Here is a 142,085-nt window from a genome sequence, read left to right on the forward strand (position 1 = left end):
AACCAATGACGGGCATGCAGCTCAGTGAGCAGGACTCTAACCAGGGTATGCTGGATATCTGAAAATATTTTCTTCAATGCCAGTCCGTTTTCCCAGAGAGGAATTGTCCCATTTCTGCTGTGAGGATTGGTTGCCTGGTTTGGGGAAGAGGATAAGAGAAAGAAGCTAGAAGTCTCTCTGTTTAGCATGTAGACCTTCACAAGGTCCTGCTTTACTTTGGAACAATGAGAATAGATATGCTAATAGAGATAGATAGATAGATAGATAGATAGATAGATAGATAGACAGATAGATAATTACAAGGCACTATATGGTTAAATGGATATATTCCAATAAAGTCAAAGTGATCTTTTTAAACAGTAATGGTTCTTCAAAACAAAAAACAAATGCTCAGAGAGATTAAGCAAATTGTTCAGCATTGTAAATATTATAATTACTACCCAATTGTGTATGTATACCCAAACTTTATTTTTTTTTTTAAAAAAAAAGGCTTAAATTGGCCCGATCCCCAGGAGCTAATGACAAAAACAGGGGTTTTAGCAGCCAAGACAGTCCCTTTGCTCTACACAGCACTTCACAGAGCCCAGGACTGGCCTTGGGCAGGGAGCTCTGTGGAAGCTTCTAGGAGGAGGCAGAACTCCCAGAAACCCAATCAGGAGCCCTGACATTACTCCCAGCGAAACTGAGGGGGGTGGGGAGGTTCTTGATGTTGAGTAACTCCAGGAGGGTGTTAGAAAGACTATGGCCCTCATAGGTCTATGGAAGTCTGCTGCCCACTCCCCACCCCCCATGTAGCCCTTTCTCCTAAATCCCCAGGAGTAGAGATAAAGGTGAAGTCCTCAAGGGAGAAGAAAATCTGGAGAATTTTATCCAAGGCAGGAGTGCCATTCATTGGGTGCCTTCTCTGGACTATCATTTCCACACACTCTGTCTTGTAAAGTCCAAGCATCATGGCAACCCAGCCTAATCAGTGAGGAGCCTGAGATTCGCTCTGAGATTCACTCAAGGCCAGGCATCCCAAATTCTAACCCAGATCCCATGCCCACTGCTTCTCTCACTGGTCTATGATGCCTCCATGTACAGATGCTTCATTTTAAATTATGGCGCCTGCTTTCTCCAGCATCCTGCCCTATTCTATTGCCCCCCTACCCTCAGCCTACAAGGGGCAAGCACCGAGGAGCGATGAGATAGCCAGAAGGCAAACAAACAAGAGCCGGAAGCCGTGTAGCTCCTGGATGGCTGAGACGTGTTTAACCTTGAAGCCCAGGGGAGCTCTGTGAGCAAAGCCAACACAACTGATCAGATTCAGGAGATGCTTTGACTTTCTCATCCCTGGTTGTTCAGGTGACGCCAGGAAGATGGCACAGAGACCAGGGCGCCTTGAAGGTGCCTCTTGAGTTTCACGGGAAGGATTTTAGAAGGAAAGCCAAGTTCCCAGGAGGTTCTCATCCATGAGAGAGTAGGACATGTGCAGAGATGACGGACAGAGGGGACGACGGCAGTCACCCCGCTTTGGAGAGAAGAAGGGGCTCCGCTGAATTTGCCAGGATGGTTCCCTGGAGAGCATCAGCAATTCGCACAGGGGCTGGCCTGTGAGCTCCCACTCTCACAGCCGCAGTGGGAGGACAGGAAGGGGCCTCTAGCCCTGCCTGGTCTCACAGATGGGAGTGGGAGGGCTCAGCTAGAGAGGCTGGCAAGAAGCCTGGATGCACCCAAATCTTAGTCTGTGAATTAGGTGGAAAATCTTGATTCCAGCGTCTGATGACCGGGACTTTGATGGCTCATCTACTAATTTTGTTGTTGTTGTTGTTTTCTTATATATTTTTTATTGATTTTTTTTTTTTACAGAGAGGAAGGGAGAGGGATAGAAAGCTAGAAACATTGATGAGAGAGAAACACCGATCAGCTGCCTCTTGCACACTCCCCACTGGGGATGTGCCTGCAACCCAGGTACATGCCCTTGACCATAATCGAACCTGGGACCCTTCAGTCCACAGGCCGATGCTCTATCCACTGAGCAATCTACTAGTTTTTAAAGTCCCAAGAGTGTTAGGCTTCCCCTTCCAATCCTGGTTGGAATTAGCCATCAACGGCAGACGTGCGAATCCGTCGGGGAAATCAAAGTAAACTTGTCCAAAATGAGAAGTCCAGGATCTAGGAGGTCACACTGCCATCACCCTGTCCTCGCCATGGCAGCTCCAAAGTTTTCGCCGTTTCATTTTTAAAGCCTCTGACCCAATGAGTAGCTACATTTTTTTCTTAGAGAGTCTTGAATAGCCTGATGCTTCTCAAGCCAGGAGTGAGGTCAGCTGGGTCAGCCAAGGCCCAGATGGAAGGAGACCCTGAGGATGAGGATCATCAAATACGTACCGAATGCTTCCTCTGTTCCGATCAGCAGTGTCAGGTGCTTTAAAGCAGTGTCCTGTTTCATTCCCAAGAGAAAACTCGGAAGACATTACTTACAGATGAGAAAACTGAGGCTCCGAGTAGTTCAGTCCCTAATGTACCAATTGTAACAAAACTAGCATTTGAGTCCAAATCTCTAGGATTCCAAAGCTTATACTGTCTCCCCTGCCCCGTGCAGGAAGAAGGCACCACGTTCTAGAACTCCACATCACATGGATGACAAGCAAGCTACTTCATCACTTCTCCCTTAAGAGTGTAAACCAGAGCAGGCCCTGGAATGGTGCCCACAGGGTACCACTCTATGTCAACTTTTTTTGCTACTTTATAGTTATAAATTAGGATGGGCAAAGACTCAGGGGTCTCTCCTTCTCTCCTTCCCTCTCTCCCTCTCTCCCTCCCTCCTTCTCTCACTCCCTCCCTTCTTCTCTCTCAGTTTTTGCCCACTCATCCCCGCCCCAACCGCCTCTCTCGCCTTCTGATCTCAGCAATGTATTCATGTATTCATCTAAAAGTTCTGTCTGTGCTGAAGCTGGGGCTGCTTGTAATTGCTGGCGGCCAGAAGCTGTTCTGTTTTTTCTGGCTGAGTGTCCCAGGCAATCATCAGCTGTAATTATTTCAAGTCTTGTTACAGATGGAACTTCGAGGTTTTCCGTCTTAAACAGAATTCATTATTCAAATGTCTTCAGAGCCGACAGCAAGGGGCAGGAGGGGGCCTCCCCGTGAGCTCGGGAAGCTGAGGAAGGTCCAGGAGGACAGCGCTGGCCAGGTTGCCAGAGGCCGTGGTGGCTAAATGGGCCTCTAGCCCCAAATCTAGAAGCCTACGCCCCAGCGTGCACATGCCACCATCTCATCCTTGGGACTCATTCCAGTGGGTGCTGTTAGTCCTTCCGTGTCTTCCCCTCCAGCTTTCCCAGGGGCACATATGTGCACTACAATCTCCTCCTGCGACTCCAGAAGAAGAGCCCATGAGCTGAATCTGTGGCTCCTTGAAGTGCAATCCTAGGTCTCTCCCTCATAACCCTCCTTGGATAGATAGGAAGTTGCCTGGGAACATGGCTGTTTTGAGAAACATCCCAAAGGGGATAGTACGCGCCATAGAGATCAGAAGATCCCGAGGCCCAGAATGGTTGACAAGGATTTGTGTGTGAGGGAGGGCATTGGCTGAGTCCTGGATGTGGGCAAGTGGAAGTAAAGGCACTGAATACCCTGGCGGGGGAGGTGGCATAAGCCAAGGCTGATGGAGAAGAGCACCATGTGCTTTGCAGGAAGTGAGCTCACACATCACTGAGATGGGCTACACATTGGGGAAAATGGGGGGAACACACCCCAGACATCAGGGAGACCGGGTTCCTGACTACAAGATCACAGACAGAGACTGGATTTATCTATCAGCAACAAGGGGCTGTTTCTAAGTAGAGCAATAAACTTCTTTTCAGAATAATTAAATGCGAAGTGGGTAGAAAGACTAGCAGAGAAGTGTAAAGAGACAATTTCAATGATCCAGATATGAAGTGATGAGAGTGAGAACTAAAATGGTAGAAACAGAAATAAAAGGAAAATATTAATGGACACAAAACACTCTCAAAAAAAACTGCAGGACTTGCCATGGCTGGTTTGGCTCAGTGGATAGAGTGTTGGCCTGCGGACTGAAGGGTCCCAGGTTGGATTCCGGTCAAGGGCATATGCCTGGGTTGCAAGCTTGATCCCCAGTTCGGGGCGTGCAGGAGGCAGCCAATCAATGATTCTCTCTCATATCTGTTGTTTCTATCACTCCCTCTCCCTTCCTCTCTGAAATCAATAAAATATATTTTTTAAACTAAAATTAAAATAAAAAACTGCAGGACTTGCCCTAGCCAGTTTTGCTCAATGGGTAGAGCATTGGCTCACAGACTGAAAGATCCTGGGTTTGATTCTGGTCAAAGGGCACATACCCTGGTTGCAGGCTCCATCCCTGGCCCCCTTCAGGGAACAGGCAGGAGGCAACCAGTTGATGTGTTTCTCTCACATTGATGTTTCGCTCATGCTCTATCTCCCCCTCCCTTCCACTGTTTCTAAAAATCAATGGAACAATTTCCTTGGGTAAGGATTAACAACAACAACAAAAAGGCAAAAACATCAGGACTGGAGAACGTTAAGCAATGAAGAAGCAAGAGGAGAGAGTCGATAAAAATATGGACAGTAAGGCGAATAGGGGGAGTAGCTAGTAGAGTGAGGTGTCAGCGAGAATAATGCTGGGGGCGCAGACTGAGAGCTGGGAACTCCGGCATCTATTTGCCCAGCTTTTGTTGAACACTTCACTTGACACAAAGAGCTGCCCTCAGCATCTCGTTGGGGAGATAAAATATATACATATGAAAACAACCAGAACACACACTGCATATGGAACAGATGAACAAATGGAAAACGCTGCGGTGTACACTCTGTACATAAATAAAGGAGCTGCATTTAAAGAGGGAGGAAAGGGAGGTTCAGTCACTTTTCACGCACCCAAGGATAAAGGAGCAAATAGAAAAAGTGTGAGCAATGCTCTTTCCTTCTCTCATTTTTTCCTCTTAATCCCTTTCTCCTTCTCCTCCACCCCACCTCAACCCTGCTCTTTTTTCTTCTCTCTGCCTCTGCCTTATGAATTTTTATGCTCACACTACCAGGAACTCAGACAGCAACCCTCAATGACTTTTAATGGGCTTGACTTCTTTCTGTTCTCACCGTACCCAATTTTCACAGCATTTTTTTTTTAATTTAGTTGAGTAGAAGTCCTGAGTTGGGGGTTGCAGGTATCTGTTTCCCCTTGTTGAGCCTTGGGAGGAGGGAAAGGAGGAAGGCTAGACAGGGGGAAGAGGAGGCCCATATAATATAGTGCCTACGACTAGAGCAAACGCAGGTTAGGAAGATTCTCTGATATTTTTTAGGAGAGTCTTGACAAGTCAAAGCCATACGGAGAGCTGGGCAGGTGGGAGGCCCCGGGGCCAGATGGTGAGTCTGCCCTCTGGGAGGAGCTAGCATCAGAGAGGTTCCCAAAGGACATGGCCGTATTGGGTCAAGGTTAGGGAGGCAGTCATAGGAAAGGATCCAAGACAAAAAGCAGGGGAGATGGGAAGGTGAGGGGAAGTCAGGGACTGGGTCTCAGGCCTAGCCATCCTGGGGAGCCCGAAGAAACTGGTTAGGGTTACAGTTAGGGGTGTTTGGACTGGGCTAATGAGTCCATAGGCAACTGGGTGATGAAAATACTAATGGGTAGAACTGGAGCTGTGACTGTCTTCCCTCAGTAGGACTTGGAGCATCAGGCCCGTACCCTTAGCAGTTCTCTAAATCAAAGGCGTTAAGCAATCCATATTTCCACTTTCCTTCCTTCGTACAATTCAAGAAATACAGCTGGGCGTGGCAGAATCTTTGCCACTTAGTAACACTGAGTGTGTCTGATATATGTTTATTTTTAAAACGTTAAGCCCTGAGGAAACGCCATTAAAATACTATAATTATTTGTGTTGGAGTATTTGCTTTTACCATGCCCTATTAAAATATGTAAATTTGAAGGGATTTTAGCATCCTAGCAAGTTTACTGCTTCATACCAGGTCCAACGTATTTACTTCATGGAAATGTGTTAGTTAGACTTCTTTAAAAATTATTGTTCTTTGGTTTTAAAGGGTTGTTTTTTTTCCACACTTACCTATCAAACTGGCAAAATAATTAATTAGTTGCAGAGGGTTTTCGTCTTTGTGTGTTTTCCTTCCTTTTTAGCCCAAATTGGCAAATCAATAGGGAAGAGCGTGACAGAAAAAGAAACGCAAAGAAGCACCATTCTCCTCTGAGTCACCATCAGATATGTTGAGTCCCCAGGGCTAGCTGAAGGGGCAAGCCCAGATTTCTGTACCATCCTGGATTAATTTTTAATTGGTTTCCCAGGTAATCAAAGACTTCATAGCATTTTATTTACTCTAGGAACACCCCTGGCAGCCCTAGCTGGTTTGGCTCAGTGGATGGAATGTCAGCCTGGGAACAAAAGGGTCCTGGGTTTGATTCCGGTCAAGGGCATGTACCTGGGTTGCAGGCTCCACCCAGGCCCAGGCCCAGGTCAGGGCTTGTGCAGGAGGCAACCAATCAATGCGTCTCTCTCACATCGATGTTTCTCTCTGTCTTTCCCTCTCTCTTCCACTCTCCCTAAAAATCAATGGGAAAATATCCCTGGGTGAGAATAAAAATATCCTTGGCAGACAGCCAGAGAGCTGGGACTGATAGCAAGGAAGCTAAGGTTCAGAGCCTAAGGTATGTCCTTCAGGTCCCCCCTCCAATTCCGGGGTACCCACATTGTCATCCACCAAAAATACAATGGGCTCTGCTTCTGCCAGAGCTCTCTCTTTCCATCACTGGGAGATCCTCTTTCCTGGTACCTGATAACCTCCTCTGGTGAAAACAACCAAATGCACATGGTTTCAACCAACTTTTAGAGGGGAGAGCTGTTTATTAGAAGGAGTCGGGCATTGCTCACTAGGCCAAGCCTTGGAAAGTGCAGGAAGCCACACAATGACTTGTGACATTTCTCTGCTATGGCCCCGCCGAGATTACCCCACATTGAGCATCTGTATGCCCCTCAGTCTAAAACGCATGCTCTGTTGCAGGTCGGCCTGGCCGGGTTGTGAGTTTCTCCCTCCACACGGGGAACCTGAGCACTCTGATTGGCAGGGCCACCCAAAGCATTCGGATGGAGAAGGGGCCATTCCCCAGATGAGGGATTAGCAAGTGTTGTTAGCAAAAGGAGGGGGAGGGGAGGCAACAACAAATAATCAATTTGAACCACGCTTTGATCTGAAACAACTGGAATGGGCCAGAAGACATAGCAAAGTAATTTTGCTTCATGATGACGCAACATCACACACTTCAAAACCAGCTAAAAACACATTAAAAGATCTTGCCTGGGACTAACTGGTTTGGCTCAGTGGATAGAGCGTCGGCCTGCGGACTGAAAGGTCCCAGGTTCAATTATGGTCAAGGGCATGTACCTTGGTTTCAGGCACATCCCCAGTAGGGGGTGTGCAGGAGGCAGCTGATCGATGTTCCTCTCTATCCTCTCCCTTTCTCTCTATAAAAAATCAATAAAATATGTTTTTAAAAGGAGGGGGGAATGCGGGTCAGATCACCACTGTACTGAGTTTGTCACAGGCTAGGATGCACACAGGGTGACATGTCATGCCTTCTATCACAACTATCGGTGAGAAACCCGGGTCTCCTCTCTCCTATCCCATTCCTCCTCTTCGCTTTACACTTACAGGAGGCAACCCCATGAGTCCGAGATGATAAGCCTTATTCTCAGAGCCAATGATCTCTGGGACTCCCTCCTTGCTTTCCGTGCGCTCAGATAATCTATGCCTCTCTTTCCCCGAGCATCGCCTCATGTCTGTCCGCCGCCAGCTCTGCAAGGTCTTCATTATTTCCAATTGTCCACGTTGCTTTTGTTTTTCTTGCCAGGGACTGATTTGCCAAGTGTGCTGAGTCCCAGGCAGTGGAGAATCAACATTAATTTTCTCCTGTCACTTATTAGTGGGTCAATTTTTCTCTCTCTTGCATCTCTCTTTCCCTTAATGCAATTTCAACTACAAGAAGACCGGCCTGAGCCTCCTCTGGCTGTGTCCTCGCTCTGCGGAGGGTGGCCTTCCTTCTGCCGTGATCCTGAGCTCTTCCCTCCGGCTCTGGGTCTCACTGTCCTGCACATTCCCAAGACCACGTGCTCCTCACTCGGAGGTCTCACCCTAAGTCATCTTTTATGAGGTAGGGCTGAAAGGATTGGATCCCTGAATTCTTCATCAAAAGGAATAAGAATTTTCTGCATTGCGAAGACAAAAAAAAAAAAAGTTCTTCAGTTTTGCCCCAACAGAAAAAACCTTATCTCCCTGATGCGGAAGTTTGCCACAATGTCTAAAGTCCAGGGCATCCCCTGGAGACTGGATCTTATGGCACCCAGCAGGGTGAGGCCCTCCTGATTTCTTCAATGTTTCTTTTTTAACTCTTTTTTTTTTAATATCATTTTGTTGATTTCAAAGAGGAAAGGAGAGTTAGAGAAACATCAATTGAAAAGAATCATTGGTCCGTGTCTCCTGCACCATCCCAACCCATCCACCCACCCACCCACACACCCCCTCCCTGCACTAGGGATGGAGCCCACAACTTGGGCATGTGCCCTGACTGGTAATGGAACTGTGACCCCTTAGTTCATAGGGCAGCGCTCAACCACTGAACCATTCCCAGTGTTTCTGTAGTGCTTGCTAAAGTCACACATAAGCATGGTTATTAAATTTGCAAATGACTCACAGCTGAGAAACATGGAAGAAACGCTGGGTGAGAGAACTGGTGACGAAAGAGCAAAACTTCATCAAATAAAATGTCTCAGATTAAAAAAGACAAAGTACCTCAAATGGGTCCAAATTAGCTAGAGAAAGAATGCACCAAATTAGCGAGAGAAAGAAGGTACAGTAAGAGCTGTTGTTTGTTTACCTATTGTTGTGTGACAGACCACCCTCAGTTTCAGCGGGGTTTTTCCATAGAAACTGACAAGCTGTTTACAACACTGATAAGGATATGCAAAACAGCTTAGAAAATCTAAAACAATACTTAGAAAATAGCAACTATGTCAGAGTACTGACACTTTAGATTTCAAAACTTGCTCTAAAGCGACCACTGCTATGAAGACCCTGTGGGCCCGGCCTGAGGATGGAAATATGGATCCACGGAACAGGATTCAGGGTTCAAAAATTAGTCTTGTGCTTACAGTAAATGAACTGGTACAGGCTGCTCAACATATGGTGCTGCAACAATTGGATATGGAAAAAAAAAAAAAAAAAGAAGAACTTAAGCCATTACTCATACCATACAAAATATTAACTCAGAACAAATGACGCCATATCACATACATGGAAATCGTCTTTTCTTTACATAACCCAATGAAATAGGACTAAGACCACTGCATGGAAGCTACAGAGTGAAAAAAATACGGAGACGCAAGACAAAGAGAAATCCAAATTCCCAAATGTCAGCCCAGAGCCAACCTTGCCCATGGCCTTCAGAAGGACAGCAGCCTCAGGTCTGCTGTGTTAACTGCAAACACGGACCAAGGAAAGCTGGTGTGTCTGTTATACGGATAAATAGAGACATGACTTAATAATAAAGGGTTCCATTCTCAAAAAAGGAAACAGTAATTCTATCGGTTGAACCAACAACAGAACTTCAAAATATGTGAATTTGAAGCTTATCTAGTTGAAGCAGTAATAACCAAATCCACCCTCGATGCTCCAAGTCAGCGATTTTCAACCTGTGTTATGCAAGAATTTTTTAAGAATGCAATACCTGACTATTTCAGTCAGGAGCGCTCAGCTCTTTTCCTTTTGATTATCAAGTAAAAAAGTAACAACAGCCACGACAACAACAGTCATTTGGTGCAAAGGAATCAAAAGTATACCCCTTCTATTTGTTAGATCGGCAAAACATACAATATATTTTTCTGCGTGCCACCGAATTGTAGTAATTAGTTTATGTGTGCCATGAGATAAAAAGGTTGCAAACTGCTGCTCTAAATAACTGACAAGTAGGGGAAAAAACAACTAAGAATATAAAAGTCCTTACTAGCCCTAACCGGTTTTGCTCAGTGGGTAGAGCATCAGCCTGCAGACTGAAAGGTCCCAGGTTCAATTCCGGTCAAGGGCATGTACCATGGTTGCAGGCACATCCCCAGTAGGACATATGCAGGAGGCAGCTGATCAATGTTTCTAGCTCTCTATCCCTCTCCCTTCCTTTCTGTAAAAAATCAATAAAATATATTTAGAAAAGTAAATAAAATAAAAGTCCTGAACAATGCCATAGACCAAAATTGATCAAATCTGATTGATTTTTACATTTACACGGAACATTCACCAAAATGCACGATATTCTTGGACATTAAACAATGCTTAACAAAAGTGAAAGAATAGAAATTATATAAAATCAAGTCTCCAACCATAAAGAAATTAAACTAGAAATTAGTAACAGAAAGATATTTGGAAAGTATCTAAATATTTGGGAGTTAAAAACACACTGGTAATAACATTTTGGTCAAAGAAAAAAATCTCAAAGGAAACTTTAAAATATTTTAAGTGGAATGAAAATGAAAATAAGTTATAAAATGCCATTAAAGCAGTGCTTAGACACATGTAGCATTATATGCTTATAATTAGAAAAGAATAAAGATCTCAAATTGTTCACCTAAGAGTACTTCAGAAGGAGAGCAAATCAGAGCCAAAGCAAGAAGGGAAAAGCAAATAATACAGGTAAGAGCAGAAATCAATGAAATGGAAAAGACTAACCACGGCGAAAAATCAATGAAACCCAAAACTGGATTTTATATAAAAATCAACAAAGTTAATACATTTCTAGTCAGACTGAGTAATAAAAAATAAATAAATAAATAAATAAATAAATAAAGCAACCGAAACCGGTTTGCCTCAGTGAATAGAGCATAGGTCTGTGGACTGAAAGGTCCCAGGTTCGATTCCGGTCAAGGGCATGTACGTGGGTTGCGGGAACATCCCCAATAGGGGGTGTGCAGGAGGCAGCTGGTCAATATTTCTCTCTCATTGACGTTTCTAACTCTCTATCTGTCTCCCTTCCTCTCTGTAAAAAATCAATAAAATATATTTAAAAAAAAAAAAAAAGACACACATTTCCAATATCTGAAATGGAAAAGGGGCAATGACCACTGCTCCTGTAATTATCACAATGATAATGAGGGGATATTCAGAATAACTTTATGCCAATAACTTCAACACCTTAAATGAAATCAACTGATTATTGGAAAGACATCAACTACCAACACTCACTCAAGATGAAATAGTAACCTGAATATGCCTGTATCTATTTAGAAAATTAAATGCATTGTTGAAACCTTCCAACAAATGAAAATCCAGACCCATATGGCTTCACTGGCAAATTCAATCAAACATTTAAGGAGGAAATAATTCCAATTTCTGCTCATCTCTCCCAAAAATGAAAATAAATACTTCCAAACTCATTTGATGAAGCCAGCATTACTCTAATAATAAGACCCAAAAAAGGATATTACAAGTTTTCATTTCAGTAGAGTCCAACTTAATTTTTTAGTTTATGGATTGTGCTTTTAGTGTTGTATCGGAAAATGTTTTGCCCAACACAAATCGTATTCTATCTCTCCTTTCGAATCTTAGAGATTGACCCAAAATGGCCAAGAAAATATACTGTGCATCACATGTCTTGCTTGTTTGCAGACAAGGTAAAGAATCCTCAGAGCACAAGAAAAAAAAAGCAAATTAAAAAAAAATAGATATGAACAGACATTTCATCAAGCGTATGTCAAATAAGCATCTGAAAAGATGCCCAAAATCATTAGTCATTAGGGAAATGCAAATCAAAGCCATAATGAGATGCCACTACACGTCTATCAGAATGACTAAAATTATAAAGATTGTTTATACCCTGTAGTGGTGAGGGGGTGGAGCACCTCATATAATAATTAGTCATCAAATTTTTCAACACTGGAGATGATGGATTTGCATATTTTCAATTCTTTTGTTTTGAAAGAACTTCAGACTTACAGAGGAGTTGCCCAGACAGAATGGAAAATCCCCTGTTCTTTATTCAATGTTCCCTAAAATTAGCGTCATCCATAAAAAGAGTAAAGTTAACAGTGGTATAATTTTATTAAGTAAACTACAGACATTCCCATATCATCATTGATGACTCATCTCCTTTGTTGTTGTTGTTGTTGTTGTTCTGAGTTTAACTCATAATCCTACCTTGCATACACTAGCAGATGTCATATCTCTGTAGTCTGTGAAGTAGCTTTAATCTGTGACAGTCCCTCAGCCTTCTGACTTTCCTGACCAGGACACTTTTGAAAAACACTAATCAGGCATTTTATAGAACAGCCTCCGTTTGGGTTTGGCTGATGTTTTCTAACGGCTGGCTTGAGGTTTAAAATTGAGGGACCAGCTGAAACCGGTTTGGCTCAGTGGATAGAGCGTAGGTCTGCGGACTGAAGGGTCCCAGGTTCAAGGGTATTTTCATTGGTTGCGGGCACATCCCCGGTAGGGGGTGTGCAGGAGGCGGCTGGTCGATGTTCTCTCATTGATGTTTCTAGCTCTCTGTCCCTCTCCCTTCCTCTCTGTAAAAAAATCAATAAAATATATTTGTTTTTAAAAACTGCGATTCCTCTCAAACAACTCCCTTTTTTTTTGGCTAGTGAGCTCCTCTCCCCTAAGAGTACCAGCTGCCCCATCAGACAGTGATTGTGGGAAAGCCAAAGCCCCCTCAATATCAGCCTAGGTCGCTCAGGTGAATAAACCACAGGTCAGAGAACTGTAGGAACCAGCAAACCACCGTCAATACCTTCTGCGCCACAAAACCACCACCTTCTTCAAGAGTTCATTTTTGTCAACCCCAAGAAAACAACAGTAAAAGGAGACACTTGGATAAAATTGACCACACAGTAGGAAATGGGGTGAGGAGAAGGGTTAGATCAGAAAAAGGTAGGAAGCAACCGCCCGAAGTACTAGTATAGGACTTTCCACCTGTTTCGCCAGCTCCAAACGAGTCCAGGCCTAATCCTGTCCTGAGACTGCCTGGACTAGGCCTGAGTCCCCCTGGGACAGCCTCTGTGTTTCCCACAGACATGAGGGAGCAGGAGCAGAAGCAGCCTGCAGCAGCCTGCCTTCAGGGCTCTGGGCTGGCTGTCCTGCCCAGTCAACGCCATCACTCCTCTCACTCACACGTTCAAAAAAATCCCTGGAGCCCGGCCAACATGGCTCAGTGGTTGAGCATCAACCTATGAACCAGGAGTTCATGGTTTGATCCCAGTCAGGGCACATGCCCGGGTTTCGGGCTTGATCCTTAGTGTGGGGCATGCAGGAGGTAGCCGATCAATGATTCTGTCTCATCTCTCTCTGAAATCAATAAAAATATGAGGGGGGGGGGGAACCTCTAGAACTCCAAATATTTTCTCATTTTTCTAAGTTTCTGTTTTCAGTCCAGAGCAAGTTTCACAACCGCAGCATCACTGACATTTTGGGCCAAATGGCTCACTGATGTACGGGCCGCCCTGCACATTGTAGGATTTCCCGAAGCATCCCTGGTGTATACCCACCGCATGTCAGTGGTACCCTCTTCCCAGCTGAGACCAACAAAATATCTCCAGATATTGCCAAAGGCCCTGGAGAAGAAGGATCATCCTGGGCTGAGAACCACTGTTTTGGGGGTTGTTTTCTTTTTTTAATATATTTTTATTTATTTCAGAGAGGAAGGGAGAGGAAGAGAAAGAGAAACATCCACGATGACAGAGAACCATTGGTCGGCTGCCTCCTGACCGCCCCCCACTGGAGACAGAGCCCACAACCTGGCCATGTGCCCTGACTGGGAATTGAACCGTGACCTCCTGGTTCATAGGTCGGTGCTCAACCACTGAGCCACGCCAGCCAGGCACAGAACCACTGTTCTTACGTTCCTTTGGGGCTGGTCTCAGGGGCATGAGCCTACACTGATGTCTTGGCACATACCACCAAGAGCGAGCAGCCGCCAAAACCAGTTTGGCTCAGTGGATAGAGCGTGGGCCTGTGGAATGAAAGGTCCCAGGTTCGATTCTGGTCAGGGGCATGTACCTTGGTTGTGAGCACATCCCCAGTAGGGGGTGTGCAAGAGGCAGCTGATTGATGTCTCTCTCTCATGGATGTTTCTGGCTCTCTATCCCTCTCTCTTCCTCTCTGTAAAAAATCAATAAAATATATAAAAAAGAAAAAAAAGGGGGGTGGGGGAGAGCGAGCAGCCTCTGCTATGGAACTACACCTGATGGGTGTTCAGTAAACATTGTTTCTCTTCCTCCATCCCTCTCCCCGCAAAGCATGAAGGCTAAAATATAAAAATAAAAAATAGGCCCACAGTGGTGCTGGGACAACCGAGGGGAAGGCAATTGATTAGAGCCTTTGAGGCCACGTGGTCTGGCAGTGCGGTGAGGGCAGGGGTGCTCCCTGCCTATTTACGGTGCAGAGTCCATGGTCATTGCCAGCCTCGCTGTTCCCTAAGACCCGATGCAGTCACGGGAGCCAAGAAATCCGTGCTGGGCAGCTCGCAGCGTCTGCTGATGGGCTGTCTCATCTGAGCGATGCTCGGGCTTTGGCTCCCCTGCATTTAATTGGTATTAAAGATTAAAAAGCAAATTACCAAAGCAATCACACAGAACCCACTTGTCTGTGCCTCACTCGGGCTCCCGAGCAGTTTGATATTTGCTGTCAGCTGGCATTTGATTACTCAGCCAGATTTGGAGGCCGTAATTGACAGGATGCTGAAGACTAATTCTTTAAAAGAATGCTCTCCCCATACAAGAACACTTGGGCTCGGAGGTGGCGCTGGCTCCCCGCTCCAAGGATCAGGGAGACAGACATCGGAACAGATTGATTCCCTCTCCCTCTCTCCTCCCTACTGTTCCCCGGCTGATTCGGGTCCTGTGCCTGCTGGAGTCGGAGGGGAAAGCAAATGAGACATGGAGACATGAAGCTTTTCCCCTTTCTAGCCACCAAGTCCAGCCCATTCCCAGTTTTACAGAAAATGCCCACGGCCTGGACATCAGCCTGGCCTCGGGGCAGGATGGCACAGCCAATAGAAGCCCATTTGGACATGACAAAGGAAGAAGCCGGTTAGAGGCAGTTTGAGGAACATCTGGGTACCACTGACTGTTCAATTCTATGTCCCTTTCTCTTTTTGTTAGTATATTTTATTGATTTTTACAGAGAGGAAGGGAGAGGGATAGAGAGTTATAAACATCGATGAGAAACATCTATCAGCTGCGTCCTGCACATGACCTACTGGGGATATGCCTGCAACCAAGGTACATGCTCTTGACCGGAATTGAACCTGGGACCCTTCAGTCTGCAGGCCCACGCTCTATCCACTGAGCCAGACAGGTTTCAGTAATTCCATGATTCTTGAAACATCACTATACGTCGCGATCATTTCCATCTCAGCTGCGTGCACCTGCTGCCATTGCAGTGTTTTAACTTCCTAATCACGCATCCACTACATCATGTGTCATTTAATAATTTAGACATCTCAGTGGCATCAAATATAAGAGAGAGGACCATGCAGTTCTGCGGGAACATGGAAAAGATGGGAACATGCCCTGACCGATTTGGCTCAGTAGATAGAACGTGGGCCTGTAGACTCAAGGGTCCCAGGTTCAATTCCAGTCAAGGGCATGTGCATTGGTTGTGGGCACATCCCCAGTGGGGGGTGTGCAGGAGGCAGCTGATCAATGTTTCTCTCTCATCGATGTTTCTGACTCCCTATTCCTTTCCATTCTTCTCTGTAAAAAATAATAATAATAATAATAATAATAAAATAAGTGTTTAAAAAGATAACAGGTCTCTCTCCCTAATCTGACAAGATTGCTGTTCAGTACAGCTCAGAAAAATATTGAAAACACAGACATCTTTCCTTTTATCTTTATTGAATTTGTTGGGGTAACATTGGTTAGCCAAAGTATATAGGTTTCAGGTGTACGGTTCTATAACACAGCATCTGTATATGGTACTGTGTGTTCGCCACCCCAAGTCAAGTCTCCTCCCATCACCATTTACCCCACCTATCCTCTCATCTACCTCCTCTCACCCCTTTCCCTCTGTCTGTGTCAATCAGTTCTTTTATTCCTTAACCCTTGACCTTTTTCACCCACTCCACAAACCTCCTCCCCTGTGACAACTGTCACTCTGTTCTCTGTACCTATGAGTCTGTCTCTATTTTGTTAGTTTATTTTGTTCACTCTATTCCACGTATGAGATCGTGCGATACTTGTCTTTTCCTAACTGGCTTATTTCAGTTAGAATAATACATGATAGGTCCATCCAGGCTATCCCAAAGGGTAAGATTTCCTTCTTTTCAGGCATGAGTGGTATTCCATTGTGGAAACATATCATGGCTTTTTTATCCACACATCTACATCTACCAATGGCCACCAGGGCTGCTTCCAGATCTTGGCTATCCTATATAATAAAAGCCTAATATGCAAACCGACCAAATGGCAGAATGACCTGCCAAACAAACCATCACTATGACACGCACTGACCACCAGGAGACAGATGCTTAACGAAGGAGCTGTTCCTAGCCCACAGGCCCCAGGCCAGCCAAGGTGGGTGCCAGCAGGTCGCCCCTGATCACCCCACCAGTCGCCCCATAGAGGGAGGTGACCGGCAGTGGGGACGGAGCCAGCCAGCAGGCAGCACCAGGCTGGCTAAGACTGGTGCCAGCAGGGCCCCCAATTGCCCTACCAGTCACCCCAAAGATTGGCCCTGATCACTGTCCAGGCCTAGGGACCCTACCTGTGCACGAATTTCATGCACCGGGCCTCTAGTTGTCAATAATGCTGCAAAGGACGCAGGGGTGCATATATTCTTTTGAATCGGTGTTTTGGGTTTCTTTGGATATATTCCCAGAAGTGGGTTGCTGGGTCATTAGGCAGTACCATTTTTAAATTTTGGAGAAAACTCCATACTGAAAGGAGCTGATAGCACATTTGTCCCAGCTATAATTTTAACAAGTAATACCAAAGCTCTAAAAAGGGGCAAATTCTCAAAGGGGAATTTTATTTCTAGAAAATGCTGCCGAGTACTCCTAATTTCAACTAGCGATTCATCAAGGTCAAGCAACAATCTGAGCAAATATTCTTTTGTTTTCTGGGATTCTTTTTCCTTAAATATTTGGGCTCAAGAAAAAAAAATTAAAAAGATAGAAGAGGCTGAGAGAAAAGTCTGACTTCGGAGGAATGGTGTCATTTTGAAATGTGCTCTCTACAGCAAGTTAGCCCCAGTCTCAGCCCTCACTCTGTGCTCAAAACTCTTAAGTGGTTTTGTTTCATATACACTGAGTGGCCAGATTATTATGATCTCTGAACGCATAATAATCTGGCCACTCAGTGTGCATATGCATATATATTAGAGGACCAGTGCATGAACACATGCATGGGTGGGGTCCAGCCTGCCTGGCCAGGGGGAGGTGACATAGGTGGTTGGCCAGCCTGCCTGCTGGTCGAACTCCTGGTCGAGAGGACAATTTGCATATTAGCCTTTTATTCTATAGGATATACACTGTGTGGACAGATTATTATGTGTTCAGAGATCATCATAATCTGGCCACTCAGTGTATATTTTATTGATTTCAGAAAGGAAAGGAGAGGGAGAGAGAGAGAGAAACATCAATAATAATGAGAGAGAATCATGGATCGGCTGCCCCCTGTACGCCCCACACTGGGGATCAAGCCTGCAACCCAGGCATGTGCCTTGACGGAGAATTGAACCATGACCTCCTGGTTCACAAGTCGACACTCCACCACTGAGCCACACCGGCTGGGCTTGTCTTTTCTTTTCCACATTAGAGAACTCTAGGTTCTGTTGCAGTCATATCTGCATCTGTACAAGGCCCCACTCTCCGGGCCTGGGTGCAATAGCAAGGTTAGGAATGTTATCCACTAGATTTGCATACAAGCTCCGGCTCTCTGGGAAAGAGGAGCAGACAGACGGGGGCTATTTTGGATGTCCCACTTAAAGTGTGAGGAGCACGCATGCAGCCTGGCTGGCGGCGCAGCTGGCAGGGTGCCTGGGCAGGAGCGTGCAGCAGATGCTCCGAGGAGGCGCCAGTCGGTGCATTGGGTACCTGGACTGGCTCCAGCAGCTCTGCCTGCACACTGACTGGCCCAGCTGGTGCCCCAGCTCTGGTATCTCTCTCACACCTCTTCCCAAAGTGCTTTTTTCCAGAAACTGCCAGGAGTGTGGCCTCTGTGAAGGCCTAGCAGTCCTAATGGGACTTTGGCAGGTGGTTCTTGGTCCCAGCGCCACCAGGCTGGCATGCTGAAGGACCCCATGACCTTGAGATCCCAACAAAAATATGGCCTTTTAAGGAACATGATCAATAAGCACTCATCTAAGTATAATGTAAAAACCAGAATTTTTATCATGTTAAAGCAAGCAAAGATGGCCACCATCCCAATCACTACTGTTAACATGTTGATGCATTTTTTGAAATAATTTTACAATAAAAGCTATTTTTTCACCACTACAATTATATAATGTATTATTATTTTTGTGGTGTGCCCTGCATTTTTTTTTTGTTTTGTTCAATTTTTTTGCAAGCATTTCCCCCATTAAAAAGTATTTAAAAGCTCCATTTTAACTTGAAACATAAAACTCCCATAATATGGAGCCACCATGTATTGAATCATATTTATATTGTTGGGCATTCAGCTGGTCCCACTTTTTTCATTATGATGAACAGCCTGAAATGAACATCTTTGAACATAAATCTTTGACCCTCGCATTGATTACATTCTCGGGTTTCTAAGAATGGAAATATTGAGTCCAAGGATATGAACATGTTAAAGCTCTTAAAATAAATTGCCAAATTCATATCCAGAAAGGTTGCCTCAATTTATCCTCCCACCAATGTATGCTATCTTCATTTTTTTTTAAAATCTTTAATCATCTGTTAGCCCCCAAATTGCCTGTAGTCAAAATTATTGATCTGTCTCTGTGGATTCCTTGGACCATTCCGATGATAAGCAAAGACCATCCTTAATCAGAAGGCAGGAAAAGAGCCACCTAGGCAGTATCCTGCTTTTTTTTCTTGAAGATTCGTTTTCTTACATTGAATTCTATCATCTGTGTGAATGTGAAGGAGTCTCTCTGGATGGGTGCGGAGCCTCATGCCCCCATTCCTTCATGTGGAGGGCTTCCCTCCCCCTACCCACATCCCTCAATCCCATCCCAGGCAGGTGACTTATTTTGTTGATGCCCTTGTTGAAACCTGGGTCTGCCCTTGTCCTGTGTGCTCTCTGCTGGTCTGTCCCTTTGCCTTCGCCCCATGAGCAAACCTTGTTTTCTAAGAGATCTAGACCCGCCTTCCCCACCTCATCTTGGCCAGTGACCACCATAATATATTGCTTATATCCATCACACCGCTTACTGTGTCAGTCTCTTGGCTGGTTTTGAGTGTGCACTCGGTGGAGGAGGTTATTTCTCACCTCCCCTCTCCCCCAAAACCCCCACATTTAAATTGATTTCTTTCAATAGTCTGGCAATTTTTTTAAACTAAATAATAGTTTCCTTTCCTACTAACCCATAAGTCTTCTTTTACTTTATATTAATATTTGGATATTTATATACTTAAGTGTAGGCAGTTTATTCTATGTTCTATTTGTGATACTGTTTTATTTTAATCTATACTATATAAATGATAATATTTGTGATATCCTATGTAGAATACTGATTCGTAAATCAATATCATATATATTTATGATAGGTTTTTTTACTTGTGTTTTGAAAGCTTCAGTGATGAGATTATGAATTTCAATTTGACAGAGATTAGGACAGGGATTCCCAACCTGGAGATTCCAATCATCTGGGTAGTTTTTTAAAATAGTGACATTCAGGCCTGACCGGCATAAACACGTTTGGTGGTTGAGCATCAACCTATGAACCAGGAGGTCATGATAAGATTCCTGGTCAGGGCATATGCCTGGGTTGTGGGCTCAATTCCCAGTGTGAAATGTGCAGAAGGCAGCCACAACCAACAGTTCTCTCTCATCATTCTTTCTCTCTCTCTCTCTCTCTCTCTCTCTCTCTCTCTCTCTCTCTCTCTCTCTTTCTCTCCCTCTCTGAAATTGATAAAAATATATTTTTTTAAAAAAAATAGTGACACTCTATGTACTCTAGAACACCACTGGAATGAGAATGTCTAAGGATGGAAATTGGCATTCTTTTTTTTTTTTTTTTTAAATGTCCACATGATTTCAGTGTGAGGAGAGTCTATGTCAGAAGCTAATTCCAGCATGTCAGCAAGGGCTGAATCATCTGGGAATGTCTGAAGGGCATTTCCCCAAACCTGAAAAGGATGCATTAAACTGATTGCTTGTTGCCAGACAGCTCAGGGCATCTTAATCTACGTTATTGCCTCCTATTGGCCAAACACCTGAACAACCGAAGGCAATTCCCCATTCTGACAATGGATTCTGTACAAAACCCTACTCTTTGAAGTGTATATCTCTACCTTTTCTTAGGACAATTTGTGTTAATAAAAAGCAAGGGGTCCTGAGACAAGGAGAACTTAGTTTCTTTAGCCACGCTCCTCTGCCTTCCCCCAACCCCCCAATATGCCTTTCAAAATTATATTTTGTCTCTGGATTCTTTATTAATTTATACACAGCCCCTTCTCCAGATTGCTGAACCCTTCTAGATGCCAAATCAAGATCATGGGTGCTAAATGGCACCCAACATCTGGAAAGTCTAGGAATCACTGCCTTAGGAGGAGACTTCTTAGCTAGAAAATCAGGAACCAAGGGTTTGAATGCCAAGTCCTTTACTGCCCCCTCCCTCCTTGCATCAAAACGTGGATACATTAACACTTGATTACTGTTTCCCACACTAAAAACATTTTTCATTAATAAAGTAATGTCATTTCATCAGTTGGCCCCACCCAAAAGAAATATACCAAACTATCTTCAGCTAGAAACACTTTGCTAGTACAGAGTGTTTGACAGGGATTGGGGCCCTAGTTTCCCCATGAATGGCATGCTAAAACACACAACGGAAAGGTACGCTGATCATAAGCACACATGGAATCACAAAAGCAAGATGCTTAAACCCACAAGTGAAGAATAACCCAGTCAATTACCACAGTATGCATTCATTTCACCACTTAAAAGTATTGTGATGAACAAAGTTGGGGGGGAAATTCTTTTTGGTTTATAATATTGGCAGAGTCTTCTACTTGGTGCAGACTACAGGAAGAAGCCTAGAATGTAGATAGCATCTTTTCCTGAGGCATCATCCTCTCCACCCCCAGCCCCAAATGTGCATGCACAGTTTTAGATCTCTGTGCCTCTATACTGTCGCATCCATGTGGGCCAGACACGCCGCAGCTTTCTCAACCCCCTGCTGCCAGATTGAACCTCACCACAATGCCCTAACCCCCGCAGGGAGCCCCAGGAGCCTCCTCCATGCTCCAGGGCTTCAGGGCACCCCAAATTATCCCCAGTGTGCCATCTTTCTCTGAATTTTTCCCAGACGGGACTCATGCTGGCTGCAACTCACAATCACTCACTGCAATCCCAAAACATTCCCCCCCACCCCCACGCTTCCACCGCTGCCCTTCACATCACCACAGAGCCTCAACATCCTGCCAATGTTCAGCTTTGGACTTGAACCTTCCTCCCTTAAGCTCCCAAACTCTCCCATCCGGTCCCCCTCCCCTAGACCTCGTTCCGTTCTCCACTCCCTGCATTTCATTCATCTGAGCTACAGTGGAGACCGCCCCTCATGCCTCCTCCTTCAGAGTTCATGCCACTCAATTACAGCTTTTTCTTTTGCACCTTGAGATGTCAAACAAAAATGCTGTCAGGACCTCAGGGTCCCTATTTCCTGTCCACCCAGTGTCTGTCTAAGCACAGGAGCTCCCAGAGTGTCCTCCCCCTTTCCTGGTTTGCAGCCTGTCCCTGAGCTAGCTCCTTACACTCCTAATTAATAGTTAACCAATGACAAAGCTCGTAGGCCCGTAGCATACTCCAGGGCAGTGATTCTCAACCTTTCTAATGCCGCGACCCTTTAATACAGTTCCTCATGTTGTGGTGACCCCCAACCATAAAGTTATTTTCGTTGCTACTTCATCACTGTAATTTTGCTACTGTGATGAATCCTAATGTAAATATCTATGTTTTCCGATGGTCTTAGGTGACCCTGCTAGCAGTTCTCAACCTGTGATCCACAGGTTGAGACTGCTGCTGTAGAGCCTAAGATCATGGGAAAACAGTAGCAAAATTACAGTTATGAAGTAGCAACGAAAATAACTTTATAGTTGGGAGTTACTACCACATGAGGAACTGTATTAAAGGGTCGCGGCATTAGAAAGGTTGAGAACCACTGCTCCAAGGCCTGTACCTTTTTTTTTTTTTTTTTTTTTTTTTTTTTTACTATATATTTCTTGATTTCAGAGAGGGAGGAAGAGAGAGATAGTAACATCAATGATGAGGGAGAATCATTGATTGGCTGCCTCCTGCACGCCCCCTACTGGGGACCGAGCCCACACCACGGGCACCTGCCCTTGACCAGGATCGAACCTGGGACCCTTCAGTCTTCAGGCCAAGGAGCTCTATCCACAGAGTCAAATTGGCTAAAGCTCAGGCCCGTATCTTTTTTTTTTTTTTTAATATATTTTATTGATTTTTTTACAGAGAGGAAGAGAGAAGGTTAGAGTTAGAAACATCGATGAGAGAGAAACATCAACCAGCTGCCTCTTGCACACCCCCTACTGGGGATGTGCCCGCAACCAAGGTACATGCCCTTGACCGGAATCGAACCTGGGACCTTTCAGTCCGCAGGCCGACCCTCTATCCACTGAGCCCAACCGGTTTTGGCCAGGCCCATATCTTTGCCAGATCTTCCCATGAACGTCCTGAGGTCCTTCATTTCAAAGATTCCAAAGCCCAGTGCTCTCACTTCCCTGTTCCTCTGAGGACACTGGAGCCTCTTCATGAGCCACATGGGCAGCTCCTTCCCCCACGGCCACAGCAGGCACCGCACTGATATCAATAACCACAACGAGTAACCCTCTCGTTTACTGTTCATGTGCTGTGGGACCAGGCACCACGCCAAGCTCTGTACATGGAGCATCTCATGCAGCTCCTGCCTGGTGGGCCACACCAGCTCCGTGTTCATAGCGGCTCCACCGAGGCCGAGTGCCTGGTTCCAGGTCACAGGCAGACAGACATGGGGAGTCTAAGTCCCTGCTCCGCACGCTGTGTCCCCACCTGGTGCTGAGGGCTCCGTTCCTCTCACCATGTCCCACGAGGAACATGAGTGGGCACAGCAGACAATCCCCCAAGGTCCACCCCACCCTGGCTGATTCACACCATCTGTGGCCGGTCTCACTCTCTTTGCAGTACTGATTAGTGCAGGGGAAGGCTGTAGGGTTGAATTTATGGTCCCCTAGCCCAGTGGTCGGCAAACTCATTAGTCAACAGAGCCAAACATCAACAGGACAACGATTGAAATTTCTTTTGAGAGCCAAATTTTTTTTAACTTCAACTTCTTCTAACACCACTTCTTCAACATAGACTCACCTAGGCCGTGGTATTTTGTGGAAGAGCCACACTCCAGGGGCCAAAGAGCCGCATGTGGCTCGCAAGCTGCAGTTTGCCGACCACTGCCCTAGGTCCTAGGAAAGATATTTTTAAATCCCAGCTTCCAGGGTCTCAGAATGTGGCCTGATTTAGAGATGGAGGTATTTCCAGAGGTCATTAAGTTCAAATACCATTAGGGTGGACCCCAATCCAGTATGACTGGTGTCCCGACTTAAAAGGAAAAACAGGGGTGCAGACCAGCACAGGGAGAGCGCCATGGGAAGGAAGCATGGAGTTAGGCTGCCACAGGGGTGGGAGCCCCCAGGAGCCAGGAGAGAAGCCTGGAACAGACCCTCCCCTCACGTTCAGAGGGCACATGGCCCTGGCCATACCTTGACCTTGGACTTCTGGTCTCCGGGCTGTGAGACAATACACCAGGGGTGTTGTAAGCCTCCCAGGCGGTGGTACTCTGTAAAGCCACCCTTGGGCCTAGGTACAGCCGTCCTGGGTCAGCATGGGACTGTGGCACAGGTGGAGAGGCTGCTGGGCACTCTGAGCAGAAGCCACGCCCCTCATGCTCTGCTCGGAAGGGGAGGCAACATGTAAGTAGGGCGGGTCCAGTGACCCGGTCCCTCACTGCCTGCACCTGGGCCTCCTGTTTCTCTTGCTGCTCAGTATGAGCTGAACTTGCAGTAACAAGAGTTGCATCCGCCCAAGAATGTGCCATGAGCACGTGGCAGAGGCGAGATGTGAACCCAATTCCATCTCCCCAGAGCCAGTCTCGGTGTCCACTATGCAACACTGACTTCCACTTAAGACAGTGGTCAACAAACTCATTAGTCCACAGAGCCAAACATCAACAGGACAACGATTGAAATTTCTTTGGAGAGCCACATTTTTTAAACTTAAACTCCTTCTAAAGCCACTTCAAAATTGACTCGCCCAGGCCGTGGTATTTTGTGGAAGAGCCACACTCAAGGGGCCAAAGAGCCACATGTGGCTCACGAGCCGCAGTCTGCCGACTATGGACTTACGAGAAGTGGCATTTTGGCTGCTGGAGGCAGTAGCTTTTTGCCATTCCTGCCTCTTCACCTAACTCTCTTCGTATCTTAGTCCACTCTCAGTTTTGTTGCCATCGCCTAGATTCTACCGCAAAAACATTAGTCTCACCCTAACCGGTTTGGCTCTAACCGATAGAGCGTCTGCCTGCAGACTCTAGGGTCGCAGGTTCGATTCCAGTCAAGGGCACATCCCTTGGTTGCAGGCACATCCCCAGTAGGGGGTGTGCAGGAGGCAGCTGGTCAGTGTTTCTCTCTCATTGATGTTTCTAGCTCTCTATCCCTCTCCTTTCCTCTCTGTAAAAAATCAATAAAATATATTTAAATGCCAGTCTCCACCACCGTCTGGCCCTTTGGATCTTTTCATTCCGACTTGGATATCGTGGCCCTTGAAAGTCCAGACAAGATCACGTCACGTTGCCACGCCACGCACATCCCCGCATTCAGCCACCGTGTGGACCCTTTTCCACGGGACGCCCTGTGGGAGGATGGCAAAGGTCGTGCCCACACAGAGATCCCTGCATAGAAGAAAATACAGACGCACAAGGGGAAAAAAAAGAAAAGGAAGCTGTGAACACCAGGCTTGTTTCAGGAAAGAGAAATGGTTCCATGTGTTTGGTACAAGACAAAATTGGAGACACGAGAAAACATTAGGCCCTGGCCGCCTCGGAAGCCACCTTAATTGCTCAGGACTGATTGCCTGGGAGCAGCTTGGATAAAGCCTTTTCAGCATTAAGTGTTACTCTTCTGCATTAAATACATATGGTTTTTTCAGAGCTTGGTTTCTCTGCCTGAAGGGGAGTGAGCACCCCAAAGTTTCTAGGTGACAGCTAACCAAGTGAAGGGGCAGTGCTGACCCGAAATGAGGGTGCTGCCTCCTGCCCCACCCAGTCCTCTCTCTGCGTGTCAGCGCTCCTGGGACCTGGGAGAGAGAATCTGTCTCAGGGAGACTATTTTCCATCCATTCCCTGGGCGGGGCTTGGCCCTGCTGGGGGGGAGGGGGGGCGTAGGGGCGCTGGCTATAAGAATGTGCTGGAAGGGACTTCTTAGATGTTTTCCAAGGTCAAGGTCAAGCCATCCCTCCCCCTTTGGAGTATCAGAAGCTGTAGGGAGAAAAGCTTTCAGCTGCTAGGAGAGCCAATTAGAGCTAATTAGAACCCAGCTGACCTACCGCAACACTGAAACGCCTTGTAGAAGTTACCAGCTTCTTGCAACGGAAGAAAAAGGAAGTGTCTTTCGGGTCTGACTCCCGTGTGGAGTGCATCCCTATGGCAGAGACCATGGGTCCCTGTGTGATGGATTCTATTGTCCCCAGCTGCACGAGACAATGACAGGGAGGACTTAGATCTTGGCACCAGGCCAGAGTGTCTGGTGCAGCTGGTCTGAGGTGGGGGTCCAGGCACTAGTATTTTTTAAATATTATTCCCAAGTTTGCCGAAACCTGTTTGGCTTGGTGGATAGAGCGTTGGCCTGCGGACTGAAGGGTCCCAGGTTCGATTCCTGTCACGGGCATGTACCTTGGTTGCGGGCACATCTCCAGTAGGAGGTGTGCAAGAGGCAGCTGATCAATGGTTCTCTCTCATCGATGTTTCTCTCTGTCCCTCTCTCTTCCTCTCTGTAAAAAATCAATAAAGTATATTAATCAAATTAAAAAAATATCCCCAACTTTGAAAAGCAGTGATGTATCTGAATCTGCCCAGAGAGACAGCCGAGATGCCCGGAAGCCCAACCTCAGCCTCTCCCCTCCTATCGTAGAAAGTTCTGGACTAGCCAGCCTCTACTTCTATTAACATCAGGTCCTTGAGTCATAGATTTTATTATTCACTAACTATTATTAACTCTCTCAGATACTTCTAAGACTTGCATTTTCATTGGATGTTCTGGTTTCTTAACCAAGAACACTACTTCTTGTATCCAATTCATGGGAAACTGAGTCCATAACATCTAGCAATAAATTGGTGGACTTTATAATTATAGCTATGTGCTTGCTATGAGTATGTGTATTTTCTTATATGTATCTATAAACATATATCCTTAGTTCCATACATACAAACACACACACACATCTCTCAAACCACAATGTCTTCTTTTTATTGATATTAGAAAGAGGAAAGAAAAGGGAGAGGGTTGGGGAAAGGGAGAGGGAGAGAGAGATACATTGATGTGAGAGAAAAGCATCAATCAGCTGCCTCCTATACAACAAAAACTCACTGGAGATTGACCTAGGTATGTGCCCTGACCAAAAATCAAACCAGCGACCCTTCAGTGTATGAAATAACAATCAACCAACTGAGCAACACTGGCTGAGGCCACCATAAAGTCTTGTACAAAGCAGGTATTCAAAGGAAATCATTCTGGAAGGAAGAAGTGAATGATTATGCACATGGAAGGATATGCATAGAAGTTGAAACTTTTAAATTTTATCCGCATTTATAAATATATGGGCATAGAGCTTATATGTAAATATAACCTTATTTCCAATTGGCATATGATAAGAGGACATCTGTCATAAACTTTAAATTCTTTATTCAATCCTTTTCTGTAAAGAACGGATGTATGCATCTAGCAGGATGTAAGTTTAAACTATTTTAAACATTAGTGTGCCACATTGACGCTTTTAATACTGGATAAATAAAACGTCATTATTTTCTTATTATTGTGTGGTTGTTTTCAAGAAGAATCATCAAATATAAGCAGAAAATGAAACAAATTGTAATTTCAAAAAAAATTAAGTTTTAGATCATGGGAGTAATGCCAAATGATATAAGAGACCATTGAATCCAATAATTTTAAAAGGTTTTGGTCTGGTTTGTAGCAGCAGAACTCTTTCTTTAAACAAAGCCTTAAGTAGAGCCCTGCCTGGCATTGCTCAATGGCTAGAGCAGTGTTTCCCAACCTTCTCTCATGATGAGAATCACCTGGTGGAGTTGTTAAAACACAGATTCCTGAATCCCAACTAAGAAGTGCTAAACTAGAATTTTTGGGAACATATAGGTAAAATTGTATACTTAACTAGTGCTCTAAGACAGATGTTATATACAGAGCACTAAGTTAGGTATGCAATTTTACCTATATGTTCTCAAAAATTCTAGTTTAGCACTTCTTAGTTGGGATTCAGGAATCTGTGTTTTAACAACTCCACCAGGTGATTCTCATCATGAGAGAAGCTTGGGAAACACTGGGCTAGAGCATCGGTTCCATTGCCGGTCTAGGGCACATACCTGGGTTGCAAGTTCTCTGGCCCTGGTCAGGATATGTGCAGGAGGCAACCCCAATTGATGTGTTTCTCTCACATCAATGTTTCTCTCCCTCTCTTCCTCTCCCTTCCACTCTCTCTAAAAATCAGTGGAAAAAATATTCTCGGGTAAGGATTAACAAAAAGAAAAAAAAAATAAGGATGAGGAGGAGAAGAAGAAGGAAGAGGAGAAGGAGAAGAAGGAGGAGAAGGAAGAGCAGAATGAAAAGGAGGAGGAGGAGGAGGAAGAGGAGGAAGAGGAAGAGGAAGGCACGTGATTGGTACAGCAAGTAATTTTAATGATAGTAGCAGCTACGATGGATTGGTTCACACAAATTCTCTCACTTAGTCTTCATGAAAAATCCGAGAGGTTGATAACCGTTTAGATGAGGAAACCAAGTCTTAGCTCTCAAACTGGGTTCGTCATTTGGCCAAGGCTGAGCAGAGGGTGGAATATGGATCTGCCTGTTCTGAGTGCCTGAGTGTTTAACCACTTAGAGGATAAAATGGAAAACATAAAATCAATCCAGTGCCCTCAACCTGAACCTGGGGTTCTGGGAGGATAATCCGCATCTTCCTTGCATGAAGTCTGGGGCATCCGGCCAAGTTGCCCACTTTCGCACCCAGAACATCACCCTTTGGCTAGAAAACCCTCCCAGCCTCCGCCTCCGTGAACAAAGCATTGCTACCTATAAAGGAGTCACATTAGCCACAGCTTCTTTGGCTCAGTGGATAGAGCATGGGCCTGAGAACTGAAGGGTCCTGGGTTCAATTTTGGTCAAGAGCACATGCCTGGGTTGCAGACTTGATCCCCAGTAGGGGCCTGCAGGCAGACGGTCAATGATTCTCATCATTGATATTTCTCTCTCTCCCTCTCCCTTCTTCTCTGAAATCAATAAAACTATATTTAAAAAATGAATAAATAAAAATAAAGGAGTCACATTAGCTTTCTTTGTTTTGTATATTGATTTGTTTATGATTTGTGCTTGTTATCTAGAAATCTTTATTTTAGCCCTAATTGTCTCCCTGTGGTAATGAGGAAGGCAGGACTCGGAGATTTGCATAGCAAACACCCTGAGGCCCTCCACTGGAGCCGCTGAATGCTGAACTTGGCATCTCAAAGCATTTATTGCTTAATTTTTATGTCTTTCCAGTTTCATTTTGGGCCAAATCTGTTTCTATTTTTTTCAAGTTCCAAAGGATGTGAGCGGTGGAATTCGGGATCATGATTTGAGGCCTACACAGACTCTACCCAGTAGATCAAAATGGAACATTTTATTGTGAAAAAAACATATCTTTAAGGAAAAACAAAACCAAACCATGCATCAGAGGCTTATGTACATTTTACTAATGAATATTTATTGGGTCTCTCACAGGGTGTGCAGTTTCATACAAGCTACTCTGTTTGGAGAGCAGTTGTTGGGAAAACCAAGAGCCTTAGGGAACGGCCTTAGGGAACGGCCTGTAGACTTGGAGGTACCTTCATCCCTCCCAGGGGCAAGTGAGATGCCAGCCATGGATACCTGCTCTTGTTCAGTTTTCTTGTCTGAAAAGTTTTATTTATTTTAGAAATAGTTATAACCTAGCCAGGTAAATATATCACCGTAAATTCCATTTAATATTTTCCCTCACCGGAATCGCCTCATAAAAGTCAACAAAAGCCTGCAGAAGCATCGATGAGGGAATAAGGCTGTCAATACTGTGTATGTATTTGATAATAAAATGGCACAATTAAGCACAAGGAAGAGTCTGCATTAAAAGTTAGTAAAAATCAATGCAGAGGAAAGCCAACGGAGTTTGGGGATCTAAATCACCTTGTCTTTGAACAATAGTAAAACCTTGCCCTCTATAAGGCGCCTTCTGTAGAGTGTGCCCCCCGAGAGCTGGAATGGTGGATGGAGAATGCAAAAACTAGGCTTTGGCCCAGCAGGCGTGGCTCAGTGGCTGAGCCTCGACCTGTGAACCTGGAAGTCACGGTTTGATTCCCGTTCAGGATACATATCTGGGGTTGTGGGCTCAATCCCCAGTGGAGGGCATGCAGGAGACAGCTGGTCAATGATTCTCTCTCATCATTGATGTTTCTCTCTCTCTCCCTCTCCTTTCTGTACTGAAATCAATAAAAAATATGTTGAAGAAGAAGAGGAGAAAGAGGTAGAGAAGGAGGAGGAGGAGGAGGAGGAGGAGGAGGAGGAGGAGGAGGAGGAGGGAAAGGAGGAGGAGGAGGAGGAGGAGGAGGAGGAGGAGGAGGAGGAGAGGGAAGAGAAGGAGGAGGAGGAGGAGGAGGAGGAGGAGGAGGAGGAGGAGGAGGACGACGACGACGAGGACGAGGACGAGGACCAGGAGGAGGAGGGAGAAGGAGAGAGATAGGGAGAAGGAGAGGATATGGAGAAGGAGAAGAAGGAGGGGGAGAAGGAGGAGAGAAGGAGGAGGAGAGGGGGAAAGAGATGAGAAAGAGATGAGAAGGGAGAAGAAGGGAGAAGAGGAGGAGGAGGAAGAGGAGGAGGAGGAGGAGGAGGAGGAGGAGGAGGAGGAGGAGGAGGAGGAGGAGCTCGGCTTTGACCAAAGTCCTCCAGTTCAGCTCCATGGACAAAGGCAGCCTCGGCTACGCCACAGGTCCCCCCATCACCCTCCTTCAACTTGCCAATTATTCATGTTGACCAGTAAGTAGTGTTCCAACTATGAAATCGAGTAGAATTCAGATGAAATGGAAATTTGGTAGAAAAGTGTCTGCATTGGGTAGCACTGCACTATAAATAACAAAATGCCTTTAATAACTGATGGCTACATCTTTGGATAGGCGACTTACATACCCGGATGAAAAGTAATAAATCTGGCCTCATTTTATAGAGCTTTCACATTCTCATGTCTCTAAGCAGCCACTGATTGCAAGACCCGCCATCCATTTAATAACTTACCAGGGGAAAAGAAAAGTACTACCGCATTGAATATGCATATCAATTACAAGAAACATTCATTTTAGAAATGTTAAAACATGGGGAAAATGTGCCTTTGAAGAGAGAAAACACAGCAAATGTAAATTTACACTCGGCTTAAAGAGCACTTTTGTGTTCATTACCTAATTTAATATTATCACAATTTCATAAGATAGCTGTGATTATTATGGTGATAATTATTTTCACTTTACAGATAATAAATAAATAAATAAATAAGCCAAATCTCCAAAACATCACTTAACTTGCTCAGGACCACACAGCTAGTAAAGGAGTCCTCTATCTCTTTGATTCAAAATTCCATATTCTTTCCACCACCTCATGTTACCTTTCTGTCTTAAACTAGCAGAAATGTTTCGTTTAAAATCTTCTGCTGGCCGAAACCAGTTTGGCTCAGTGGATAGAGCATCAGCCTGTGGACTGAAAGGTCCCAGGTTTGATTCCGGTCAAGGGCATGTACCTTGGTTGCGGGCACATCCCCACTAGAGGATGTGCAAGAGGCAGCTGACCAATGATTCTCTCTCATTAATGTTTCTAACTCTCTATCCCTCTCTCTTCCTCTCTCTAAAAAATCAATAAAATATATATATTTTTTAAAATCTTCTGCTGACCGCTTGTAAGGACAGATCATTTCTTTAATTTATCTTTATTGTTGAAAGTATTATAGGGGTTCCCTTTCTGCCCCCCATTGACCTCCTTCACCCCACACTCTCCTACTGCAGATGTTTCATAACTTGCTCTTAAAATTCCTGCAGGCTCCATTCAGACTGTCTTCAAACAAGTTCTACAGTCGTTGTGAGTTTCCGGTTAAGTAGAGACAGAGCCGTCCTGAAAGGCTGCAGGCCCCCAGGGAAGAGTTTGGATCACCGAAAGCCCCGCTGGATTCCAGAGCAGCCAGCTCCATGCTACTCTTTCAATCCTTTCTCCTGCAGAGACGCTATTTTGGTGGCCTTCGAAATAAGTAGGGAGTTTCTGTTTTTGTCCCAATAAATACCAACAAATAAGTAGAACTCTGTGCTTCTGTCCATTAGGGAAAGATCCCCTCCAACTACAGGGTTAGTGGCAATGACTTAAGAATTTGGGTTTGCTATTAGCTCTCAGGGGCTGGCTTTGAGCTCTTGGCCTCATTTTCTTACTAAGTCACTGCTCACCATTTAGAGAAGGAGAGCATGAGGCTGAGTAAATGCGGTAGCAAAGGCAGGGGAAGGAGGACAGAGGGATGCCAAAGGCAACGCCAGCATGATGGTGCATAACCAGACCCTTTGCGGGACCAGGCCCCTGCACACGGGCTTGAGAAAAACAACCCAGAAAACTGAGACAGCTCCGTGAATGCAAGAGAAAATGTGTCACTTCCTCTTTGAACAGACTTTGCAAATTAAAGGAGATACTTGCAAAGCAAATAAGAAAGTTGAGTGGGTCGTTTAAAAACACCCTAACTATGTTGAAACCGGTTTGGCTCAGTGGATAGAGCATTGGCCTGCGGACTGAAAGGTCCCAGGTTCGATTCTGGTCAAGGGCATGTACCTTGGTTGCGGGCACATCCCCAGTAGGGGGGGTGGTGGTGAAGAGGCAGATGATTGATGATTCTCTCTCATCGATGTTTCTAACTCTCTGTCCCTCTCTCTTCCTCTCTGTAAAGAATCAATGAAATATATTTTTTAAAAATAAATAAATAAAATAAAAAATAAAAACACCGTAACTTACCGGGCCAGCGTGTCAACCTATGAACCGGGAGGTAGGTCATGGTTTGATTCCTGGTCAGGGCACATGCCCGGGTTACGGGCTCAATCCCCAGTGTGGAGCATGCAGGAGGCAGCATATCAATGATTCTCTCCTCATTGATGTCTCTCTCTCTCTCCCTCTCTCTTCTCCTCTCTCCCTCCCCCCCTTCCTCTCTGAAATCAATAAAAATATATATTTTTTTAAAATAACACCCTAGAGTGGTAGATGTGGGAAGAGACTGAACATAAACTGTGCACCTATGGATGAGGACAATGGGGGGTGGGGAAAGGGCAGAGGGTGGGGTGGGAACCTGGTGGAGGGGGGAAGAAATGAGGAACCTTTGTAATAATATGAACAATAAAGATTGATTAAAGAAATAAAAAAAAATAAAAAAACACCCTATTTTTTAAAAAATTCAAAGTGGTTACTTCAATAGAAGCCTCTTTCCCAAAAGTCACTAGGAGGGGGGCCCCCGGGGGTGACCCTGAGCCCGTCAGAGGCCAGGGAACACACAGGTGCCCTCAGCAGCCCCCATCAGGGCCCTCGGGGATGCGGATGTACCCTCTGCATTGCTGTGGAAGGGGAACAGATGTCCCCCAGGCATCCTTTCTCCAAAGGCCCTCAGAAGGTAGCAGCTGCTGCAGGCTTCAGCCGTGCCTTCCAGGCGCCTCCGAAAATGAGGGAGATTCCTTCCTTCGCCACCCTCCCCGGTCTCCACCCACAGCGCGGAGCCTGCACACGGAGCGTGAGGACAGATCTGATCTACATAAATCAACATATTACTCATTTTCTCGCACTGCCTTTGACAGCTGTTACATGAGCACATTGTTAGAAACTGTCAAGCGGTGATACACAGTGCCTTTTACAACATATGTTGACTTTTATCTAATGTGGTTCCATAATTAGCCCCCGGGAAAGCGAATCCGGGCATCCACCTGGCTGTGTGATCTCGGTTAACCTTTGCTTTCTCCTGGGGAAGGGTGGCATGGGGGCGGGGGTGGGGGGTATGGGTGGAGAACCCAGCCACTGGGCCCCCAGGACTCAGAGCATCAGTAAGTCCTGAGCTGGATAGGGTAGGCCACACTTTTTACCCCCTCTGCCCTCTGCCCTCTGCCCTCTGCCCTCTCTAGAAAAAATAGGTCCACAATCAGAGGCTGTAAGTGGGGAGGGCGAGCCAGAGAGCTGCTCAGGTGGTCAGACCCATCCAGGCCTGCAGGAGCCTTGAAATCCTTACTGAAAAGTCCCCCTGGCACCTGGGCCATTCAACGTTACAGAACTTGAAAGCAAAAGCCCAACGTTGCTTCAAACATCTGAGATGCTCCTCTGTCTTTCTCTTTAAGACAAAAGACAAAACTTGCAAACTACACATGGGCAAGAAAGCACATTTCCAGGCAATTTCAGAGTTCAGTGGGTCGCCTAGCAAGGTGGTGTGAGGGACAGGAGGTGAGTTTAGGATAAGAGGATCTGGACTCAAATTCCAGCTCCTTCATTCACCAACAGACAGTCCCTGCAATTGGCAAGCCCTCCATTTCCTCGGCTTCAAAGGAGAATTCGGGCAGCAGGTGCTGTGACAATGTCATTCGAGTCCGTTTTTCTCCATTGTCTTCCAGCACTATGGACAGTGCCTAGATAGAGAATTGATTAAAATATATATTTTATTGATTTTTTTACAGAAAGGAAGGGAGAGGGATAGAGAGCTAGAAACATCGATGAGAGAGAAACATTGATCAGCTGCCTCCTGCACACTCCCCACTGGGTATATGCCCCCAATCATGGCACATGCTCTTGACCGGAATCGAACCTGGGACCCTTGAGTCTGCAGGCCAACACTCTATTCACCGAGCCAAACCGGTTAGGGCGAGAAATATTTTTAATAACTGAATTCGCACACATAGTATTCTAATGGAGACCCAATGAGCCAATGTAGAAACATTTTGAGGTCAGAAAATCCGTGTCCGAAACTGATTTAACTTTCGATGTTTGGTTTTGGCAGCCAAGTCAGAGAAAGAGTTCTGGGTATGTTGGGAGCAATGGACCAGAATAGACCTGAGAGAATCTGAAAGGCATAAATAGGACTAAAGGCCTGAGAGCTTTCTAAGTATCTATTTTAAATAGTTGAAGACAACCAGCATTTCCCCACATAGACGAAACTGTGGACAAAAAATCCCTAGAGGATCTTCTTCAGAAAACACTGTATTTCTATCCTGGTCCCATTAGTCACATGTCGAAGCCATTCGTGAGCATCTGTTCTGCTTTCCTCCCTCTGCAAGCATCTCCTCAGGCACTTCAATTATGGAAACTCACAAACCATATAAGCAAGGTACCTGTGCTCTGGAATGCATTCTGCTGGTCTTGGGGTTTAGCGCTAGGGATGCACCAAAGACAGGATGTCAACCTTGCCCTCAGGGAGCTAGTGGTCCGATGGATAAGCACTGTAAAGTGATAGTACAGTAATGGCTATAGTAGAAGTTCAGGGTAAAAGTGGGGGGCGGGGGGTGAGCAAAGACAGAATTCTAGGGAGCAGATATTTAGGGTTTGGGTAAAGATTAGAATCCAAAGTAGAAAATAAAGATGCCATAGGAAAAAAATGATTGTAAGAATGAACCTTGTTTAAAAGTATTAGCTTCTATGAAAATTTCAAGTAAGGTAAAAACTGAGAATGACTTATTGCATATACCGTTGGCCAAGATGGCACAGGGGTAGGTTCTTACACTGAGTGTGTCACAGGCTAGAAAGGTGAATGAATATGGCCCAAGCACACCAAAAGCTACCAACGCAATTGGATAGGAATAAAAGCTCTCCCATCCCTGTTCCTATAAGAACTAAGGGCTTGCCGAAACCAGTTTGGCTCAATGGATAGAGCATCGGCCTGTGGGCTCAAGGGTCCCAGGTTCGATTCTGGTCAAAGGCATGTACCTTGGTTACAGGCACATCCCCAGTGGAGGGTGTGCAGAAGGCAGCTGATCAATGTTCCTCTCTCATCAATATTTCTAACTTTCTATCCCTCTCTCTTCCTCTTTATAAAAAATCAATAAAATATGTTTTAAAAAAAAAAGAACCAAGGGCTTGAGTCAGAAGGAGAAATGATCTTTGAGATGGGAGCCCACCATCCTCCCAGGTTGTGGCACCTGAATAAACCTGTTTTCTTTTGCACCATCACCTGTTTCACAGTTTGGCTTTTGTTGTGTCAGGCAGTAGAGCCTGCATTTTTGGTTACAGAGGCATGACTTGACCTATGGCTAACAAAGTATCAGTCCCCTTCTTAAAACCCCTAATCATTTCCCCCTTTTTTAGGATAAAGATAATCCATTGCAAAGACAGGTGTAATTCAGCTTCTATTTTTTTTTCCCTGTCCAACTTCATCTTCTCCTCCCTAACTTTCACACCCAGACACCAGGTTACTTCTCCATTCCCTTAAAATGCCTCTTCTTCCTCGCATCAAAACCTATGTGTGTGCTATGATTGCATCACCAACAAAGACCTTTTTCCTATCCCCATTGCTTCAGCCTTCATCATCTAGCCAATCATCTGTCAGGTACGGATTAAACGTCACTTTATCTGAGCAGAGGGTCTGCTTAAGTCTGTGTCAAATACATTGCTCCTTCCTTATGCCAAATGCCCTTACAAATATCTCTTCAGCATGTGTTAGAACTCTGAGCTCCCTATGTACAAGTAATTTCTGTCTTGTTATTCACTATTATCCCTGGGTTGTAGATTATTAAATGAGCTAAAAGTGATTAATAAACAAAGAAGAAATAAATGAATGAATGAATGAATGATATGACTGACTTGGCCTGTAGAAACTCAGAACTGTAGATTAGAAATAACCTCAGAAGTCATCTCATCTTCCCCCTACCACATGTTCACATAACACATGTCAAAGCATTTCCCTAACTTTGCACCTGTCCACCTGGCTCAGCAGTGAACTTCTCTCGGACAAGGACAGCAGCTTATTCATCCTGGAATCTCCTTCCCCTGTAGGACCACTAAGGTGAGAGTTCCAATAGGATCGTTATCTCCAGCCACAAACTAGAAGCTATGAGGTCCAGAGCCAGCGAGGAACATACCTGAAGGGGCTCATTCCAACAGCTCCCACTCCACATGGACCTGCCCTGGCTTTTCCTGCTCAGGGTCCTCACTGGCATGGCTTCATTGAGAGTCACTCAAAACTCATTGCCAACCCCGCCCTGCGTGTCCTTCTCCAGAATCCAAGATTTACACTTTACCATTTTTATAATTTCATTTTCTCCCAAGGATCCCCTGTCCAGATGTCACGCTGTGCCTCTGTCACTGGCTGAATGCCTAGCAAAACCCTAGGCTTTTCCTTGGCACTGTGATCTCTACTGTGATCTCTATTGTAGGGGATGAGCAAGGAGCCAAAGACTCTCTCTCTCTCTCTCTCTCTCTCTCTCTCTCTCTCTCTCTCTCTCTCTCTCTCTCTCTCTCTCACACACACACACACACACACACACACAATGTAAGCCCCAGAAATGTGTTCACTTCATTTCTCCTTCATCAGGGCAGCCTCCAGCTAGCTTTACCTTCTCCACTCTTGGCACAGCCTTTGCCTTTAGGAGAAAGACAAGCAACTCTGGAGCGATATGGAAATCACGCCCCAAGCATTTGCCAGCCTTCCAGGACTTGGAGCTGGTCCCAAACCAAATTCAATCAGCCCATTTTCACCCCCAACACTTGCTGCTTCCAGCTGAGACTCTTCTCATACAGTGGAGCCCAGTGAATGAGGTTTTGCACCTGATAAATCCCGCGAGGTCCCAGCCCCACAGAAAGGCCCCCGAGAAAGGAGGCGTGGGGGGAGGGGAGGGAAGGGAATAGCGCCAGGCAGCTGCCATACTGAGCCTGCTTTCGCCAGAGGCTCCGCCTGCTTTTGAGAAGGACCCCTGGCTAAAACGTGAATTGACACAGCAGGAACGTGATCCTGCTGGCCTGTTGGACCCAGTTCCTGAGCTTCGGAGATTGAAAATCTTTAGCCTCTCAGGCTCTGGCTCAGAAAGCCCTAAATCCCCCCGTCTTGTCAAATTAATAAATGATATTTGCAAGTGGATATTGTGATACTGTTGTTCCTCCCCCATCTCTTGTCCACAGAAACCTCCCTATAAAGGATTTACTGGCTTCGATCCCCTGATGAGACGGTGAAATTTCAAAGGGGCGGTTAAAGAGAGGCCGAGGAAAGCCTTCGGCACACAGCCCCGTGTGCTCTGAACACAGAGCAGTGATTTGCAGTGTGCGTCTCCCCCGGCGAGAGGAGGCTGAGGGGGGGTGAGTGAGAAGAGGGCCAATCAGGAGCAGCAGAGGCTGGCCACATGGGCATAGGGTAAATGTTGGACCTAATTCCAGAGGACAAAACGTGAAGTGCTTGCCGGTACTGATGGTTAAACAATATTCTCTCCGGTGGTCACACGTCACAAACTCTGACAGCCATCGGGACATGCGAACCCAGGATTGCTTTAGCAAAGCCCCTACCAAATCCTGTTCTATCAACAGAAGTATCAAACTATATAGAGGGTTGGATCCCCTTAAGTGATGCTTCGCTCATGGCCGGGTCACAGTCTAACAGTCCAAGATTATAATGTACAGTCTACTTTGTAACCTGCTCTCTCTACCTGAAATACCATGAAGATGCTTTTACGTTGCTTCTGTCTCAGCCAATAGTTGTTTACTATGAATGGAACCCACTCAGACTAAATTCAGTCACAGAGAATTCATCACATGAATCAGGAACCCCTCCTAGAGCCTTGAGGAGGACAGCAGGGACAGGAGGGACCAGCACCTGTGCAAGGTGCCATCCTCACCCTCTCTACACTGTCCTCTCTCTGTAGCCAGTCCCCTGCTTCTGTGCACAGCGGTGACCCGTGGTGACCAGCGGCTGCCCTACTGGACCTCTGTCATCCTCAATGCATAATGCTGACTCACTAAACTTTCAAGCCAAATGCCCAAGGCAGGTGAGCTGGCTGACTCTATCTCATATGTATACCCTTGAGGTCATCAACCCGGCTGGAGGGAGTGGAAGAGGCAGGAAATTGACCTGCCCATCCACTAGGAAAATGGACTTGCCTACAAGTGCCATTTACTGTCTCTTCAGAAAAGATGTCATGAAAATAGCCTTTGTTCGTTAGGGTAGACTAACTGCTTCCTTGCTCACATCCCCATCCGCTGTGGACCAGTGGGGAAGGTGAGGCTGAGGGCAAGAGGGCATTGCTGCTGATGGTCATTCAGATAACATGGCTCCTTCCGTCTGTGGCTCCCTCACACTACGGCCTTTCTGAGACCGAGGTGTAGGCCTGTGTGTCCTACAAGTGACCTTTGTAGGCCTAGAGGGGGGAAAATGACTGTGTGGCCATCCCAGTGTCACTGTTCTTTCCCCTTTTGTCTTTCACAGCCCCACTTCCCTTCAAGGCTGTCAGTATCCCTACTCCCGTAAATAACTCCCCGCAAGCCAAAACCAGTTTGGCTCAGTGGATAGAGCATCAGCCTGCGGACTGAAGGGTCCCAGGTTCGATTCCGGGCAAGGGCATGTTCCTTGGTTGCAGGCACATCCCCAGTGGGGCGTGTGCAGGAGGCAGCTGATCGATGACTCTCTCTCATCAATGTTTCTAACTCTCTATTCCTCTCCCTTCCTCTCTGTAAAAAAAAAAAAAAATCAATAAAATATATTTTAAAAAAATAAATAAAAAATAAAAATAACTCCCCGTAAGAAAGGATCTGGAAATTATTCCAATTGATATAATGATTATGGATGCGATGGATGACAACTTAAAGCACATTTTTTCACACACCCAGGGAAGATGGGCCCCTTTAACATAAATATATGACTTAAGCAAAAAATATAAAAAATAAAAATAAATGAAAATTTCAGGCAGCTGGTGAGGTGAGAGTAAGATTATCTGGCTTCCTGCTTTTTCTCGGGCTGCCTTCAATAAGCAACGTACATAAAGTTGAACCCATTGCTGAAAACATACACAACTTGGAGGAAGGAGAAGAGGGGCTGGAAAGAGACATAAAAATCGAAGATAAACGAAGAACTGGGTCACATCCTGGCTAACCTATGGGGAGGAGCATCCTGTGTGGTTAAATATGTGCTTTCACATTCCTGGTAGGGAGACAGCAGAGGGCAGCAGGTGGGTAAGCTGGCACTGTGGTCAGGTTGCAACTCCCGTCCACAGAGTACAGTCCAAGCACGCGGCCCACCCAGCTGCCCAGCCGCCCAGCCCCTGGCCAGGCTGCCTGCTGCTCCTGCTGGGGCCACAGCTCCGCAGCTTCCTGTTCTGCCTCAGGGCATCTGCCAGGCCCCACTCTCAGGGCCCAGTTCACCCAGCAGCCCCAGCCAGTCTCTCCAAAGGGGGCAAATGGAACAGCAGGAAGAGCTTCCCAAGTCCTAGGTCGTGGGATGCTCTCCCAAAGGCTTCTCCAGATCTTGTGGGAAATTCCTGACACAAGCCCTACGGGGATTCCCTGGGAGGAGGAGCCGTAAAAATCCATTAGCATAATTAGATCAGACACACTATGATGTCATTACACTCCCCTCCTCTGTCAGCTCCCTCCCTCGGTTAATAAGCGCGCTCTGGAATTACAGCTGCCTGGTCCTGTCTCCCTGGGCCTGAGTTAGCTCCTGCGTGCGGAGGGGATGGGAGAGGGCAGGGTGCTGACTTCTCACTGACTTCCCAGGGTCTCTGCACCCCCTCTTTCTGCGCCTGCACATCCCTCAAGAGGCAGCCTGCCTGGCACCAGCTCCCCTGCCCACTGGGATGGGAACCCCCACGGATCTCCCAGTTGAGGCCATGGGAAGACCTTGCAGAGGCCCGAGGAGAATGGGCCTAGCCAGCATCAGGAGAGGGAAAGGGTAGCAAGCGCTATGGCACACAGAGTCCAAGACCTGAGCCGTGGCACGGTCACCGTGGAGACGGACTTCTGGCTAACCCATGGACCACAGACTCAGGAAAAGTTAGAACCAAAGGAACTTCAGGGGCCATCTAGTTTCCTTTGTCCCAAGAAAATGATAGCTGGGCCTCTGTTCCTCAAAGCCCCTTCCAATGTCAACTCGTCGGTGCCCCAAACGCCAGGACGCTCTCTCTTCCAACACCCAACCAAGAACATTCTTCACGCATGGGCACTGTCAGCAGGGGGACGGGATGAAGGTGGAAGGTGCCTTCTCCAGGCTAAGCTTCTGAGATGCATCTGTGCCCCCCACCCCCATCCCCGCTTGCTGGATTCCCTCCTCCGCCCCCTAGTCCAAGAGGCAGCAGCCCTTCCCAAATCAAAGAGCCCCGATGGGAAGGCTTGAGTTCCTGCAGCACGTGGGATGGGGCGCCATCTGCTGGCCAGAAATGATCGGGCTGTCACGTGAGCAACAAGCAGACTTGAATTGTAGAAGCCCTGGCATTGCGAGCAGCTCCTGTGATTTTCTCTACTATCGCTGCAACCCAACCACAGCTGGGAACAGCCAGAGCTCCGCTGCCGGGAGACAGCATCCAGATCAGGCCAGGAGGTGATCTCTGGGTTAGGGTTTTGTTCCAGCATCAGCCCTGCCATGGCCAGCCCTGTGGCCCCCGCAATCACGGGACTTCCCCTAAGAAAGCGGGGCTGCTCTGTCCTGACTGGTTTGGCTCAGTGGATAGAGCATCGGCCTGTGGACTGAAGGGTGCCAGGTTCAATTCCGGTCAAGGGCATGTACCTTGGTTGTGGGCATATCCCCAGAGGGGAGAGTGCAAGAGGCAGCTGATCGATGGTGCTCTCTCACCGATGTTTCTGACTCTTTATCCTTCTCCCTTCCTCTCTATAAACAATAAATAAAATATATTTTTAAAGTAAAAAAGAAAGTGGGGCTGCTCCAGGAAGCATGCCCCACCCCAGGGGCTCTGAGCAGCACCTCGTGGTTAAGCGGCTGGGGCTTCTACCACACAGAACTGCCTCCCCTTCACCTGTTGGTAGCTGTGGCTCCCAAGTAGGACATCTGTCTGCAGAAATGAGCCCCTGTGGAGGGAGCTGCTAAGCAGAAATGTCCAAGCCCCTGCTCCCAGGGAACCTCTGAGGACCTTGATTTCTGCCCGGATCACTCCCATGCTTCTCTGTCTCTCTCGTGTCTCTCTCTCTCTCTCTCTCTCTCTCTCTCTCTCTCTCTCTCTCTCTCTCTCTCTCTCTCTCTCTCTCTCTCTCTCTCTCTCTCTCTCTCTCTCCTGCTTCTCAATCGGTCTTAGCTCAGAGCCAGAGTGCAAACGTAGCTTCTCTGGAAACCAGTGGGAGCCTGTCCCTGCCCATCACCCTGAGCCTGTCTCTCAGGGACTCTGGGGACTCAGGCATGGAGGCAGCAGGAACAGAGGGGACAGGCCTCCTCCTGGGCCCTGAGTGCATTGCTCCATTAAACCCTCACTGCAGCCCCGTGAGACAGACACGGTTCCCCTCTGTGCAGGTAACGGAATTGAGGCTTGGGGAGACACATAACTCGCCGGAGGTCACAGCGCTGATAAGCAGTGTGGCTGCATAGGGTCCAACCCATGATCATCGAATTTCAGAGCCTTTGACTCCAACCCTGGCCATGCCCACTGTGCTCTTCCGTGGTCAAGTGGGGAGAACCTGTGTCTTCTCTCTGACCCCTCCCCGCATTGCCCATGGCCCCCAAAACAGGGAGGAGCTCCCCTTACCCATCGCTGGGGAGGCGAGGCCCCGGGGTGGGGGCGGGGAAGGATGGCTCTGGGTGCTGGGGCAGGCCCTCCCTGGGGCTCCTTCCTTTCCTGGCACCCTGCAGGCAGAATGCAGACCCTGCTGTCTTCCGCCCTCCCCACCCTCTGAGGAAGGCTGAGCAGCTCTTCCCACTTAAATTCCACAAATAGCCCTCGCCAGTTTGGCTCAAGGGATAGAGCATTGGCCTGTAGACTGAAGGGTCCCGGGTTCCATTCTGGTCAAGGGCACATGCCTGAGTTGCAGGCTCCATCCCAAGAGGAGGACATGCAGGAGGCAGCCGATCCATGAGTCACTCTCATCATTGATATTTCTCTCTCTCTCTCTCTCTCTCTCTCTCTCTCTCTCTCTCTCTCTCTTTCTCTCTCTCTTTCTCTCCCTCCCCCTCTCCCTCTCCCTTCCTCTCTGAAATCAATAAAAATATAATAAAAAATTAAAACATCTAAAAATTCCATAAATATTCACTATGAGTTAAAGTATATGTGCATAGCAGGTTGTGGGGGGGTCAATGGGGGGAAAGGGGAACATCTGTAATACTTTTAATAATAAGATACTTTTTAAATAAAATAAAAAGTCTGTATACATAGTTTTACATTCTGGTATGAAGCCATTTAAAATAAACCCAAGGAATTCAGGCAAACCACCCTCTGTGATGCTTGCTTACTTTTCTTTCTCTCTCTCTCTCTCTTTTTTCCCTTCCCTTCTTTGTGTTTTTTCCTCTTTTCCTTTCTTCTCTTCTCCTTTCTTTCCACTTTTTGCCAGCTTACGTCCCATCTGATATCAGCCCTCCCATTTTGTGGACCAAAAGTAAAATGTAAAAACCTCCATTTTTCACAATTCCAAATCTGTTTTCCTTCCCATTTTACAGATGGAAAAAAAAAAAAAATGGTGACACAGAGAGTAAGTGGATATTTCCTAAGATTTGCCCCTGGGGGGGAGGGGGAGGGGAGTGTCATCATTGTGAAAGGACATTCCATTTGCCTCCATATGTTCAGGCAAACTCCCCTCCCCCTCACCCCCCTCCCCGGCATACAGACTGCGCCCCCTCTCCATCCCCCCAGCTCCTCCTCTGCACACCCCATGTCAACACGCAGGTTCCTCCAAAGCAGGGGTCCTCAAACTTTTTAAAGTGGGGGCCAGATCACGGTCCCTCAGAGAACTGGAGGGCCGGACTATATGAACTACTAATTCCTACTGTAACACCTCGGCTGCGCTCACTGCCCAAAAAACCTGGCGGGCCGGATCAGACTCCTCTGCGGGCCGCATGTGGCCCGCGGGCCGTAGTTTGAAGACCCCTGCTCCAAAGTCTGCGGGAAGATCAGAAAGTCAGAGCAGCAAAACCCTTGGCCATGTCATTCGTGTGAGTAGGGCAGGGGGTGACAGAGGATGAACTTCAGACTGACCTCGGCAATGAGCCCGGGCTGGTCTCTCAGGGCCTGAGATGGGGAAGGAGGGGGTGAAGGGAGAAAGCCCGCCAGGGAGAGCGCTGTCCACTCCTGCCAGGCCCAGTCTCCAGAGCAACAGCGACAGCCCGGGAGTTCCATTTCTGTTTGCCCGCGCCAGGGAGAAAATCTAATTAAATATGGTGTCTACGTTTGGAGAAGCCGAGATGGGGCTGGAATATAAAGCGTGTCGGCTCCCCACAGATCACAGGGCAATATTAATAAACCCGCAGAAAGGGACAGGCGGGACCCCTGGGTGGTATTGATAAAAGGCAGAGACAAAGCCGGCTGGGCGCTGGGCATGGCGGTGCTGATGTTAGCTCAGGGGACACCTCCCCTCTGGGGCGCCTGAGAGGCTGGTCCCTCTTCTGCCTCCTCCTCTCCCCTCGTTGCTGGGACTCGGTCTCCCTTCTGCTCCCCACGAGCATGAGGAGCTTGGCTGAGAAGGACCGAGCCAGGACAGGCAATGAGAGCACACGGGAGGAACAGCCGAATCTCTGATCGGGAAGAAACAATCAAGGCCACACGCTTTCTCTGCAGGCCCACCTCTGAGAAGGGGCACCCCGGCTCCACGAGAGAAAAGGGAAAGTCTTCTTTTTAAATATATTTGTATTGGTGTCAGAGAGGAAGGGAGAGGGAGAGAGAGCTAGAAACATCAAGGATGAGAGAGGCTCATGGATTGGCTGCCTTCTGCATGCCCCACCACGACCTCCTGGTTCCCAGGAGGCTCCACCACTGTGCCTCACTGGCCAGGCGGGACTTCCCTTTTCAAAGAACACAAGAACTCCTTAAACGTGCCCAAGGAAGCCCTGGCCGGGGTGGCTCAGTGGATAGAGCGTTGGCCTGCGGACTGAAGGGTCCTGGTTCAATTCCAGCCAAGGGCACATGCCCAGGCTGTGGGCTTGATCTTCAGTAGGGGGCGTGCAGGAGGCAGCCACTCAATGATTCTCTCTCATGATTAATGTTTCTATCTCTCTCTCCTTCTCTCTTCCTCTCTGAAATCAATAAAGAAATATATGTATTTCTCTTTTTTGTTTGTTTGTTTTAAGTGCCCAAAGATGGACCACAAGGTCTGGGGTGAAATTCCTAGAGGTGACTTCCTACTGCTTCATGGCTCCCCTAACTGCCTAAGAACTGTTCCTGCCAGGGCTGGTCTTAGGGGAAGAGGGAGCAATTTTTTTATTTTTTTAATATATATTTATTCTATCAGAGAGGAAGGGAGAGGGAAAGAGAGACAGAAATATCCATGATGAGAGAGAACCGTTGATCAGCTGCCTCCTGCACACCCCACACTGGGGATCAAGCCCGCAACCCAGGCATGTGCCCTGACCGGGAATCCAACCCTGACCTCATGGTTCACAGGTCGATACTCAACCACCGAGCCACACCGGCCGGGCTGGGGGGCTTCTTGATGAGCAGAAGCACCAGCCCCCTCGTCCTCTCCACTGGGAACTGTGATCCTTCCCTATGGCCGCTGCCCCGGTTAGAGTGAGGCTCCGATCTCAGCTGGACTCTGCTGTCCTCTAGCCTCTGTACTTAATGGCCATCAGCTGGTGCACTATGGCTCTGCCTTATTTTCCTAAGCTTTGTGTGTTACAGCGAGCATCTGCCTAGAGCATTTCCAGCAATTTTTATTATGTATTAATCTGGTGCCTGCCTCGTTATTTCCCAGGGACTGTGTGTGATCATAACAACAGGTGTCACTCTAAGGAAGCCCATTTCCGCCCATCCAAGCAAACTTGGGATCTATACCTTGAGTCTTGGCCAGTGTGGTTCAGTTGGATGGAGCATCGTCCTGCACACTGAAGAGTCATGGGTTCAATTTCCAGTCAGGGCACATACCCAGGTTGTGGGCTCCAGTCAGGGAGCTTACGGGAGGCAACCGATCGATGTCTGTCTCTCTCTCTCTCTCTCTCTCTCTCTCTCTCTCTCTCTCCCTCCCTCCATCCCTCCCTCTCTAAAATTAAGTTTTAAATAGAAAGTGGTAAAATCATTCTTCATTTTTTATTTATAGATTTTATTGATTTTTTACAGAAAGGAAGGGAGAGATGCCCTTGACCAGAATCGAACCTGGGACCCTTCAGTCCGCAGGCTGAAGCTCTATCCACTGAGCCAAACCGGTTAGGGCCATTTTTCTTTAAATAAGCAAATATACCTTGACTTCCCTACCACAGCTCTCCACATCCGAGCTCCACAAACACCTACCATCCTCGTCTTGGCAAGTGAATTTAGAATCAGAAGGTGTTGCTGGAGAGCCATCCTCAGCCCTTAGCTGTGTATGTTGACCTCTCTGGCTTCTCTGAGCCTCAGTTTCACTCTCTGATAAATGGGAATGATCATGGTTCAACCACTCGGATGGGGTCCAGAGACCGAGATGATCCGTGAGCTGATGCTCTTGGCACTCTGAGACAGCTACCTGGCCCCCAGCCTGGAGAAACGGGGTGCACTCCGCCATCCGGAGAGAGAGCCTAATTACTGTAATAGCAGCTCGCATCTGTATTGTGTATCAGAGCGCCGAGCAGCCCTTATCAAATACTCAATTTGATCTCAACAATATTTTATGAGGTTTGTCAGCATAGCTATTACTGTCTTCGCTTGATGGATGAGAAAACGGGATCGCAGAGACACCCAGAGATCTTTGCAGAGGCAAAGCTGGGTTATGTCATTTTGCAACTTCTCCCTTAGGAGAGAGGCGGGCCGGAATGGCAATCAGAGCCAAACGCCTGCCTCACCTGACCCGGAACATCCTGGCTGGCCTCCGCCTGGGCCGTACGCCCTCACTCCGCACCCGCACTGTGTCCAAGGTTCCCCATACCCCGCTGCCCTCAGCACCTCCTGGGTTCACATAAGTTCCTGTCGAGCTTGGACCCTCTCCAGGGGACGTCACTCATTTATTTGTGAGTACCTGCTCTGTGCCAGGCACCGGGCCGGCTGCTGGAGAGGTGGCTGTGAACGAGACACCCATCATCCTTATCTGGGGGATGCATTTAGGTTGTACTTGACCATTCACAGAGCACGGCTTGAGTCTCTCGCTTCATCTCCAACCACCCTATTGGAGAAAGAGAGAGAGAGAGAGAGAGAGAGAGAGAGAGAGAGAGAGAGAGAGAGAGAAGGAATCAATATTTATATGCATATATTTTTTATTTTTTAATGATTCTCAGAGAAATTAAGCCACTTGCCCATGATTACACATTTTAGGAAGTAATAGATCTGGGGCTTCAAGTTTGATGTTCCTTCTGCCACAGGAAAACTTAAATTTAAAAAATATATTTTATTGATTTTTTACAGAGAGAAGGAGAGAGGGATAGAGAGTTAGAAACATCGATGAGAGAGAATCATCGATCAGCTGCCTCTTGCACATCCCCTACTGGGGATGTGCTCACAACCAAGGTACATGCCCTTGACCAGAATTGAATCCGGAACCTTTCAGTCCACAGGCCAACGCTCTATCCACTGAGCCAAACTTAAATTCTTAATAAATAGAATTTGCACTGACCATGATGCAAAGAGGACACCTACAGCCAGAGATATCCCACAGTAATGGATGAGGCCGACACTCCGGCGGCCACACGATGGTGTCCGGGGAGCACTTTGGGGTGGCCTAGGGTTAGAAAAACAGAAGGAAGCTGGGCTCACACTCAGAGAGTCACAGCCTAAGAACAAAATCGAAACAGACTCAGAGACACAAAGAACATGCTAACGGTTGCCAGAGGGGATGGAGGCTGGAGGACTGGGGGAAAGAGGTGAAGGGAGTAAGAAGTACAGATTGGCAGTTACAAAAAGGATGTAAAACACAGGGATATAGTCGGTAATACTGAAATAATTCTGCAATGTCCGGTGGGTACTGAAAATAGCAAGGGAAACACTTCATAAACTCTATGATTATCTAACCACTAGGCTGCAAACCTGAAACAACAGGAAATAATACTAATGTAAAAAATAAAAGAATATAATCTTGTCATTTGCAACAACATGGATGGACCTAGAAGGCCCACTGTCCGTGGCTTGCTCCCAAGCTGAGGAGCCCTAAGTGGGGAGGAAAATCGCACCCACCCCCCAGGAGTCCATGGCTGGTGGCCGGTGTGCAAGGAGCAGGGCGGAAATACCTGAGAAATATAATAAGTAGATTGGGGTTGAAGGAGGAAGGACCAGCTTCTAGGGACCAGCAGCCGGCAATACTGGATCACCACCGCCATCTGCTGGCCGCAACATGCCACGTCACGCCCCCACCTGGTCCAGGCCTGCGGAGCTGGGGGCCTCTCCCCAGACCCCAAAAAGGCTTGAGGCCCGAGGATGCAGTGCCTTCTCACAGTTGGCACACAGACCCAGAGAAGCCCTCCCCAGAGTGTGAGGGGAGTCAGGGGGTCCAGACGGCTTCAAAGGGGCATGTCTCAGAGGTTGCAAAGTTAGGTCTCTGGTTCTTCGGCAAACATTGCACACCTTAAAGAGATACAGACCTTGACCTGCCGGAGCATGATGCTGACACACTCTCACACACTGGCTCCCGATGGTTTTATTTATAGTACATGCTGGTCTGTGGTCCCCAGCATATTTTGATGCACCAGCGTCAGCTCCGGGAGGGCCAGCCCTGAGCATCCTGCATGCGGTGGCTAAGTCACCAGCTGCCACCGCAAGGGCTGATGGGAGTATTTTCTGAATATGAAGAATAATTCGCCGCCCTGCCAGCATAGCTCAGTAGTTGAGCGTCAACCTATGAACCAGGAGGTCACAGTTCAATTCCCGGTCAGGGCACATGTCCGGGTTGTGGCTCGATCCCCACAGTGGGGCATGCAGGAGGCTGCTAATCCATGATTCTCTCTCATCATCAATGTTTCTCTCTCTCCCTCCCTCTCCTTTCCTCTCTGAAATCAATACAAATATATTAAAGAAAGAAAAAAAGAGAAGAATCGCCAACAACCATCTCACCAGAAAGGGGCTGTGCTGGGCCAGTGCCTCTTCCTGGCGTTATCCTCCCCACAGGCCCCATGCTGCAGGCGAGGCTCTGCCAGGTGCCAGGCACGTGGGCACCCTTTACCTCCTCTCCCTTGATCCCCCTGAGGACCCCGGAACCCGAGTCACAGACTGGTTAAGTAACTCGCTCAAGGTCACACGGCCCCTCGCTCAAGGTCACACAGCCGGGACTCTCGCCCCAGCAACCTAACCCAAGGAGCCTCGTGTTCCCCGTTGGCTCCCACTTCCCAGGAAAAGCACCCCCCTGTGTGCGTCTCCTAAGGGCCTCCTCTTGGGGACAGCACAGCCACCACATACAGTTTATCGGGCACCCCCCAGGCACCCTACTTAGAAGGTGGGGACCGATGCCTGCTGGCCTCCGGGTAATGTGCTCACATCAGACCCTCCCTTGCACATGCATGCCTTCGTTTGTGGGACCTCCCGGCCCACCCACCGAGAGACGCCTTGAGGGGGGCCCTGGAAATGAGAGAAGTGAGGAGGCACAGCGCCCCGAGCTGAGGTGAGCACTGGGAAAACAGAGATACCAACTCTGGAGGCCAGACTGGCACCTGGGGCCTGGCAGGATCCCTCCTTTCCTGAGTCCCCACCAGCACCTGTGGCAGGCATGGTATGGGGGCCGCAAGGGCACACACCCCTTTATGGACGCACCCCTAAAGGTGGAGACCTCGGCGATGGAAGTGTGTGGCAACCACAGTCATGGCTGTGCCAGGAGTGCCCAGTGCACCCTCCTGCAGTGCTGCGGGCTCTAGGACCCCCAGCCCGGGGATTTCGAGAAGAAGAGGGGGTGCAGAGCAGGAGTGAAGGAGCTAGTGACGAGAAGGGGGTGACCAGGGAGAAAGGGGGTAAGACAGGGGGAGGGGCGAGGCGGGGCTGGGACTGGGCGGGGCCGAGGGAGGGGTCAAGGCCAGGGGAGCAGCCTTGGTTAATTCTTTTTTTAAAAAAATTTATTTAATATATTTTATTGATTTTTTTACAGAGAGGAAGAGAGAGGGATAGAGAGTCAGAAACTCGATGAGAGAGAATCATCAATCAGCTGCCTCCCGCACAACCCCCACTGGGGATGTGCCCGCAACCAAGGTACATGCCCTTGACTGGAATCGAACCCGGGACCTTCCAGTCCACAGTTGGCTAATTATTTTGTCCTCTGTCCTCTGGATCGCTGCGGGGCCTCCCAAGTAATGGGAAAGGGAGTCGGACACTGGGGGGCTGGGGACGCGGGCGGGGGCAGGGATCTCCCGGGCCACTGAAAAGCCTCCGAAGCAGCCGGGTGGGTGGGTGAGGGGGTGCCCAAGGGCACATGTTGAGCCCACAGGCTGGGCCCAGAGCCCTCAGGGAGAGAATGCAAACGGAAACACAGCCACCCCGAAATGTGGGCCCTGTGCGGACAGCGCCTCTGGTAGGTCCCCCGAGAGGGGTCTGGGCAGCCGGGTGCCACCTGTGTCCAGGCCCCAGCTCTGCCCTCCACTGTGTGCCCCTTACCCGCAGCCCGTTCTGCAGCCAGTGTGGAGTCTCAGAGATTGACAGGCCCCCGTGGGAGCCCAGGTCCCGCCCTCTCCTCCCTGACTCCCCACCCCAGGCACCTGGCCCAAGTCACCCCCTCTTCCACCCTTGCCCTCTGTCCAGAGCCCTCGGCATTCTAATAACAGCCAGCCCGTGTTTCACCTACAGGTTTGGCTGGGTGCCTACCGTCTTTCTCTGGAGATGGACCAGCCCCCCTCCCCCCTCCCCCCCACACACACATCTCTCCATGGACACCCCAGGGCGCTGGCTGGGTCTCCCACATATTGGGTGCTGTTCATTAGAGCAGGTGATGTTTGTCCCCCGCGGGCACCTCACTCTGCAGCCACAGCCTCGGGAGTGTCCCATCCCCCTGGTGTCCGCGGGCCCTTTGTGGCTGCTGAGGGGTGACCTATGCATGGACACCAGAGGCGGAGGCTGGGTCAAGGCCGCTGGCTCTGCCCAGAATGAAGGACTTCTCTTTTAGGCAACGGTGAGAAGGGGCTTCCACCCTCCCCCACACCACCACCACCACCACCACGTCCAAAGGGAAACTTCTAGAGTAGGGGTGTCGAACTCAATCAGAGAAGGGGCCAAAATCTAAAATCCAGCCTAAATCGCAGGCCGAATGGTTTACTGAACAGTCATAAACTGACAATGTCATAAACTGACAGCGGAGTGCAGTGATGACAGCGCGGTGCGGGCCACATTGCAAGGCCTGGCGGGCTGGATTTGGCCCGCGGGCCTTGTGTTTGACACATGTGTTCTAGAGGCTCATCAGCATGGGCCTGCTCCCACGCCCACCCCAACCCCTCGCAGGGAGATCCGTGACCCACAAACCCTTTATTAGCTACATTTAGCTACACAAATGGCTTGGTCGCAGCTGACTGGTCCCTCATTTGCCAGTGATTTTCTTGTAATTGACCGTGCCTCGGTCCCCTGTAACACAGGTAGAGGCGGAATATTTGTTCCCCAATTCCCCTCCCCGGGTTCCTCGTGGGCAGAACAAAATTCCATGTGAGCCACTTAATGGTTTCGTTTCCTCCCTAAGTTTTGAAGGAGCAACTGAGACGAATGCAGGCGCCAACCTCTCCGCCGCCCCCCAAACTCCAGGTGAGTGTGGGAGTCAGGTGAGCTTCTGCGCTCCTTAGCTGCTCCTCCCAGGTCAGAGCGGAAAGCAAAAGGTCTTTGCTTCCTTGGCTCCCCCTCTGGGCAAGTACCTGAAGCTGGGTCCCCTGCAGCTCTCAGGCTCGGCTCCTTCCCTCCGGTCCTCCTCCAGCCAGGTTTCCTGGGTTATTTTGCGCCCGCATCACCTGACCTGTGCGCTCACCTGGACAAGCCGCACCTGTGCGCTCACCCGTATGAGCCCCACCTGTGCCCTTCTCCACCTCCCGTCCTGCTGCTCTCCCCACCAGCCCCTACACCAGGGGTCTTCAAACTTTTTAAAGTGGGGGCCAGATCACGGTCCCTCAGAGAGCTGGAGGGCCGGACTATATGAACTACTAATCCCTACTGTAACACCTTGGCTGCGCTCACTGCCCAAAAAACCTGGCGGGCCAGATCAGACTCCTCTGCAGGCCGCATGTGGCCCGCGGGCCGTAGTTTGAAGACCCCTGCCCTACACCCTTCCTGCGGGGTTCCCACTTCCTGGGAGACCCCTCCATTACTGCCAGAGCCTGGGGAAGCCTCTGCCTCAATGTCACCTCTGTGGGGGAGAAAACCACTCCCCCTCTCTGTGCTGCCATCTATGCTCTTTTTTGTTTGTTTTCACACCACGTGGTACTCTCAGCTGGCCTGTCCGCCCGCCCTCTCCCACCTGAGCTCCTTAAGGGTGTGGCTGAAGACCACCCGCTACCCCTGTGACCCAGCACAGTGAGGGGTGCAAATGCTCACTGTTTGAATGAATAGCTCAGTTCATGTGTGTGATTGTGAACTGGCTTCACCATGAAACTGAGACCCTCAAAGGCCTTCCGTCTGTGTGGGCTTCCCCGCTGTCGCGGAAACCTGCACCCTGCAGCGCACACCCAGCGGCTAGCTTGCCTTCCGGATGGCTTCCGCATGGAAAGGGTGCCATCTGATGGTGTCTAGAGAAGCAGCCGCTGAGTTCTGAGAGTGGAGAGGACTTTGTCTAAGTCTGTGGTCAGCAAACTGTGGCTTGCGAGCCACATGCGGTTCTTTGGCCCTTTGAGTGTGGCTCTTCCACAAAATACCACAGCCTGAGTGAGTCTATTTTGAAGAAGTGGCGTTAGAAGAAGTTTAAAAATTTTGGCTCTCAAAAGAAATTTCAGTCGTTGTACTGTTGATATTTGGCTCTGTGGACTAATGAGTGTGCTGACCACTGGGCTACGTGGTGGTGAAGGAGCTCAGCAGCCCTTGAGCGCCGGCAGCCTGCGTGCCAGACACTTCTTGCCTGCGGACTGAAAGGTCCCGGGTTCCATTCCGGTCAAGGGCACGTGCCCGGGGTTGTGATCTCTATTCCCCAGTAAAGGGGTCTGCAGAAGGCAGCCAATCAATGATTCTCTCTCATCATTGATGTTTCTAACTCTCCCTCTCCCTTCCTCTCTGAAATTTATATATATATATATATATATATATATATATATATATATATATATAACCAGAATGACAGAACTATGAGTCACTAGGACATGCATTGTTATGGCCAACCGGCCTGATTGCCCCCCGACCCAACCTCTCACGGCCCCTCCCCCTGGCTGGCCCTGCCCCTGATCAGCTGATCAGGGGCGGGACCAGCTGGCCAACCTCCCTCATCCCCTCCCCCCCTCTAGCCTGGTCCAATGGGCTCCCATGAGGCAGGCCAGACCCCACCTGTGCATGAATTCATGCACTGGGCCTCTCTCTCTCTCTCTCTCTCTCTCTCTCTCTCTCTTTCTCTCTTTCTCTCTCTCTCTCTCTCTCTCTCTCTCTCTCTCTCTCTCTCTCTCTCTCTGTGTGTGTGTGTGTGTGTGTGTGTGTGTTTAAAAGAAATGTTCCAAGTTCTTCAGAAAAAGGGAAAGGCTATAAGTCAGAAACTTGGATCTCCATAAAGAAAGGACGAGTGCTAGGGAAGGCAAAAATAACCCCCTGAGTGAAACATACAAGCCACACTTCCCTGGGGAAATCCCTCCTGTCTCAGTCCACCCCCATTCTCTCCAGCGCGCCCCCTAACCTCCAGGAGCACTCAGCATGGTCTGCTTCCCACAGCGCCATGATGAGCTGTGTTGTGTCTCCCCCAGGCCTGAATGCTGTGTCCCCAGATACAAGCCATGAGGTGCTCAGTGTCTGGGTGAAAGAAAGAAGAATGGAAGGAAGGAAGGAAGGAAGGAAGGAAGGAAGGAAGGAAGGAAGGAAGAAAGAAAGAAAGAAAGAAAGAAAGAAAGAAAGAAAGAAAGAAAGAAAGAAAGAAAGAAAGAAAGAAAGAAAGAAAGGCAAACACTCATACCCGGTGCCAAGGTGGTGGTTAAATAGTGTGTCTCTTTATTAGCAGTTCACTGTGAATACTCTAGTGTTGCCACTGGCACAAGAAAGGGCTCGCCCACTGGACTCTGTCCAGTGTGGTTGCTCCTCAGGTCAAAGAGGAGGTGGACATTCTTCTTACACAGGCTTCCCCTTGGCCCTGAAGGACATCAACCTGGGAAGCAGGGGAAGACCACAGAAAGGATCACCAAAATGATAAAGGGCAAAATGTACCATGGCTCCTCCCTCACAGGGCTGGACACAGAGAGTGGGAAATCCACGTTAGAAACAGGTGGGGGGCGGGGGTGTCAGACGGAGCTGAGATGGAAGCCTGGCTGCTCCAAACTTCCGAAACCCCTGCAAGCACCTCCGATTCTTCCTCTCCGTTGATATTAGCAAACCGCCGGCATGGGGTGAAGCAAAGGCTGAATGCCACATCCTCAAGGCAACCTGCGGAGGTCTGAGGAAACTGAGGCACAGAGCCATAAAGCCACTCGCCATAGTGGAGCTGGGTTGAAACCCAGCATCTGCTTCCAAGACTTGGCTGAACCTCTGCCATCTGCCTCATGGGCATGGACAATACCCACCTCTTAACGTTGTTTTAAATCACATGAGAACTCAGGACTAAGTGCCTTGTGCGGAAGCCGGCATATAGTACGTGCTCAGTAAATGCCGCCTTACATCTCCGTGCTCTTCCTGTAAGCTCATCGGGGTCAGCTGAGTCTAAATGCCTCCTCTACTCTCTCTGCCCACCCCTCTTCTCTCCCTCCACCCTCCCCCACCCCATGACAGCCAGCACAGTCTTTCCCTCCTGGCAGGAGCGCAGTAACCATCTCCTGAATGGATGGTTTTCCACCTTCCAGAGTCACATAAACAGCCTCTGCTGTGACCCCTGCTACCAAAGGCAGGCTAAGAGGCCATGTGACCCAAGTCATGGCCCTACTTAATGGCAGGGCCCAAATCCGTTCATATTCACTCCTGATGCCAGTGCCCTGCGATCCTGAGGTTCAAGATGGGGTCAACAGTGGGCATTGCCTGAGAGCATCAGAAATGCAAACCCACGGGCCTCACCAAAACCTACCACCACATCCCAGGCGGTCCCCAAGCCTGCACACAGGTGAGAAGCCCTGGATTATGACACCAAGGCTAAAAGAGGCAGAGAGGCCAGTCTGAACTTGACTCTAAGTCCTTCCAGAAATCTAATGAGTGATGTCCGAGGAATGGTGGCATGAGAGATCCCCTTGGTCTCTCCCCCTGAGATTTCAACAACTGGAACAGCTGTAACTCAACAAAGGATTCCCCACTCAACACACAGGCCCACCAGAGCGACCCTTGCATTGAAGCTACCATGTGACCTAGCAAATCCCTCTTCTGGATACATTTCCTGAGAAACCCGAGAATGCACATTCACAAAAAACATATGCTTCCCTGTTGTGTTCATTGCAGCCTTACTCATGGTGGCCAAGACATGGAGACAACCAAAGTGTCTTTGACAGATAAAGAAGATGTGGCACATATACACAATGGAATGTTAGCCAGCCATAAGGAAGGATGAAATACTGCCATTTGCGACCCCAACATGGATGGACCTTGAGAATACCGTGCTAAGTGAAATAAGTCAGGCAGGAAAATCAAAGAACCACATGCTTTCACTCACATGTGAGACATAACCCTGAAACTCATGGGCACAGCCATGTGCTGGTTGTCAGAGGGAAGAGGTGGAGAGGTGCTGGGGGGCAGAGGAGGTCTCATATATGGTGATGGAAGATGGTTTGACTTTGAGTGGTAGGCACACAGTGCGACATTGTGTATATAGAAATGGGCACTTGAAACCTATATGATCATACTAACCAATGTCACCTGAATCAATTTCATTTTTAATCTTTTTTTTAAAAAAAAAAAAAAAAAGAAGAAGGAAATGTAGCTGAAACTGGTTTGGCTCAGTGGATAGAGCATTAGCCTATGGACCGAAAGGTCCCAGGTTCGATTCTGGTCTAAGGGCATGTACCTTGGTTGTGGGCACATCCCCAGGAGGGGGTGTGCAGGAGGCAGCTGATCCATGTTTCTCTCTCATTGATTTTTCTCTATCCCTCTTCCTTCCTCTCTGTAAAAAAATCAATAAAATATTTTTTTTTTTTAAAGAATAAGAAGGAAATTTAAGAGAGGGACTGCGGGAGCCTAAGGCAGCTAGTATCTTCTCTCCCACCTGCTCTGGCCCCAAGTGCAGGCCGTCACCAACAGGGAAAGGCTAAGACTGGCTCTCAGGCCCCCCTGCCCGGGGCACTGCCTCCTTCCCTGCCCAGCTTCCCCCTCTTCTCCGCCGGCTCCTCACCTGCCAGCTCTCTCACCTGTTGCTCTCAGCACTCTGAGTAGGAACATGTGTCAAAATCCTGAGATGATTCATCCGAAAGCTGGCATAAACTGCAAGGCACAGAGGAGAGAGGAGCAAGGCAGAGGGGGTAGGGAACACGGCTGAGCCCACCCAGAGAGGATGCCCAGCCCACGGTCCCCAGCACCACATCTGGACCTGGGGGCAGCGCCTTACCAAGAGGCACTCTGCCCAGACCCGCTCCAGGCTCCGCCAGATCTAGGTAGGAGCTGGGGCTAAGAGAAACCATCAGAAACGAGGCCAGCAGCCCACCAGTTCCCAGTTAGGAATACAAATCAGCTTGTCCCAGCAGCTTACCTTTGTCTCACCTGCTCTATTCGTTGCCGCACAACTTCCTGGCTCACCTCGCTGGGCACTTGGAAGATCCGGGTATGGCTGCAACACACCATTCAAAGACGGGGCTGTTTCCGTGTCCTTACCACTGGGCACCACGAGACCGCTGGGGTTGCAGTCGTGTGAAGGATCCGTTTCGACCCCATTGCCATGGACTTTTGAGCTGACCCTTAACCCTTCCAGTACCACGAACTCAAAGGGTTCTTTCCACTCACCAAGGCCCCTAACTTCACTGTCAGCTCTGTGGGATCAGCCACCAGAACAGAAGGGGGTGATGGGGGGGAAGGAGCACATCATTCCAGCCTCGGTGCCTGGAAACTTCCTCTCACCTCCATGCCCCCGAGGCTTCCTTTGGCTTTTGCACGTTAAGAGCTTATGTTCTTGCAGCTCTCTAAGTGCAGCCACTTCTGAACCAATGAAACCAAAAAACTAGCAGAAGTCTGAAATGCACCCAGAAGCATTGAGGAAAGGATGAGCAATCCCTGTGCCCCGACCCCTAACATCCTTTTAAAACCTGGGGATGTGCCAAAACCGGTTTGGCTCAGTGGATAGAACGTCAGCCTGCGGACTGAAGGGTCCCAGGTTTGATTCCAGTCAAGGGCATGTATGTTGGTTGCGGGCACATCCCCGGTGGGGGGTGTGCAGGAGGCAGCTGATCAATGTGTCTAGCTCTCTCTCTAAAAATATTTTTTTATTGATTTTTTACAGAGAGAAAGGGAGAGGGACAGAGAGCCAGAAACATCAATGAGAGAGAAACATCCATCAGCTGCCTCCTGCACACCCCCAATGGGGAGATGCTCGTAACCCAGGTACATGCCCTTGACTGGAATCGAACCTGGGACCCTTCAGTCCGCAGGCCGACACTCTATCCACTGAGCCAAACCGGTTCCAGCTAAAATATATTTTTTTTAAAAAAGCAACAACAACAACAACAAAAACCTGGGGATGCGCTGGGCTTTCCAGGTGGCTAACATACTCCCTGAAGACCCCAAGGGAAGGCCCAGAATGTTCTCGGCCAAAGACACCAAGCTCTCCAGAGGAGAAAGGCCGTGGGCCTATATTAGCCAGGGAGCCCACGGCGGCTGGCGGGCTTGTGCCTTCTGTGCTTCTCCCTCCTCACAGCGGGGCTTAGAGCCAACGAGGGGTGCTTTACCTCCATCTTATGAACTGGATTCTTGTCCTTTCCTCCAGGACATCTTGACTCGGGCTGGTTAACAAATCGTTCTTGGAGAGACGGTGCTTCACCTAGGAAATCCGGGGAGGGTCCACGTGATCTCGGCTCAAGAAGGATTCCGGGAGCCTGGACACGCCCCACCCACTCAGCCCAGATCCTTGGCAATAGGACCTCCCTCCGTCCCCCTCCTCCTCTCCCCAAGCCCCCAGGATGATGCTCTCCAACGCCCCCATTACCACATCTCTGGTCACATGGACACCTTCGCCTTGGATGGGAGGGGAGTTCATGGCCATCTTCTCCTTTATATCCTGGGAAGCCTCTTCTTCAGTCTGGAAGGTGTGTCAAGTCCCCCTCTCAAAGGGTCACATGGTATCTCACCCCGCCCCACCCCAGTTCTTGCTCTTTTTCCTTCTCTTTTTTCCTTCCTCTCCATCACAACACACACATATGCCACACAGCCACACAGCCACGCACACAAGCTCTGTAGCTCACGGTGCCTGCAATGAGCTCGCCTACTGCTACCTCCCCATGGGATCCCAGGGTGTGGGGGGGACTCACTGAGTCCTGGGCCTTGTCCCAAGGTATTCCTGAGACACCCTGGAGCTGGGGCGATATATAGGAAACCCTGAATACAGTGTGCTTGAGAAGGGCTAGTGGTGATTCCAGCGCATCTCTTACAAAGACACAAGCCCCAGCATCCTCTAGGGCAGTGGTCAGCAAACTCATTAGTCAACTGAGCCAAGTATCAACGACACAACGATTGAAATTTCTTTTGAGAGCCAAAAACCGACTTCTGCGCATGGGCCACGAAGTTTCAATCGCACTGTACGTGTGCACCTGCACGTGGTATTTTGTGGAAGAGCCACACTCAAGGGGCCAAAGAGCCGCATGTGGCTCGCGAGCCGCAGTTTGCCAGCCACGGCTCTAGGACATCTGGTGTGTTAGACACAGCTCTAGGCAGGGCCAATGAACTTGAGTTTCCCATTCTAAGGAGAGGGAAGTCCTGATCCCCGCCCCTTACTGAGGCCGGCTCTCTAGAATTGGGGGTACCCTGAATCAGAAAGGGATTTTTACTCACTTTTTTCAACCAGTGTTCTACTACAGACACAGCCTCAGTTTCCACAACTTCAATGTCCTGCAACAAATTGGTAAGTTGATGCGCTCAAAATACCTAGTGATCCAGCCCCTCTCCTCCATTCTTGTCCAGACGTATGCATGGTGAGGTCTTCTCTCTAGGACTGCAGTAGGGGGGCTCCGAAGGGAGAAGATACACGAGAAACGATTCTGCATGGCTACCGCCAACTTCACCTACCGAACTGGTTTTCGGTGGGAAGGGCCACCCTACAGTTTTCCGGGTGAGAATGTACGCAATCCATGTGGTAATGATCATCTTTGGACTTATGCCAGGCCTCCTTCTGGGCTTCCTCTGTCCATTGAAGCAGCCTAAGAACTCTTCTGAAACAAGGAGGTCATTGGAGGGAGGTGCCCACCTGATTGGCTGCCCGATGATGATGTAACAATGCCCTTTATTCTCCAGAGTGAGAGTGGAGATAGAAAAATCATAAAGTAACCTACTTCAATGATGCCATAGCTCAGAAATGGGGAGGTATGGGGAGGGAGGAGGGAAGGGTATAGCCAATATGAGTCTGAGAAAGACACAAGAGGGAAGTTACCAAATGATAGATAGAGATTGTGGGTGGGGCTTATAGCTGGTCACCAGTTTTGACAATGCTGAAGAAGAAAGATATGAATCAAAAAGAATAAATTTGTAACAAAATGACCCAGGCCCTCTAGATATCCATTCAAACAATGCCACTGGCATTTTTTATTCTTATTCTTATATAAAGAGGGGGAAAAGATAATCCAAATTGTGAGATCCTCCCTCCCCCCCAACTGGTGGGCGGAGTTATGGTGTTACAGGCATCTGACATCCCCAAGACATTGAACTACCAATCAGCGTGTGCTGAGTGCCCTGGGGCCTACCCCTTCCTGTTCCGCCATGGGTTCAACCCTTTCCTGTTCCTCCCCTCAAAAGGCTCTTCTCCACTCCCACTGTCGCTGCTCTCCATTTCTGTCTGTGGAGGCAACCCAGTTGGGTCCCTTCTCCTCTCCCCCTTCCTCTAATCCTGATTTCTCTACCTCCGTAATGAGTCCCGCTCATTACTGGGGAATAAACCTTCCTTTAATATGTCTTGATGGACTCCAACTCACTTCCTGCGTCTCATTCTCAAAAACTCCACTACAAGTTGAATAATTCTTCAGGGTAGTTGTGCTTCGTGTGGTGACTTAGAGATCCAGGAAGAATTCCATTTTCTGGTTCCACAGCCTCAAGATGTGATCCTCCATGATTCTCAAAGCAATAACTTAGGACCATTTTTTAAAAATAGAATAAAGTCCCTTAAATAACAATTACGATATGAGACAAGGGCCCCGTGTGACTGCTTTAAAAAAGTAAGACCAGGTTCTGTGAGAAATATGAAGATATTCATGATTGCCTTCTAAGGAACAGGGAAGGTGGGAAGATGTAATAGGAACTAGACAGGATTGAGAACGGAGAGATCATTAAAGCAAAAGGAAGCCAGACAGACAGCCCAGGGCTCTCCTGGTATAACAGCCCCACTCATGGCTTTTAGGGCGTCTTACATGGAGACTTTGCACACCATGGCCGATGTTTTAAATTTGTAGATGGACTTACTTTCATTTTTGTTTGTTTAGCTGGTGGGATCACTGATTTCCTCACTTGGACTAGAGACTTTCAATGGGAATGCTATATTTTGGTATTTGCCCTTCACCTAAAGACCAACTACAATGGAAAATAAGCACAGTAGGGGTTGATAACCAGAGTATTTCGGAGACAGAACAGAGGAAGAAGGGATGTAAGACAGGAGGAAGATGATGTGGTAAGGGGAGGGAAAGTGTGTGAGGCAGGTAGTTAGATCACCAAAATCAACCTGGAAAGGACCGGGTGAGGCTGGGTGCCTGCTAAGCCCTTCTGTGAGAGAGGTGGGATTCGACTGCAGGGAGTCACTGAGTCACTGGATCCTGGGTGTGAAATGTGGTCCAGAGTCGACTTGTTGGAGACACATTTAGACAAAATGGTATTAAACCAAAAAAAAAAAAAAAAAGACTTTGTCACATAATTGTAGTCAGTCTATCTTCTGGTTCTTAATAGTTTAGGATATTGTTAAAAAAAAAGAAAAAAAATCCAGTTAAAAACATATGCATTCGTCCTAGCCAGTTTGGCCTATTGGCTAGAGAGTCAGCCTGTGGACTGAAGGGTCCCTGGTTCCATTCCAGTCAAGAGCATGGACCTCAGCCCTGACCGGTTTGGCTCAGTGGATAGAGCGTCAGCCTGCGGACTGAAGGGTCCCAGGTTTGATTCCGGTCAAGGGCATGTACCTTAGTTGCGGGCACATCCCCAGTAGGGGGTGTGCAGGAGGCAGCTGATCGATGTTTCTTTCTTATTGATCTTTCTAACCCTCTATCCCTCTCCCTTCCTCTCTGTAAAAATATCAATAAAATATATTATAAAAAAAAGAAAAAAAAAAAAAGAACATGGACCTCAGATGCAGGCTTCTCCCTGGCCTGGGTCCTGATCAGGGTGTGTGCCAGAGGCAACCAATTGACGTGTTTCTCTCACATTGATATTTCTCTCTGTCTTTCCCCCTCTTTCACTCTCTCTAAAAATCAATGGAAAAAATACCCTCGGGTGAAGATTTTTTTTTTTTTAAAGTGCATTTGACATGAGCATAAGCAATTCCCCTTCCAGTTTATGCTCAGGTGCTGTCCTCAGAGAGGCCCACCCTGAGAGCTAAATGTTCAGCTGCAACTGAGATCCTCCCTTTGCACATCGGGGCCCCTCATCCTGCTCCGTGAATCCCCAAAGAATGCCACACAGCATTCTACGTGACTCTCTTATGGCATGACATGTTCACTGCTGGTCCCTTCCCACCAGCACGCGAGCCCGGGAGAAACAAGAACCTGGACTATTTCGTTCCCTGTTGGGTCCCAAGTGTCTGGGACAGCGGACTAATACGTCCTAGTGCCCTCGGTACACATCTGCTTAGTGAACGAGAAGGCGTTCCTTAACTCCTTTCAGGATCATGTTAGACTGCCACTTCAAAATGGGTTCATTAGGGAGACCTAGGCCACAGGTGACATTAACCAACACCAGTAGATTCTCCTGGGAACAAATAAACATTGGAAACACACTTTTTTTTTTTTTTTTTTTTGCAAATGTTTATTTATAGCAAAATACAAAACATTTCTGCAGCAGACTAATGTTACATGAGAAGCAGTTAAATACTAAACTTTTTCTTGTAATCCGTTTAACTGGCAACACTTTCCAAGCACACCTTCAGGGGCTTACACATCTGCTCATGCGATGCGCCTCTTTTTACTTTTCTTTTTTGTTTGCTCATGTATGTGTTTGCTTGTTTTCTTTTTAACTTGCTATATGAACATGCAGTGTTACTGGCAATGAGTTGGTTAGTAGCCGGCAAGCCTGAAAATACCAGCGAGTGGAGCCTGGCATGGCTGCCCGAGCCATGGCGACCCGAGTCACGGCAATTGGAGCCACAACAGCCTGAGCCATGGCAACCCGAGTCCCAACAGCCCGAGCCAAGCAGCCGAAGACTCATCCTCTCCCTAAGTGAGTTAGAGGCGTCACTCAGTTTTTAACTGGCGAGAGACTAAGGTCAAAGGACTCACTGTCCTTGGTAGCCAGGGAAGGCAATATTGTTCAGGGCCTCAGAGCAGGCGTGGCTCAGGGGTCCTCTGCAGTCGGGTCTTCTTTGTTGATCAGGAAGAGGGGGAGGACCACCCATCAGAGCCCACCTAGAGGGGCAGCAGCTAGAACAGGCCCAGACCCAGGTTGAGAGGTCAGGGGCTACGGAAGGAGGTACCCCCTGTCCCAAGAAAGCCAGCAAGAGCGGAGGAGAGGGTTCTGCCTGTCCTGACAGTCTGTGACTTGGTGGCTGGAGGAGCCTGCCTCCTGGACAGGCCCTTTGTAAATGCTTAGGGTTTGTAGACTTTGAGGAAAAAGCACCTAGTGGAGAGTGTAGCTTTTCCATATACACACCTCCATTTCCTGACAGCAAGGAGAGGGGTGTAGATAAGACACAGGCCATTGCCATGACCACCCCACTCCCAGAGTGAGCCTGGGCCTCCCTCTCAGGCCCCCGGGGAGAGCATTCACTTTGGCATGCGCACCTGTATGCACCCCACACACGTGTGTACACACACACACACTCACACACATGCCAGCCCTCGCACATGCACACACACAAACACAAATGCCTGGTTTCCTTTCAGAGTCTACTTGGGAAGCAGAATGGTCCCACCTTCACCATCATCCTCTGCTCCAAAGGGTCCCTTTGGCCACAGGTCCCCAAGACCCAGCCCCAGGCTTGGCACTCGCTGGCATTCCCAGGCTTTGGAGAAGGTGGTGACAGAGCAGGGAGCTCACCAGAGACAGGTTATACAGAGTGTAGAACATGTTCACATAAGGCTTTGGTACAGCACCGTTTGAATGTTCTTAAGAGTTTGATTTCTAAGTTGTCACGTAGAAGAAAAAAAAGCTTACTGAAAAAATAGTGTCTTTTATTTACTTTTCAGTTACATACCTGAAGTTCAAATAGTAAGCCTCGAGATGCCATTCAAGTTCACACTCAAAGGTGTTTCCGTGTGCAGCTGTACAATCTGTTGGTTTGTCTTTCATCGTTAACCAAAGTCAGCCAACCAATACCATGAAGTCAGCTGCCCATGATCACCGACTTTAACCAGTCCATACATACAGAAAAGAGAAAACACAAAAGCAGCCCCACCCAGCCTCCCTTCCCAAACCCCGGGGAAAATGGGGGGAGGGGATCAAATAAAAAATAAAAAAAACACAGCGAAGTTTAAGGAACCAGTGGAGCAGAGGAGGTTCAGTCCAGCTGGCCTCTTCAGGAACAGCACCATAAAGCACCCTAGCGCGGTGATGTAATACTCGACATTCAAGGAATGGAAACGAGTCTGAGGGGTCTTCCGGAGACCTGGCATGGATGGGGGCTGACCCCCAAAGGAAGTTGAAGGAGGAAATAAGAGAGTCCGAAATGAGAGCAAGAACTCCCGAGACGAAACTGATTAAGTCGTATCCAGACTCATTAGAAAAGAAGAAGGAATGCAAGAGGCATCTAGAGGTATGGACTCTTTAAGAGGTCTCGAGGAGGCAGCCTCAGAAGCCCCTCCCCACCACCCACACTGCCTGGTCACCCCCCTCGGCGTGCCAACAGAGCACAGGGTGAAACGGGGGAGTGCAATGCCGACAAAATTGCCTCCAGCTGTGCAATGGAAGAATTCCGTCCAGGATGATACATTTCTCCTGGGACAAGAGGAAAAGTTGAAGATAAAAAGAACCAGACGTCACTGGCAGGAAACAGGATGTGGTCCCTTCCAGTCGGTGGCTATGGAGAAGGAGCACCTGGAGGAAGCACAGCCCGTCTGTGCCCTCCATCCCCGGCCCCACCACAGATGGTAGTTCGGAAATGAAATCCCACGAGACGTTAAGATTTTTTTGAGATTGATGTCTACGACTTGGTAAATGGAGCTTTAAACTGCTATTCTCTACTAAGGTAACACTTCAGCCTAACGTTTCAGCAATGGAGATCATTACAGAAGGGACCCCCTCTCCCGGGCCCTGGGCACTGTACACAGGAGACACCCCACACCCCAATGTCATGGCCAAGTCTCATGGCCAAGTGCACTGTGTAGACCTCCTCTTCCCCTTTGTTCTATTATCCTGTCCACGGTGGCTCAACCTAACATCGCCAGCAAACAGAAGTGGAGCGACCCAGCAAAAAGCCAAAGAGCAATGAACACACCCCTTTTTCCCAAGCTACTGGTAGATGTAAAGGAGAGAAGGATGGGGCCCACACTGATCCTTGTGTGAGCAATTCCCAGTGGGAAGAGTAGGGTAGGTAGGGTGGAGCTTGCAACCTCTGTCCCATACAGCAGACAGAGGTTGCCAAATTGAAACAATTCCACTACATGGAAGCCAGGGAATATAGCGCGGGCACAAGGAACAGCTCGTGTTCCTGGAAGAGGCTGTGAGGCTCAAAGGCATAATCAGAGCACCCGTTCCACCAACCTATCTATTAACTTGGAGGTTCAAAGACAGGAAGTTTTGTTGACTCCAGATCCCATCAGATCTCAATCCATTTATGCCTTTAGGAAAGATTGGCTCTTCAGAGAAACCGTATATCTTTGCTGGGCAATATATCTTTCCTCTCCAAAGTCTACCTTTCCACCATCCTGACTGGGTGTGGCCAGGAGTATGGAAAAGGCAGAGGTTAAGAATTACATCCCCTCCGAGCTCCAGAATGTCAAGGTAGGGGCTATGTCTCTTGTCTTCACTTTTGCTTGCATAACTGAAGAGCCCAACTGGAGGCTGTTGTATGGGATGGGATGTGTGCAGGTCAATGACTCCTGATCTCATACACCTGGTGGCCACTGGAGTGTCTACGGATTGAGCCTTGGACTTAATGTAGACAGGAGTTGAGTTTAGAACAACAGGAGACCTAGTGGAGGGACTAACCTTCGGACGGGCCTGTCGTGCTGAAGTAATTTATTCTACTAGTTGCATGTGCACTGGATGTGGGACAGGGTGTGTAGAGCAACTCAGGAGGATGGCTCGAGAACAGGAAATGGAAGACTCCTTTGTGTGGGGGGAGGGGCTGCAAGCCAGGAAGGGGAACAGAATGTGTCACTTATTCTCTTGCTCAACCTCCCTACAAATTCTTACAACAAACATGTGGCTGTCTGTCCCTCTGGCCTCCAGAGAAGACTGTGGGAAACAACCACCTCTGAGGACAGACACACAGCCACACAGGCCCAGTACTGGAGTCCTTCCAGTACTCACCAACAAAGCTCACTTCTCCTTCAGTGTCCTTGGGAACTGGGGATGTTCTGAGCAGGTAATTCAGGGATCCAAGGACAGGGCCTGAGGGAAGGGCAGTGACCCTTAAGGTCTACATTATGGAGGCAGAAGGGTCAGGAGTCAGACTCAAGTTCCACCCTACTCTTCCCATAATACCCCAAAATGTTAAGAGTCCCATGGCTGTGGCATCTGGGTCTTCTAATGACCAAACTCCACGAGACAAGAGCTCTTGGGCAGCTGCCATGTCGGTTGGGGAAGAGGGATTCTATTGCCTTTTAGTTGACAAGCTGATGAGAGTAGAGAGACTAATCTAGAAGTTTCTCTTAGCTGCCTGCACTACCTGGCCCTGCACCAGCTCCAAACACATGGCCCTCAGGTCCTGGCGAGTCAGAAGAAAGAGCCAGCACCAGGGGACCACTGCCATGGCTGCAAGGCATGTGGCTCTCGCAGCAAATGCAAGGTCTTGAATTCTCAGAGAGGCATCCTTCAGGGGACACAACGTTTCCCGGTCTAATACAAGTGAGCTCCTGCTCCCCAGAATCCCCAGTTCTGAGTCAAGTTCTTCCGTACACTTTCCACTTCCCTAAGTCCCAGGCCAGGTGCCAGAAGGAGCTTCCACCTGGCTCCCTCCTCCCCGTCATGCCCCACGTCCTTCTCTCACTCCTCATCCTCCCCTGAGTGTCCCAGGACTGACCCATCACCCCATCTCCAATGCCATCTTATTTTCCAAATAAAGTACTAACAGGGAAGGGGGGTGGAGAAAGCATATATAGTATATTTATACTAGCTATCACATTTACACTGGTTCCAAGAAACTGCAGCGAGAACAAGCAGGAAATTCTTTTCAGAGACAGTCCATGCAGTCAGCCTCGCAAAGCTATCTTGAGATGCCTCCCGCCTGCCACCACACCCTCCAGGAGCACCTGAGTCAGGACAGGTACTGCGAGCCCCTGAGCTGGATCCCTTCGGAGGAACTGAGTACCAACCCACAGCATCATGGGGGCCAAGGCGACTCTCCAAGCTCACCATAGTAAGTCCCTGTGCCAACGGTTTCCGGCCACTGTGTCCCCATCCCAGTGACAAGCACCCTGTGGGTCCTGGGTTAAGGGGCCATCCGATCCAGTCGCTCCCACAACCTCCAGCTCACTTGTCCTTTCTGCAAGCGGACTGTGTTGCTGTTTTCAGATTTGTCATATATACACATTTCCATCAGAAATACCCAAGCAACTCTGAACAGAGCGTCTTAAAGGAAAAGGCAGAGGGGAAGGATGGGGAAGGGGGGAGGGGGCACCAAGGCATGAGCTAGTATCCTGCTCCAAACATCTCTAAGCACAGGTACAAAAATAAAGCGAACTATGACTTCATATAGATATATAGATATATAGATAAGCTAGCTAGATAGACTGTATATAGGTTTCCTCTCTATGTATATATGTGTGCTGAGGGCACCAGGCCCCACTCCTCTGGCCCAGTTCCGTCTCCTGCCCTCCCATTCCCCAGCCCCAGATGTCTCCCGTGCCTGAAGCCTCCCACTCATGACTATTGCACCCACCCACCCTTACCTAAGTCCCCTCCCCCCGTCTCCTTAAAATAGAACAAATTCTATGTATATATTTATATATTTTATATACAATTTCCATAAAAAATACACTGAAGGTGGTATAGTACTAACTGCACCCTCCTACCAGAACAGAAGTTGCCTACTAGAGAAAAGGTCAACCAGAAAGAGGCCCAAGGCTCCTCAGGTGAACTAGTGTGTCCCTACAAATCTCTTCACACACATACACACACACACAGCACACCACAAACACACACCACAAATACCCACACGCCACACACAAACATACATCACACACAAGATACACTCACCACAAACACACCACACACACACATACACACACACCACACGCACCACAAACACACCACCACACGCATACATGCACGCACATGCACACTTGCATGTGCATGCATTCTCACACACATACTCTTACTTCCTGAGCCCAGGAAAGGAGCACAGACTAGACACCTGGCTGGGAGCTGAAGCTCACACTGAGAATCTGGGAACGCCGGAGGGACAGGTGAGACAGTCCCTTCTCTGGCCTAGCCAGGACACAGTCTACTCATGACTGACCTTTGGTTGATGGCCGTAGGCAATTTATAAAGAGCCATTGATAGAATGATGGGCAATTTCCCTTCCAAGGACTGCAACGTGACCACGTGAAGGTCCATTCGCCTCCACTTGAAACAAGGTTTCAGATACCCTCACCTAGAGGAAGCAAAAAGGCCCTCCATCCTCATGACCAATATGAGGAGAGCTGGCATTTGTCCCTTCCGTCTACGTATGTGAACACCCCACACATGGCCCAAAAGCATGCTTGTGGTATTTCTAAGGCTGAAAATGTGACTCCCCCCTCCCCAGCCCAACCTCTCTCCCCTCCCAGACTCCCTTCCCCACCCCGCCATCTCCCCAGCATAAACCATGCACAAGGTCAAGATCCCTGGAGCCATAAATAAGTGGGGGAGGAAGGAAAGGGAACCTAATTGGTGTGTTTATGGGGTGTGGAGGGGCAGACCCTGCCCCGGCTCCTAAAATAAGTCCAGGAAACCCAGCACCAGGGACAGGGAGAGCGTGTTTCCCTGACAGCCATGCCTGTTACCATCTCCTGGGATGGGAAAGGCAGAACCAGAGACCAGGGGCAGGGACTGAAAACGTGTTCCACTCTAATCCTCCGCCCTAGCTCTCCCGGCCAGGGCTCCTAAGCTGACAACTGTGTCATCGGTTCTCTTCAGAAACCCCCAACGACCACGACAGACCCACACGGAAGAGAAAACCCACGTGACTTCCACTGTTGGTTGCGGTTCTAACCAAAGCCTTTAGCAATCAAGATACTCGGGACTCTTCCTCCTCAAGGCATGGCCAGCTATGAAGAGTCATTGCTCTCATTCTTCCTGTTCCCTTATCCTACCCAGAAACCCTCGGAGTCTCAAGACAAGACTCCTCTCTGGGGGCCTGTGGATCAGACTCACTTATGAGGAATTATTCCATCAGCTTCAAATAAGGTCATGAAAACACTTCTGCCCTCTCAGCCGCCCAGCAAACAAAACAGCGGGCGGGGATGTGTTATTTGCTCCTGAAAGACATATTTGGAAAGCATAGTCGGGGAGGCCCAGAATAAAACCCTGGACCAGTGTGGCCTTGCTCCCAGTCAGAGGGAGGGGTCGTGACAGACACCCCTAACCAGACGATAAAGAACTGCAGGGATGTTGAAGTCCAATCCGGGCTCTGAGTGTTGGCACCCCGACTTCTTCTAAAGAAGAGATGTGTCAATCTGCCTCCTGATCTGCAAGGAGGCAGAGCTGGGGACATCCAAGAGGACAGAGGCATCTGCTCTGGTCTTAGCCTAAATCTCTCCTCTCCTGCATCAACCAGAAAGGGGGGTGGGGGTGGGGAGGTTTAACCTATCGACGGAAGAGAAAGGGGGGAACAACCTCTAGGTAGCAAGCCTCTGGTCTGAAGGCGGTCTCCGCCCCTCAGAAAGGAAGGGCAGTCCATGCAAAGGCCAAGCCCTGACCCCTAGTCTCCATCACCACCGACGGTGCCTCGGGAACACTTTGAGGCCCTGGGAGAGGAGGGGAGGCCCCCTGCCACTTTGGCGGATGAGAAGGAACCCACGGAGCTCACAAGCTTCCACCTGCCAGAGCTGTGACACCCTGGGAGTCTCAAACAAGGCTCCTCTCCGGAGCCTGAGGACCCCCGTAACAAACAGATCAAGTTGAAAGACATCAGAACACTGTGGCCTTGTTTGCTTTGAGCACTTAGTGTTAGAGGCAAATTCTAGAAGCAAGGAAGCCCAGCTCAGAAGCTAGACCTCTTCCAAGACCCAATCTGGGCCTAGGTGGCAAGACCCCAGCCGCACAGTCTGTGGGCAATAACAGGATCACTCTCCCATATCTGCCCCCCCCCCCCAAGTGAGCTTCACTGCCACACCCTCTCACCCCAGGGCATCACTCCTCTTCCTTCTCCTGAGATGACCTCCAACCGGTACGAAATACCCTTAGAGGCAGCTAAGTTATCATGGAAAGAGCAGGGGTAGCCTTGATGTCCCCCAGCTTTGGTCCCACTGTCTTATCCCAGGATCCCCACTTTCTACTCCGTGACCGACCCACCTCTTCACTCCCCTTCCACCCTCACAGACACCTGGCACGAGAACATGACCTCCTCCCGCTGCCCCAGCTTGCTAACTCCACTTCCTGCAGAGCCACCCCATCGGTCATTGCATTCATTCTCGACCTGGACATTAGCACCTTTCCTGGGCCCTCTCCCCAAAGCAGCAAGCGCAGCTCTGGAGGCTCCAGGCCTCCAGCCTGCGGCGCCTCCTTCCTTTATTCTGGACAAGACAGGATGGCAGGGCTGGGCCGAGAAGTTGGGGAGACCCTGCACCCTTCCCAGAGGGAGCCGCTCCTTCCCTCTGCTCCCAGCAGCCCCTGTGACGGCCGAAGCTCCTCTCATGCAAGCAAAGCAAGCCCCAGGTTAACCGAGAGCGTCTTCTCTTCTGTTTCCCTGCGTGACCCTAAAAGTACGTCATGTACAATTCTCCCCCACTCACTCCGAGCCTCCCAAAGCTTTTTCTAACAAAACCAGAAGCAGCAGCTCCAGTCACCCATGCCCCCGGCCGGCCCAGGATCCTAATCCTGGGCTGGCAGTGTCCCTGCTCCGGAAGTCTGTTTCTCCCCTGAAGCTACTGTTTTGTCAACCTAGGGGAAAATAAATAAAGAAAAACCTGCTCGGGGAATTCTACCTCTTCATCTCACCCAGTTTCCACTGCATGACAAGGACCCAGGAAGACCGCTGACATCAGTTCCACCCGCAAACGTTCAGGTCCCAAACACAAGCCCGGAGGGCATGACGGAGGTCCATGGTTTCTCACCCTGTTCCACCCCCGCCGCCCCAGGAACAGGATGAGGGGGACACAGGCCTCTTCGGAGGGGGACAGGGACCCTGCCAGACCTGGGGATGAAGCAGCTTTCCTGCTGAGAAAGTAGAGCTCAAAAGGCCCCTCACATGCCCCCTGGCCCCTCACAGAGAGCTCCAGGGGGCAGGCTGGGCAGGACCCCACTTCTCCTGGACTCCCCTTCTCCTTTTGGCCCATTTTCTTTCCCCAAACCATGGTGGCAACGGCGGGTCCCCCACGTGCTTGACAAGCTCCTTCTCAAAGCACCTGACCCTGTTCCTGGCCCACGAAACCCCCTGAGCCTGGCACAGCCAAGGCGGCCAGTCAGGATGCAAAGTGGAGGGGCGGGCCGAAGCCGAGACCCAGGAATCGGTCTTTGTCTGAGCTCCTTCGGGCAAGGCTGCCGGGCCGCGAACGGGGAAGGTTGGAAGACATTTGCTCTCCCACACGGTGGAGCGTGAAAGCCCTAGGAAGCTGAACTGGGCTCACTGCAATGGTTCAGGGACAGAGGACAGAGGACATGTGGTCCTTAGAAATGGCTGCCCCCCATCATGCACAATCTCACACAGGCACTCCCCCACCCCACCCCAGCACTTGAATGTGTGCCATCCCGGGGACATAGGTGCTGCATTCCGGCACTTCCCATCACAGTCCTTGCAGGAGGTACTGGAATCAGCTTCTGGGGTTAAGAAGGCCCCTGGCCTTCAAAGACACTGTCACTGAAGGAAGCGCTCTTGGGAGGAGAAATGAACCCGTGGCCACTCGGAGAGGGTGGCCTGTGTCCTTCCCTCGCCCTTGGCAACCGCTGCCACCCAGTGGTCAGCCACACTGCTCCCATCTTGGGCCTGCTGTGTTGGAGGTGAGGGCATGGCCAGAGGAAGGGAAAAAGGATTCAGCACCTTGGTCAGCGCTGGTGACACTCAAGGTGGTGGGGTCCCCCTGGAAAGCACAGCCATAGCCCCATAGCCCGCCGCACCTCAGCTCCGACTTTGGCTCTCCATCCGGTATGAAACCCCCAAAAAAGGCAAAGCTTCCCCCCTCATCTTCTCCTTTTGGAACCGTAAGGGCCCAGAATTCCAACTCAGGGCTGAGAAAGTCTGATCTAATTCATCCTGAAGACCCCACATCCCTGACATCCCACATCGGTGTGGAAGCAGAGACAGGTCGTGAGCACAGATGGAGGCGCCGGATGCAGAGCGAGGCCCCGTGCCCAGCAGACGTGTCCGTGACTGCTGATGGACTCGTGGCAGAGGCAGCGCTGCCCCGGATGGAAGACTGCCACCACCCCCAGCTCCCGTTGGCTGGGGCCGAGGGCCGGTGGGAACGTGGAGTTGGATGTCCAGAGAAGTGTAACATTAGCCAGAAGGCCCAGGGTCCACCCCAGGGCGTGGGCCCAGCCCCGGCGATGAGGCCATTGACAGACAAGGGCCAGACACCGCCCCTTTCTGCCTCTTGCATGGTGCGTTGCATTCAGAAACCAACTGTGCTGCGCCTGGGATGGCAGACCCGCGGTGGAACCGGTCCCCACGAGAGAAAGGAAGCACCGGGTCTGGGTGGCGGAGGGCCCAGCCTTGGCAGGGAAGCGCCCGGCAGGAGCAGCCTCCTGCTCTCGGAGGCCCCGCCGGCCTCAGGCACGGGGCTGGGCCCCTGGCAGCCGCCTCCAGTGCTTGGACTTGGCCAATGTGTGAGCAGCTGACTGAGGAGAGGTAGATGTCCCCAAACCCAGCAGGACAGCAGCACCAAGGAGAGACTTCAAGGAACCTGACGGCCACCTGGATCCGGGCAGCCAGCAGGGCGGCTCCCACACCGGAGGGAAGAGAAACCAGATACGCCCGTCCCCCTCGGACTCTGCCCTGTGCCTGGACAGTGCCATCATCTGACTGGAGAGAGGAGGAGAGGGGCGGGGGGAGATGGATGCATCTTTAGGTGTTTTAAGATGACCTCACAGAAGCGTCTGGTGCTAACAGTTGAACTAGGACAAGATTTGGGCAGAGCGCCCCTTCTACTTTCATTCCATGCCTCAGCCAGTTCCACTTAAACAGAACCAGGGGGAGAAAGGGGGTCCAGAGCACTCCCAGAACCCCCAGGCATCCTAGCTTTGTCTGATCCGGTCCGCCCACGCGGGGCCCACAGGGTGGAGGGGGTCCCCTCCCCTCCCCCGGCAGAGAAGAGTCTGCAGGCAGCACGTGGAGCGCAGGGAGAGGAGCCGCCGGCGGGCTCCCTGCACGTGGCAATTAATCAATCTGGGAAATTAGCTCCCACAAAAGGAAAGGAAGAACCCAGTCAGCGGCTCTGGATCAGCGCTCCGAGGGCGCCGAGCCGGAGGCGGGCTATGAATAGAGCAGCGGCGGCGAGGTGTGCGGCGCAGACGGCTCTGGAACGGAGGCCCCTGGGCCCCCAGGCTCCCGCCGGCCTGGGCTGGCCCTGAAGGGGCTGATGGGTGATGGTGCAGCAGGTGGGCTCCTCGGCCCTGCTGCTAAGAAGCTTCCACTCCTGAGCCCAACAGTGGAAGGAAGATGCCAGCCCGGCCCTTTGCCTACCACCCTTTCTTCACCCAGGAACCAAGAGATTGAGGCTTGTGTTCCGTTCTGGGGCGACGCGTGGCTGCACCCCCAGAGCGGGCAGCTGGAAATCAACGGCAAGCCCCATTTCTGCTCTGGGCGGGAGAAGGTGGGGAGTCCAATGGTGGGTTTGGCTGAGAAGGCGTGACCCCCGTTTCAGGGAGGAAAATCCCTGAGACGGAGGTCAGGACGCCCACCCAGCTCTCTGCAGTCCCGCTCGCCGAGCTTCCTCCTCGATCACTGACCACGGAAAGGAACAGCACTTTGCTTCAATGTACATCTATATACACAGAGAGAAGCCCACACACTACAAACCTATGATTTGCACCTATGTCTATATATATATGCAGCGCTTGGGAGGACTTAAAAAACCGAAGCAGAAGCCGAGAGCAGTACGAGCCATCGCTTTCCTCCTCACTCGCAAAGATCTTTGAAGAGGTGAGAGAAACCCTCGGCGTGAAGAGGGGGGTGGTGGGCGGACTCAGGCATCCCGCCCTGTCCCCGGTCCACGTCCTGATCTCCACTCACCACCGGAGGGTCTGCTAGGCCCCATGTCCTACAGACGAGGCCAGCGGGCCAGGTGCGGAGGAGACCCCGCTCTGCCCGGTGATGAAGGGGCAGAAGCAGAACAGTGTGAGCAGCCCTCGGGAGTACCGGCCAGGACTGGGAGAGGGGTGGGGGGTATGGGTCTGAGGCCCCGGCACCCAGCACGGCTCACCCCGCCCTGGCCCTCGGCCCGCCCTCTCACTCCAGGAGCACTTCAGAGTGGTGTCGTCACAGCAGGGTGGCATGGCCGGGGTCGTCATGGTCCACGCTGTTGAGGATGGCCGTCTGGTCTTCCGGAAGCTGGCGATGGCACAAGTCTGAGAGGCGGGCAAAGGGGTCCGGCCGGGAGTGTCTCTTCTTCTTCCGGAGGCAGACAGCTTCGTCGGGCCACAGGACCTGAGAGTTTGGAAGCTGCTGAGCGTGGGAGGCAGGACCGTCTAGGGAGGTGGGCCGGGTGCACAGAAAAGGCAGAAAGAAGAGAGTGGGTGAAAAGGAAGACCTCGCTCACACATACCTCGCTCACCTGCCAGGACACATATTCCGGGCTTCGGTCTTAAACAAAGGGGTCGCTCAGTATACGGGGGACCAGGGCAGAGAGAGCAGAAAAACTACCTTCCTCGCTCCAGAGAGACTTGACTGGGAGGCCCATCCCACAGAAGCCACACCATGGCTGCTCCCCTCCGGCTCCCCAGAGCCAAAGAAGCAGGTGGATCTAGCCAATCCATAGTTCTATTCTATCTTTTATTTCATCTTGAATATACTTATAGACTAAAAATTGAACATATTTTATAGACTGTTTCTCTTTTTTTCTTTTGATTAAAGAAATACTGCCCTGGCCAGGTGGCTCAGCTGGTTGGAGGCTCATCCCAAACACCAAAAGGTTGCAGGTTCTGTCCCAGTCAGGGCAAAGTGCAGGGCTGGTCCCCTGTCTCCTTCTCTCTCTTTTCTTCTCTTTTTTCCTCCCTCCCTCTCTCAAAATTATCAATGAAAAAACCCCTATCCCTAGGTAGCGATTTTTCTAAAAGGAACATTCACATGTCTTTCTGATGCCACCTGAGTACCAGGCACCATTCTAGGTGCTGGGCTTGGAACTTAACACGTTTGTTTTCATCTGCCCACCCCCGACCCCTTCCCTTCAAGCAACGGTGGGTTTTACAGGAGAGCTCAGGTGCGTGCATAGTCGGGCCTGGTCCTTCCAGGGCCATGCCTCTGCCTCTTGGCCCTGCTGGGGAGAGAGATCAAGCCCTTGTTTTCCGGAAGATTACATTCTAATGCAGGAGTGAGGAAGCCAGACAAACTGTAAGACTTGAAAACTACAGAAATAAAAAGGTTCAGACACTGCTACCAAAAAAAAAGACAAACCAGGGTCATGAGAAGCAAATGACTGAGACATTGCTGCTCTGACAGAGAGACTGTCATGAGCCTTGCAAAGACCCGGGGCAAAGTGTTCCCAATAGAGGGATGTCACGTGGGAAAGCTCTGAGTTAGGAGCACACGGTACGTGTTCCAGAGACAGAAAAAAGGCCTTGCAGCTCACGCCGAGTGAGCAGAGAAAGCAAGGCAGGGCATTCTAAGAAGTTCTTTTCTTTGATATATTATTGTTAATTTCAGAGAGGAAGGGAGAGGGAGAGAGAGATGGAAACATCAATGGAGAGAGAGAATCATGGATTGGCTGCCTCCTGCATGCCCCTCCTTCCCCCACTGGGGATCAAGCCCACAACCCGGGCATATGCCCTTGACCAGAATTAAATCCGGGACCCTTCAGTCGCAGGCTGATACTCTATCCACTGAGCCAAACCAGCTAGGGCAAGAAGTTCTAAATCTGTCCTGGTTTCAGTGGGAAGCTTCTGGAAAGTTTGAATCAGAAGTATGCATACGTATGTGTGTGTGTGTGTGTGTGTGTGTGTGTGAGAGAGAGTGTATGTGTGTGTGTGTGTGTGTGTATGTGTGAGTATGCACATGCCCAGGACTAAAGGAGAATATGTGGTTCCATTTTGTAAAGGTCACTTTGGTGGCTGTGTATACAATAGACTATAAAAGGAGCCGGGATGGAGGCAGGAGGACCGGGAGGAGGCGCTTGCCATAGTTAAGGTGAGGGAGGATGTAGTTTTAGAAGCTGAGACAGGAAATAAGTGGGGTCAGATTCAGGATACGTTCTAAATGCTGAGCCAACAGACCTTCCCGATGGATTGGATGTAAGGTGTAAGAGCAAGAGAAGAATCGTGGTCGAGGGCTCTGAGTGACTGGGTTGGTAGCAGTGCTATTTATGAAACTGGGGAGGAACTGAGAAAGATTTGAAGAGGATAATCGATAACTCTATTCTGGGCATTATAAAGGCTTATAAACTATCCAAATGCAGCTTCAGCAGGCAAGTAGAAATATGAGACGAGCTCATGGAATAGGCCTGGGTTAAAGACATCTTTGAGAGTTTTTAATATATAAAGGAACAGGACCACTATAAGAGAACGTGGACATCTGAAATGCCTTTTTTATTTAAAATAAAAATGTATCTAATATATATATATATATATATATATATATATATATATATATATATACATACATACACACACACACATACACACACACACACACATATATGATAGATACATACATACTAGGTGTACCGATTAATAATGCAGATTTTTTTCAATAGATGAAGTTACACATAATGTTGATATATATGCGAATTGATATGTATGCTATTTTATTGTATTGGCAGCAAGCTTCAAAACTTCATATGTCAAATTTGCTGAAGGTATTAACATTATAGATATTTTTATGCTTAAAAATGTTGAATTTCGTGCCAAAAAAAAGAGCATTTGTGGGAAGTTTTAATTCATTACTTTATTTTGAAGAAAAGTGCTGCTGGAAGCATTCATATACTTCGGGAAGCTTATGGTGAACATGCTCCATCTCAAGATACTTGTGAATGCTGGTTTAAACACTTTAAAACTAATGATTTCGATGTGAAAGACAAAGAAAGTGCAGGTCAACCAAAAAAGTTTGAAGACCAACAACTACAAGCATTATTGGATGAAGATGTGTGTCAAACTCAAAAACAACTTGCAGAAAGATTAAATGTTGCTGAGCAAGAAATTTTCGATCATTTACAAGCAATGGAACAGATTTTAAAGGAAGGAAAATGGGTGCCACATCAACTGAGCGAAAGACCAATGGAAAACCGAAAAATCATCAATAAGATGTTGCTTCAACGGCACAAAAGAAAGTCTTTTTTGCATCGAGCTGTGACTGGCGATGAAAAGTGGATTTATTTTGAGAATCCTAAACACACAAAATCATGGGTTGCTCCAGGTCAACCATCAACATCAATAGCAAGGCCAAATCACTTCAGAAAGAAGACAAAGTTCTATGTTTGGTGGGATCAAGAAGGTGTGGCATAGTATGAACTTCTAAAACCAGGTGAAACGGTTAATACTGATCACTACCGACAATAAATAATCAATTTGAACCACGCTTTGATCATAAAACGACCAGAATGGGCCAGAAGACATGGTAAAGTAATTTTGCTTAATGATAACGCACCATCACACACTTCAAAACCAGTTAAAGACACATTAAAAGATCTTGCCTGGGAAGTATTAACCCACCCGCTGTATTCACCAGACCTTGCTTCTTCAGATGACCACTTGTTCCGATCGATGGCACACGCACTTTCTAAGCAGCATTTTAAAACATACAAGTGGAAAATTGGGTCTCTGAATGGTCTGCCTCGAAAGAAGAAAAGTTCTATTGGGAAGGTATCCACAAGTTACCCGAAAGATGGGGGAAATGTGTAGCTAGCGATGGACATTATTTTGAATAAAGCACTTTGATGTTTCTCTTGAAATCATTGTGTTTTCTTTGGATTACAAAATCCACATTATTAACTGGTTAAAATGTTTTTTTAAATATATTTTTGTTGATTTCCATTATTAAATAATGGAAAATAATAACGGAAATCACCAAAAATATATATAAATAATGGAAAATAATAATGGAAATCAACAAAAATATATATAAATAATGGAATAATGGAAATCAACAAAAATATATATAAATAATGGAAAATAATAATGGAAATCAACAAAAATATATATAAATAATGGAATAATGGAAATCAACAAAAATATATATAAATAATGGAAAATAATAATGGAAATCAACAAAAATTTATTTAAAAAAACATTTTAACCAGTTAATAATGTGGATTTTGTAATCCAAAGAAAACACAATGATTTCAAGAGAAACATCAAAAGTGCTTTATTCAAAGTAATGTCCATCGCTAGCTACACATTTCCCCCATCTTTCGGGTAACTTGTGGATACGTTCCCAATAGAACTTTTCTTCTTTTGAGGCAGACCATTCAGAGACCCAATTTTCCACTTCTTCATACGTTTTGAAGTGCTGCTCAGAAAGTGCGTGTGCTATCGATCGAAACAAGTGGTCATCTGAAGGAGCAATACAACAAAATAGCATACATATCAAAGTGCATATATATCAACATCTGTGTAACTCCATCTACTGAAAAAATCCGCATTATTAACTGGTACACCAGATAGATGATAGATAGATAGATAGATAGATAGATAGATAGAGGTCTTAGGCTGAAATGAGCTTATAGGAATTGAAAATTCAGCTTTGGGGTCCAATTTCCCACCAAAACTCCAAAAACGTCATTTTTTTCTTTTTCTACCTCAGTCCTCCCTCCTATAAACTAAAAAAACAAAAGCACCACCCAAAGGTTAAGTGAGAAATAAGTGCTCCCATTCCCCCCACGATCCAAGGGGCCTCTGGGTAACACTTCCCTACAACCCAGTCTCTAGAGAAAGTTCCTCTACAGCAGCCAATCCAGGTTTATAAGAACCTGTTCAGCAGTTTCCTCTGACATCCTGTCACATCCCTAAAACCGCTGATACAAAGAGAGTATGGGGGAATATTGAGGAATTCTCTACATCTGAAAAGGGCTGACCTGGTTTTACACTCGCTGAGCAGCCACCTATTACCGCTGGAAAAAAACATCAGATATACTAGTAATTCACGAGAGGTGTCCTTTTACAAAGTGAGATTTCCCCTCTTGTTGAAAAAAAAAAAAATATATATATATATATATATATGGCCCAACAGAAGCTAGGTCCATGCCACAATGTCCCCCAACCACGGATTGGGATCCTGTAATTCCCACACCCAACTTGAAGGCCCTAAACGATAGGGAGAAATATAGATGAATAGCTGAGCGTTGCAGAAAGGATAAAACTAGGATACCAGTTAGGTTGTTTAAAATTAGACGAAAACAATACACTCTCTTTCCTAACGGAGTAGCAGAAGGGCTCTTGAAAACCCAACACCACAGAGAGGAACGGTTCCCGGGCGGAAGGACTCGGAACCGGAAGGACAACCGGAGACTTTAACCTTCTCTTTCTTACTCTTACATGAAAATCATATTGTGCGTTCGTTGAAAATTGGTGTTCAAGAGAAACAGAGAGTGAGGTAACGGATGGATTCAAGCCTAAAGAAAACCCCAGGTTGGGGGTCCCGAAGCAAACAACGGCACAAGAGTGGCGGGCAAGGTGGAAAGAGAGGAGCAAGGCGCTGCCTGCCATTTACCGGATCGTTTCTTTGACTTCGAGGAGCCCTTGGATGACTTTTTGGGCTTCTTTATCCGTTGGTACTTCAGAGCCTCCAGCCTCTCAGGTGCGGCGGTGGCGTTCCCGGGTGCAGGCGGATGTGTCCTGCAGAGGGACAATCAGAGGGTGTGGGTCAGCCCCCACACAGGGAGCCTTGGGGGTGGGGCTGGAAGGAAGCCCGAGAGCTGGCCCGTAGGACACGGTGCGGTTCTGTGGAGTCCCAGACTCACGAGGGCTCCCAGCCCTGGCTCTCTGTGGCTCCTGGGAGGGAGAAGGGCCAGTGGGAGCTGCAGCCTCGGGGGGGCCCACCTCGGGTGGACGGACCTGCAGAGAAATCAGAAGGCCTAGGAAAGGGAGAGAGACTTTAGCAGGAAGCCTTGAATCACACAGAATTCAAGCCGGAGGAGTGAGGTCGGAGAAGGAAGCCGCTTCGGCATCTGAAGTTCTGAGAAGTCATCACAATCGAGACCTTTAAGGGAAAAGGGAAAGTGCAGATTATAGCGGGATATGGGCACCCAACCCACATCCACTGTCCCCCTCCAGAGAAGAGGCTGCCAGCGCCCAACGAGAAACCCGCCTCCAGGCTCCTGCTCTCCATTCACGAGCCTCTGGGAGAACCTCGAAGCTAACAGCACCGCCTCCGATACCTCCCTGACCCTCCGCAGGCTGGGCTCAGACTCCTTCCATCATGCGAGAGAAGAAACGAAAGGGAGAAGTGGATTGCGATGGTGAGAGTGTCCAAATCCGGCAGCCTCGCAAAGCCCTTAACTACTGCAGCAAGAATCCCATGAGTCTCTCTATTTTAAGATGCAAGGGAGAAACAGAGGTTGTTGGGTGAGGAGACCACACATCGTGGCCTCTCTCCCAGCCAGCCCAGCGGACAGTGCCACGTGCCTGGCAGACCAAACGCATGATTAGAACGAAGTCAATGGGATTTAAGTGAAGCCGTGCAGCCCAGGTGACAGAGGGGACCAAAGAGAGCCGGGAGGACGACTGTCTGTGACTATCTGTGAGAGAATGAGCCGTAAAAGAAGAAAATCTAGAAGATGCGTTATCAATGGCGTTTCTTCACAACGTAGGGGCCTGAGGAACAAAGGTCACTCTTTCCCCCCGCAGTGCCGGCAACCATAAGCGGTCCCAGGGTCACGGGGAACTGCACTCTTGCCTCAGCCCTCTCAGCTCCCCCTTCCAGCTCCAACACAACTGGTCTGCGGTGAATCCTGACAGATGCCCTGTGACGGGGAAAGACATCCCCAGTGGTGAGGAAGCAGTTGGAGGCATTGTTAAACCATGAGAAGGGTCGGGAAGATGGCAGCTGCATTGCCCCCACGTGGGGTCGTCTTTGTGGGAAGGTGAGAGAAGAAACTTACACACGAACGTGGACATGCCTCTGGCCTCTGGGGTTTCCTGCAAGAATTGGCAGTGAAGCAACCTTCATCTTCATTGATGGATGGCATCGCTCCATCGCCCTTCAGTAAATAAGGGATCGGGAAGCGCCTCCCAAGTTCAGGTCAGAGGCCACGTCTTGATCTTCCACGGACCCCCCTGACAGCACGGAGCTAAGAAGCCCCACCCTCCATGCGCACAAAGGCACTCGGTCCAAGGTCCAACTCACCATGAGCAGACAGGCCTCCCCCCGCAAACACCCAACCTGCCAATCCCCCATTCCTTCCTCCTTCACCAGCCCCGCACTCTACCCACAGAGATCCTCACGGCAACAGCTGGAAGGGAAGGGGGAGGCGGGCACAGGGTGGAGATGGCTCCGGCAGGTGGGGCATGACGCTCCAGTGCTGGTGAGGTGCCCTCACCCCTTCTCAGCCTTGACTAAGGTTTCTGTGTGCTGCTGAAGGTCTACGCCTGCTGTTTGGTCTACTTGTCTCCAGGGCCCAGCCAGCCTCCGGAGAGGGACCACAGACAGTGAGCGATACGTGGTCTGAGTGGCAAGTGGGCTCAGAAAGCAGTGCTTAAGGGCATCCCACATCAGGGCTCAAGAGACTCTTACCAATTCTAGGGATTCTGTAAGCCAAGTGACACCTCCAGGGATGTTTTCATTATCACAATCCACAAATTGTCACTATTCCCGTTTTGTAGTCACGTAGCATCTATTTACCACTTACCAGGCCAGGCACTGACCTACGTTCTCTACAACAATGTTCTTTCATCCTTACAGCAACCCTCAGGGGTAAACACTACACAGTGGGCCCATTTTTCAGATGGAGAAACTGAGGAGTGAGGCCAGGTAGCTTGTCCAATTTCCCCAGTGACTACGGGATAGAGCCAAGATTCTCAGCCCCAGCCGACCCTATTTTTCCAAATTCTTCCTAATAAAGCGGGTAGAGAAGTCACGGCAGAGAAAAGTCCTGCTTCCACGCGGCAGAAGGAACCCGCTGAGGTCCTCACTGACAGTCTCAGCAGTTGGGGCAGAGCAGGGGTGAGACACACTTGGGGTGGGGCAATGCTGGCTGCTCCAGGCAAAAACTCCCCAATAGTCATGATCCGCTGAGGAGGATAAGCTCATTTTCTCTTGGGGAAACAGCCAAGCTCGGGCCCTTGCAGGACATATGCCGGTCACCCGTTCCCACTTTGGACTCAGTCCTCAAGCGCAGGACCATGACAAGAGACTCTCCAGAGGCAGGAAAAAAAAACCCACAAGCAAGTGTCCAGCAGGACAGGAAGGAGGGAGGAGGGCAAAATGGGTCTTTCTTTTTAGCGAATTACACAGAAAAGATATGTGACACGTGCTCCAGCCAGCTTCGTCCACCACCTGCCAAGCCCTTTGGAATCAAATCGCCTCCCTTTTCTAGGAGGGTGACCATGTCCCCATCAAGGTCAAGCTCACCTGGGGCACTTCCAGGTATTGAGGCCCAGGGTGATGGTGTCATATAAAGATGGCAAGTGCACCTGAGGTTGGCTTGCAGGTTCCCTATCAGGACAGAATCCAGCCCTGGGCTCTCCAGGAAGCTGAGCTCCCAGTCCCGTTCCTAACCAGTCCCTTCCGCTCCAGCATCCAGGAATCGGCAAGCTCTGGGCGCTCCGTCTCCCAAGGAGTCGGAGCGTTACTGAATGGTGAAGGCTTAGGGATTCTCCTGACCTGCCTTATCGTCTCTCCCAGACACTGCCAATAGCATTTTTCTGTAGGTCAGAACCAGCAAAATGCCTGGAACTGACTTGAACACTCTCTCTCTCTCTTTCTCTTTCTTCATAAAATCCATACAAAATCCAAGTCATCACCATTTAGCTAAGCTTCCCTTAGCTGCTTGCTCTATGCTGACCCAGAGGAGTGGAGAAAAAGACCTCCTGGTTCAAATGTAAGCAAACCACAGAACAGGAAAGTCAAAATCCAAATCCATTAAGGGTATGTCCTGCCCTTAATGCCCAGAGCGCGGGCCATGAGGACACAATTCTCAGAGCCACCTCCCGTCACCAGGCAGACACACGATTTGAAGACCACTTGCCTCCTCTACCTAACTGCCTGAGAGCGGGCCCGGCGTGGCTGGTTAGGCGGTTGGCAGGCTGAGGGAATCCTCACACAGTCACGGTGTAGCCAAGGAAAAGTGCTGGTACAGAGCAGAAAGCCAGGCGCCTGGCTGGCAGCCGCTCCGCTCTGCCCACAGATGGTCCGTTTCTAGAGGGATCAGGGCACCAGCCAAGTGCTTGGCCTCACAAGTCAGAAGCTTGTTCCAAATGGGAGCGCCTTCCCAGGGCTCCCCTAGTAAAAGGGGACCCCTCCACGCTCCCAGACCCACCTGCATGGGCAATGGAGGCCAAAGTCAGTATGAAAAGGGAAGGGGATCAGAGGGAGCTATGAGGGTAGGGGTGCAACGACTGGTCCCAGAGAAAAACCCCTCAGCCTCCCAGCCATTCACAAATACCCCGTGTTGAGAGGAAGGTGGGAAGAGGAGGAAAGAGGTGGAGGGAGAGAGGGGAAGAGGAGGAATGGGGGGGGGGGGGAGAGACACCTGCAGGTGTGGGGAGAAGGAACAGGGAAGCGACTGGAGGAAACAGAGCTAGAACGGACGTAGACAAGACGTGTCACATCTCCAAGCAAGACCGAGTGGAGACACATGCAAAGGCCAGCGTGAGGACAGCATCTGACGAGGAGCCTGCGCCTCCCAATGGCCCGCAGCGACCGCACCCGGGGAAGCCCGCAGCAAGCAGGCGGCGTGGCGGCTCCCGCAGCCCAGCACCCGCAGCCCAGCGCCGGCAAGGTCTACTCCGAGGCTGTGGGAGGTCTGACTCCCCTAGGCGGGGTGCTGGCCAGACCCCAGGAACAATGCTCTCTCGTGTGGCCCCTGGCTGCTGGCTTTGCCATGGCGGAGAGTAGGGTAGCTCTGCTCTCTCAGATCTGACACGGTGGGAACAAAGGGGGCGGAGGGCCCAACAGCTGGGGGAGGGGAGGGGTCCAGCACTTTCCAGGAGTGGGGTGAGAGCTGGTTCTGGAGCTGTGACCTCTCGGGGGGGTGACAGCGGGGCCATCACTGGGCGGCAGGGAGGGAGGGCTGGAGATGGAGGACAGCCCAGTCTGCCCCTCTGGAGCGTGCACCCTCAGGCCACGGAGGCCCTAGCTCACAAAGACCTCTGACCCTGCACGTCCTCCCAATGCGCACGGGGGCCCCAGCAGGCTGCATGCCACACGCCGTCCCAGGGCCTCCGGGCTGCTGGCCCTTTTCTAGCTGTAGATTGTACAGAAATGGCACAGCACCCTCACCATGGGACGCCTTCCTTCTGACTGCAAACGTCAGTCCTGAGTGAGCACGGCCAGCCCCCCGGACCTCTCAGGTGGCACTGGGAGGCACCGCTTCCACCCGCGGCAGCCGGGGCGCCAGAGGGGCCTTCGCACCCCGAGAGCAAGCCTCGCGTAACCCTGACAGCCTTTTTAAGAGACTTGATACCCTCTGCACGCCCAGTGCCTAAGGCCCCCTCCCGGAAGGAGCCACCCCGATGGACAGCGAGGAGGAGTGCAGGCCTCCATCTCCGGGGGAGTGTGTGTCTCCTGCCACCTCAACCCCCGGCCTGGGAAACCTCTTCTGAGCTTCCCGGACTCCCTGCAGCTGCGACTCAAGGTCAGGAGTGGTTGTCACGGGGCCCTTGAGAGCCGTATGACACTAAGGGCAAGATCCACAGCTCAGCCTTGCAACAGCCAAGGGCAGGCAGCAGAATGCAAGGAGCATGGACGTGGGGGCGTTTCCCGGCCCTGCCCTCAGAGGACCGCGGTGGCCTGGTCCTAAGGAGGACCTCGTCCGTGGCCGAGGGAAGGAGCTGGGCCGCACCCCAATCCTGTACTCTCTGAGGGGACCAACTATTCGTAAGACCCCAGGAAGACAGCGAGGGGCCAGCCACCCCAGGGAAGGTCTGAGTTTGGGGGTCCCGGGAGAAGAGGTGCTCTACCTGAGGCTGCTGGGAAAACAGGGCAGAGAGAGGGTGGGTGTTCTGGTACCAGTGTGGCCCCGGACTGATGGTCAAGGGTATAGAGAGGCCAAGCAGGTCTTAGCACTGTGGGCCCCTCAGGTGCATGCAGGGCCCCGAGGGGCCTCCGGGCAGCTCTGGGTGTGTGGGCAGCAGAATGGCAAGGTGTCTGAGTGAGGAGACTGCAGGGCGGCTATGGGAGAGAGCTTGGCATGTGGGGCGGGCGGGGCGAGAAGCTGCAGCGAGGCAGTGCCCGAGCGTGGCCTGGGGGGGGCTGTTGGAGCAGCGTGATGGGGGAACCCAGAAGCCGTGGGATTCGGGGAGCAGAGGCTGCCGCCCCCACTGAGGGGGGTGAAGGGACATGGTCTGGATTCCCCTGTAGAGGAAGCGATGGCCCTGCCGAAGCCCCGTCCGCCTGTCCGCCCCCCGCCCCCCGGCCGCCGAGCACCCTTACCTATTGAGCTGAGGAGAGGCTTGTCTCGACAACACTGCCCAGATAGCTGAGATCAATCAGAAACAAAGCAGTTATCAACACGGGCCGTGGGGAACCACCCACGCACACCCAGAGGGGAGGAGGGGGAGCACGGGGACCAGAGAACCGACAAGGAGGCCAGAGAATGGGGTGAGGGCAGGAGAGGAGAGAGACAGAGAACCAGACCAACGATGGGACAGAGCAGATGAGCGCGCTGCAAAGCGGACGACAGGGCTGCGCCCACAGCATCTCCGCAGACACCACAGGCACCACGCAACCACGCGCCCCGCCTGGCCTGGCGCCGGCTGGAGCTCTCCTCCACTCCCAGGAGCAGGGGGGGGGGGGGGGAGGCTTGCACTTCCAGGTACCGGACAGGGTGGGGGTGAGTGGGGCAAGGGAAGGGCTCTGGGCTCCTCCTCAACCGCCACCCATCCTGCCTACCACCAGGCCAGCTCCTCTGGAGCTGGGCGCCCCACACAGGCAGCCACACCAAGAGAGACCAAAGGACGGAACTAGAAAGAAAGAGGGAGGGAGGGGTCGGGGGGGGGGAAGAGGAAGGAGAGGTAGGGGGGCTGGGGGTATTACCAAGACATTGCAGGCTCTTCTGAGGAAGTTGGGGCAACCCAGAGAAGATGGAGAAGGAAGAAAGACAGACAGAAAGACAGACTTGAGGAGGAAGCACAAGGAGGAGGAAGAGGAGGAGGAGGAGGAGGAAGAGGAGGAAGAGGAGAAAGACAGAGAAAGGCACAGACAGGCGTCCAGGCTGACTGGTACCTGGAACACCAGCTGTTTAGAGTGTGCTCTCTCAGGCAGGCTGATCGCAGGAGCTTGTCTGTCTGTCTGTCTGTCTGCAGCTTCCTGCGAGGCACACAGGTTGGGGTGGGGTGTGTGGTTCCGGGCACCTGATTCACAGCCTGAGATCTGGCCCCCAGCCTCCAGGATATGCCCCCCCCCACCCCCCGGGAGAGGCTGTGGGAGGGGCCCAGAGCTCCCCAGGCCACTAAGGGCAGGGTTTGGAGAGGGGAGCCCCTGGCCTGGGGGTCCAGGGAGGCCAGGCTTCAGGATCCTGCCAAGCAAGGAGGAGGGGCTGGGAAGCAAAGGAGCCTGGATGTGAGGTCTCTGGGCAAACCGTGGCACCACCCCTAAAGCCAGGATCCCAGGGACCTGGTGAGCTCTCCACTCCACCAGGAACCGGGGTGACGGCTCCCTGGGGCAGGCCATGCCCCTCCCCTGGGCCATGTGTGCCCACTCCTGAGAGCCCTGGGCTGGTGGAGAAGATCCCTCCTGCTCCTGGCAGGGTACCTGGGCAGGTAAGCCCCATCCCACCACAACTGGCCACACCCTGCTGATGCCAAGACCAGAACCCACTCCCCCCCCCCACAGGGATGCTGCAGCAATTCCAGACAAGCCCTGTCATTCTGGTTGATGGATGGTGGAGGGCGGGGTGAGGGCGGGGGGGGGGGGGGGGGGGGGCGGGAGAATGACCAGGTGAAGGTGGGCGGGAGAAACCAGCTCACACTCACCCTGAAGTAGGTAACTGTGGTGGGGGGGGCTCTGGTCTGAGCAGCTCCTCCCCCATCCTTCGGGGGGAAGGCGTCTGTCCAAACACATCCAACTTGTCCGCAGGCCCCGCGGGGCCCATAGGAGGGGAGGGGTAGCCCGTGGCCAGAGTGGTGAAGCCCACGGCGGGCCGGTAGCTGGGGCTCCCGCTGCGGCTGCTCTGGGACGGGGAGCCCGTGGACGGCGTGGACTTGCAGGAGAAGCTGACAGCGGCCGGCGGCTGGAGGGTGATCTCAGACATCTCGGCCTGCTGCAGGAGGCCGGGGCGAGGCCGGGCCCGGGCGGCCAGCTCCGGGGAGCCGGTGCGGGAGCTGAGGGGGCTTTGGGTCAGAGGCGAGAGCCGAGAGGGCTGTAGCACCACTTGATGTAAACTGGGCTCGGCGCGCCTGACCTGCCGGGGGCTGGGCCGGGGCCGGGGCTGCGGCTGGTACCACCGGGTGTCCAGGCCGAATGTGCTGGGGCCACCGTGTCCCCCCGGCTCGGCGGGCTCGGGGTAAGGCAGCACAGGGATGCCCATACCTTGGCTGGTATGTCTTAGCTGCCCTTGGCTCACCAGCGGCTGCACGGGTCTGTCCTGCCACTTGGCGGCGGGGGGCACTGGTGCGGGGACTCTGCCCGGCGACTTGCCTGCCCAACCCTTCGGCGCCTCCAGAGACAGGATGCCCGGGTAGGCCGAGGGCACCTGGAGGGAGGAGGGGGGCAGTCCTCGGGGGAGGCAGGCCTTGGGCTGCAGACTCTCGGCCACATCACAGGGGTGCAGCTGGTGGGGGAACATCATGGCCGGGGTTTCCAGGCCCCCGAAGGGGAACTCCGGCCGGCCCCAGGGCTCCGGGGAGCGCCCGCCCGTGGGGGTCTGAGTCAAGGGCAGCGTGCTGTTGGATGCGTTCTCTCCGTTCTCCTCGGGGATGGTGGGGTGGCCGAAGGGCCCCTCCGAGTGCAGGGGCGGGGAGGACATGACCGAGCTCAGGGGGCTGCCCACTTCCGGCATGTAGAACGGTGGCGGCTCCACCTCCCCGGGGCTGCTGCTGCTCAGGTACCCATAGTACTGGCCGTGGTGGAAGGACCGGGGGGCGGGCGGCCGGGCCTGGCCTGTGGCCTGGAGCCGCCCCTCCAGGCCGCCGGGGCCCTCCAGCCCTCGGGGCTGGAACCGGGGGCTGTATGCTGGTGGAGGCAGGTAGGACTCCTGGCTGGACGACAGAGGGGTCAGCTGGGACTTCAGGGCAGCCACCGAGGTGGGCACCAGGGGGTCCTCATTCTCCTCGTCAGACTGGCGGAACTCGGGGTACATGTCCGTCTCCTCCGCAAAGGGAAAGCCCTCGATGCGCCTGCCCTTCACGGCGGGCTCCACCTCGGAGGGCCCCATCACAAAACGGCCGTCGGGGCCTCTGCTGATGAGCTCGATGGGCGTCGTGGCCTCGGCCTCGGCCTCCGCCTTGGCCACGCTGTACTTCTTGCTGCTGATGGCCCTCTTGGTCTTCTTGTACAAGGAGAGCTCCTTCTCCCGGCTGGGGCTCAGCATCCTCTTGGCTGCGGGCTGGCCCTGGTCGTCGGAGGACTCGGAGGGGGGCCGGAGCGTCCGGATGCTCTCTGGGCTCACCTTGCCCGAGGACAGGCTGTGGGGACAGACGGAGAGCAGGAGGGTGAGGCAGGGGACACACGGGCCATTACTCCTTGGTGTGCCTTTAGCAACCACCAACCACAATGGCCTGGGAAGACAGGACTAGGGAACAAGACTGCATAGTTTGGCATGAAACTCTTGGGCCAACCTTCTCAATTTGTCTAGGTGTGCTTTCTGAGTGAGTACCCGCATTTCTACTTCTATTCCGCTCCGCCCCACGGTTTGCTGTGCTCTATCCAGTCCCACCTGCAACTTCACTCCCAGGTTGCTCGCGGAAAGCAAGCTCATTATAATATTACAACGCAAACATACTCAGAAGGCAAATCAGTTAGGATGACCAAAAAAATAAATAAATAAATAACAGAACTACACTCCGAAGTCAAAGAGAAATGGGTTCTGGGCTCCTTCTGCAGGGGAACAGCGAGATCAACCGGCAGTAACCAGCGGAGAAGAGCCGCGATGGGCTGAGCGAGGAGGACTGCCCACTGTCACACCCTGACCGTCCACCCTGACCGTCCACAAGCAGCGTGTCCCCCGGGGCTGGGCCGGGGCACTTACGGGGACTCCAGGCTCTTCCTGCAGTGAGTGATGGAGAGCGGAGGGTCTGGAAGGAGAGAGGGGGAGACCTGCTGAGGCCGAGACACCAAAACACACGCCAGCGCCGACAGGGCCCAGAGCTGAGCCGTGAGGGAGCCCGTCCCCACCCCAGGCGCTTGCCTCCTCCAGCCTCACCCACGGTCCCCATGTCCTTTCTCCTTTGTTCAAATCAAGTCCCCCTGGCAACTCTACCCTCTACTCAAGGGGCCCCACACTACACACAGGCCGTCTCTCCTAACAGGGAGCCTCTGAACCCAGGCCGGGTAGAGCAGGGGGTGGGGACCACACCCACCTTTTTTGCGCTTGAGCTTACGCTTGCGCTGCTTGTTGACAAAGCAGGCGGCCAGGGTGCTGAAGAGGATGGCGGCCGCCAGGAAGCAGATGGTGGCTACGATGCCAGCCAGCACAGGCCGCGCCAGGCCGTCATCCGTCAGGTCCGGCTGGGGGAAGATGTCTGCGGGGAGGGGCATGGAGTCCTGGGAGGCATCCCCTTCCAGAGGCCCTGCCCACTCTGACACCCAGCCACCTACGTGATGGGCCTTACACATAACCTAAGGCTCAGACTCGGGCTCCAGCCACAAGGAGGGTTGCATGGATTACAGCCAGGGGGCCACCACATAGCTAGTAAAGAGGAAAGAGCATCAATACCTTACCCTGTGGGGGTGATAATACTGATCTAGTGCTTAAGCCCAGCCAGTGTGGCTCAGTGGTTGAGTGTCAACCTATGAACCAGGAGGTCATGGTTCAATTCCTGGTCAAGGCACATGCCCAGGTTGTGGGCTCGATCCCCAGTGTGGGAGGCAGCCAATCAATGATTCTCTCTCATCATTGATGTTTCTATCTCTCTCTATCTCTCTCCCTTCCTCTCTAAAATCAATAAAATATATTTTAAATATACATATGTATATATATACGTATACACACACACACACACACACACACACACACACACGAGATTATATTTTCTTAAATAAAATAAATAAAATTTTTAAAAGCCCACGGAGCACAGAAGTCACAAGTCACCTCCACTCCACCCGATGCTCTCATGCCACATCTGTCCTCCCCTGCCCACCCCCCCCCCAACTTGGCCAAGCTCCTTGCTAGCTGGCCCCCCAGGGAGCAGTGCCCATGGAAATGGTGCCCATGCTTTCTCACTAAACAAGCGCCTCCCCCCGCTGCCCCAGAGCTGGTCCTGAGTCTAGGGAACCAAGGGAGCCGCTCCACGGGGAGACAGAGAGGAACTGCAGGTTTCAGACACTGTGGCTGGAGAAAGATGTGTAGACATGAGACCAGAGGCAAAAAAAAAAAAGGTAAAATTGAAAAAATGCCAGAAGGGGGCTTTCTTGAGCCTGAAAAACATCTAGGCAGAGGAAGAAGTGAAGGGCAACACCACCCAACAGCAGTTTTCCAAATAAAAGCACCATCATTATACAGCGGTCTTACAGCAGGCGCTCAGTGGATGCGTGGCGACCTGTGGTCCCTGCTCTGGTCCCACCCATTACAGAGGGTCACATGGGAGGAAATGGAGTTGAGAGAGAAATAACTCTGCCCCAGCCAGTTTGGCTCAGTGGATAGAGCGTCGGCCTACAAACTGAACGACCCCAGAATCAATTCCCGGTCAGGGCGAATGCCCGGGTTGCAGACTCGATCCCCAGTAGGGGCGTGCAGGAGGCAGCCGATCAATGGTTCTCTCTCAACATTGATGTTTTTCCTCTCCCCTCTCTCCCTCTCCCCTCCTCTCTGAAATAAAAATATATTTTTAAAAAGAAAGAAAAAGAACTTAATCCAGTTCTTTCTGACAACAGTATGAGAAGATTTGCTAACTTCCTCTGTGCAGCTTCCTTACAGACACTGTGACCAGCACAGCTCAAGATGGAAAAATCCCACCCATGGAAGCAGGAGCATGGACCTGACTCCGTGGCTCTGTGCTGTGTCCCCGAAGCTGTAAAAGAACCCCCACCCCCAAGTACCTGTGCTGGAGACGCCGGCGATGTTGCTGGGCTCGCTGACCAGGTCCTGCATGACGGCCAAAACCCGGAACTCATACCAGGTGTCCTACAGCCACAGGGACAACACCCATCAGCCAGGGACCTGAGCGGCCACTGGCCTGCCACGGACCTACCACCGACCACACACCATTGACCCTGCCAGGACGACATGTCTTGGAACACCGCATGTCTTGGAACACGGCACCCAAAGCAGTGGTCCCGAAGTGTGTAACAACCAGCTCTCAAGTGAAAAGAAAAAAAAAGAAAAGAAAAAAGAAAAAATTGTTCTAATTTGTAGTCTTTGCCAATTGCTGTGGTGTAAATACTCTGACCACGGCTGATGTGAAGTGAGGTCACAGAGAGGAAAGGCGGAAAGGGAAACACTCAGGATCTCAGGAGCCACGAGCCAATTCCAGCCCTGAGTGTCCAGGGAAGGGAGACAGAAGGTGGGCAAGACAGTCTATTCCTAAAGGAGATCGGCTGGAAAAGGATAATGTATGCCCCAGGCTCTGAACTGGTAAAGGGTAAAGCTAAAATCTGTCCTGGGAAATCCTGTCCATCGTAGTTAGGCTTCCAGCAAGGAGCTAAGGTCTGGTGATAGAAAAATAACTCTGGCCGAAACCGGTTTGGCTCAGTGGCAGAGCGTCGGTCTGAGGACTGAAAGGTCCCGGGTTCGATTCCGGTCAAGGGCATGTACCTAGGTTGCAGGCACATCCCCGGTAGGGGTTGTGCAAGAGGCAGCTGGTCGATGTTTCTCTCTCATCGATGTTTCTAGCTCTCTCTCTCTCTCTCCCTTCCTCCTCTCTGTGAAATATCAATAAAATATATTTTAAAAAATCAATAAAATATATTTTTAAAAAAAGAAGAAAAATAACTCTGCCCTAGCCAGTCTGGCTCAGTGGATAGAGCATTGGCCTGCAGACTGAAGAGTCCAGGTTCAATTCCTGGTCAGGACGCATGCCCGGGTTGCAGACTCGATCCCCAGTAGGGGGTGTACAGGAGGCAGCCCTCGCTTGTGTGTCTGCACTTGGAGAAACCCCTCAGTGATACAACCCCCACTGCCCCTGGGAGAGCTGGTCCTGAGTCTGGGGAACCTCAGTCACCGTGGGCAGCTCTGGGCGAGAGCATGAACAGGGTGTGTGGTCCGTCAGTCCGCGGCTAGACTTCACAGATTTGCGTCGGGTCAGTCAAAGCTTCCAGTGACTCCGGGAGTTCTGTCACTTCCGGGATTTGGGAAGCAGCAGCAGGGGAAGCCCAGTGCTTGCTTACCTGGGACAGATCCTTGGCAAAGAAGTCTCCGTCGGTGCCTGGGATGGCATCGTCTAGCATCTCCCAGCGCTCTCCGACACGGAACTCCATGACGTAGCGGTCGATGGGGAAGCTGTGGTTGGCAGGTGGCAGCCAGGACAGCAGCACGCCCTGCTGGGTCCGATTGGCTGTGAGGCACCGCGGTGGGGTAACCAGCACCAGGGGTTCTGGGGTTGTGATGGGGAATGCTGCGGCGGGAGAGAAGGGAGACAGTGCTGAGGTCGCCATGGCCTCGCCGTCCACGCGATCTCTGGCTCAGCATGCGGCCCTGGGGCACCATGGCCCCAAGGCAGCGTGGCTGTGGGCCAGCGCATGGGCTTCTGTGTCCAGAGCACTTCCAACATCTAGGAGGAGCCCAGTTCCACAGAAGAAACAAAATGGGCCCGGCAGGTGTGGCTCTCCCAGCGTGGCTCAGTGGATTGAGCATCGTCCCATGAACCAAGAGGTCACTGGTTCAATTCCCAGTCAGGGCACATGCCCGGTTATGGGCTCGATCCTCAGTAAGGGGTGTGTAGGAGGCAGCTGATACATGTCTCTCTCTCTCTCTCATTGATGTTTCTTTTTTTTTTCTTTTTTTTAATTCTCATCCGAGGATATTTTTCTATTGATTTTTAGAGAGAATGAAAGAGAGAGAAGAATATCAATGTGAGAGAAACACATCGATTGGTTACCTCCTGCATGCACCTGGACCAGGGTCCGGGCCAGGGAGGAGCCTGCAACCTAGGTACATGACCGGAATGGAACCCGGGACCCTTTGGTCCACAGGCCAACGCTCTATCCACTGAGCCAAACCGGCTATGGCTCTCACTGATGTTTCTGTCTCTCTCCCCCTTCCCATCTCTGAAATCAATTTTTTAAAAAAAGAAGAAGGAATAAAGTGTGAGCTAGGGAAGGAGGACACATTAAATCCAATTAGCTTTTTAATAAGATAGCATCTTGACAAAAGTACTGCAGACGTATCTTTTGTTCCCTTCCCAAGGAAGCAGGACTATCCTCCCGCACACAGTTTGCTCTTCCAGCTCCCCTCCAGGCGGGGAGACCCCAGGGGGAAATCAAGACGCGGCGGGGAGACCCCAGGCAGTGCTAGCACTGGCACTGCTGCCCCCTCGGTGGCAGTAAAGCAGGCTGGCATGGTGTCCCCTGCTCCTAGCTGCCCGCTCTGGTCCTGGGTGGGAGGAGTGGCTACTGAGCCCAGGAAGGCAGGACCAGCCACACACTTGCCACCAAATGGAGCCGGGACCAGAGGGACGTGCTGGCCGGAGTACAGGAGGAGGAAGGATTCCCAGTCCCCCGACCCGTGAAGCCACAGGAAGATGCGGACACGTGGCCTGACCAGGAAGGACAAATTCAAAGCCACCTCCGTCCAGCTAAGGACACAACAGGAATTGGCCAAACATGATGTGTGGGAGGGGTGGTGTTTTGATTCAGATGAGCCCTACAAAATGGAACAACCAATCTCTCCCGGGAGATCTAGTGACAGGACAGCAGAAAGCACCCAGGAAGGCGCCTGGCACGCAGCAGGTATGGCGATGTCAGCTTCCGGGACCCTTCCTGCCACCGCCTGGACCACGCGGGACCTTGACCCACCCCAGCTCCTCCGGGAAAAGACCCTCAGCACCGAGGCGAGAAGCCTCACCTAAAGTGTTCACAGTGACCACCTCACTGAAGGCGCTCGTCCCCAGCCTGTTCTGGGCCAGGACGCTGAACTGGTACGCCGTCTCGGGCTCCAGGGCGTCCACGAGCAGCCAGTTGGGTCCCGGGGGCACTGACAGAGACAGCCAGTCGTGGGGTCCAAACTGCGCCCGCTTCATCCTGGCCAAAGCAAAGAGAGAGCAAAGACAAGAGGGTGGGTGGATTATGCTGGAGACACAGAGCATGCACGGTCCTCCCGGAGGCGGCGGCGTTGGGCTGGTCTCCTCAGGTTCAAGGAAGAGGTCACGGCCAAGGAAGGATGGCCATCCGACCTCGATGGGCCAAGCCTCACAATGCCAGATCACCAGCCGCCATGGCACCTCCTCTTCTACGAGGGACACTTAAGTGTGAGTCGTGCTTAAAACACCGGTCAAGCCCAGCCGGCAGAGCTCAACGGTCAAGCTGTCGACCTATGAACCAGGAGGTCAGGGTTCAATTCCCGGTCAGGGCACACGCCTAGTTTGCAAGCTTGATCCCCAGTATGGGGTGTGCAGCCAATCAATGATTCTCTCTCATCATTGATGTTGCTATCTCTATTTTCCTTTCCCTTCCTTTCTTTGAAATCAATAAAAATATTGGGGGGTGGGGGGGAGAGGGCGGGGACACAAAAAACCACCGGTCAAGTTACCAACTGTGCTTTGGGATCATCTCAGCCTAGTCACAACCCTGAGGCTCTGCCCAGAGAGTGAGGACACTGGAAACAAGGCAGGTACCACAACATGACCGTGACGATGAGCCATTTGGCAACAGTAGGACTAATGACACTCAGGTGACCTCAGCCGCCCACCCTGGCAAGGACAGCCAACAGTGGGACCTGGAGTCACAGAGGGCTCTCTCAGTCCAACCAGGTTGGAGTCGGATGAGGATCTAAGTCCCGGGTACACGACAGAGATGGCCCGGGGTTTGCCCGGAGTGGGGACCAGCTTCCCTAAGGCCTTAAGGGTTAGAAACCGCAATGAAGGGGAAGGTCACCCCGACACCTGTTCTACACAGCCCACCACCCAACTTCACCTGCATCTCCTATAGGTGCAGTGCCCGGCATCACCATTGGGAGGAGCCGTCGCCCCATGGACTGAGATGCCATCCAGCCCTCTCAGGCCTGAGCTACAATTTAGTGGGTGCCCAACAGGTTCCCCTTTAGGTTGAAGGCTCAATGCTATGTATGCCCAGGAGTTGAAGCTGGGGCAGTGAAAAGCACAGGAAAAAAAAAAAAAAAACCAAAACGCAAGCGCCAAATGTATGTCAGTACACAGTGAGAGGTCATCAGAGAGAACGGAGGGAAGGAGACCTCCCAACCTTTCCATCTGCCCTTCCCTGCCCAGGCACCAAAGCGAGTGAGCGAAGAGTGAAAAGCAGCACAGGTGAGCAGCAGCATGGACAGAGCCACCAGCAGCCAAGGAAACCCCTACTGATGCCCAGATCTGCCCCCTGGCATCCCCAAAGGTGGCTCGGCCACGCCCATCGCAGCCCTAGCGAGGGAGCTGCCCAGCAGTGCCAGCAGGGTGGTTAGGAACCCTGCCCTGCCCCCACCCTGCCAGGGAGGCCTAGAGCTAAGGGGAGGGGTGATCCGGCTGCAGCTCAGAGTTCCCCCAGCTCACCACCTCAGCCCAGCTGGCCTGTCCAGTACCCAACGTGCCCAGGATGTCAGTCTGGGGAATACCCCCACATCCCCACAATGGGAAAGAGCGGGTGCCCTCTCAGCTCTCCTCGCTGTTAGAGGTGTATCGGGGGCTCTCCCTGAATCTCCAGGATTTTCCCTCTGGGTCGGAAGCTGCCTCCTCCCCAGGGTTGAGTCTGGCAGGGATGCCCACCCTGGGGAGACAGGTCTCTCCCTTCGCGAGGAAGAAGTGAGGGGCTCAGCCCCGCCCCCCCCCTCCCCCCCCCCCCCCCCCGCGATGCCCATGGTGCAGGATGGCAGTCCGTGGCTCAGGAGAGCAATGTTGAGAAGGGCGATCCGAAGGTGATAGGAGGGGCCGGCTGTGGCCTTTCTCTCCCTTTTCTAACCCTCTGGTCCTCAGCCACATTCTGATCTTGATCCAGCCCCAGGTTTGGGCAAGGATGTCAAATCGCTGAATCTGGCTAAATTCGTGACATAGAGACACAGGGTCCTGGAGGGGACGTGCATGGCCAGGAAGGGGAGTCCCCCTTCCCACTAGGTCCTGTAACCCCTGGGGAGGGGACCGCAGGATAAAACTCAGCTTCCGCACTTCCGGCTGGGGTGCTTCGCAATGCCCTTGGGGATCAGGAGTCTCCCCCAGACTCCAGAGGTCAGGGGGACCTAAAGGCAGAATGGGCCAAGGACACAACAAGGTCACAACAGTGAGATCAGCGGGGGAGAAAGCAGAGGGCGATGGACAGCTCAGGCACCGGCCTCCCAAACCTCTGGCTGGGAATACAGGGGCGCCCAGAGTCCCCCAGATACACACCCCCCCCCTCAAGACATTAGCCACCGTGTCAACACACCTCTTCCAGTGGGGTCTGGGGAAGAACCATCTCCTCCTCAGAGCCCCACCCACCCAGGCACGGACCCAAGTGGGGGTGGGGAGGGAGAAGCAGAGAGCAAAGCATGCGGGGCTGACTCACAGAGGTCCGTACCAAACTGAGAATGTCTGCTCGAATCCTCCATCGTAGCCGGGCTCCCAGGACACGTTGGCAGTTGTCATGGAGACCTGGACCCGGACTCCGCCTGGGGCGTGGGGGCTGGTGCCTGGAAACCAAGTGGAGACCCTCTCAGACCAAAAGAACTGAGCCCCCCTCCTCTGAGCTGGGCCCCCAAACCTTGCTACAGAGGCCGCAGAGGGCTCCGGCGCCCCATGGAGCTCAAGCTCAGGGTGGACTGACGGGGAGACACCCACAGTCTCCAGCACCCGACCGCCCGCTGCCCGCGGCCGTACCGATGACGGTCAGGTGGGTGCTGGCAGTGATGCTGGTGACCACGTTGGTGGCGATGCACTCCCACTCGCCGTGGTCCTCCTTGCTCAGGGCTCGAAACTGGAGGCTCCCGCTGGGCAGGGCGCTGTGCTTGCTTCTGCTGGGCTTCCCTACCTTGGCCAAGCAAGGGGGCAAGGAGGAGGGCGGGAGCGGGACACCGGGCAGAGAGGAGGGACCGGGTCGGGTGGGGGAGGAGAGAAGCCACCAACACTTCAGGGTCGGAGGAGCTGCAGGATAGGGCTACACCCCTCCATGCCCTCTGCCAGGGCGCCCTCCAGAAGTCCCCTGGCTCCTCGGCACCTGGTCCCCCAGAACAGACACCCTCCCTCCAGCACCCGTCCTGGGAGCTCCGGGGCCCAGAGGTACCTTTCTCCAGGTGATGACAGGGAAGGGGTCCCCCGCAGCAGCACAGGGGATCAGGAGCTCCCGGCCGGCCTCCTGCCTGTACTCCCAGCCTGGTAGCACCGTGAAGTACGGGGGGTCCTGGAGGGAGCACAGCGGGCGTGAAGGGGGGCAGAGAGGGCATGACGGGCACCCAGCTCGGGGGCCCCTGCAGTCCCGGCCTCACCTTCAGGACGAGCCGCGCGGGAGCAGACTGGCCCATGGTCCCCAAGGTGTTGTAAGGCACACAGGTGTAGGTGCCAAGGGCCTCTTCTGTGGCCTCCTCGATGCGGATGGAGCCGTCCTCCATCAGGGTCCAACCGAGATTCTGCCGGAGGGAGCAGAGCGGGGCAACGGTCAGGGGTGCGCACCAGTGTCAGCCCCCACAGGGCCAGACGTGGGCAGGGCAGCTCCACTGGATCCCCAGGGGCAGGCCGGGCAGAGACAGCTGCCCTGGGGTGGGGTGTCTCGATGCCCTGCCAGCTGCGGACCCCCACGGGAAGCAGCTCTATGCTTGCCAGAGCTCCCAAGGAGGGTTCCTGGCAGGACCCAGACCCGCAGAGGCAGCCCCTTAGGGTCGGGAGGGTGCATCTCATGGGGACCCCACATGTGTCTCTCTAGCACCTTCTCAACCTGCAGGGGGCGGCCGTCCTTGTTCCACTTGACCACGGTGGCCGGCGGCTCTGCATCCACGGGGCAGCGGATATAGCCATGAATTCCCACGGGCACATAGATTACGGGGGGCATGTTGAGGACACGGGCTGGGTCTAGAGAGGGTGGGAGAGGAGAAAGACACAAGAGAAGTCAAGAAGAGAGAACTGCAGGCAAGGGTCCAGCCACCAGGCACTCCCCAAAGTACAGCCCTTCACACCCTCCACCCACTCAGTCAAAACACTGTGTCCTCAGTGCTCAACACGGAGCCGAGTGCTGGGCCCATCACGGGTACCAACCCCGGCCTCCTGGCTGCTGGCCCCGAGGTCACGCTGAGACCCCAGTGCAGGCTGCAGGCGTCTGTCTGCCCGGCCTCCAGGATGCCCAAGCACTTCCGTTCTGAATGCCCAGAGGCACACAGGCCCCAGCTGCCCGCTCCAGACCAGCAGATGTGAACACCGCTGCCCGGTGGGCGGGGCTCTCCTGTCCATTTCCCCAGCCTCTCCCTCGACTCCCAACCTCCAAGTCAACACTGACCACCCCCTCCCCCACCTGCTGACCTCAAGTCCTATCACCGAGCCAGTTGCTTTCTTCACACCCTAAGCCAAGAGGAATGGCTGTCTATGAACGAGGTGGGCGAGGCTGGACCACAGACGGTCCTCTCTGTCAGTTCTGCTGGCTGCCCTCCCAGGCCTCAGTTTCCCTTCTGTGCAGCTGGAGGGCACCATGAGCCCAGGCCACAGAGCCGACGACAGGCTCCTGGGACAGCAGCGAGAGCCGTGCATCCTGCCACGTGGGTGAATCATCCATCACCTTCGGATTTTCCCCGACTTCCCTGAGGGCTACCGAGGGGAAAGCCGCGGAACTTCCAGGGAGGCGGAGAGGATGAATGAGCTGGGATCCTTCAAGCATTTGGAGCTCTTCGGAGAACAGCATTACATAAATACCAGGCCGAGGTATATATTTAGACAGAGCCTCCTACTTTTGTGTGGTAGAGGGTGTTATTTTTTTTTTCCTTTTCCTCCAAGGTTTCCAAAGCATTTATGAATGGGAAATACTCTGAACACTGCTTTTTAGCAGAAATAAAGATCCGTGCCTCACCCACCTGAAAAATCGCACCCCCAGGTTCTCTTCGAAGGCAGGGAGGGGATAAAAAGGGACAGATGGGAGAGGGAGACGGGACGCACCCCTGGCTCCGAGGACGGGCCCAACCCTGGAGAGCCATTGCCCCTCCGAGACTCCCCCGCCGCTCCCTCCCTCTGCCGCTGCCACCTTCCGGCACGGATGCCATCAGCCGGCGGGGATGCTGCTCCAAGAGGCATCTCCCTCCCCTTGATCCCTGCGCGTCCAGCACCGAGCAAGGCACACAGTAAGTCGCTCATAATAGCTTCTTGCCTGGCTTTTCCCCACTGTAGGTCTGGGTGGGACAGGCCTGATGTCCTGGGCCTCGCAGCTCTTAGCAGCGTGGGACTCCTGATGCAGCACGCTGAAAGTCCTGGCTGTCAGTGGCCAGCAGAGCGGAGAGAGGATGCCTGGGCCCCAAGCAGCAGAATCATTGCACAGGGAAGCAAGCAGTAGGAACGGGAGCTTGGGAGTCCCGGGAGACTCCGGGCCCTGCTGGCTCCACCTCCACACTCATGCAATGCAGATGGGAAGCGCCCAGCTCTGCGAGGCTGGGTCAAAGGTGAGCCGCCTCCTGGGGTCACCCACTGTTCTACTGGTCCCCAGTTCAAGTGCGGACTCCAGGTCTCCAGACAGTTACACTCCTCACCCTGCCATGCCCCGCCTTCGCCTTCAGTTCTCCTGCCTTCAAGTGATGGAGAGCCTGTCACCTACAGCAGCAACGGGGCCTTTGTGGCCTGAGTGACAGGGCCATCAGCAAATCAAAAGGAAGAGATGCGTCCTCATTGCTCATCTTGCTCTCTCTCACAATGGCTGGCCCGCAGGGGGTGGGGAGCAATGCCTCTGCTGAAGTGGTCAAGATCAGGAAACTGGATGCTTGTGCTCACAAGAAAGCCCCCCATCGTTCTGGCATGGAGAGCAGCTCCATCATTGGGAGCTCGGCAGCCCCGGAGAAGGAGCACGAGGGAGCACGGGAGGGAGCCAGGTGCTGGCGGAGCTGGACCAGAAGGGCCCGTCCCCCGGGCCCTCACACCGTCCACATGGATGGAAATCTAAACCCACGTAAGTTCAAGCTACACCTCAGACACCTGAGAAAAAACACCACCAAGTGTCCCATCCCAGGTGGAGACAGGTTCTGGCTGGCATCTTGTCCAGAAGGTCTGCCGACCCCTGACCCCAACCTGAGGCTAGCTTGGCGTGAGGTAGCCAGCATGTGGCCCATGGAAGACACCACGAGGCCGGTTTCACCTCAACTGACCGTCCCAGGTGTGGCCCTCTGCCTGGACTGTCCTTGCTTCCCGTCTCCGTCATTCCTCCTCCCACATCCCCTGACACGAGGCTGCCCTCCAGCCGCCGAACCTTCTGGAACCCCCACCAGCTGAGGCCCTCGCCCTGCCCGTACTCACACTGCACAGTCAGGTAGGCGGAGGCCGAGGGGGAGCGCCCCAGGCTGTTGCTAGGGACGCAGGTGTACTTCCCCGCATCCTCGGGCTTCACCCGGAAGATGATCAGGGTGCCGTCGATGAGGATCCGCACTCTCAGCTTCAGGTCACTGTAGAGGAAATGAGGCGACGGGCGGGGGTGGGGGGTAAGGATCTTCCATGAACATCATGGGAGCGACACATCCTCTCACCCCCACGCACAAGGAAGAGCCCAGTGAGCCCTTCCATCCCAGGGCCCCTCGGGGCAGACACTGGCCCTCACAGGTGGGACCTGTGCTCGGACCACCCCCTTCAAGTTCCTGCTCAAAGGCCTGGCCCCGGGGCCCCTGGCTGCTCCGCCCCCAGGAGGTCTGGGCAGGGTGCTCACTTCTGAAAGTAGACATTCTCATCCTGCCAGTACCAGGTGTAAGTGAGGTTGCCGGGATACGCCTCCGCCCGGCAGGTAAGCAGAGCATCCTGGGATATGTTGACAGTGATGTTCTCAGGAGGGGACACTATGAAGGGAGGCCCTGGGGACACAGGAAACAAGCATGACCTCACTGCGTGGGGCCAGGGAGAAGGGAGCACCAGGGCCTCTGGGAAGGGTGCTCAGAACTGAAAGGGAGACTGGGGGCAGTACTGGCCCGAGTTAGTAGCACAGCCCCAGACCGTTGTCATGGAGACACTTCTAGCTGCTGTAAGGTCCTTACTCTCCCTACAGGTCCCAGAGATGCAGATGGTGCAGGATGTGGCCACAGTGTGCCCCACCCCCTGGCACCTATCTGCCCCCTGCCCCCATGCATTTCCCCTCTACAAATGCTAGCCATTTACCACCACACACACACACACACACACACACACACACACACACAGAATCCTTCTGCCCATCTTCTCTCCAAGAGCCATGAGGGAGGCCCCCAGGGCTCTCTCAGTCCAGAGCAAGGAGCAATGCTGCCCTAGAGGAGCAAGAGGCGTGCCCTGCTCACCCAGCAGAGGGTAAGAGGGTGCCCAGGGGAGGACTTGGGGGGGCAGAGCAAACAGAGGGGAGAATCCCGTCCCCGGGCTGGCTTTCCAGGCAGGCTGCAGCTGCCCTGGCCGGCGCCCTCCCGCAGAAGGCCAGTCCTCCTCCAAACTGCAGAGGGAACTCTAGCCCAGTGCCACTCAGCAAGCCAGCCAGCAGATAGGCAGGGAAGAGCTGACCAGCAGTCCTGGCAGCCCGGACAGCCACCACCAACCGCCGGCAGCAGGCAGAGGCAGAGCAGGTGGGTGGACTCAGCTCAGAGGAGAGACCTGGCCGCCCAGATGCCGCCCCTCTGAGCCCTCTGGGCCCCGGGCAGGGCAGCCCGGCATTTCCAGGTGCTGCCCGTGCAGACCCCAGCTCCACCAAGTGCTCAGATGCCCTCAGTTATTTAAACGCTACCTTGGCAGATACAGAAACCCACCCAGCACGGGCCTCATGCCACCCGGATGACAGCCACAGCAGACCACCGTGGGAGCTCCAGCGTGAAGTCCGTGGTATTTGGGAGGTGCCCTGCCCGGCCCCTCACAGCTGCCCACTTCCTCCTGCTGTGCCACCTACACTCTGCGGGGCTCCCAGAGAAAGGCCCGGAGCACAAAGCAGCCGGGGAGACCCGTTACCTTGCACAAGCAGGTGGGTGGTGTGGACCGCCTCTCCCTGGATGCTGTATGCGCGACAGGTGTAGGCACCTCTGTCCTCCCGACTGACCGACGTCACCGTCAGGCTCCCGTCACTCACCTGGGACCACGGAGAGACGAAGCTCAGCACCCACCTGGAGCCCGCCCAACGCCACCCTCAGGCAGAGGGGGCCTCGGGGCTCACGCACTGGGGGAGACAGAGGCAGGGGCCTCATTTTTTCATCTCCCTCCAACAACAGACCCCAGCCAGTGCGCCTGCTGTTCCCCTCTCCCTTTGTGCCTCTGCCACTGGTCACGTGGAGTGGGAGACGGCCTTGGAGAGGGAGAAAGAGGCAAAGGGAGGGGGGAGGGAGAAGGGTGGGCAGTGGCCCCACCAACAACACACCTACCTGGTATTTCCCACTAGCACCTAGGAGTGTCCCCTCCTTGAGCCAGGTGACAATCGGCTTGGGGTTCCCAAAAGCTGTGCAGGTCATGGTGACACTGCCCCCCTCCTTGGCCTCAATGTACTGGGGGGGTGTTTCTGTAAAGGTGGGGGGAGCTGCAAAGAGACCGCAAAGGCTCAGGGTGTGATTGGAGGGCTGCTGCCCCGTGTGTCATACCCCCAAAACCCCCCCATCAGCCACCGCACCCACACCAGGCACTGCCCGTGCAACCATTCCTCGTAGGCTCATGCCTGACCTTCCTCAAGGTGTACGGAGGGAGGAGGGAAGGCGGAGACGGGTAAAATACTCTGCCCATGAGCCTTACACTGGGAGAGGAAACCTGGAATTCAAAGTGTGTCTGGCTGTGTCCAACCGCTACACATTTTCCACTGTATTTGGCAAATTGCCAACAAGCCCACGTTTGCTGAGCATCTGTAGGGAAGCACTGAGCTCAGCACTAAGATGGTGACAGACAAGACAGCTGTCCCCAGACTCCCACAGAGCCCGCAGCTGCTGCCACCGGCTCCACAGACGTGCCGTCACCCTCCCTTTCACCTCCTGACCATGCGTGGCACGCTGCTTCCTCAGCTCCAGTCCGGCCAGGCGTGACACCCGGACGCTCGCCGTCTGCTTCCATCGGGCCATGAGGGCCAGGCTGTCGCCTTCCTAACTCTCCTCTAATTATGCCAGGCTGCCCCCCTATGCCGCCACCTGCTTGGAGTTTTAACTAAAATGCCATCGCGTTGGGCAAAGCTTTTAAGAGACTTGGTTGCACTTCTCTGAGCTGCCTGTAGAGGCAGTATGGTCAGTCTTGCAGCCTGGGGCCATCAGTTCTCTGAACACCAGCCCTGCAAGGCCCCAATGCCACTCTCATCTCATCTGGAGGCATCCAAAGCTCAGGACCAAGTTCGTGCACCAGCCTGCCCCTTGTTGGGTAACCCCGGGCAAGTTACTCAGCCTCTCTGGGCTTTTCCTGAAGCCCCCACCCTCCAGAATCGGTGTGAGAAATAAATCTGTGCGAAGAAAGGATCTTGTAAAATGTAAGCATGCACAATCACCCTCATCTCCTCAGGAGCCTCTGAAGCAATGAGAAGATGTCAGGGCATTTTAGCCTTGGTGCCTCTCTGCCAAACTCGTCTACCATATTTTCCCCTTCTCTGTGCTGTAACCATATTGCCTTCTTTGTCTACCACGAATGTGCCAAGAACATCCAACCGCAGGGCCTTTGCCTGTGCTGTCCTCGCTGCTTGGAGCGCCATACAGTCATCTCTCCTTTAGCTCACGCAGTTCTGTGCTAAGATGCCATCTGGCCTGGCCTGGTCAGCCGATCTGAGGTGGCACTTCTAGCATTCCCTGCCCCTTAGACTATTTCATTTTCTTCAAAGCACTTACCACTCCTCTCCTTAAGAAAGCACAGATCTTGCCTGGCCAGTGTGGCTCAGTGGTTGAGCATCAACCCGTGAACCAAGAACTGGTGACCAGTCTGATTCCCGGTCAATGCACATGCCCGGGTTGCAGGTTCGACCTTCAGTAGAGGCAGCTGATTGATGAGGTTTCTCTTTCACTGAGAGAGCAGAGATTTTTCCCACAAATCCTACTAATGCCCAGCTTTTAGCATAGTTCCTGGCACGTAATAAGAGTACTCCACAAACATCTGTTGAATATATGAATGAATGAGTGTGCATACACATGCACACACCTACAGACTAACACATAAAACTCCTTAAAAGCATGAACATGACTATTTTCTTCCATAACCTTCTAAGCCAGGGGTCCTCAAACTTTTTAAAGTGGGGGCCAGATCACGGTCCCTCAGAGAGCTGGAGGGCCGGACTATATGAACTACTATTCCTACTGTAATACCTCGGCTGCGCTCACTGCCCAAAAAACCTGGCGGGCAGGATCAGACTCCTCTGCGGGCCGCATGTGGCCCGCGGGCCGTAGTTTGAAGACCCCTGTTCTAAGCCCTTAGCTCAGCGTGGGCACACGGGGACACTGGAGGAGTGAATGCTGACTGAATTAACAAGCACATCCATCACAAACACACTCTACAAACATCCTCAAAGGAGGCAATTCTCATCCAGTGTCTCCTACACCAGCAATAATGGCAAAAATCGCCCCGCCCCTAACAAGGGGGTCCTGTCCCCTGCACTCCCAGGCCTCCCCTCCTGCCCTGAAATGTGCCCTCACTTCCTCAGGCACCTCCACCCCTTCACCCGCTCAACCTCGCCCCCCGTCACCACCAAGCCTGCCCCTGGAAACACAGTTAATACAGCCACAGCCTCCACTGCCTCTGGCACCAAGCTCAAAAGAAAGATAATAAATTAAATTATGTCCTGAAGTGACAAATTAATCACTAATTACATAATTACTTTTATTATTTAGGTGCTAATCAGAAAAGTACTTTGAACAATTTCAAGTTTTCAGGAAAATAATGGTTGGAGTCTGGATTATTTACGGAATTCTGTGCTAGCTTGCCAGCTGCGCTTCCAGCTTCGTTCTTTCTTACAAGTGCCCTATAATTACTAGTGCAGGTTAGACAGGGGCTGGCCTGGCCTCCACGGAGCTCAGCATCCTAGAGGGAGGCTTGGCAGAAGGGGGTTGGGGGGTAGTTTTTAGGTATTTTTTTTGTATGTGATAAAAGAAATAATCGGGTTTGTTTCCACACAACTGATGTTCAAGAGAACACAGGAGAAGGAGACGGTTTGTAATTCTAATTTCCCGCTGGCCTTTCTATTTTCCAAAGGTGATCCCTGTCAGAAAATGCCTGACACTGAACATTCTAGTTTGGAAGCAACGGCGTGGTGGGCGCTCCAGCCTCCGCAGCCAGGACAGCATGTACGCCGGGATGGAGGGGAGGCAGAATAAAGGAGAGAGGTCTCCCGTGCACCGTGGGAGCTGCCCGTGTGCTGTTCTGCCTATTTGGGAGGTAGGCTCTTTGGTAAAGGCAGGTGAGGAGCCTGGTTCTAAAGCCTGGAGCAGATGGTGCACATCCTTAGCTTCCCTGCCGAACGCTTCTATACGCGGTGAACAGCCTGCCTGCGTTCCCTGAGCCCTGAGCGTCGGCTCGCCTTCCTCTGGGCTTCCGAGCATGCTGTTCCCTCTGCCTGGAGCTCTCTTCCCCACCGCCCCATCCTGCACCTGGCTCACTCCCCGTCCCTGCCCGGGTCTCTCTCTGCACACGGTGGTTCCCCCAGAGATGCTCCCAAAGTCCACGTGGCAACTGTCTCTGCCCACCACTGCGCCCCCAGAGCCTGCCACAGAGTGGACACTGGGATCTGGATGGGTACTCACTGGTGATGCACACGCACTTTCACACTATGACAGCCCCCGGCATCCTGCAGCCTGCAGCCTGAAGAACTTCCTGTGTCACCGTATATCCCTGCGGACACAGTCTCCTCTGGTTTCATCTGTGTGTGTTTTGTTTTGTTTTTCTCTCGAGAAGGCGGATGGCCAGCATCTTACGCGTAATTACCCGCATATCGCAAACCCTTCAGACACCGGGCCAGGCACGCTCTCACGCTGCGCTGCCCTCAATCCTCGCGGCGGCTTTGCCAACAGCCATTGTGTTTGGCGGCTGAGAAAACCGCGGCTCGGAGAGTTGACTTAAGTTGCCCGGGATCAGACAGCTCCCGCGTGATGGATTCAGGACATAAACCAAGCCTCCGCAGCCTCTCGCTCCATGCCAGTTCCACTCCGAGCAATTGGGAATCCCCGAAGAAGCGACTCCCACTCGCGCAGACGAAGACAGAGGCTGTACCAGAACACACAGCCCTGCTTCCTGCCCCGCGCGTGTCTGCGGACGGACGCCTGGGTCTCAGGCTGCTGAATGAACACCAGCAGGCGGGTGGGAGGAGCGGAGGTGCCGGGGAAGCTGAGCCGGTGCAGGAAAGGGCACAGGAGAGAGAGAGAGAGAGCAGCGTGGGAACTCCTGGCTCAGCCTGCAGTGAGGCTCTCAGCCGCGGTGCGCCTCCCTAATTATGTTTTGCTGGGGCTAATATTAAGATGAGTTTTCCTTCCTGGCACACACAACAGCTTGCAGCCAAAGGAGGTGACTCAAAAGCTTGCCGGGTGGTAGGGACAGCCCACCCAAGATGTAAAACCAGCCTCCATCAGTCTCTGGGGGACTGGCTGGCGAGAGCCGGCTGCATCGGATGGGTCCGGCAGCCTGGACCAACAGGGACCTCGGCTGCCACCTCTAAGTCTGCTCTTCCCAGAGGTCAGCCCTCTGGCTAAAATGCTCTGAGCTCCCAGGACCCTGGATGGGTTGATCCGAGCCCTGGGAGGATGACCCAGCCCCACAGGTGGACAGATGGAGCTGTCCCTCGGGGCAGATCAGGGCAGGTGGATGCTGAGAAGCATCTGAGCAGGACGCCATCCATCTCTCTCCTGACCACGGCACCTCCAGTCGCAGACATCGGAGCCATAAGCACCCAGCTGTGTGTGCTCGCCCCAGCACATGCGCTGTCGAAGCCTCGGGAACCAGCCTCGTGCCTGCAGCACAGCGTGGCTGAATACATTTCGCCAAACACTGATTAAGGAGGAATGAGGCTCTAGCCAGGAAAAAAGACACAAACATCTTCTCCCCACACACAATGGCGTTCGCGCTCCTTCAAATGTTCCCCACAGTCCCAGCTCCTCCTGCCTCCTCCAGAAGATCCCTTCTCTAGTCCGGACGCCCAGTGACACAGGGTGCTCTCCAGCCGGGGAGACCTGGCCCCCAGCCTGGGCCAACACAGAGCCAGCAGGCCCCCCTGCAGCCTCCGCATGGGCCTCCTCAAATCATTTAGCCGGAGCTCTACATAACTGACAGCCATTAAAACTTCCTCTTCCCAGGATCCTCCTGGTTTAGGAGACGGTAAACCCAGTCTGGGCAGGGGCTGAACCGGGTGCGCTCAGCTTCGTCTTTCCAGCATCTGGTGCAGAGCGTGGAGCACAGTAGGACCTCAGCACATCTTATGCAAATGAATGCATTTCACAAGGAACCAAAATGTCACCCTGCAAAGGGAATTCTGGGAACTCCACTGGAGGAGAGGCACTGGCAGGGTCTCTCCGAGGCTGGGAACGGTGCCTCCACAAAGCCTTAGCCCCGGTTTCAAGAACCAGATTCCTTCCTCCCGATAAGGGAGGAATCACCGTCCCCCTCACCCCCCTACCCCCACAGCACACTCTGCCCCGCGCCCAGGGGGCAGCTCCTCCAGGTTCCCACAATCCCACGGCTCTGGGGAGGCAGCTGAGGGGTGTGGAGGGGGCCCAGCATGCTGAGGTTCCTCCCTGCAGCGGGGACTGGGGGTTCCGCCCGAAAAGAGGCTCCTGGGGGCCCCCAGCCCGGGCGGGGACCCGTACTCACCGTTGATGGTGAGGTGCACCCAGCTGCCGTTGTGGAAGGTGTCATACTGCTGGTCCAACATGAGCACTTTGCACTCGTACCAGCCCTGGTCCTCGGAGCGAACCTGCTCCAGCCGCAGCGAAGCTTTGTCGTGAAGACTCGCTCGGCCTGGGGACGGGCGGACAAGAGCCCAGGGGTGAGGCCCACACCTCGACACCCCCACCCCAGCTAAAGGCACGGGCCCCATCATCACCTGCAGGCCCTTCCGGGGGCAGGGCCCAAAATATTATAACAGCTGGCACCGACCTCTGGCCGCAGGTGGCGAAGGAAAGGGCATAAAGCCTGCGCCATGGAGCCTCGGTCCCTCCCACCCTCCAGCCTGGCCGGCCCCATCCCAGCTGCAACTGCGGCCCTGCTCTTGGCACTGAGAAGCGCTCAGGCCTTAGAATACGTCCCTTCTTTCGGGCATCACTTTGGACAAAGGGAAGGCATGAGGGATACAGAAAGGGGGGAAGAGGGAGGGAGAGAGGGAGAGAAAGGGAGAGGGAGGGAAGGAAGTTGGGTGTCCAGGCCCCAGACTTCCATTCAGGTGGAGAAACACCCCTATCCCAGCTGGGCCCCGCATCCCATACCCCCTCTGTCTGGCAGAGGGAAGGCAGGCTGGGGACCAGGGTGCTAGGACCCTTCCCAGTCCTGATACCATGGCTGCTGGTCCAGCCAAGGCCCAGGGCCCCAGGAGCTGAGGCCACAGGCCTATGAGCTGGAGAGTGAGGAGAGGGCTGGCCAGCAGAGCAGACACAGTGGCCTCCTTACCTCTACCCTATTCCCCCCAAAAGCCATCCCTGTCTCACTAAAAGTGTGCCTCACAGCACCGCAGGGTAAGCTTTGCCGCAGGAGCCCAGCAGAATGGGGAGCAGCCCCCCCTTTCTCCAGGACGAGGGAGGAGGCCCAGGCACCCTCAGGTCCTCTCTCCCCTCACCCACCACCTCAGCCCGCCTCACTCCAATGTCACAACCTCCTCTGCCTTCCTCCTTGTCTCTGCACTGGCAATCTGCCTAAAACCAGACTATCAAAGCCAACCAGGCCAAAGAGAGGAAAGGAGACACAGGCGCAGGAGGGAGGGAGAGAAGCGGAAGTTTTCCGAGAGAAAAGCAGTGCAGACCTCAGGAGCCAGAAGGGATGATAAAAGCAGCGTCCTGCCAGCTTCCTCTCGTCCTTTCAACCCCAACGCACAGGCACGCACACGTTCACACATGCACACAGACACACGCGCTCACACTCACATGCTCACACGTGCACACTCCCACCCCATCCCACTCCCCCACCCCCACCCCAAGGCTGGCGGCAGGCACAGGCAGTGACTCGGTGTGGCCGCTGCTGGCAGGAGCAGCTGTGGCAGAGAGCAGGCGGCCACCACAGGCACAGACACACACCGACACCCAGGAGGCCCAACCTCAGCGCCAGAGGGAGGTGTGGGTACAGGCAGACACAACGCCACAGCTGCACAAGACCAGGCTCAATGGTTGTGACTCAGCTCCTCCCGCACAGAACTGCCCTCCCAGCCTGCTTCCTGTCTGCACCACCTCCTCTCCCTCTCTCCCCACCACGGAAGCAAACCTACCAGAGTCCAGAGGACAGGAAGGAAGAGGCAGAGGCTGGAAAACAGCTCTCCGACCAGTGAGAGGAAGGGAGGAGGCAATGGATAAAGCAGGAGGAAACTTAACCACGGGGCCCGCAGGGGAGGGGCAGCCGAGCCAAAGCCAAGGACAGAGGCGAAGTGGCCAGGCCTTACCTGCATACTCAGGGTCCACATGGGGTGGGTAGTAGCCAAACTTGATGAAGATGGGGATGGGCACCCCGAACTTGAACCACTCCACAACATAGGGCGGGGGCTGCCCTGTCACCGGGTGGATCACGTCGCATCGCAGAACCACGGCCTCGCCAGCTCGCGCTGTCACAAACTCGGGCTCCTCTCGCAGGCCGTGGGCAACTGATGGGACAGCAAGGCTGGGGTTTAGAAAAGGAGGTGGCAGGAGGTCCTGCCCTGGCGACCCCAGAGGCAGCCCCCTGCCCAAGTTCAAAGACCTCTGCCCTCTCCACGGACCAGCTATCCCGCAGCCCTCCTCCTGAAAAGGAGCTCACTCACTCTGCAGAGGGTCCCCAGGGCATCCGCCACCTCCCCCTACCCCGTCCCCGGCCATGAACCTCAGGAGGAGGGTGAAGAGCAGAGGGAGGCAGCTCTCTGCAGTCCTGCAGGCCAGCCCTTCCCTCCCCAAAGAGCACAGCCATTTCCAAGCCCTCCCCCAAGAATTCTGAGGGCCTGGACACTGAGAAGGTGGAGGGGCCTCAGCAGACCCGTGGCCAGGGCCGCCATGGCTGAGGGTAGACTCAGGCTATCTATCTCCCTGCACTGGAGGCTTCGCGCCAGAGCCTGGTGGCGCTCCCTGGCTCCTCCCGTCCCTCCTCCTACACCACCCCACTCAGTCTAATGTTGGCAGCACAAAACAAGAGTGCTCCACGCAGGAGCAGGGAATCCCTACAAGCTGAGCAGAGGCTGCTAGGGGCAACACTGGAGAGAAAAGCCCAGCCAGGCCCCTCCTCCCGCTCCTGGCTGGGCCTGCAGTGGGTGGCAGAGGGAGCTCCAGTTCTCCGGGTTTCAAGCCCCAAACCTGTCATGCTGCAAAGCCCCAGATGTCACTATTAAGAGAACAGGATGCTGGGGACAGGGGGGGCCCTAGGGCCCGCTAACCCCAGCCAGCTGAGGGGGAAACACCATTCCGTGAGCAGAGGACAAACCATCCAGGTGGACAGGGTGCACCCACCCTCCTGGCAGCGGAGGGGGGCACAGTGAGAAGACCCACCCGCCCCCCAAGCTGAAGGTTAACCCAGACACTGCTTCACACTACCCGTCAGCAGGCTCCTGGACCCCTACATGAGGTGTGCGGCCCCCATTTCCCGCCGGACACTCCTCACTCCCACACCGGCCTCCGTGCCCACAAAGTCACCTTGCCCAGCTTACTTCCCAACCAAAGGGACAGCAGAGGCAGCTTCCCCAAGCTGCCTTCCCTCACACCACCCAGCACAGCCCGGAGGAGAGCAGGGCTTCCCCTATGCCACCCGCCTCCCCTCCCGGTCCTTGCAGGCAGCACCATGGACAGCAGCTGCTCACTGAGGCTGAGAACCAGGGAGCCATTGGGCCCGCCCACTACTGCATGGAGCGGATGAACAGAAGAGCAGTCTGTCCCTCTGTCTGTCTGTCTGTCAGCTGCCTCTAGTTCTTCATACACCTCTGACCCCTGTGTGCTCCTGCCTGTCTCCTTCCTTTGTTTCTGTCTCCCCTTCATGTCTCTCTCTCTCTGTCTTTCTCTAGTTGTCACTGCCTCTGCAATGTCTGTCTGCTCTCTTTCTTGCTCCTTCTCCATGTCTCTGTGTCTCCAGCTCCCACTCTCTGCGGGTGATTCTGTCTGCTTTCCTGTCTCCCTCCCTGTTCTGATGTCTCTATCAGAGAGTGTGTGTGTGTGTGTGTGTGTGTGTGTGTGTGTGTGTTGGGGGGCACGTGGATTTCTGTTCGGGCTGTGCATGGGGATGGGGTTCTGCCTGCTTTATTTCCCATGTGGACCTCTGTCTGTGTGTACTTGTGTGTGCTTATGTGTTTCATCGCGTTCTGTGTCTGGCTGTGTGTCTCCCTGTGTCTCTCCTTCTCTTCCTCCCCCTCCCCCACCTCTCTCCAGCTTCTCCCCTGCAAGTTGCAGAAGGAGGAGGAGGCAAGACCTTGCAGAAGCTGATTGGCTACCAGTGACATCACTGTTTTCTAGAGAAAGAGCTAAGATCACAGAGTATTTTTGGAGCAGAGTGTTGCACTCACCTGCCTGAGGCCCCAGCAGGTTTCCCAGCTCCCCACCCCCAACCGTGCTGCAGACTCAGTTTGAATTCCAGCCCCTCAGGGAAAGCATGAAGAGGGCCCTGCTGAGCGGTGCCTCCCCCACAGCCCTAGGGGCACCCAGATTGGGCAGGGCCTGCCTCCAGTCGTCTAGGAGCACAAAGGCTGATCTGCACCCAGGAGGAAAGGGCTACCACTGAGAGGGAGTCAAGTGCATGTGCGTGTGTGTATGCATGTGCATGTGTGTGTAGCTCTTGGCAAAAGGACCCGTAGATGGGTGTGTGGACAGGTGTGTGCACATGTGTGTGCAGCACATGCTTTCCAAGAAATACAGAATCAGAGGGGAGGGAGAGGGAGGAGTTATTCCCAGGGGTAGGTTTCCTGGTGGGGGGTACAGACACTGTCCACAGACGGGGGCTCCTTCCCAAGGCCTTGGCACTAGAGCCTAGGGCAGGAGAAAGAGGGACCGAGCACTGCTGGGCAGATGGCTGCCCACCTCTACCAGTGGGCTGGCCCTAGAGCTCTCGGGCTACTGGGGTGGAGGGCTCTGTGGGGCAAGCCCAGGAGGGGGGTGGGCTCTGTGCTCCAGCATGGGTTCCCACAGTGCCAGCTGCTCATTCACACCTGCTGCTGCCACATTCTCACCGCATGGCAAGGAGGCAGCCTGGTCCGCCCCATCCCCAGCCAGCCCCTGGGCCTGGGTGGCCTGGCATCCAGAGAGGCTGGCCCCCAGCCAGGCAGCCACATCCCCATTTCTTCTCAAGGACACAAGCAGCTGAAAGAGGACACAATGAGATAAGCATCCGAAAGATGGGGAAAGGCAAGAGATGGAATTCCCCAAGAAGAAGGCAGAGACCCTGCCTGGCTTCTGAACTCAATCCCACCCTCCTGGCTTTCTGAATCCTGAACTACTTATCAGCTTTCTTCATCTCCACCCCCCACCCCCACCCCGCCACATGCACTCGCTCTCTCCATCACCACAAGCACTTCCCCTAAGCCGGATTTTTTTCTGAGCCAGAACATGTCTAATAAACACTTTCTACCAAAAAGGGTGTTATAAAAAAAAAAAAAAAAGCAGCGGCAGACAGGTTAGCAATGAAGAAGGAGAGGGGCTTGACAGAGGAGAGACGGGTCCTCAAACCCAGGGGACACCCACTGAAGCCAAAGTGGGAAAGGGATTCAAGAAACAAGAAAGGAGAGACCCAGAGATGGGAATAGTGTAGATCAGACAAGCAGGGCCCAGCCAGCCCAAGGGGAGAGAGGGGAGATGAGAGAGAGAGAGAGAGAGAGAGAGAGGGAGGGAGGGAGGGAGGGAGAACACAGCAGAACTCACGGGCACTGAAGATTCAGCCATGGGGACATACACACAGGCCTTCAAAGCACCCAGAACCAGGAGGGCAGCAGAGCTGAGGCTGTTTCTCCAGGGAACAGGGGGCTTCTCCCAGCAGAGCAGCCTGGAGTAACTGCCCACTGGTTCTGAAGGGAGCAGGAAGGAAGGGGAGGAGGAAGGGACAGAGGGAGGAGGAAGAGATGGGAGGGAGGAGGGCGGGACAGGGAGAGGGAGAGGCAGGGATGGGGGGGAGGGAACAGAAGGATGGATGTGACCTGAGGTGGGGAGAAGCTGCAAGAAGGACAGAGGACCCCCCACCCCCCACCCAGATCCCCTTCCACATCACAGAAGCCTGAGCAGCCCAAAGAGAGGGGTGAGGACCGTGGGAGGCTGTGAGGTGTCCTGGATTTCACAGGCCCGGTTCAGAGATGGTAGACCCCAAGCCGAGCCCAGCCCATCTGCACCTTGGGGCTCTGCCAGTCCCCCGTGGAGCTGTTTCACCCTAGGAGGGAAAAGGGGGCGGGGGCCGCAAAGGAGGGTAAGGCGGCATCTGTGGTCTGGCTGACCTTTGAAAGCCCACGGGGTACAAATCTCCTGCTCCCGGGGCCAGGTGGTCCACGGCGGGGGCCCGCGTCCACGGCTGCCATTGGATCCCGTGAGCACAGAACCACGAGGCCACGAGGGGACCAGGGGGCCTGGCTCGGCCGCACACCTGACATTCACAACCTGGAGCTCTCCCAGGGCAGGGCCGCGGGAGGCAGGGCACCAGAGTGGGAGACACTCCTAATACCAAAGAAGGTACAGGTGCCAGAGAGAGAGCTTCCGCTTCCCCTGCTCACCCGCCATATGCCAGGCTCTGTGCTGGGCATGCACCACGGAGCTCACTTAATGCCCACGATGCCCACTTGGCAGAAGCACTGCCATTGCCATGTCAGCCAGGTCACTCAGGGGGCTGCTGGGACAGCCTGCATGCCCTCTTGGCTTCACTCGTTCATACCACCTGCTGGCCACAGGCCAGGCACCAAGGCCTCTCCCCACTGCACTGAATCACACACACACACACACACACACCCTGCACCCTTCCCCACACCCCCTCCCCACGGCATGCTCTGCAAGGCTCTCCAGCCAGACTCCCACGACCGGACCCCAGCCAGGATGACAGGGCTGGCACTGCAGAAGTCAGCTGGCTGGTGCCTGCTCGGAGCTCAGGGTCACACTACCTGGCCCAGGAGCCTCGGCTGGATCTGGCAGCCGCCGCCGCGGTGGTGAGGGGAGACCATGAGTGAGTGCTGCCCTCAGGAGGCCAGGTCCTCTCTGGAGCCTCCTCCTGTCTTCCTGCTCCTTCTCCCTTCCCCCTCCTCCTCTGGGCACCAGACTCCCAAACCACAGGCCTGCTGTCTAATAATACGAGTGGCAGTCACTGCCACCTCCACTGCCACCTAAAAATAATCTCTGCTGAGTCCAAAAAAGGCACAGCCTCTGGTAGCCCCCAATCATCCCCCCCCCACCACCACCAGCCAGGAGGCTCCCGGAGAGGCCAGGGAGCGGGCCCTCAGGCATCCAGGGGGGCACTTGCCCAGGAGGGCATGAGGCAGGTCCTCAGAGAAGTCCCCGCCTCCTATGGTCTCCCCACCAGTGTGCTCACAGCCTTCGGACCCTACTCCCCTTCAAACCTCTCAGGGCGGAAGTCAGAGGTCAGGTGGGCCCGGACTGACCTGGCCAGGAAAGTGTCCCATCTTCTGAACAGCAAGGTACTGGGAGGAGGGGCGGGAATGGCAGGCGGCCTTCCTCCGGAGGGACTGCTCCTCCCGTCCCTCTGTCCCTCTGTCCCTCTCGGGTGGGCTCCCCGCGGCCCACAGGGAACCGTGCTTCAGCCAGGTCACCTTCCCGGGAGCCCCTCCTCCAAGAGCTCCAGGCAGGAAGCAGCCAGGAATGGAGCCAGTAATGCAGCCTCGGCTCTGCGCCTTTAAGGACTCCTCAGCAGCAAGCCACGGCCACACCCCACGCGAGCCCTCCCCACCACCGGGGCGGAGGCCTGCACCTGCACACTCACGCATGGCCAAATACATGCGTGTGCTCGGAAGCCGGCAGGCAGGCCCGACCAGGGGAGCACACGGTGGGCCCTGCCTGCCACAGGGCCCCGAGCCTCAGGTGAGGAGCCAGGTGGACAGGATAAGTAAGAGGCAATCAAAGCTCTATCAGACTCACAACAGAGAGTCAGCACGCCCTGCTCTGACGCTGGGAAGGAATGAGGACTGGCTCGGCTCACACAATTGTGAAGACGACCCTCCGTGCAGGCTGTCTGCCACAGACTGTCTTGGTGGGTGCCTGTGACCAGGAGGGAGGTACAGGAGATGGGGCAGGGGACAGAGGGACAGGCCAAGAGGGAGCATCTCCAGTCCCTCTTCTCAGAAGGACAGTGGGGCTGGCTGGGCCCTCCCTCGAAGCCCTGGCCACGTGGACTTCTCCCCCACACCCTCATGGAGGCCCTGCCTCTGCTCACCAGTCTGCTGCTCATTCACGCAAGAGAAAACACAGAAGCAGGAGATTCCGCAGAAAAATAGGTCAGCTGCCTGGGGCAGGCTGAACTGGCACCCGTGGGCAGTGCCCCCGAGGGGCCAGGCTACAAGCTGCTCTGCAACCCAGCCCCCTCGCCCATCTTTCCTGCGACCCAGCCCTGCTGGACTTGCTGTGCTGAATAACCAGGTGTCAGAGCACTGAGGCAGGACATGCCTGTTATTGGCATTCCCGGGGCTCGACCTGGGTTTGTCCCCCCACATAGGCTTTCTCTCCAGAACCTCCGGCATCCTTAAATCTAGAGCTTGGGCTGGGCCCCCAACTTTAGAAACTTCTGGGCTGCCTACACTCAGGTGCAGAGTCGGGGACAGGAAAGCGAGGCATCTGTTCTGAGTCTAGTCTCCGCCACCCACGGCTCTTGGAGAGGAGTGACTCCCTACCTCGTGCCTGCAGACTGACTGCCCCTGTCCTGCTGCGTTCCACACGTGTGCGCGCACACAAACACACACAGGTGCAAACACACATGCTCACACACATACAGACACATGCACATGCACACGTGCACACAGACGTGCACACACCTCCGGACAACTTGCACCAATCACAGCTCTTCATAGCTCAGAGCTGTTCCACACAAGCTGCTCACCTATCCTAGGGAAGCAGGCAGAAGAAACTCGCTCCCCTGAGCCCCAAGCCCCAGCCTGAAGAGGCCACAGGATGGGGCAAGGGGGGAAGATGTTAGTGGAGAAGTGTGGTAAATCTCAGGCCCGGCCCCCTTTGGGGTTCATCTCCCACCCTCAATCCCTGGGCAAGGCACACAGGAAGGTGCCCAGCATACCAGATGAAAAAAGGGCCACAGAGAAGAGAAAGCGCAGGCTAGGCTCTGAGAACCGCACCCAGGCTCCCTGGCTGGGCAGGCAGAGGGGAGAAAGAAGACGCAGGCGCTGGAGAAGGCAGAGCCAGGAGAGAGGGAGGGCAGGAGATGCTGAGCTTTAGATGCTCAGGAGATGCTGGGCAGCCTCTGCTTCTTGGGTAACCGGATCCCACTTTCTATCAGAGCCATAAACATGAAACCATCCAGCTCCGGGACCTGACAACTCCAAGTCTAGCAAGTGCTGGGCCTCAGGCCAGGAGCTGAAAGCTGATTCTTCCCACAGTTTCTCTTCAGCTTCTCCCGGGGCGCATGCTGCCCGGCACAGCGCTGTGCTGGGGCCCTGTGCACGCCACCTGCCACTTGCTGAGCCAGTCCTCCCTAGCGGATGGGCTGCCCAGGAGGTCTTCCCAGCAGCCCCGGGCCTGAACCTCCTCCCTCTTGTCTTCATTACCAAAGGGAAGACAGAGAGGGCACTGGTCCAGCTACCCGCAGGATCTGAGTCAGAACTCCACTTTATTTGGGGACACTGGAGTCAGGGATAATCCAGCCACAGAATCTGTGGGAGAGAGGAGGAGGGAGCCCTGGGCATCAAGGCCCAGAGTCAGTCAGCTAAGCGTGGTCCAGGGTGCTCCCCAGGCTTGCTCAGCAAATGTCTGGGATGCTGAGACTCCAATCGCCACCTACCAGACTCCAGATACGTCTCAAGTCTCTCTCTTCCCATTCCCTCCCCAGCCTCTCCACCCACCTCCATCCGCTCCAGATGCGCAACTCAAGTCAAATGAGGAGCTCATCCCTACCTGTGTCCCAACCCAACAATGCCCAAGGGGCTGCCCCCTTCCGCCCCTGGGCTAGAGTAGCCCTGCTTCCAGCAAACCTAAACCCAAGCATGGCACTGCAAAGCCCCTCCCCTTCAGGAATTCCTCCCCTCCTCCATCCCCGGAAGTCAACTCTGCCAGTCAGAGAGCAGCTGAGCTGTCACACAGACAGAGCCAGCATTTGAACACCGCTTGCTGTTTCTCCCGTGAGCAGGCGCCTGCCAGGCAGGCCCCCCTTCTCCCTCTCTGCAGAGGCGGAGAGGCTGTGACCTCCTGCATCCTTCCCACAGACCTCTGGCCACGGACAGAATCCCAGTTTTGCAGACCTTTCAGAGGCTTTCCACGTAGCCCCGTGGCCTGCATGCCCTCCACACAGCTCCCTGGGCTGCAGAGGGGTGACAGGTTCTCCCTGACAAGGTCAGCCCATGAAAGGGAACGTGGTTTCTGAAAGAGGCAGCCTTCTCAACTCCTCCCCTAGGCCCTCCTGGAGCCGATGCCCTGAACGCCCCCAGGGAAAGAAACCCAGGAGAAGACTGGAACCCTAGAGATAATGAAATGATGATGATGATGATGATGACATTTATTGAGCACTTACTATATAACAGGTAGTCACTCATTTCTTTATAGCATGAAGGTTCACAAGAAACCCCACTAGCTCATCCTGGGAACCCCATTTTCCACTGAGGCAAGTGACATTGAGAGAGCTTAGACAACTTGCCCAAGGTCACTAGGCCAGCAAGTGGCAGAGCCCAGGATTCGAACCCAGGTCCGTTGACTCTAGGCCTATGTCCTTAACCACTACCTTCAGAGCCTCTTTGAGCTAAAAAAAACCAAAAAACAAAAAACAAACAAACAAAAAAAAACAACCCAAGACCAATAAGGGGTGGCAGGCAGGAGTACAGGTCAAGCCATCCCAACCAGAAGGCCCTCTCCACAACCTTCACGCCCACCAACAGGCAATCCTAGGAAGTCCTCCCTTCTGTCTGGCCATGTTGTGTGTTGCTGCGCTACATACACGCCTCTTCCTTTATTCTGGGCTTAAACTTGCAGACCGTCCATCCCCTCACCCTGGCATCTCCACGTCAGAGGCTATTTCAGAGCTTCCCTTCACTGTCTCCTTTTTATTCAAAGATCCCAGCATATCCTTTTGTGCTTTCAGTGACAGTCCCATAGCAGGAACGTACCAAAACCGGGAGGGGAGGATGAGGGCATTGGAAGACTACAAGGCAGCGGGGGGAGAGGAGGCTGAGGATGGAGATTCCCAAGCACAACTTGACCCACCTCGCACCCACCCCCGTTCTATAGGCTCCTGCAGTCCCCCTGGCTCAGTTTTCCCACCTGGGAAACGGAGAGTCTGAAAGCCAGCCAGGTCACTATGCCTTTTTAACAAAATCGCCCTTCCCTGAGCCCTCCTCTGGTTCTGTTTTCAGCTCCCTCCTCCCCCCCAAACAGCACGGTAGTCATTCCTTCTAGAAACTTTCTCAAATCACTTCCCCTTTCCCTTGCACTGCCCAGACAAGGTGAGGAGAGGACCCTGTAAAAGGTGCCTCCTGCCACCCCTTCTGCCCTCCCGCCGCTGGGCGCCGGCTCTCTCCCTGGCGGGTCCCCCTGCCGACTTCTGTGCCAAGGCGGGTTCCGCGCAGCCACCTCCTCCAGGCGAACTTGCCCGCCGCCCGCCGGTTGTGTCAGCGGCTGAGAGCCGTGAGCTCAGAGTCCTGGCACCCTCTGGGCTGCGCTCCTACTTCCATACAAGGGCCGAGAGCTGGGGGTGCCACCCAGCGGCTTGCAGGTCGCCTTGCCTGTCTCCGGAGCAAAAGCCCGCGCGTTCACGCGCGCATCGCCCAACTCGCTGGCTTCCCTCTGGTCCCTTCCCAGCTCAGACAAGGGGACGGAAAGGAAAGAGGAAACCTCCCTGTGCTCCGAGACGCAGCCACGGGGGACCCCTTCCCCGCTGCCCGTGTCCCCCGCCAGCTCTGCCTCGCAGCCCGGAGGGCGGCCGGGGCGGCCCGGCTGCTACGCGCTCCCCGGGAACTTTTACCTGGCCGGGCCCAGGTGCGGCTCAGCCAACACAGATGCCAGTCGGACAGGGCTGGCCAAAGCCGACGCTCCTTGGAGCCCGCAAAGGGACCCCCACCCCGCCCCCACCCCCACCTCCACCCCTCTTCCCTGCTCTGGGTTCTCCATACGCCCCCCGCGCTCGGAGAAGGACCCGACCTCTGGCTGCCAAGATTTGGGGTCAGGAGGGGCGCGAGCTGGAGCGGTGGGCGCCCGCAAGGCCAGTAACCCAGAGTCCCCTTAGCCGTGGGTGCCAGGAGTCCCAAGGCTGTGGGTCGCACCTCCCTGCGAGGGCTCGCCTGGGAGCGGTGGCGCGACTGCAGCAGCCTCCGGAACACCCGCAAACTCCCGGCACCCAGAGTTAGGGGAGCCGCCGACTCCCCGGCGCTCCGGGAGACCGCCGCTCCGGCTCCGGGCGCTGGGCACTGCACGCCGGTGTGCAGGTGCGGGGCCGAAGGTGGGCTAAGTCGACCCCCCAATCCAAGGTGTCTTCTCCCGAGCGCCCGGCAGCCCGAGGGGACTGGGACCCCCTTGCCGCCTGGACCTCCGGCCCGCGGCGGCCCCCGCCCTCCCCGCAGTGCCCGGCCGGAGCCCGCCTGGCCGGAGCTGGAGCCTCGCCCGCGGACAGGCGCGGCGCTCGGAGGGACCCGGGAGCGGGAGATGGGGAGGAGGAAGGGGCTGAGGACAACGGGAGGGCAGAGCAGGGGCGCTGCACTTCAACTCACCTTGAGCTGCCAGACCTCGGGTGCTGATCACACTTGCTATCAAAGTGGCCACATACCAAATCATAGTACTATCGCGCGCCAGCCAGGAGCCTCATCCTATCGCAAAGTACTCCTGCGCCGCTCACTTCTCGCCCGAGCGCCTGCTCCCGCCGGCTCGACCCGCCTACGCCCCGCGCCGGTGCAGCTGCAGCCCGGGCGGCCCGCTCCCCATCCCTCCCTCCGCGGCTCCGCTCGGCTCGGCGCGCAGGCTCCCCAAGCCCCGCGCAGCGGCACCTGCACTACCAGCCCGGGCGGAGCGCTGCCAGCGCCACGGTGAAGCCTAGCTGGCCCGGCCTCCGGCACCGCCCCCCGCCTCCCGCCTATTGGCCACCGCCCACAAGCCTCGAGGCAGATTGGCTCCGAGGCCTGCCCGTCACGGCTGGGGAGGCGAGCCCATTTCAAGGTGCGTTGAAGCGTAGCCAGCACAGAGCCGCAGAATCATGCGCATTGCCCGAGAGAAGGCGTTGTAGCGGCTCTGCTCTGTTCTCTCGGCTCACCACTGCAAGGCAAGTTTCTGCTAAAGGAAATGGTAGCTTTTCTGGTTTGATAAGGGGACCCTGTGAGTCTCGAATTACCCGTGACAGCTCTGAGGGGACGTCGTCCCCGCCCACCCAGGGAACCCAACATCCGGTTTCCATCCGGCTCAAAAGCAATTCCCAGGAGGATGATGCTGATTCAGGGATGGGGAAACCCGGGAGCGGGGAGCCTGGGGAAGCTCGGGAACGTCCTTCGCTGGAGCTCTTTTCGAAGAGGTCACGCGCAACCTCCCCTTCCCCCACCCCTACCCCCTTCCACACATGGACACGCTTCCCTCGGCCACGCACCCCTCCCACCCAAACGTGATGTTAAGTTAACCCACCCAGCCTGAAGGCAGGGGAATGACTAAAATGACCTCTGCAAGTCGCTAAGATTTCAAATGAGTCACTGGTTCAGCTGCAGGAGGAGTGTCATAGAACAGCCTCTGGAACACACTGTACATACACCCTGCCACCCCCAGTGGGGGTCAGCGTTGCTCATCATTGCTAAATCTCAACTTTGAACAATCAAAAGTTTTTTTTTCTTTCTTTCTTCTGTAAAAGGCTGCTTCCTCATGCACAAGTTTCCTCCCGTCCCTACCTAGCTGGGGCCTAGCCCATGTGAGCAGCTTGCAGCCAAGATGGATCTGGGGAGCGGTGTCGGGGTCTGGAACAGAGAGATACAGAAAAAAAGGAGGGGGGGGGGAGCTTCTTATTCCCACCGAAGACAGATGAACAGGGAAGGTCTTCATACTTCCCAGTCTCGCTACTATAACCGCGCCTTGTCCCCTCCCCCAATACAGTTGCATTTGCAGAAGACATAAATGAGTGTCATGGAAACATCTACTACAAACAATCAGCAGCATTCTGAGACTGCAGTGAAGATGTCTGTTCTTTCTGGGCTGAAAGCAGTGCTGAGAGTGGCAGAGCTCCCAGAGAGGGGTTGTTGGCCACAGAAGGAAGAGGTGGGGGGCGGGGAGGGGGGGGGGGCAGCGAAGGAAACCTTAGGAATTTCACCTTCTCAAAACACTTCTTGATCACAAAGCACTGGCTCTAGGATATGAAGCTCCCAATAGAACAAGGAGATTCGCTTCTGTGAACACGCGCACACACACATGCACACACTACACATCAAAAGTGGCCTCAAACAACCTTCCCTAAACCTGAAGCTTCTGAGCTCACTGCCAGCCAGGAGACGGAAAGCTGGGCTCCCCAGCAGAGCAGCAAATACATTGGTTGAGTTTTAGCATCTGAATGTAATCTAAAGAACCAAAACCCTTGAATAACCTGCTACTCTACCCACCCCCTCCGGTCATGCGCACACACTCAAGATGCATAACTTTGAGGACATCTCTCACTGAGCAATTACTTAGGTTCTCTTTCTCCGCAAAGATGCCTCTCTTTGGGGATATAAAGTGAGTTGGAAACTCTGGGTCCCCTGTGATTGGCTAATCACCAGCTAGCATGCCCAAGAACAAATCCATCCTCAACATATACCTAACATTATAAAGCCTACTGAGATCCATTGCCAGAGCTGGTGATGGCAGGATTCTTCTCCTTGCAAAACCTCTAAGCAGCTGACCGGCCTAGAGAGAAATGCTGGATTCTTAAGGGCTACCCCTGTCTCTGGCCCCTTTCAGATACAGACAAAGCAGAGGAGAGAGAAGCACCTATGCTCAGAGAAATGTTCCCCTAGGAACCCACAGAATAAGGAAAAGAAGAGAACCAATCTCATCATCATCTTGATTGTATTTGCTGGTCATCTGCCCTACTCAGTGTGTTGATTTCTGCTAGGGAATTAAGACTGTCCAATTGGAGGGAGAAAAACCACATAAAGAGTTTAAGAGCATGAATTGGATTGGGAAAGGGTTCAAAAGAACTATCTAAAAAGAAGACTATCCTGCTGGCATGGCTCAATGGTTGAGCGTCAACCTATGAACCAGGAGGTCATGGTTCAATTCCTGGTCAAAGCAAATACTCGATCCTCAGGGGGGTGGGGGGGTGGGGTGGTGGTGGTGGTGGTGGTGCAGGAGGCAGCTCTCTCATCATTGATGTTTTTATCTCTCACTCCCTCTCTGAAATCAATAAATAAATATTTTTAAATAAAAAGAAGACCGAATTTCTTCTAGATAAATCTATTAAAAATGGAGTGGTAATCAAAACAACAATGCGGTACCATCTCACACCTGTCAGAATGGCCAACATCAACAAATCAACAAACGACAAGTGTTGGCGAGGTTGTGGAGAAAAAGGAACCCTCGTGCACTGCTGGTGGGAATGCAGACTGGTGCAACCACTGTGGAGAACAGTTTGGAATTTCCTCAAAAAACTGAAAATGGAACTCCCATTTGACCCAGTAATCCCACTTCTAGGAATATATCCCAAGAAACTAGAAACACCAATCAGAAAGGATATATGCACCCCTATGTTCATAGCAGCACAATCTACAATAGCCAGAATTTGGAAACAGCCTAGGTGCCCATCAGCAGATGATTGGATCCAAAAGCTATGATACATCTACACAATGGAATACTATGCTGCCATAAAAAAGAAGGAATTCTCATCATTTGCAGCAACCTGGGTGGAATTGGAGAACATCATGCTGAGTGAAATAAGCCAATCAATGAAAGAGAAACACCACATGACCTCACTCATTTGTGGATGATAAAGAACATTATAAATTGATGAACCAAGAGACAGATATAGAGACAGTAAAACAATAGGCAGACTGTCAAATTACAGTGGGGAGGGGAGGAAGATCTGGGGGAGATAGTAAATCAACCGAAGGACTTGTGTACATCCATATAGGTACAACCAATGGACATGGAACTCTGGGGAGGGAGGGTATGTACGGGAGGGAGGGAGGGGGGCAAAAAAAATCAATAAAATATATTTTTTAAAAAATAAAATAAATAAATAAATAAATAAAAAATAAAATAAAAATGGAGTGGTACGAAGGAGTAAAGGTGGTGAGGAAAATTAAGATACAAAGGGAAAAGTAAGCATCATCACCAGATATGTCTCAGTTTGGTTTCGTATCAGCTCAAAAGAGACAAGCCACCTCAGGTCACAGTGAGGAATGGGGCCAATTAAGTATTTCTCCCTTGACATGCGGCTAATCTCTGGACCCAGGAAGGATGGCAGTCCCTCCCTGGCCTGGATACATCCATGGGAGGATTGAAAACTCGCATGGATCCCAGCTGTCCAAGAGGGACATGAGGGAAGACTGAACCATGCCCATGAGTAGCTCATAGGTGGAACTGATTTGACATCGAGGTCCCTGATAACCTCGGTGGATGTACATCAAGTTTAGGAGTATAGGTCATCTCTTCTCCTTTCTGGAAATTCAAAATGCTAGTCTTACCAGTTGCTCCATGAAAAACCACAGCTGGCCACCTACCCACACATCTCCCCAGGCCCTCTGAGAACAAGTGAGAAAGGTGGCTGACAGAGCCTCCAGTCCAAGAGAAAAGGACAGTCTTCACTCCCCCCTCATCTCCACTGAGCAAGGAAAACTCAGAAACAATGGTTCTCGCCAAAACCGGTTTGGCTCAGTGGATAGAGCGTCGACCTGGGGACTGAAGGGTCCCAGGCTCGATTCCCGTCAAGGGCATGTACATTGGTTGTGGGCACATCCCCAGTGGGGGGTGTGCAAGAGACAGCTGATTGATGTTTCTAACTATCCCTCTCCCTTCCTCTCTGTAAAAAATCAATAAAATATATTTATAAAAAATAAAAAAAGAAACAATGGTTCTCTCCTGCATTGCCTGTTACCCTCCTCAGCGGTTCCAGACCTCCTTGTAGAAGCAAGGTTAGGACAGCTGTTGGTACAGCTGTGTGTGAGGGAAAGAGGCAGCTCTAAGTCAAAACAATAAACACCAAAGAGCATGCTGGGGTTTTATATAATTAGGAAACTACATCAGTTATCTTGCCATATTGTTTAAATATATTTTTTATTGATTTTAGCGAGGGAGGGAAAGGGAGAGCGAGGTAGAAACATCAATGATGACAGAGAATCATCGATCAGCTACCTCCTGCACACCTTCTACTGGGGTTCGAGCCTGCAACCCCCGGCATGTGCCCTTGGCCAGAATCGAACCCAGGACCCTTCAGTCTGCAGGCCAACACTCTATCCACTGAGCCAAACCAGCTAGGGCTATCTTGTCATATTTTTTTTTTAAATCACAAAACGTAGTGACTTTACACTACATCAGCCGTTCATTTGCTCACAGATCTGCAATTTGGGCAGAGCTTGGTGTGGTCAGCTCCTTTCTACTTCATGTAACATCGGACCAACAGGGTGGAAGTCGGACTTTCAAGATGGCTCACTCACACGGCGAGCAAGGTGGTGCTGACTGCCAGCCAGGGCTGGAGGCAAAGAACCGCAGTCCTCCTCCATGGAGGCTTCTCCACAGGCAGCTTGGGCTTCCTCACAGCATGGTGGCTGGGTTCCCAGAGCTGGAATCCCTTCCTGTCCTAGCCTCGGAAGCGACAATTCATCACTTCTGCCAAAGGGAAAGCCCTGCCCCAATTCCAAGGCAGAGAACGTAGATCCCACCTCCCGGGAGGAGCGGTCTCCCCATCCCATCGCATGAAGAGCTTGTGGGATGAGATGTTGGGCTGTCGCCATTTGGGAGTAATATAGCCAGCCATGGAAACAGCCTTCAAAATTTAAACCAAAAAAAATGAACTCTACGAGAAATACCCTAGCAATAACGGGCCCAACAGTATCTAGATCTTAGGATTTTCTTACTTCAATTCGAGCTGCTGCCACCAGTCCGAGGCACACGAGAGGGGAGCTTGACCCTTAGACAATCCTTTGTGTAAGTAAATCCCGTTTGTGAAGCCAGTTATGGCACCTGCTTTCTCTTGACGTGCCAGAGACCAGTCAGCAGGTTTTTAAAAGAGCTCGAAAGCAGAGAAGAAAATAAACAAAGGAAATTGGATTTCCGACATATAAATATCTAATCTTAAAATCTGATACAGGAGAAGTAGAGGGAGGCTTTGCCAGGTTCTCAAGCCTCCTTATCCTAAAGATCTCCCATCTGGGCTTAAAACGGGCACACATCTTTGCAGGCCCCTTGCCCATTTCTTTCTCTCCCAGGTCCCTGCTCTTCCCAGGTGGCTCTGCTCACAGGTGGTCTTTCTGGACTGGAGTAGCTATTTTAACAGGCCACCTTGCTCGCTCCAAAAATAAATTCCTGAAGACATTTTCTTATTAAAACTCAAACTTCATGATGATCCAAATCCCCCAGAATACCCAGTGTTCCCTTCCAGCATTGCGGTCCCCCTAAAGGCTACCTCTTTGGTTTGGTGCAGTGACTGGCCCTGAGGCAGATCCAGTCCTTCCAGATGTCAGACACCTGTTCCAGCCACCGCAGGATCAGCCTTTACTCTTCCTTCTTGGCTTCCCAGGCCAGCTCTGAACAACCTAAAAGAAGACATGGCCCTAGGCAGTTCGGCTCAGTGATAGAGCGTTGTACTGTGGACTGAAGGGTCTCAGGTTGGATTCTGATCAAGGGCCAGATTGCAGGCACGATCCCCAGTAGGGAGCATGCGGGGGGGGGGGTGGGGGGGCGATCAATGACTCTCTCTCATCATTGATGTTTTTATCTCCCTTTCCCTCTCCCTTCCTCTCTGAAATCAATAATGGTATATTTTTTAAAAAATAAATAAATAAAAGAAGACATGTTTTGTGTTTCTGTTCTCTGCTTCACATCATGTTTTTCCTCCAGAATTTTGGAGCCCTGATGACAGCCCTCTTTGTGAAGTGCCCACAGGAATATGCTGCCATTAGTGTTCAGCAAGCCATCTCTCTGCCTAGGGCTGCAGCATAGAAAATGCGTTTTGCTTACCTCCTGGGCGACTGGGAAGCACCTGCGTATACCCTCGCCTGCCCAGGGCTAATGGCCCCAGCAGCGAGTTGCTGGGACAGACAGCCAGCAGTGGCCCCATTACACATTCTGGCATTCCAGAGTCTAAAAGACAGTAGGAGTCAGGGCTCTGCTGAGTCGTCTGTGCTCTGGTCCGAGCAAGTTGGGAGCCATTCTTTCGTCTGAATTAAACTTTATCTATAGAAAGGGCAGGAAAAGGTAACAGGAATGAAGGTCAGCAGGGGACAGGAATCTGCAGGTTCTTATGTGCTGTTTCTCTGTCAGACACTGTCCAACAGTCTCAAGTCATAGCTCGGTTCTGTGTCCCTGTTCCATTACATAAAAGAAAATTTGAACTTGGCCTTATTCCAGAGCTCAAAGCCCCTTGAATGGTCTGGGATCCTCGTGTAGTCTAGAAGCTTCTGCAGAGATGCGTGAAGTCATGGATTAGAGTCGCTGTCATCATTGAGGTTGGCAAGATTGATGTGAGCACAGGATCAGGAAGATGGAGGGAATCAGCCAAAGAAGAAGTCAAGCTAGAACTCAAGAAGAAAAAAGGTCAGGGGCCTGGTCCAAGAAGCATCAGAAGGAAAAATTCTCCAATGAACAAGTAGCCACCAAATACCAATTGGCGGTTGGCACTGTGCTAGGCATTGAGGAGGACAAAAGGTGCGAAGCCACAACCGCTGTCACACAGAAGCTTAGCATCTAGCCGGAACGGTGAGGCTTCAACACCACTTAAACTCTGTCACATGGAATCTGGAAAAGGCCAGTGTCATAGACCCTCAAGAAGGTGGAGAGAGCGGAGGCAGGTGAGAGCTGCATGAAGGAAGCGAGGTGTGAGCTAAATTTCAGAGGAGGGGACAGACTGGATCTGTAAAACAAGGCACTGTGGTCCAGAGACGCTGCTGGTCTGTGGGCAAAGAGCTGGTCTACCCAGTTTCCTGCTCTCTAGCACTCCTGGTACTTTCCAGGTAGTGATGCTCAGTAGGCATTCATGGGGAATGAATGTACCCACGTGATCATAGGTGACATGGCTGGCAGATCCAGGCACCAGGAAAAGGCACCAGGAAAAGGCGTCCATGTTTAGAGCAGAGATGATGTTAGGGGGGAAATGAGGAAATAGGTCAACTGGGAAAGGTGAGAAGGAGGAGTAGGCAAAGAGGAGTAACACAAAGGAGTGCTGGGTTAATTAGAGGAGTGAGGAGGGAGAAGGGGAGAAGGGGAGAAACAGGTCTGGGCCTAAGAAAAAGCTAAGGAGGCCCACCATGCCTGGCTCGGTGGTTGAGTGTGGGCCTATGAGCTAGGAGGTCAGGGCCCATTCCAGGTTGTGGTCTCAGTCCCCAACAGGGGGCTGCAGAAGGTAGCCGATTGATGATGCTCTCTCATCATAGATGTTTCTATCTCTCCCTTTCCCTTCCTCTTTGAAATCAATAAAAAATATATTTTTAAGGAAGAAAAGACCAAGGGGAAAGCATCTCTCATGGCTCAAATAAAACCAAGGGGCAAAGAGGTGGGGGATGGGTAGTGACAAACAGCCCACGCAATGGTATGAGAAGGGGCTGTGCTTCTGCTTTGGACCCACAGATGGACAAGCTATGGGTAGGGGGGAGAGAAGCCCTGTAGACACAGCTGGAGGGCCGTAGGGGGTCGATTTCTGGCACATATTCCACCCCCAGACCTCTCATTCTTGGACCCTCCACACTCATTTCTCAAACCCCACACAAAAGGGCCTGTGTGTAAGTGCTAGGAGATGCCAAATGCATCTTTATTCCATTGCCCTCCCCTCCCCTTCCCCAAAGGCTTGGCATGAGCATCGTTGTACCAGGTGCAGGAAACAGGAAGCCAGACAGAATCCAGATGGAAGCCAGAGGTCAGATGGCAAAGTCAGCCCTCCCTGCCTCAGTCTCCACTGATCCCTGCTGCCTCCTCTCAGTATCATCCCCTTAGCCAGCCCCCTACTCTCACCCCTGCCCTCTGCCCCTGTCGGTATCCTCCTTTCACTGCCCCCTCTATCACACACCTCACTTCTCTTTCCTTTCTCCTTCTCTTCCTCTCCGTTCAGCTCCTAGTTGGCTTCAGGGTGGTATGAAGAGCCCAGAGTCAAACCAGATTTATTCTGTGGAAAACATTCATGATGGAGGGACCAAGGCCACAAGTTTCTGGGACTCAAGGTACATACAGTGTAAAGGGGAGAGTCCTGGGCTCAAAGTCAGAACCCTGAGTCCCATCCCTACCTGACCTCACCAACAAGCTGTAACTTCCCCCCTAAGACTCGCTGGAAAGTCCATCAATGTCTAGCCGTCTAGCCAGTAGCTGGCATTCACAGATATGTAATGAGCACCTAGTGAGCCACACGCTCTCCTAGGTGCAGGTGAGTGATGCAGACTTGGTTCTAGCTTCCTAGAACGTACAGTGAATAGCCAATAGGGTCATTCGGAGGAACAGGGGGAGCTAATAGGTAGCACAGTGGGCTGTCCATAGTAGGTGTCCAAGAGGACACAGAAGGTGTATCGGACGCTCGGTGAGAAGAGCCGTCTGGCTTCTATATATCCCCTAAGACATCGCTGCTATGGTGCTGGATCTAATTAGAAGATGGAACTGGCCCTCTAGCCTCGCGTGCAGCCCAATGTCAGTCTCTAGGTGGTTGGAAATGAAGGAACATGAGCTAGTGAGACATCATTAGGAGATAGGACCGTCCTGCCTGGGAAGACCCAGATGTGTGAGAGATCCTGGTGTGTGTGCTTGAGATGTATGTGTTCCAGGTGTAGGATGGGAGAAAATATAAATGGTGGTGGGAACTGATTTGGAAGGGAGAAGAATTCACCCAGAGCCCTGACTTCTGTGGGCTTAGAAGTGGTGTTCCTTCCCCTTCCCTTTCCAGGAAACCAACGTGGAAGAGCCTGTGGACTGGGGGAGGCCACAGCTGCCGGGGAAGGCGGAGCAGGAGGGGGTGAGTGCAAGGAGGCCAGTGGAGGCACTAAGAGAGTTTCATAGGGAGTCCAGGACAATGAGTGGATAGAGGAGGGACGTGGAGAGAAGAAGGCTGGAGGGGCAGGCTCGATGACGGCTGCTCTCCTGGCAGCTTCCCAAGGTTAATGGAGGGGCACCAAGAAGCCGCCGAGACATCCCGACAAGAGGGAGCTGGTTTGAAAAGAGCATTTGCTGCCGGGAGAAGGGGCCTTTCTCTGGCCCAGGCTGCTGCTCCTTTGTGGGGTTCTTGGAGGCCTGAGCTCCCTGAAACAGCCTGGGGTGTGTGGGTTGCCATTCATCAGCCAGGCAAGTGGCCTACACCCAGCGGACAAGAACGGGGTCAGTGACTGGTTCAGCTGCCTGTGAGCCCCTGAACCAGCTGATGATGGTAACTGGCGGGGAGAGGGTCTCTATTCAGGAAATTCCAGAGTCTGGCTCCTGGTATTACCCATAATTCACAAAGGGAGAAAAGGGGAGAACGCTGAGTATTCACTAAAAATTAAGCAGTACCTAGAGGAGAGAAACCAGGAGCTGACCGTGTAGGAGAAAATCCTGATACTTCCCAAGCTCTGGGCCTGTGTCTAGGTGGGAGGGTTTGACATGATGAGAGTGTCAAGGCTTTCGTCTTACGATATATCAGTACAACCCACGTCTTTCCACACACATACACACACATACACAAAACACATTGCACACACACACCCATTACAGGAACTCACACACATATACAAAATCACACGTACAACTGCAGGACACGCCTAGGCACTGACTCCCAGACTCTCTTCAGATAACCACACACGTGCCATATTTGCATCTGTGTATCTGCAGAGTTCACATTCTCTTACCTGCTGATGTGGGCCAATGTGCACCATTCCTTCACCATATGTCATAAGGTCAACACACACCGGCCCATAGTTCATATATACACGGGACCTCCTGCATTCCCACACCAGGACTGCGAGCTTGGATGCCCCCAGGACGTTCCTCCCTTCTTGTCTAAGTCTGATCCAAGGAGACCTGTTCACATGAAATCCACCTTCTCAAACTCACCTGACGCCAGTGTCCAGTCTGTTCTAGTTGTCCCTAGAGTAACCAGCTACCACCCCAATCTGTTACAGACATTAGGGAGCAGCCACCAGCAGGTGGCGCCAGCAGGAACTCTTGTAACCAAGATTGGTATTGAGAACAAACCTACATTTCTATGCTGGTCCTTAACCTCCTCACTGTGTCCAAGGCTGAGCCCAATAAATGGATCTACCAAGAGCACCATGCCACAAGAAACCACTCCCGAGGAAGAGGAGGGAGAGGACAAAAGAGTGGGCGGTCCAGGGGAGGTGGGAAGCTGAAGACTAGGGATAGAAAAGAGGAAGGGGAGCGGAGAGCCCGCTCCTGTGTGGGCTGTCAGAGGTTTGCACATGTGGGTGCTCATGCATTAGTGTTTGCATACACATCTGGGGGCCGTGAGCAATGCTGGTGGGCTACTTGGGTGTCAGTGGATATGAAGGAGTAGGTGTGAATGTACTTGAGATTGTAGGTAGGTGTGTAGGGGTGTGTATATGTGTGTATGTGTATGAGTGTGTTGTGTGTAGTGTGACTCAGGGAGGGATAAAGATGAAGCCAAGCAAGCGGTTCCTCATGACTACAGTACCACCTTCATCACACAAACTAGTTGTTCACCCCCTCCCACACACTCACCACACCATGTACACTCCAGGGACACACACCACACTCTCACACCACCCACACAGACAGGTGCTGTGCTGCCACTTACAGACCTGCCCACCCACACACTTTCACACATATATACGGGCCGTGTGCAGAACCATGGGAATACATATAGCATATAGATACAGGCAGGACGCACACTGCCGCCCAGCACACATGGCCTCTGCAAGCCCATGCACGTGTGCGCACACTTCCACATTCTATACTCTATCCGTGACTTCTCAGTGCTCCTCCCGTCCCCCACCACTCCCAGGAAAGGGGGACAGGGGTAACAGAGAGGAGATGATTCCCCTATCCTGCCCAACACCCTAGTTTCTGAGCCTCTAGAGGCCCAGGAGAGAAGTATGAAATCCGAAAGCCCCTTGTCTGGGGACTGGAGAAGGCATGCAGAGAACACCACTCCACACGCCCTTTGCTGGATGTGAGCAGTGGAGGTAGCTACCCTACCCAATGGTTCCCCAGCACTCTGGACAGCGCCTCAACCAGCAGGGACCTGAAGGCCCGCCCTGAGCAGCTCTCCTGACCCTGGAGCTCCTTTTCTGCAGAAGAGCAGCTGGAGCCAGGCATACTCAAGTCCCACCTCCTTCAGCTCTGGAGTCTCATAACTAGGAGGTAAACATGCGGCCTCCTAGGGCTGTGGCGGGGCTCAACTGACTTGACTACCATAAGCTTTGAGCACAGTGCCTGGCACATTCTAGATGAAATGCCTGTACATGTGACAGCTACTCTGGTTTCCATCCCCACGAACTTCTGGACAAGGAGGTGAATAGCCCGGGCAAAGAATCCAATTTGCTCGGTGATGTGGCATTTCTGTGTTGTGGGGCTTTGAGCTGGGTGATCTGAGATCACACCCAACCTTGTCAAATTTTAGTTTCCCCCCTTTATTGCCTGGCAATATTAGCGAACACATGCTAGGCCCTGGTATAAACACATGGTGAAGATTAAATCATTGAATTCTTGCCCTGACGGGTTTGGCTCAGTGGACAGAGCACTGGCCTGTGGACCCAAGGGTCCCAGGATCAATTCCGATCAAGGGCATGTACCTTGGTTGCGGGCACATCCCCAGTGGGAAGTGTGCAGGAGGCAGCTGATCGATGTTTCTCTCTCATCTGACTCTCTATCCCTCTCCCTTCCTCTCTGTAAAATAACAATAAAATATTTTTTTAAATCATTGAATTCTCATAGCATTAAGTGGAATGATCTGTTTTTGTCCCCACATCATAGGAGAAGACGTGAAAGCACTTGCCAAAGATCACACCAATTGTAGGGGCACAGGCAGGGTGGAAACCCAGGCAGCCTGCCCCAGCACGTGTGTTCTTATCCATCACATGACACTGCCTCCTTCACAAATGACATCATGGGAATAAAAGTAATATTATACAAACATGAGAGGTATATTGTTATGCATCCCAGCCTGGCTTGTGCGATGAGTAATTGCACAAGAAGTGAGAACCGAGATGAATACAGAAAACGGGATGGGGATGGGTGCCATCTGGGACTGGCACATCACACTAAGAGGAGATATGTGGGTAAAGGGTGGGCCGAAAGGGGCACGCAGCCACGGGCATCCCTGCATGGCTTCTGGTTCCCTCCTCCTCAACCCACTACTAGCCTGAAGGTCAAACTACTTTGTAGAATATGCAGACAATCATTTTCGAGTCACCCTGAAATGTTTCTCTTCATTCTAACCATTGTATTACCTCCTTGCACACACCCCGTCCACCACTCGTCAGCCTGTCTCTAGTGTCCCCTCTCCTATGCTCTGCTTCATGTCATACTTGAGAATCACTGTTAGGGGAAAAACACCGGTCAAGTCCAGAGTCCCCTCGGGCATGTCTCAGGAGTGCGCTCAAGTCAAGAGGTCCCTGCGGATCAGAGCAGGTCCCTTTGTTGTCTCAAAGAGCAGGACATGGAGACCAGGAGCTCCATTTGGAGGAAACGGAGACCTCTGGACACGCTCCTTGCTGCCCAACCTGGTATGACCTACTGCTTCCTGGAGAAGGATCACTGATTCTCAGAAATAAATTGTTCCACATAGATGAGAAAAGCCCCATTGGTGGTGGTGGTGGGTGGGGGGTCCCCATGCTCCTCCTCCTTGGCTGGCCACCATATAAGAGAATAGTCATTGGCCAGGCAAGAGGGTCCTTCAAGTCCCTCCCTTCCCCCACCTCCTGCTTTTCCCCAATCTTCCTTTTCTTTCCAGACTCTCCCCAGCCTAGTCCTTCCTCCTTCCCCCTCCTGGGTGAGGAACCCATTAGGACAGAGTTCTCTTTGTGTGCCCCTCAAGCTGGCATTTAACAGGCATGACTGTGAGCCTGACCCCTTCAGCAGCGCTGTGGAGGCCCCCAAGCTGCCAGCTTTCTCCTTTGCTCCTGCTCCTTTCCCATCTCCTATCATGCTCCCTTACAACTCCATCTGGACCCCATGTCTGCCTCAAAATGTTGCAATCACTTCTTTGCACTTCAAGGAATGAGATTCTTAAGGAGTTCCTACTAAATGTGAGGAGGCTGAAAACACCCTGAGGGAGTCCCAGTGAACCCTAGAATAGCATAGGTTTTAAAAAATTGTCATTCTACCCTCCCCTCTTTATTTGTGGCTTGGAGATTCCTCACTCTGCCCAGCAGCTTTCCTTCTCTCCCCGTCTACCCAAGGCAGACAGGGCCCCATCACGCATGCTCCCTCTTAGCTGCCTCTTCCCCTGTAGAACTAGCTGCTTCCTGAGATCCTCCCTTTTCCTTCTTTCACCCCTAATGCTGTGCCTCTCTCAATATGGCTTCCGGACCACCTGCCTTAGTATCCCCTGGACCATTTGATATAGCTCAGATTCTGGGCCTCCCCCCAGATCCACCCGACTGAAGCAGATGCTTTGGGGTAGGGCCCGAGAATCTGCACTCCACAAACCCTCTCATGGCTCAGACTTCCTGCTGTTTGAGGAGCTACGATCCCAGGGTGGCAGGAATAAGCTTCCCACGCCATTTGGGTCATGACCTTTCCCATTCACCTTCACCAAGGGGTGTCAGGTCCTCAGATGCTCTCGTGCTCGGCCTCCCTGGAGAATTACTGGCAGAGGAGAACCCGTTACAACCTAGAGCTGGTTCTAGACCATGAACCTAGCCCTACCATGAACTCACGTGGGACCTTGGCAAGTCACCTGGCACGTGTGCTTCCATTTCCTGCTTATCCAATGGGGCAAAAGAAAAGCGATACTTGTTCTTTTGCCTCATAATTATGCTGCAAACTTTACATGAGAAAAGTGAACGCTGGTTGAAAAGCTAGAAGTCTTGAACAAATGACGTGTTTTGATTATGTAAGAGTCATGTGGGAGTAAACGGGTATCTGTCAGGAGAGCCCATTCCCAGGCCGCAGATCAGCGAGGGCAGACACCAGGAAGGCGGGCCTCCAGCGCCGCCATCACGGGCTCTCTCCTCAGAGCCCATCCTGAGCCAGAGGGTGGGGAAAGAAGGCTGAATTGGCTCCACGTGTTCAAGGGAGAATGCCCTGATCCCCTGGAATGAGTCTCCTCTCCACTCCCTGTCCCAGTCTGCCCTCAGGCCATCGCCCGTCAAGGGCAATGGACCCAGCCCTCCACATCAGCTCCTCTCCCTCTAATTACTCTTCACACACTCCGGCGCAGGCCCTGCAACCAAATTACAATCGATTCTTCGCTCCTCCTGGATCAATGCCATCGACCCCAAACAGGGAGGACGAATCCAAATTGACCCTCTAGGAAACCAACAGCCCAAAGCAAAGTTCAGCAGAGAGACCTGCCCGCTCAAACTTCGCATGTGCATGTCCACGCCCACGCCAGCCCGTACCCACCCACGCTTAAGAAGGCATATGGATGAGTATGTGCACAAAATGCACTGGGCCACACATAGAAATGTGCATGTAGACACATAAATAGTCTGATATACATGCTTGGATACTCTCCTGTACACGTGGTACACAAATACAATCATACATGGGGCATGTACACATGCTAGTGACTACAAGAGGAGGACCCTTAGAACCACAGAAAGCGTGCTCTGGCCAAGTAATGAGCAGAATTCCAGCTCCTTACCATCCTTTTCCCCGCCCCCTCCACCCTCGCCCCACCCAACAGCACACTCAGAGGCACGCACTGCCTGTGAGTCACAGTGTAACGAGCCCGACCTTCCTGTGACACCCACCTTGAGCACAAGCTCTTCTGCCAGCTGTGTAGGACTCTGCCCTCCCCCTCCCCGGGGACGTGCCCTGCCTGCTAATCCCTTCAGGGGCGTTGGAGAAGTGCCCAGAAGGGCCCAGCGCCTTCTCTACCAGACAGCGCATTATCACTCAGCTGGGCTCTCCCTGATCTCCATACTCAGAGGAGCTGGGAGCACATCTGCACCTGAGGCCCCAAACAACAGGAAACGAGGTGCCAAGACTTGCAGAAGCCGATGCAGCATGACAGCCACCAGCCCACTTCCATACAGCACAGATATGGGGGCACGGCGAGAATGTCAGAGTACAGAGAGAACAGAACAGGACCACCCACTCGACACAGCCCAAGCAGGTGCCTAAGGCCCCTTCCCTGTGTTCAAGTTGTCCTACTCTCCACCACACACACCCAGACCACCGGTCTCATGCCAAGTCCAACTCTGGGTGAAGGGACAGAAACACAGGACATCAGGAATAATAGAGCCCTTAGAGATGATCGGGTTGCCCTCTGCCCATTCTCCCAAATGTGCACATTTCCACATGACCTTCTCAACAGGGGGCTGTCCATCAAACATGGTGGCTGGGATGCCTTGGAAAACAGAGAACTCACATCAAGCAGCCAGTCTCTGGCTAAACAGCTCAAAAATCCTGTCCAAGTCCTTCTCCCTCAAATGTCCACCCATTGTCATGAAGGAGAGTCATTGAATTATAAATGAATGGTGGTTCTACTGAAGCTCCTTATTGGAAGGAACATTGTTTTACATTCTATTCCCAGTGCTCAAAACAGGACTGTCCAAAGGGGGATGACTGAGACCTTGAGGGTCACTAACTCCCAGAAGGATGTGCAGGTGGAGATCTTGTGCAAGATCACATGCGAGAGGAGATCTTGAAAATGTCCAACATTGCTTTCAACCTGTGGAGGAAGCCCAGTTAGAGCTTGGTCTCAATTGTGCCTGCTAATTTTCCTATGTGACCGTGGGCCAGTTCTTTCTTGGTTCTCTCTGGGGTCAGCTTCCCTCAAAATAAGTGAGGTCATGCCCTAGCTGGTTTGGCTCAGTGGATAAAGCATCAGCTTGCAGACTGAAGGGTCCCAGGTTCGATCAAGGACACGTGCCTGGATTGCGGCCACAATCCCAATAGGGGGCGTACAGAAGGCAGCCAATCAATGATTCTCTCTCATCATTGATGTTTCTCTCTCTCTCTCCCTCTTCCTTCCTCTATAAAATCAATAAAAAAATATTTTTAAAAAAATAAAAAATAAAGTGAGGTCATGGGATTCTCACCGATACTGATCTGTCTCAGGTCTGAGGAGAGCATTTCAGCGCTGTGCATGCCCATGCACACACACCCCAGGCCTGGCTCCAGCATAGCAATCTGAACCTCAGTGCCTGTAAGTGGAGTCTCTGAACTTGTTCTCCACAGGGGATATGCTTGGAAGCTGCTCTGTACAACCCACTGCCATACCTCCCCCACACAGAGCCCGAGGACCACACACTTTGCCCCCTAGGAGCCCCCCCAAACCACACTAGCTGTAACAGCTTAGACTGAGGGATGGTTCTTGCCATTTGTCAGTCATTTTCAGGGACATCAGAAGCTTCATCTCATAGGGAAAAGTCTGTGGGCGATCCCCAAGGCTGGCTCTGTCACCCACCATGTCATTTCCCACCAGCTCACCATGTACATGGCAAGGTTAGAAACCATTTGCCAAACCGCCTGATAGCTATGTTTCTGTCTACTCGTGACAGGTGCTGTGCAATCCTTGGAAGACAAGCAGGAGGTGGAGGTGATGTTCCTGCAGACTTGGCTGTTGATGGTTTATTGTGTATGTTTTATTTTGTTTTATTTTTTAAATATATTTTATTGATTTTGTACAGAGAGGCAGGGAGAGAGATAGAGAGTTAGAAACATCAATGAGAGAGAGTCATCGATCAGCTGCCTCTTGCACACCCCCCTCTGGGGATATGCCCGCAACCAAGGTACATGCCCTTGACCGGAATCGAACCCAGGACCCTTCAGTCCCCAAGCCGACACTCTATCCTAGGGGTGTCAAACTCAATCAGAGAAGGGGCCAAAATCTAAAATCCAGCCTAAATTGCGGGCCGAATGGTTTACTGAACAGTCATAAACTGACAATGTCATAAAGTGACAGCGGAGTGCAGTGATGACAGCGCGGTGCGGGCCACATTGCAAGGCCTGGCGGGCTGGATTTGGCCCGCGGGCCTTGTGTTTGACACATGTGCTCTATCCATTGAGCCAAACCGGTTTCAGTGTGTGTGTTTTTTTTAATGATCCTGATGAACAATGCTGCTCAGATTTTTTTTTTTTTTTTTTTTTTTTTTTTTTTTTTTTTTTTTTTTACGTTTTTTATAGAGTTTTAGAGTAAGAGAAAGGGTGAGGGAGAGAAACATCAATGGCTTGCCTCCTGCACGCCCCCTACTGGAGATCGAGCCCACAGCCTAGGCATGGGCTCTGACCAGGAATCAACCAGTGGCCTCTTGGTTCATGGGCCAAAGCTCAACCATGGAGCTACACCAACCAGGCAGTTTTCAAGGTCAAATAGTCCTGCAGGAGTTTCCAGTGTTCATTAGTCATTTTCTATGTTTCAACAATAGAAACAGCAGCCTCTTCATCTGACTATCTAATCCCTGGATTATACTATCTAGTCTCCCACCTTAGGGCCTCCAGAGGCTGCTCTGGGGCCAGATGCTGCTTCAGCCTCGAGGGGCTTCACGCCAGGAAACAGCCTCAACATCCCAGCCCCTCATCCTGCATCATCACAGGAGCCACTCGAATAATCTTGACGCTGAGTCTGCTTCTGCCCTTGCAGCAATCCGTGAGCACCCATGTTTCTGCACTGAATTCAGTTCTGTTTACAGTCTCTCAAATGGATACACGTTCCTTCACGGAACCTTGACAAATGAGGTGAGTCTGGGTTCAAGCCAGTCTGACAGATACTTAAGGCCCCTACACGCAGAGACGTGTAAGCAAGGCCCTGACACGGCAGGGGCAGGAAGGGCAGAGGAGCGCTGGATTCTCAGCACCCGCCCAGCCGCCCAGCCACAGGGAGGGAGGGAGGCCCTGCAGGAGGAAGGCAGCCTTCGGAATCAGAGTCTGGGCTTCAGTGCTTTCCACATGAACTTGGGCACATGGCCTGTCCTCTAGCTTAGGGGCAGTTCCTTGTTTTAAACTGCTGCTCCTCCTCTCCTTTGTGCTCATTATCCTTCATCTTTCAAGACGCAGGGCAAACCTCCTCTCCCCAGGTCTCCCGGGGCTTCCTGGACCTCCTCCCTCCAGGCCTGTGGCCTGTGGTAACCTCTCTCATAACCCTTTCCTTATGGTTCCTAGGAAATATTCAGATTGAATGAGCCTGATTTCCATTTTAACTCTCCCCCCACCCCCCGCCTCTCTCTCTCTCTCTCTCTCTCTCTCTCTCACACACACACACACACACACACACACACACACACACACACACTCTCTTCTGGAATAAGCTGTCTTTGTTCAGATTCCCTGGATGTAGAACCTGAGAACCTGAGATGGGGATTCTGGCCCAGGGACTTCTTGAGGGTCTCAGGAGGGACCTGAGAAGTGGAGGGAAGCAGGCAGGGGAAGAAGCCAAGGAGGTACAGACGCCATCAGAAGTCTAACTCCAGCCCCCTTCCCCTGCAGTCCTGATTGCACTACAGAGGAAACGGGGAGGGGGCAGGGCTGGCCTTTTGTAACCTGCATCCGTCAGTCATGGCTGCAGGTTGGGGACATCACCTCCCAAGCATCTCCCTGCAAGAAGAGTGCAGCTGTGAGCCCCAGAGAGGGACCTGGGAGAAGCACTGACTGGCAGAGGCATAAAATGGCCAATGCACTTTGGTTTCCAAGGGAATAAGAATTGGAAGATAGGAGGGTCCTAATCCTTTCTCCCCCATCAGGTGAGCCTGGGGTGGGGGAAGCAGACTCCCACCAGCACAGCCAATGGTCACCACACAGAATGGGTTATGCCTGCAGGTAGTTGGGGGTTAATCATGAGCTTATTAATTAAGGACATAAAGCGGCAGGATGTGTTTTTTATTACATGCCACAAGGAGAGCTGGTGTTTAGGTCGCAGTGAATTCTGAGCAGTGTGGTGGGACCTGGGAGCCACCAAAGGTGGGGGACCCCCAGGGCCGTGGTCTGGCGGTGGGCACGCCACTCCGCTGAAATGCTTTCCCCGGCCCTGCCATCTCAGCATCTTCCCGGCGGGTGAGTGACCAGCCTGCAGGGAGGCCAGCTTTCTCTGCAGCCGGAAGCCTGGGGTAGACAAGCAGACTTTGTCTCGGGAAGGCATGGCAGCCCTGTTACAACACAGCGGTCCCTTAGCTGGCCACAGCCGGCCATGTCCAGAGAGAAAAGACACCGTCCAGTTGCCGGGAGGGTGCCCTGGCTCCTGCACTTTGGCCGAAGGACAACGCCACACCTACTGGGGATGGAGCCCGTAACCCAGGTATGTGCCCCAACCGGGAATGGAATCAGTGACCTCTTGGTTCCTGGGTCAATGCTCAACCATTGAGCCACAGCAGCTGGGCAACTGCATTTCTTTGTAATTCCCTGACAAGAGTTCACAGATCAGGACAGTACACCGCTGGGAGAGAAGGAAAGTTCTAGGCCCCGGGATCCTGAGAGAGAGAGACCATACCTGTAGCAGCTTAGCCCCAAACCTTTATTGCTCTTGGCCCACAGAAACCCACCTTCTTTCCACTGTGTATAATATGAGGGAGGGAGCAGGGAGCAGAGAAACCTGAAGCTTGCCTGGTAGCCAACATCATAGCAACCCAAGCAGCTAAGCCATTCAGCACTTCCCTGCCTGAACGCGTTAGGAATCCAACTGTATTTCCATTGTCTTCAGGGTCCTCTTACTTTCACCTGAGCTAACAGGATGAGGAGCCAAATTACCCATGCTGTGGGAGGTTTCAATGGTGCTTCCTGTGGGTATTATTTCAAGACTAATGTTGTATTAACATAGCGCTGCTTGGTGATTACTATATTACTATATATTAATCATCAGATAATGATGCACACTCGCCCTGTGTCTCTCCTCCGTCTGTTAGGAGATCCCACCTGGATCCCTAACAGCTCCTCTCATCGCACTGTCCCCCCTCCCCCCATCACACCATAAGGGGCCAGCCTTGGGCTTAGCACCCTTTCTTACAGGTAGGGTCAGAGCAGGATAAATTTCTGGTGTCCATGTTCGAAGTTAACAGTGTCCAAAGCCTGAATTTGGAGCCCACAAATCTTTGTTACCCATTCGTCCCTCTTTTCTACCCCCCACATGGGAAAAGGTCTAGGAAGCAAAATAAGGTCTAGAAAAGATTAAAGACAGTTTGATAGTTTCCTGGGATCCTGGAGATGAAGAGGATGAAGCTGGTTAACCCATCCAAGTGCTGCCTTAGCACTACTTTGTGCCAGCATTTATTTATTTTTCTACGTCCCTGTGAAGCCTTTCCTTGGTAAGGGCTGTTTTAGGCAAAATGAGCAAGACAAAGTCCTCACCTTCATGGAACTGCAATCCCAAAAGAGGTTTCACATCAGGCCTTGGGGACACAGTGAAAGGTCTTGGTCCTTGACTACATGGCAAGGACAGTTAAGCCAGGCATGTAAAGGTTTGGTCCAGGTCCCAACCTTGGACACTGAGTTAGAGAAGCAGAAAGATACCACTGAGGGAGGAGACTCACTCCCTGACCTCAAGGAATATCAAGCCAAGGACAAAAAAAAAAGTATAAACAAATACCCTACAACTGACGAGGCACCAAAGAGCCAAGAGAATGTGCTCCTGAGGTGGCCTGTTGGAGTTATCAGGGAAGACGTCACTGAGTACATCTGCCTTGTTTCAGGGGTCACACCACACGGCTGTGACCTGTTCTTGGCCCTTGGAGGCTTATCCATTTTTTTTTATTTTTTTTTTTTTAGGAGTCCTTCTATCCTCGGAAGGTCGTTTGTACATGATTGCCTACAACATGAGGAGGATACAGAATGTGACCTACCTGCCCTCCTGGGAACCCATGCTTTTACACAGTTCCCTCCATTAGGGCTGACCAGTGTTACCAGTAGAATAAGGTGACCAAACGTCCCACTTTTGGCCGGACAGTCCCGACTTTTAACAATTTGTCCTGCGTCCCGCGGTGTTTTTAAAAAGATGCGGGACAAATTGTTAAAAATCGGGACTGTCCCGCCAAAAGTGGGACATCTGGTCACCTTACAGTAGAACCCAATGGAAATGATGGTGTGCTGGATCACAAAGGCATTGTGGCTTCCACCTTGGTCTCCTGAATTACTCACTTGGGGGAGGTAACTGCCATGCCATGAGCACGCTAAAGCAGCCCTGTGGAGGGGTCTACATGACTTAAGGATAGCTTAAGGCCAAATGGTAATGAAAAGACCTCATTTCTTCCCTGAACCTTTTCCCTCCCTCACCCTCTTACACTCCGGCTCTAACACCACACACACACACACACACACACACACACAGCTCCCAGAAAAGATGGTATCTGCGAAATTGAAATCAATTTGATTCAACAAACCTGCGTGCATTACATTATCTGCTCTATGCAGGTACCCTGCCAGGTGCTGGGAATGCCAAGAGACATAAAGTCACCTCTGCCCTCTGAAAACTCAGCCAAGGTCATGGCAGGAAACCTGAAGTGCTGTTGTTATGAATAAAGTGTGATAAGGGCACAGAGAAGGGAAAGACTCATTCTGCCTGGGGGGGGGGGGTTGTGAACAGGAGGGGCAGGTTTCTCGGGAAAGGCATCCTGTGACCCTTGGGGAGGGAGCTGGGGGTGCTGCAAAGAGGGCAGCTTTGCCAAGGGAAGGCGGCCAGGGTGGCCCTGGTCTTCAGGCAGGACAGTAAGAAGCCAGGAAAACTCCTTGGCAAGGGGAACAGGGAAACGGAAACAGTTAAATGGCCAACCCATTTACTGCCATCTT

General features: G+C 52.1%; 2 protein-coding genes across 6 annotated transcripts; both read right to left on the reverse strand.

Annotated features, from left to right (window-relative positions):
• Positions 1–53,572: 53,572 nt before the first annotated feature.
• Positions 53,573–60,078, reverse strand: SPATA19 (spermatogenesis associated 19). Its single transcript, XM_084868409.1, has 7 exons — positions 58,783–60,078; positions 58,549–58,605; positions 57,707–57,799; positions 57,450–57,541; positions 56,261–56,338; positions 55,923–55,995; positions 53,573–53,749 (listed from the first exon to the last, which is right to left on the reverse strand). The coding sequence occupies exons 1-6, from the start codon at positions 58,858–58,860 to the stop codon at positions 55,932–55,934; spliced, it is 462 nt and encodes a 153-aa protein (XP_084724535.1). The 5' UTR covers positions 58,861–60,078; the 3' UTR covers positions 53,573–53,749; positions 55,923–55,931.
• A 7,771-nt stretch (positions 60,079–67,849) lies between these two features.
• Positions 67,850–120,142, reverse strand: IGSF9B (immunoglobulin superfamily member 9B). Of its 5 annotated transcripts, XM_084868258.1 has the most exons (21): positions 119,828–120,142; positions 109,424–109,621; positions 107,653–107,799; positions 102,267–102,418; positions 101,860–101,977; positions 100,610–100,751; positions 100,207–100,352; positions 97,652–97,794; positions 97,215–97,355; positions 97,013–97,129; positions 96,610–96,760; positions 96,299–96,422; positions 93,660–93,835; positions 91,985–92,211; positions 90,698–90,782; positions 89,020–89,181; positions 88,689–88,734; positions 86,476–88,125; positions 85,727–85,810; positions 84,935–84,980; positions 79,059–79,179 (listed from the first exon to the last, which is right to left on the reverse strand). In XM_084868258.1, the coding sequence occupies exons 1-20, from the start codon at positions 119,889–119,891 to the stop codon at positions 84,935–84,937; spliced, it is 4,119 nt and encodes a 1,372-aa protein (XP_084724384.1). In that variant the 5' UTR covers positions 119,892–120,142; the 3' UTR covers positions 79,059–79,179. The 5 variants fall into 5 exon arrangements, with proteins under 5 accessions (XP_084724383.1, XP_084724382.1, XP_084724381.1 ...); XM_084868257.1 differs by lacking the exons at positions 84,935–84,980; positions 85,727–85,810 and adding an exon at positions 67,850–73,843 and having other exon boundaries at positions 79,055–79,179; XM_084868256.1 differs by lacking the exons at positions 84,935–84,980; positions 85,727–85,810 and adding an exon at positions 67,850–73,884 and having other exon boundaries at positions 79,055–79,179; positions 96,311–96,422; positions 119,828–120,141.
• Between the last annotated feature and the right edge of the window lie 21,943 nt (positions 120,143–142,085).

This window comes from Pipistrellus hanaki (genome assembly GCF_964339955.1).
Source record: "Pipistrellus hanaki genome assembly, chromosome: 19".
Taxonomy (NCBI): domain Eukaryota; kingdom Metazoa; phylum Chordata; class Mammalia; order Chiroptera; family Vespertilionidae; genus Pipistrellus; species Pipistrellus hanaki.

Coding starts and splice junctions, on each gene's coding strand:
- SPATA19 (XM_084868409.1), bottom strand. CDS start 58,860: ATGATCATTACCACATGGATTGCGTACATTCTCACCCGGAAAACTGTA. Junction 58,606..58,782: donor TCCCACCGAAAACCAGTTCG/GTAGGTGAAGTT, acceptor AATTTGTTGCAG/GACATTGAAGTTGTGGAAAC. Junction 56,339..57,449: donor ATCCAGTTCATAAGATGGAG/GTAAAGCACCCC, acceptor GGTGTGTTGCAG/CCATACCCGGATCTTCCAAG.
- IGSF9B (XM_084868255.1), bottom strand. CDS start 119,891: ATGATTTGGTATGTGGCCACTTTGATAGCAAGTGTGATCAGCACCCGA. Junction 100,353..100,609: donor GAGAATGTCTACTTTCAGAA/GTGAGCACCCTG, acceptor TTTCCTCTACAG/TGACCTGAAGCTGAGAGTGC. Junction 96,423..96,609: donor CACCCACCTGACCGTCATCG/GTACGGCCGCGG, acceptor CTTGGTTTCCAG/GCACCAGCCCCCACGCCCCA.